The following is a 144179-nucleotide window of genomic DNA, read 5'->3' as shown; positions in this document are numbered from 1 at the left end:
ATCAGTCTCCTAGATCCTGCAAAAGACAAAACAGAAGATGGGGGAGATGGGGACGAATAGCACCTGCTCCTGAGGGGGATGAAATAATGGTGTATTTCAAAGTACATTTAGAACTATTTTGGGGGCACCTGGGTGGCTCAGTCAGTTGACCATCGACTCTTGGTTTCTGGTTCAGGTCATGACCCCAGGGTTGTGGGATCAAGCCCCACACCAGGCTCTGTGCTGAGCATGGAGATTAAAATTCTCCTGCTTAAGATTTTCTCTTTCCCTCTCTCTCTGTCCCTCCCCTGCTCACTCATACACAAGCTCTCTCTCTCTCTCTCTCAAAATAAATAAATAAAAATAAACCAAAAAATAAATAAACTGTTTTGAAATACAGCAACCAACGACTGTGTACAAAGTTATTTGTTAAAATGAAAAATAAGGAGAGATGGTCAAGTTTTCAGTCTCAGAAAGGGCATGAATGTAGAATTTCCTACTATATGTCAGTTCAGCTCTATACATGTTCATGTATTAATTTATTCTTTCCTTAAACAAATATTTATTGAGGATTGATCATACATTGGGCAGTATGCTAGCCACAGGAAATACAATGGTCAACAAAAGGAACACGGCCTCTGCCTTCACAGAACCTATAGATCAGTCAAAGAGAGTACAAATAATCAGGTTAACAAACTGGGACAAGAACCATGAAGAAAAGGAAAGAAACATACATGGTGCTAGTGACTAATGTATGACAGGATGACATGACCTACTGCAGGCAATCAGGGAAGGCCTTCTTGAGGAGGTGACATTTGGGTTGAGATCTAAAGGGTGAGCAAAAAGTTTCTCATTTAAACCCTGCAAGACAGGAGTTACAATACCACATATCAGGATAATTTTGGCTGTGAGTAGCAACAAAAGGAAATGGAAAGCAAAAGGAAATTTATCTTGAATAACATGTAGACTGAAGGAATTACAATTTCTGGGTTGCTCAGTGAAGTGGCTTATCAATGTCCTCTAGAACTAGGCTTTCCTATCTTTATGTCCTGCCATCCTCCTCAGGATGTGGATTTGTCCTTTTGGTCGACACTGTGCAGCCTCTTACAATGGCTGTCAACCATTGACAGCCTCAACTCATATGATATCTCATCTCATATGATGCCTCATCTCATATGATGCCTCAACTCCAGGCATCATATGAGAGACAACATGAGTGTTTCTTACCCTGGGGCTCCTTTTCCATTGAATAAATCCTTTCCCAAAGCCCCCAGCAGACATCCCCATCATGCCTCAATGGCCAGAATTTTATCCCATCCCCTTTCCTAAAACAACTGCTGGCAAGTGGAAAGGAATTACCCCAATCAGCTTCGACCAACATTAACCCACTGGAGGTTTTAACACCCTCCCTAGAAGTTTGTGATTGCTTAACATCTAAACAAAAACAGGATTCATTAGCAAATGAGAAGACAGGAATTTCTCCTACAACCAATTTTACAATTAGAAAATTGATATCAAAGAGTTAAATAACTTCTCTCAAAATATTTTATATTGGAGCACAGATAAATCTGATCCCAAATTCGTGTTTTATTTATTTTTTTTTTTTCTCCATCTTAAAGCATGCAGTGAGGACTAGACCAGACCCAGAGCAGGGAGGGTGGGAGGTTTGCTGCTGGGCTTAAGATATGGGGCTGGTCCTGGTATTGTGTCTGCAGGTCAAGGAGCCCCAATTATGGGAAGGGAAAAGAGGCTGGGAAAAGAAAGGTGCAACCCACTTTAATGGGAGAAACTTGGGGACAGGAAACATGAGAAGAAATTACTATAACTAGGGTCTCAGAAATGAGGTAAAGTCACAGTTATTAGAATTGAGGCACTGGCAGCCAAGTTAAGTACCTGAGTAGAACCCCATGTAATTTCCCATCTCAGTGCTAGACTGAACAGCTGCCTCAGCTGTGAGGGCAAGAGGGCTAGGGGAGGAGGTAGCAGGGGAGATCATGAGAACAGTTCAAAGGTGAATCATCCATACTTAATAGAAAAGAGAAAAAAAGAGAATCCATCACAACAAACAGAAGGGATGGCTAGAAAAGTAGGAAAAGAATAGGAATAGTGTAGAAGACCAAGCAAGACTTTCATAGGAAAGGGGTAGTCAAACCAAGGTCTGGCACAAAGTATGAGTAGAATACACTTAGATGTATCCATGCATGCATGAATGAATAAATGACTGGCTGACTGAATGATCAAATGTAGATAAAAAACAAGATATAAGATCTATCTATCTATCTATCTATATATCAGAGGATGAAGGAGGGCGGGGGACTCTGAGTCCCCAGGGGTTGGGATCCAAGAATAAAGAAGGAGATGGAAGGCCATTGAAGATGAATGGTAAATCTCAGGACTTGTCTCCTCTTGAAAATGAACATTAGTGGGAATCAGGTTACTCCCCCACCCCCATCCCCATTTTCCAGATACAGCTGCAGAGGCAGGCTCTGCTGCCTTCCAACCCTTTACAGGTATGTCATGTGAGCCCTGTGACAGACTGGCCAGGCTCCTTGGAACAAAGCCTACATTTTTTTTCAAGTGATAGAACATCAAGCAGATGGAACCCACTAGGATGAGTAAAATTTAGATAGAAGAGACCATCAAACTTCAGTTTTCTAAACTAAGAGGTTATCTTGAAGGAGTCCTTGTGTTCCATCCTAGGATTATTTTCAGTCACACCTGTCCTGAAATCCTAGAATACCAAGGTCAAAGACAAGAGACTCCACTTCTTCAAACATGCCACCTTCATCTCCCAACCTCATGCTTTAGTTCATGCTGTCCTTTCAAAGTGAAATATCTACAGACCTCACATTCATGTGTCTCCAAAAAAGACAACTTCCTAAAGCCAGGATTGCCTTCTTATAGATACCCTCACTTAAGGCAGTTGGTTATTTCCACAACACATCCCACTATACTTATATTTATTTGATAATCTGCTTTCTCTGTAGCCCAAGATTATTTTCAGACAGAAAGTATATCTTTTTCATATCTGTATCTGCAGTGACTTGCATAGCACTTGAGTAGGATAAGTGCCCAGGGGGGAGAAGCCAGGATGGTAGAACAGCATGGAAGTTTTTTTTGTATCTCATGTCCATGAAATACAACCAGATCAACACTAAACCATTCTGCACACCTAGAAAACTGATTTGAGGATTAACACAACAATCTGCACAACCTGAACCACAGAACTCAGCAGGTACACGGCACAGAGAGGTGAACTCAGGGAGAGAGAAACTGCGGAGGACAGGGAGCTGTTTTTGTGTGCAGAGAGAGGACAGAGATGGAGTGGGGTGGGGGAGGGGGGAGGACAGAATGGGGGTAGAATACGGGAAAAACACCTCCCAAAAGCAACTAGAGAGAAAGTGGAGAAGTGGAAACAGCCACAGGGACTGAACTAAAAAGGGAGAAAGGAGAAAGGAGAGGGTTTAAATTCCATTATGATCTATAAACAGGGGAAGCACAGAGTCTGAAACTCCGCAGCTAGATACCTGGCTCTGGTGGGTGGTGAATCCCCAGTGGTGGTGCTCTGGTGGGAAGGGTGAATCCCCAGGAGCAGAGTGAAGTCCTGAGGTCTTTGGGCCACCCAGGGAGAGGCGGTTCCCCTGCTGGGAGGACTCCCCCAGGCAAAGGCCCCAGTGGACTGGGGAGAACAACCACATTCGCTGGTGCTGGAACAAAGTCATTAAGGGTGAAGCCTAGTGCCAGATGTAAGTTGTGATTTTTCCATAATCCCTGAAATGCTTCTGCTACACAATCACGTGAACTTTTCCTGGGGCGGGCTGGCACCCAGCTGCAGTCTCTGGACGTCGGCAGCAGCACGGGCCCACGAACATTCCTGGGTGTGGCCAGTACCCAGTCATTGCTCAGTGAGACCCTCCACAGAGGGGCAGAATGGGTCAAAGCCAGAGTCCCTCAGAAGTAAGGGGTTGGGAAACACAGTCGCATCTGAGCTAAAACTCAGGAGGGAGGTGCCACCTGGGACTTGTTCACGGACAGCGTAAAAGCAGACAGTGGTTGGAAACCGGAGACAAAGGACAGGTGCGAGACTGCTGATGGGGAGAACAGAGTTCTGATATTAGAGACTGGGTAGCTGGGTGACGCCATTTCACCGCTCCGGCGCATGAACATACGCACCTACAAGCCTCACATTAATCCACTCGAGTAAGCTAAGCAGCGCCATCTAGTGGAGAACAGAGCCGTTGCATTAAGCCCCGCCTAACTGGGCCAACTTCACTCTTCAGGAACACAAGTCTCTCAACCTGCTTAGTTTACAAAGTATAAAGTGCTTCATAGTTTGACTTACAGGGGAAAACGAAGTAATTTCAATCGTATTTCAGTCTGTTCACTGGTCCACCTATTCAATTTTCTTTTCTTTCTCTCTTTTTGTCTGTTTTCTTTTTCTTGAATACAGAAAGGAAAAAAATCTATATTTTCAATTTTTATTAAAAATATTTTTAAAAATTTTAACTATATTTTTTACTTTTTTGTAAATTTTTCAAATTCTATTTTACTTCCATCATTTCATTTTATTGTATTTCAGTGTATTCATTTTTTCAAATTTTCAAGTGATTTCCTTCCCCCCCTTGTTTCTCTAATCTATCAAGATCTTTCAACACCCAGACCAAAACACACCTAGGATCTAGCATCATTTATTTGATTTTTGTGCATGTGTATGTGTTGTTTTTAATTTTTTATTATTCATTTTTAATTTTATTTTTTTTAATTTTAATTTTTTTACCTCATTAATTCCTTCTTTCAAAATGATGAAATGAAGGAATTCACCCCAAAAGGAGGGCAGGAAGAAACAACAGCCAGAGACTTAACCAACACAGATACAAGCAAGATGTCTGAACCAGAATTTAGAATCATGATAACAAGAATACTAGCTGGAGTTGAAAATAGATGAAATTCCTTTCTGGGGAGATAAAAGAAGTAAAAGCTAGTCAGGATGAAATAAAACAATGCTATAACAGAACTGCAACCTCAAATGGGTGCCATGGTGGCAAGCATGGATGAGGCAGAGTAACAAATCAGCGATATAGAGGACAAACTTATGGAGAATAATAAAGAAGAAAAAAGAAGGAGACTAAGGCAAAGGAGCACGATTTAAGAATTAGAGAAATCAGTGACTCATTAAAAAGGAACAACATCAGAATCATAGAGGTCCCAGAAGATGAAGAAAGAGAAAAAGGGGTAGAAGTGTTATGTGACCAAACCGTAGCAGAAAACTTTCTTAACCTGGGGAGAAACATATCAAAATCCAAGAAGCACAGGACTCCCATTAGATTCAACAGAAACCGACCATCAACAAGGCATATCATAGTCAAATTCATTGAGACAAGGAAAGAATCATGAAAGCAGCAAGGGAAAAAAAAGTCCTTAACCTACAAGGGAGGATAGATCAGGTTTGCAGCAGACCTATCCACAGAAACTTGGCAGGCCAGAAAGGAATGGCAGGATATGTTCAATGTGCTGAATTGGAAAAATAAGCAGCCAAGATTTCTTTATCCAGCAAGGCTGTCATTCAAAATAGAAGGAGAGATGAAAAGTTTCCCAGACAAACAAAAATTAAAGGAGTTCATGACCGCTAAACCAGCCCTGCAAGAAATTTTCAGGGGGACTCTCTGTGGGGAGAAAAGATGAAAAAGCAAATAAATAAATAAAGACCAAAAGCAACAAAGACTAGAAAGGACCAGAAAACACCACCAGAAACCCCAGTTCTACAAGCAACATAATGGCAATAAATTCATATCTTTCAGTACTTGCTCTAAACATCAAAGGATTAAATCTCCCATCAAAAAACATAGGATAAAAGAATGGATAAGAAAACAAGATCCATCTATATGCTGTTTACAAGAGACTCACTTTAGACCTAAAGACACCTTCAGATTGAAAGTTAGGGGATGGAGAACCATCTATCATGCTAATTGTTGACAAAAGAAAGCCAGAGTAGCCATACTTATATCAGACAGTCTGGACTTTAAAATAAAGACTGTAACAAGAGATGAAGAAAGGCATTATATCATAATTAAGAGGTCTATCCACCAAGAAGACCTAACAATTGTAAACATTTGTGCTCCAAATGTGAGAGCAGCCAAATATATAGATCAATCACAAGCATAAAGAAACTCATTGATACCATAACAGTAGGGGATTTCAAAACTGCACTTACAGCAAAGGGCAGATCATCTAATCAACAAATCAACAAGGAAACAATGGCTTTGAGTAACACACTGGACCAGATGGACTTAACAGATATATTCAGACACAAATACAACCCTCAACAAGTACAAAAGGATCAAGATCATACCATGCATATTTTCAGACCACAACACTATGAAACTCAAAATCAACCACAAGAAAATATTTGGAAAGGTAACAAATACTTGGAGTCTAAAGAACATCCTACTAAAAAGTGAATGGGCTAACCAAGAAGTTAAAAAGGAAATTAAAAAGTACATAGAAAAAAAAAGTACATGGAAGCCAATGAAAATGATAACACCACAGCCCAAAACCTCTGGGACCCAGCAAAGGCAGTAATAAGAGGGAAGGATATAGTAATCCAGGCCTTCCTAAAGAAGGAAGAAAGGTCTCAGATACACAATCTAACCTTACACCTTAAAGAGCTGGAAAAAGAACAGCAAATAAACCCAAAACCAGCAGAAGACAGGAAATAATAAAGATTAGAGCAGAAATTAATGCTATCGAAACCAAAAAACAGTAGAACAGATCAATGAAACCAGAAGCTGGTTCTTCGAAAGAATTAACAAAATTGATAAACCACTAGCCAGTTTGATCAAAAAGAAAAAGGAAAGGACCCAAAAAAATAAAATCAAGAAATGAAAGAGGAGAGATCACAACCAACACAGTAATGACAAATGTTGGCAAGGATGCAGAGAAAGAGGATCTCTTTTGCACTGCTGATGGGAATGCAAACTAGTGCAGCCACTCTGGAAAACAGTATGGAGGTTCCTCAAAAAGTTAAAAATAGAACTACCCTACAACCCAGCAATTGCACTACTAGATATTTATCCAAGGGATACAGGTATGCTGTTTCGAAGGGGCACATGCACCCCAATGTTTATAGCAGCACTATCGACTATAGCCAAAGTATGGAAAGAGCCCAAATGTCCATCGATGGATGAATGGATAAAGAAGATGTGGTACATATATACAATGGAGTATTACTCGGCAATCAAAAAGAATGAAATCTTGCCACTTGCAACTATGTGGATGGAAGTGGAGGGTATTATGCTAAGTGAAATTAGTCAGAGAAAGACGAAAATCATATGATTTCACTTGTATGAGGACTTTAAGAGACAAAAGAGATGAACATAAGGGAAGGAAGCAAAAATAATATAAAAACAGGGAGGGGGACAAAACAGAAGAGACTCATAAATATGCAGAACAAACTCAGGGTTACTGGAGGGGTTATGGGAGAGGGATGGGCTAAATGGGTAAGGGGCACTAAGGAATCTACTCCTGAAATCATTGTTGCACTATATGCTAACTAACTTGGATTTAGACTTAAAAAGTAAATAAATAAGTTCTCAAAGCAGGTGTATTGATTGAAATACATATTCCTTACAAGCAAAGAAGTAATAATGAATGAAAGAATTGACAAATGAGGGTAAGTGAATGGAGTGACTGAAGAAATCAGTGAATAAAAAATGAATGAGTGGTTTCTTGTTCTAGTCAAGATGGAGTGTGTGCCCTCACTCTGCCCCATCCCTATTGATAGCAACTAAAACACTAGAAAGAAAGCATGGGGTAGCTCTCTGAGGACTCTACAAAGTAAATGGTAGTAGGCAAATCTGCAAAGGAAATACACCTTCAAGTAACACAAACTAGTGCTGAATTTCTTGTTGATTTTTCCTCCAGTATTTCTCTGTCCAGACTAAAAGGCGGTCTAAAATCTAGAACTGTGTATTTGATGAACGTAGAAGAAGCTCCTTCTAAGTCTGGTTCAAAGAGTGGTTTCCCACTGCAGGAGGCAGAGCTTAATTCCTCTCCCTTCAAGGGTGGGCTGGATTTAGTACTCGTTTCTGGAGAACAGAGTATAGAAGGGGGGGGGGGGTGGAAAGTAACTGGACATTGGAGAAATTTGGCAGACAATACCATAACCAAGTGATCAAGTCTAACAAGGGCAATGGTAAGAGGTGGAAGTCCTGTACCCTTGATACAATACAATAAGAAGGACCTTCACCTGTTCAACCCTAGTCTATCATCAGAAAACATCAGGCAGCACCTGGGTGGCCCAGTCAGTTGAGCATCTGACTTCGGCTTTGGTCCTGATCTCGTGGCTCATGGGTTTGAGCTCTGCTTTGGGTTCTGTGCTAACAGCTGGAGCCTGGAGCTTGCCCTGGACTCTGTGCCTCCTGCTTTCTCTGCCCCTCCCCTGCTTGTGCTCTGTTTCTCTCTGTCTCTGTCTCTGTCTCTCTCTCAAAAATAAATAAATAAACATTAGAAATTAAAAAAAAATAAAAGGAAAACATTAGGCAAAGTCAAATTGAGAAACATTTTACAAAGGACCTGACCAGTACTTATTGAGGTCAGGAAAAACCAGGAAAGCCTGGGAAAACCGTACACATGAGAGAACAAAAAGACACAATGACTGAATGCATATAGGATCCTGAATTGGATATCACAGAAAAAAGACACTAGTGAAGGAACTGGTGGATCCAAATAAAGTCCGTAATTTGGTTAATAGTATTTACTAGTGTTAATTTCTTAGTTTTGACAAATGTACCATGGGATAGTGAGAAGTTAACACTAGGGGAAGCTAAGTGAAAGTTATATGAGAAATCTCTGAATATTTAAAATTATTCCAAGATAAAAAGTACTTTTTAATAAAAATATGAAAAAAGACACACCATACAAATACTAGTCATAAGAAAGCTAAAGGGGCTAGATTCCTATCAAAGTAGAAACATGGATGAGAAAATTTACCAGAAATATAATTATGATAAGAGAGACAATAAAAAACATAATCTCTCATATCCAAAAAGGACCTGTATTGAGAAGACTTCTTTATATATTCGGAATACAAGTCCTTTTGGGATATGTGAGTTGCAAATATTTTCTTCCAGATTTAATTTCTCTTTCATTTTTTTGTTTGTTTTAACTTTTTAATTTTTTTATTTTATTTTAAAGAGAGTGTGAGCAGGGGAGGGGTGGAGGGAGACAGAAAGAGAATCCCAAGCGAGCTCCACTCTCAGTGCAGACCTCAATGTGGGGCTCTGTCCCACGACCCTAGAATCATGACCTGAGCTGAAATCAAGAATCGGATGCTTCTGACTTCTGTTCAGGTCATGATCTCACGGATCCGTGAGTTCAAGCCCCATGTTGGGCACTGTGCTGACAGCTCAGAGCCTGGAGCCTTCTTAAGATTCTGTGTCTCCCTCTCTCTCTGCCCCTGCCCTGTTCGTGCTCTCTCTCTCAAAAATAAACATTAAAAGAAAAATTTTTTAAAGAATTGGATGCTCAACCAACTGGGCCACCTAGGCCCCACTATCTTTTGATTTTTATTTTTCTTACTGTTGACATAAACATACAGACCATAGCAAATGGCTAAATTTTTCTTAAAAATAAATGACAAAACCAAGTGCTGACAAGGATATGGAGCAAGTGGACTTTTCATTGATTGCTGGTCAAAATGCAGAAGGGTACAGCCACTCTGCAAGGCAGTCTGCAGTTTCTTATAAAGTTAAATTTACAATTACCACATAACCCAGGAGTTCCACTCCTAGGTATTTGCCACAAAAAACTAAAAACATTTTCATACAAAAACTTGCATGTAAATGTTATAGTAACTCTATTCATGATTACCCAAAACAGGAAACCACATGGAAAGGATAAACAAATTACAGTACATCCAAACATTGGGATACTATTCAACAATTAAAAACACACAACAGGGATGAATGTCAGAGGCGTAATGTAGCAGCCGGGCACACACAGAGAGTCCGGACGCCAAGGCTTTTCTTTCCAGGAAGCAGTTTTATTTGTGCCCACACATGCTCAGCGGGCTAAGACCCCAAAAGGCTGAGCGCTGAGTGCGGGGGGGGGGGGGTTGCCTTTTGTACAATTTTTGCTCCTTTGTCTCCCATATATGGTAACATACAGTCTGGTTGGGCGGTCTATGTTACAGAGTCGTGAGGAAGGTCATGCATGCACACACAGCCAGGTTGTCTTCTCTTGTGAGGTTTTCACCACATTCCTTGGAGGGGGGGTGCTCTATCACAATCATGCTGAGTGAAAGAGGACAGTCTCTAAAGGCTGAATGCTGTAAGACTCCATTTATACGACATTCAGAAAAAGGCAAAACTGCAGCGACAGAGAGCACTGGGGTTAGAAGTGGTAGGAAGGCCTGACCACCAGGGACATGAGGGAGTTTCTGGGGGCATGAGCTGCTCTGTGTTCTTCTTATGAGGATGGTTACATAAATCTACACATATATTAAAACTACCAGAACTGCAAACCCAGAAAAAGGAGGTTTGTTTGTAAATTTGTATAACAATAATAAATATATGCATATATTTGCTCCCACTGTACCCTCTCTGAAGGGACTTTTTCCCTCTTCTCGGTCTATCTAAATCTATAGGCCTTCTCACTAATTACCTGGAATCCCACCTCTCGAGGTTCCTGTCCTTTTGCATCCTGAAGCGTGCTGCAGAGACTTTAGGGAGACCTGGTGTAATAAGTCGCCTCGGAGCCAGCCTCTAATATGCTGGTGGGAATCTATGCTCAATTCCCCCAGCTGGCTCTCTAGGGGCTGCATGTCATTGTGGCAGCTGCCCTCATGCCCTGTTTCCATCAAGACTCGTGACTGGATGGAAGAGAAACCCACTGGAGCCAGCCAGGGTCAAAGGCGTTTAGCCTAGGGCTTCTCAGGGGTCTCACAGAACCGGAGAGGAAATTCAGCAGAGCCTAATTTGCGACCTCTAGCTCACCAGGCCTGCAGATCTCTGCTTTTCTCAGTGAGTCTGTCCCATTCTCTAGACCCTTCCTGCTTTCTTCAGCTTGCATATCAGCTCGTGTGTGTCCCCTCAATCCTCTAGCTGTGAGTCCACAAGACCTTCCCACTCCAGGGCCTACTATGTACTGGGAGCAGTCTCTTTACGTTTCCAATTCCATACTTTGGGGAAATAAATCAATTGGCTGGGCCCAACATTTTGAGTCTGCCACATAATTCTGGGCTGGGGTTACATGCCCACCTCTGTCTGGCTCAGTAAACAACCGGGTGAAGGATTAAGTGGGCTAGGAAGGGTTAAATGGGCTATGAGCTTCTCCTTCCAGGGGCTGTAGCAAGGGCAGGCACTTTGAAAAAAATGCCACTTGATTTCATTCACAGCAATGTGGAGCTATTGATATACAACACTCCCTCGGGGACAAAGTCAAAACCATGCATCCAGCTATAGGGACGAGTGCAGTTTAGAGCAAGCTCTGAGCCTCAGTACTAAGACACCTCATCCAGCTGCCTGACTGGTGACCAGAAATACCTTTAAGATTAGAGGAGGGTTCAGAGAGGGTGAGGCCAGGGGGCCTGCTGGTGCCAAAGGAGGCCCGGAGGAGTCGCTGACCCAGACTCAAAGTTCACCTTGAGCAAAGGCAACCAAAGCAACACAGAAGAGCTTTGCGACAGATGAAGGGCCAGGCCAGAGAAGGGCGTGGGAGGGCGGATCTGTGAAGGGCAAGCAGGCACCAGGGCAGGAAAAGGAGAGGGAATCAGAGTTTGAGGGGCACACTTCCCTGCCTTCAGAGGGTCAGCCTGCTCCTCCCCACTACCTCTAGGATCCTCCCTCCTCACCCAGGTGTTGACAGAGAGGCCACTGCCTTGTCATTGCTAGCACAGACCTTTCTGAGACTCCATTCTGCCTACTCCCTGACACAACAACCCTCTAGACACAATTTGTGACAATAAAGGACCATCCTCTTTTTGGGGGAAAGGTAATGTTTTGTCACACACTCTTCCTGCATTCAAATAGTCATCTATTCTGTAAAACTCAAATTCCTCACCTTTCCTACCACCTCACTATCACTACAAAGTAATATTCAAAAGTGATACGCAAAAGAAGGAATGAATGCTATTGTATTTAATTCTTCATGAGTTTGCTGGGAAATCTCAGGCTGGTTACTGAAGCAGTCTATTGCCTCCTAACTGTCCTTCCTCAAAAAAAAAAAAAAAGGCCACCGATATATCCCCTAATTTGATAACTGTCATCCAATAGAGAGTTGATTCAGAAACTGTGGTTAAACAAGCAGGTGAGGGTGAGGGTGTCCTTCCTCCCTGCTCCATGCCACAAGCAACCCTCCCAGAGTTGTGAGGTCAGTCAAAGCAGAGAAATGTCCCCAAAGGGATGGCCCTTCTTCTTACATCAGAAGCCCACAGCATGGATTCTGGAGTTAGACAGTCTTGGGCAGGACCCTGGCACTGCCTCTACTCACTACATGACTTTGGGCAGGTTCATTAACTTTTCTGTGCCTTGCATTTGTTGTCCGTGAAATGTGCATGTCTACCCATGGGCATCTGGGGCGATGAAATGATATAGGTGTGGAAAACATTCCACTATTGTTTAATATTTCTATTGCTCAGTTTCCTTTCCTTCTCCTAATGCAGGGTAACACTGTAAAAGGGTCACACAGAGGAGAAAAACTGATTTCAAACAAAGACTGGGATCTTTGGGTCCCCAGTAATCAGACAAGGGAACTGAGCCCAGAGAGGTTAAAAAAAAAAAAAATCATCCAAGGCCACACAGCTAGTAAATATCTCAGTTGGGATTAGCACCCAGGGTGGCTCCAGAGTCTATGCTCATAATCATAACATTTACCCGATGCCTCTGAGAATGAATGTTGGGAGTGGGAGATAATTTAACGGGCTAGTAAAGAATCCAGAGGTGCACTAATGATGGCCCAGAGCGGTGCAGGCAGTGCGAATGGAGGAGTCTGAGGACTAGGTAAGAGGGAGGGAGGATGGGAGAAGGAGGAATCAGTGGGGATTTGTATTTCACAAGCCTAGGGCTGGTTTTTGGCATGTGTAATTTAGGGTCAGGCATCCAGTTTTGGAGAAAGATGGTGACGCAAGTGATCTTAAAAATATCCACTGAATCACCAAATACGAAGTTCCTGCTATGTATGAAACCCCCCATTAGACTGTATGATTCAGAAGCACCTGAGAAGCTTATGTGTTAAATCCCAGCACTCCGACCTCACGACAATCAAGTCAGTATCTCGGGGGGGGGGGGGGGGGAGGCTGTAAGCACTGCTGTATTTTTTTTTTATTTTTTTTTTTAACGTTTACTTATTTTTGAGACAGAGAGAGACAGAGCATGAACGGGGGAGGGTCAGAGAGAGGGAGACACAGAATCTGAAACAGGCTCCAGGCTCTGAGCTGTCAGCACAGAGCCCGACGTGGGGCTCGAACTCACAGACCGCGAGATCATGACCTGAGCTGAAGTCGGCCGCTTAACCGACTGAGCCACCCAGGCGCCCCAGCACTGCTATATTTTTAAAGCACCCCAGGTGATTCTAATGTGCAGCCAGGGTTGAGACCCCTGTAATTCATTACCTCATGGAATCTTTACAGCATCCCTATGAGCCTCTATTATTATTGTCTCAGAGAGGCTAAGTAACAGCTAAGAAGGAGCAGAGCCCGGGCTCAAACTGTAGCTTATGTAACTTCAAAGTCCATACTTTTAGCCACTATGCAAGCTTGGTGCTGAAAGAGGTTTTCGGGATTGCCACATGCAATCCCCTCTCGTTTTGCAAAGTAGATGATTGAGGTTTGGAGGTGGAAAGTGAATTTCCAAAGGTCAGCCACACCAGTAGTGTTAGAGTCCAGACCACCTGTATCTCTGGACCCTCAGCCCAGAACTCACTGCTCCCAGCCATGCCTCATTCTGTTGTAGACTAGAATATTGATCTAGAGAAGAAGCAGCAAGGAAGAAAAAAAAAAACAACCAGTACTGGGTCAGAGTGTCAGACGGCGCTTTCTTGTTCCCAGGACTGGAAAGACAGATGCTGCATTACAGCGAGGTAACCAGGAAGGGAGCCCCAGCAGGCCACTCTCACCCCACCACCTTTTCATGTCTGCATAACAGCTCCTGCTCAGTGACAGCCAAACCCCTTATTAAGCGGCCTGTGCCATCTTGTCTCCTGCCCTTGCTGAACTTACACAGCTCATGTTGTAGGGATTAGGGGGAAAAAATCCCTCCACCCTGAGGCAGAACAGTAACAACATGGAAGCTGACTAGGAAGGCAGTTCATCGTGTTGGCTTGAAAAATAACGAAGGTGACATTTAGGGGGTTGCTCTGGCCTCCCTGTCACTGAGCCTCATCATTAATTTAACCATCTCTGTTACAGGCAAACTTTCTAGTCAGCCTTGGAGGGATGAGGAGAGGGCTTCCTGTCCTCTGTGGCCCATTAGAGATGTAGGGGGCTTCTCTCCCTCTGTCCCCCTGGTCACCTGAAATCTGGTCTCTGTCCAATTCCTGGCTCCAGTGACATTTCTGCAGGAGAGCATAATTGGCTGCTGTTGATGAGGGGAGAGAAGGCGAGAAGCACACGGGCAGGAGGGGTCTGCTAAACATCGATGTTCTGCCCAGCTGGTAGACACCATTTATTGAATGCCCACAGTGGACTAATCACTCATTTGTACATCATTCTTTAATTCACCAATTAACTACAGGTGCCTTTTTTGTGTCAGGCACCGTGATACGGGCTGAATATGCTACAGTGAGGCAAAGAGGCATGGTCCCTGCCTTCCTATAGCTTACATTTGGTCCTGTGCGGTCCAGTATGGTGGCCACTAGCCATAGGTGGCTACTTAAATTTAAACTGACTAAATTAACTACAATGAAAAATTTGTTTCCTCTTTTCTACTAGCCATATTTCAAGTGCTCAGTAGATACCTGTGGCTAGCAGCAAGCAAAACGGATAGACAAGAAACACTTCCATTATCACAGGAAGTTCTATTGGACGGCACTGGTTTAGCAGGACATGTGGACACTATGCCCATATTCTTGCATCTAATCCTCATAGAACTTTCTGAGGTGATGTTGTTTCCGTTTTTTTATAATTTTTTAAGTCTAAATATATTCCAAGCAATATATGGAATATACTTATACTGTAGTGTTTATCTTTATTTATTTTGAGAGAGAGAGTGTGTGTGTCAGAATAAGAGAGAAAGAGAAAGAATCCCAAGCAGGCTCCACACTGTCAATGCAGAGCCCAACATGGGGCTTGATCCCACAACCATGAGATCACGGCCCGAGCCTAAATCACATGTCAGACACTCAACTGACTGAGCCACTTAGGAGCCCCTTCCTTCATTTTAGAAAGGAGGAAACAGTGATCACCTGGTCAGTTGTGGAGCCAGGCACTGTCCTATTCTAAAACCTACAAGTAAGTGAAAGGAACCAGGATCAAAGTTCCAGGTAGAAAGGTAAAGTAATTAAAAAATTTTTTTTTTCATGTTTATTTATTTTTGATAAAAAGAGAGACAGAGCATGATCAGGGGAGGGGCAGAGAGAGAGGGAGACACAGAATCCAAAGCAGGCTCCAGGCTCTGAGCTGTCAGCACAGCTGAACTCACGAACCATGAGATCATGACCTGAGCTGAAGTCGGATGCTTAACTGAGCCACCCAGGTGCCCCAGAAAGGCAAAGTAATTTAAAGTATATGGCTTACAGTGTGACCTATTAATGTTTAAATACTAATGTGGGCCAGTTTTTTTAATCTCTCTGAGCCTTGGGTTTATTCATCACATGGGGATAATGATATAGCCACTTCATATTCTGGTAGATTGGTGGCAGGATAATGCAGGTGTGCACATCCTTAGAATGGGATGAATGCTCAATATTCAGTAGCCATTGTTGTCGTTTTGGATGGAGAAACTGAGCTCTAAATAAGAGAGCAAACAATAGTGGTTTAGGATGAAAAACACAAAATAAACTCAGAACTCACTTGTTTTCGAAAACTCAAGAAAGCAAACATTAAAATCAGTGAGGATAAGGGGCGCCTGGGTGGCTCAGTCAGTTAAGCATCCAACTTCGGCTCGGGTCATGATCTCACAGTTCATGGGTTCAAGCCCCACGTCGGGCTCTGTGCTGACAGCTCAGAGCCTGGAGCCTGCTTCGGATTCTGTGTCTCCCTCTCTCTCTGTCCCTCCCCTGCTCATGCCCTGTCTCTCTCTCTCAAAAAATAAATAAACATTAAAAAATAAATAAATAAATAAATAAATAAATAAAATCAGTGAGGAACAAGGAAAGTGGGCCCAGGATTTTGGACGTTTTATTATTAACTTTTTCTGCATAACAAATTACCCTAAAACTTAGTGCCTTAAAACAACAAATATTATTATCTCCTTGTTTCTGAGGGTCATGAATCTGGAAGCAGTTTAGCTGGGTGGCTCTGGCTCAGAATCTCTTACAAGGCTGCTGTAAGAGCCAATATCAGATGAAGATATTGGCAGGGCTGTGTTAGCTAAAGGTTTGACTGGGGCAGGAGGACTTAGTTACAAGACTGTTGGCAGGAGGCTTTGGTTTCTCTCTGGCTGTTGGTTGGTCATGTTGGGTATTCACCACTCGGTCCTGTACATAGGCTTTCTGAGGGTTCTTAAGGCATGGAAGCTAACTTTCCCCATGGAAATTACCCAAAGGGGAGAGATAGCAAATGAGAGAGGATCACAGTTTTTTTATAATCCAATCTTACAAATGACATACCATAACTCCTGCCATATTCTATCGTATTAAATCAAGTCACTAGATCCAGCCCACACTGGACCAAGAGATGAACTAAACTCCACATTTTAAAAAGAAGTATCAATGAATTTGTGGACATATATTAAAACTGCCACAAGTATGAACTGGACTGAGTGTCCTGAGCTCCCTTCAGGCAGAATGCATGGATGGATCAACCAGAGTTAAAGGCATAAAGTCTACACATATAAACACCATGTTACCATCCAGGAGCTTCAGTCACATCTAGGAGGGTACCAAAAGGCCTGACCTTATCAGATGAAGAAACTGGCACCAGTGAGAAATATCAACAGTATATATGTATATATGTGGGGCAGGATAGAAAGGGCACATCATCTGTGTTATCAAAGAGTATGAACTTATTGTGCATAAAGCCTTCCTCCTAAGGGGAGGGAAGCACCAGAAAGACCTACTCAGAAATACTTCCAAAGTTGCATTGTTTAATTTCTGGCTAGAATATCTTCCCTGAATACATCTTTTTCTTTTATTTAGCCTCAGGTTGAGTAACAGAGAAAGGGAAGGAAGGAATTAATATTCATTGAACGTTTACTATGCCATTTATTTATTTCTCACAATGATCCTATCAGCTGTCCATAGTCCTGAATCTGAATCTCATTGTTGTCTAGCCAAGTGATCTCCAAAATGAGGTTGACCTACCCAGACGGCATGCAGAATGATTCATGGAAGCTTTAGGGAAAAATATTTATATATTCAAATTTAAAGTAAGTAAATATTAAGGTTTACTAATGTGTAATATACAGATGGACACTGATGCTCTGATGTTCTCTTTGTTACCTACTCTTTGTGAGGGATCTTAAGGAAACTGTAAGTGTCTTAAAATGTAGAAGGGCTACCTCTGAAATCCTCATTCAATTTCTGGTTTTCAATATTTCATGATTTATTTTAGCTGGCATATGTACAGTTAAGTGGATTTACAGATTATATTATCTGAAATACTAGAGTTGGGTGAAGATAATGAAAATCTTCTATACCACATAGAAGTTCACTAGTTATCCCAGAGCTAAATACTTTAAAAAGTTGTATAAAATAAAGATGAGATATACAATTATTTTTCAAAAAGTCAAGAGTTTGCAATTTGCTGACATTTTCTGTGATGAAAGCAGTTGTCGGTAGTCTCTTACAGCTAAGACAATTATTAAATTCAATCTCCGGTATAAATTGAATGTCAGACTAGATCTTTGAATAACTAGCTCAGAAACCAAGATTTTCAAAAACATACTATTTTAGTGAGAGCAAGCATTTTTGTCTCATTAATAAATTATTTTTAAATTACTGTTTATTTTTATCTCACACTTTTTAAAAATCCCCATCTTAAAAATCGCTATTTGTGTATGTTTTATGCATAAAATACTAGTAGAGAAGAAACCATACAATTGTAAACAAAGAAATACGCATACATTGGTATTGGATGCTCAAAATTTCCAAGGTCAGTAGAGGCTCAGGATCCACAAGGATTTATCTGGAAACCAGCTGTTTTTCCTAATGTGGTTGAGACTTGCACTGATTCTCTTGAAACAATTCTAAGTAAGAAAATGCAAGATCGGTGAGAAAGGAGAGAGCAAGGATGGAGACACATCAGAGATGAAGGCTTTAGAAAGCCAGAGACACTCAGGGATTGGCAAGGAGAAAGGCAGATGTGTTCTAAAGTTGTTTTCACATAAGCACAATAACTAAGGACAAAACCACAACCAACTCTCATTAACTAAATAGCTAAAAGAGTCAGAAGGTGCACATCAAGGGACACAGAGGCAAGCAAGCATTGAGATGAACAATGGTGGTCCTGTGGATGTCCCAACAGAATGCCCATGATGAGAATAAAGTCTTTCTGCAGCTGAGTTATTCCAAAGAGCTCCTGTTTTTTCTCTGTTCTTATTTTCTATCTTGATGAGAAATGTGCTGATTTCCACCCTGTCTCAGGACAAATAGAACTTTGACATATAGTTCACAATTCACGTAACTGATTTCATACACTTCTGCTGGCTGTATCTTGTTTCTGACGATTACAAATATTTCTTTCCTCCCTCAGCGGTGCTGTGGGGCATCCATGATCACTCCACTGTGCCCTTGATGCTACAGTTATGGGTGCTATTGTTTCCATCTCTCACGGCAGGAAAGTGAACCAAGACTCAGACAGGTATGTTACTTGCCCAACGACACCTTTTAAAAAAGGGGTAAATGGGGGCGCCTGGGTGGCTCAGTCAGTTAAGCATCCGACTTCAGCTCAGGTCACGATCTCGTGGTCCGCGAATTCGAGCCCTGCGTTGGGCTCTGCGCTGATGGCTCGCAGCCTGGAGCCTGCTTCCGATTCTGTGTCTCCCTCTCTCTCTGCCCCTACCCCGTTCATGCTGTGTCTCTCTCTGTCTCAAAAATAAATAAACGTTAAAAAAAAAAAATTAAAAGGGGTAAATGACAGAGCCAGGATTTGAACCCAGGTCAGTCTTAGGAAGTACTTTAACTAAATTCTCTTCCATATCTCAAATGTCTCCAGCCTGGATCCCTTTGATCACCACGCATCTCAATCAGTAGCAATATTTTGGAGGTTCGGTGTTCCCCAAGCTATTTTCAAAACTTCAAAAGTCTCATAGTAATGGCTATAAGACAGGCTATTTCTTTAAGTTTATGTATTTGTTTTGAGAGACACAGAGACAGTGTAAGTGGGGAAGGGGCAGAGTGAGAGGATGAGAGGGAATCCCAAGCAGGCTCTGTGCAAGACAGGCTATTTCTTAATGAATACAGCGTTCGTAATAAGTAAAATCTTTTGAGGGTGGAGTCAGTGATATATGAAAATCATATATATGGTCATTGGTAGTCAGAGCATGGTAAGTCATTGCTTTAGATTTTTATGCAAAAGACAAATACCCTGTGCCAAGTCCCTTTAACTGCATATAGCATTCGATGAAGCCAGACTGCTTACCAAGTATGTGACCTCAGGCTGTTTATGTGACCTTATTGTATTTCAGTTTCCTCGTCTGTAAAATAGGGATGAACACAGACCTACCTCATAGTTGTAAAAATTTTTAAAAGTTAAAACATGCAAAGTACTTAGAACAGGGCCTGACAGATAGTAGGAAGCCAGTGACGGCTATTGTTGCTGTTTTAGCCTCACTGTCCTCATCTATAAAATGGACCGATTCCTATACTATCTTTCCCATACGCTTATTGTGAGATGCAAGTGAAATGGTACAAAAGTGCCTTACAAGCTACGGCAGGCTCCAAAGGTGAGAGTATGTGCTGTAATTTTTACTCTTATGACTCACACATGAAACAAGTCTAAGAACAGCATATTCCAGCTGGGAAATTAAAAGTTTTGTTTCTTTTGGAGTCAGAGTGCGTCCCTGTATAGATCAATGTTGCTGGAGCGCAGAGAGATTTAATTACCTCAAGCCTTAGCGCCTTCCCTGCTGAGAGCCGAGAGTGCCTGGTGAGAGGAGTGGCTGAATGCGGAGGTGACAGGCCAGTGTGTGGGCACCTGGGGACTCCCAGGCCAAAAGTTCCAGCTCTGTTCCTAGGGCCAGACAACCTGACAAAGGCAGAGCTGGCCCCAAGGAGAAGGTGTGAACCTGTGTCTTCCATGCTGTGATGGAATCTTCCTTGGGAAGGAGGAGGCTAAGTCTGCCTTCCTTGCCCTTCCGTGCATGTGTGTTCCACGTAAGTGCACATAGCACTGTGTATGCATACATCGGTAGCCACATTCTGAGAGGTTTGTGCACCACAGACTCAGTCTCAAATGCATACAGTCACGTGAGTCTGTGTGTACATGGACCTGTGCATCTGGGCATGCCTTGCTGTATACAAAACATGAGTGGGATTGCATGTGTGCCCTTTGCCCCGAAAGGCAAAAATGCATGTCTCTGTCTTTGCTCTTGGCCCAGTAGACATGGATCTGTGTGGCCAGGTGTATCCATCTGTGTAAGTCCCTGGCTTCACAGATACAGATGAGTCTGTACATGCACTTGCCATGTGTCTCCGTAGTCCCTAGGAATCTGAGACGGGGCAGACGGTGGGGCTGCCCATAAGACGTCTGTGGAGCTGGCTCTGAGAGACACTGGGTGAATGCCCCAAAGCTAGGAAGAGGCAATTTTAGAAGAGAGAAGCTGAGGTCACAGCTGGAGGGGTCAAGGAAGTGGGGATACTAAGTGGGAGGAGATGCAGAACCTGGACTGTGGGGAGGAGAGAACAGAGAAGAACACAGTGCAGAAATAGGGAAGCAGAGCATCTGGCGAAGAGATCCACAGCCGCCAGCAGGCACAGACAGGAGAGCTGGTTTTCGTTTTTTCAAACAGAGCTGTTTCCTTAAAGGTGTCACACCTGCTGTACCATGTGTATGCAGAGAAGGCATCAGTTTTGAGGGCTGTCTTACACACACGGAGTCTGTATTTGCACAGGGCTTTTCCAGAGTTTGACATATAGAATTGCATCTTAAGCACACTGGCTTTTACTCAGACTGCATTTAGAAAGCACCTAATGTGTACATGAGGTGTTTGGGAGGGACTACAATGAAGTGGGATCATGGACCCCTGTGCTTGAGGTTCTTATATTCTAAATGGAAGAATGAAACATGCAATGCAGAGGGAAATATAAGCAACAGAAAGAAAGCATAGGAATTCTACTTTCTAGATTTGTGTTCAAGTCTGAACTCTGCCTTTTACTAGCTGTGTGGTCTTGGGAAAGTTATTTAACCTCTCTTGAGTTTTAGTTCTCATCTATAAGATGAGCTAATAACACCACCATCACTAAATTGTTATGAGAATTACAGGAAGTAATGTATATAAAGTCACCCAATAAACTATAAAGTATGAAGCAAATGTGGTAGATGTGGGCTTGGTCAGGCAGGCTCCCCGGAAGAGGAAGGAGCTGAACAGTGGGATGAGCAAGGCTCACCGTTGTCCAGGAGAGGACACGTTACCTGGATACAGAGCCCCATGGTGGACAATTGAGACCACAAAGACTTCTGGGTAAGCCTGGCTCTGCTAGTTAGCAGTTGGATGGTTCTGGCAGTTCTTGACTTTGCTGAGCCTCAGTTTCTTTATCTGTAAAAAAGGGTGACAATGCCCAGCTCTCCAAGTGGGGTGATAAATGCCCAACTCTCCAAGTGGGGGAAGATTGGAAATGAAACACATGAAGCCCTTAATAAGTTGGCTGGAGTACAGTAGTAGGAACTCAAATACGTCAGACCCTCCAACCTGGCCCCTCGCATACCTCACTACAGACCTGACTCCCACATGCAGTGGTGCCCAAAGGCAGAAGCCTTCCTACCTATGTTGAAAAAATTAGTTATTTATGCTCTGCCTTCTGCTCTACCTGCCTTCTGTCTTCACAATCCCCAGTTTCTCATCTTCTGATTATTTTTTTTATTTTTTTAATGTTAATTAATTTTTGAGACAGAGACAGACAGACCATGAAGGGGGAGGGTCAGAGAGAGAGGGAGACACAGAATCCGAAGCAGGCTCCAGGCTCCGAGCTGTTGGCACAGAGCCCAACATGGGGCTCGAATTCACAGACCATGAGATCATGACCTGAGCCGAAGTCAGAGGCTCAACTGACTGAGCCACCGAGGCGCCCCAATCATCTTCTGGTTATTAAAGTCATAATATACACATATTGCTCTCCTGCTACTGTCATAGCCACTGGGGATTCAGAAACAAATTGTTGAGAGTTGTCTTTCTTGGAGCTCATGGTCCAGTAAGGGTCTGGGAGAGGGAGAGAGTAAAAACAAGGACCAAAGTAAGTAATTGCTACTCAGGGCAGGAATAGCCACAATAGACTAAGGCCCAGCTGCTGGCATGTGACAAAACAGATCCAAGATTTTCCACTGAACCCAATTCCAAATCAATTTAATATTTTTTTTTCAAAAGAGGCAATTTGTTGGGTATGGTTTAATATATATTTTTAATGGAATACTTCAGGCATATAAAAAGCATAAGTACAATGCACAACCATGTACCAACTATCCAGCTTAAAATAAAAACCTGACTGCATTCTCCTTCCTTTCTATCCCCAGTGGTAACCTCTCTTCTGAATTTGGTGCTTATCATTTCCTGGTATGTTTTTATACTTTTATTACATATGTATGCATGTACAAATGATGCATCCCCCCCCCCTTTTTTTGCCCTCCAGGTATTCATTTCCACACTTTTGCCTTTTTTCAAATGAGGTTGCCCTTAGGGGCCATTTATTTTATACATTTGAAAACTTTATATAAACAGTACATACTGTATGTATCACTCTGCACCTTTTTTGCTTTTGCTCAACATTATATTTTGAGATGTCTCCATGTTGATACCTGTATCTCTAATTCATCCATTTGTCACTGCTTTATCATATTCCATTCCATGACAATATCACCATATTGATCTGCTTTCTTGGCAGTAGACACTGGGTTTGGAAAATAGAATCACTAAGTCTGTCCCTCAGAGTTCTCCAAGAAGCAGACACCAAGATAGGATTAGATGTGCAAGAGAGTTATTGGAGAAACTCGTGAATGATAAGGGGTGTGGTGGGCAGGAATAGGCAGGGAGAGTCTGCAGACCATGATACAGGTCTCACACATGTGCAAGGGGAGTGGGGAGAAAGAGGATTGAATCAGAAGAATTTCTTTAATTTAAATTTTAGTTAACATACAGTGCAGTATTGGTTTCAGGAGAATTCAGGGGTTCATCACATACGTACAAAGTCCAGGGCTCATCACAAGTGCCCTCCTTAATAGCCATCACCCATCTAGCCCATCTCTCACCCTCCTCCCTCTGTCAACCCGTACTTTGTTCTCTATCATTAAGAGTCTTTTGTGGTTTATTTCTCTCTTCTCTTACTACCCTTTCCCATATGTTCATGTGTTTTGCTTCTTAAATTCCAGATATGAGCGAAATCATATGGTGTTTTTCTTTCTCTGATTGACTTGTTTTGCTTAGCATAATACATTCCAGCTCCATCCACATCATTGCAAATGGCAAGATTTCATTCTTTTTGATCACCGAGTAATATTCCATTGTGTGTGTGTTTGTGTGTGTGTGTGTGTGTGTGTGTGTGTGTGTACCACATGTTTTTTATCCATTCATCAGTCAGTGGACATTTGGGCTCCCTCCATAGTTTCACTATTGTTGATAATGCTGCTATAAACATTAGAGTGCATGTACCCCTTCAAATCTGTATTTTTGTATCCTTTGGGTAAATACCTAACACTGCAATTGCTGGATTGTAGGGTAGTTCTATTATTAGTTTCCTGAGGAACTTCCATACTGTTCTCCAGAGTGGCTGCACCAGTTTTCATTCCCACCACCAATGCAAGAGTGTTCCCCTTTCTCTGCATCCTTGCCAATAACTGTTGTTGCTTGTATTGTTAATTTTAGCCATTCTGACAGGTGTGAGGTGGTATCTCATTGTGGTTTTGATTTGTATTTCCCTGACGATGAGTCATGTTGAGCATCTTTTCATGTGCCTGTTAGCCATCTGGATGTCTTCTTTGGAAAAGTGTCTATTCATGTCTTTTGCCCATTTCTTGATTGGGTTATTTGTTTTTTGGGTGTTGAGTTTGATAAGTTATTTATAGATTTTGGATACAAACCCTTTATCAGATATGTTGTTTGAAATATATTTTCTCATTCTTTAGGCTACATTTTAGTTTTGTTGACTGTTTCCTTTGTTGTGCAGAAGATTTTTATCTTGATGAAGTATCAATAGTTCATGTTTGCTTTTGTTTCCCTTGCCTTCAGTGACATGTCTAGTAAGAAGTTGCTGTGGCCAAGGTCAAAGAAGTTGCTGCCTGTATTCTCCTCTAGGATTTTGATGTTTCCTGTCTTACATTTAGGTGTTTCATCCATTTTGAATTTATTTTTGTGTATGGTGTAAGAAAGTGGTCCAGTTTCATTCTTCTGCATGTCACTGTCTAGTTTTCCCAACACCATTAGTTTAAGAGACTGTCTTTTTTCCATTGGATATTCTTTTCTGTTTTGTCGAAGATTAGTTGACCATATAGTCGTGGGTCCATTTCTGGGTTTTCTATTCTGTTCCACTGATCTATGTGTCTGTCTTTGTGCCAGTATCACACTGTCGTGATGACTACAGCTTTGTAATATAGTTTGAAATCTGGAATCATGATGCCTCCAGTTTTTTTCTTCTTCAGGATTGCTTTGGCTATGGGGGATCCCTTCTGGTCCCATAAAATTTTTAGGATTATTTGCTCCAGCTCTGTGAAAAATGCTAGTGGTATTTTGATAGGGATTGCACTAAATATGTATATTGCTTTGAGTAGTAAAGACATTTCAACAATGTTTGTTCTTCCAATCCATGAGCATGGAATACTTTTCCATTTCTTTGTGTCATCTTCAATTTCTTTCATAAGTGTTCTATAGTTTTCAGCGTATCCATCTTTTACCTCTTTAGTTAGGCTTATTACTAGGTTTCTTACTGGTTTTGGTGCAATTGCAAATGGGATCAATTCCATGATTTCTTTTTCTGTTGCTTCATTATTGGTGTATAGAAATGCAATAGACTTCTGCAAGTTGATTTTGTATCCTGTGACTTTACTAAAATTCATGTATTAGTTTTAGCCATTATTTGGTGGGGTCTTTTGGGTTCTCTACTTAGAATATTATGTCGTCTGCAAATAGTGAAAGTAGAGTCAGAAGAGCTTCTGACTGTAGTACAGTTCTAAGAGTCTCAGTAAGGCCAACAGGAAGTCCCTAAGCAAAAAAGATCCATTATAAGACCCTCATGTGAGGCAGGAATGGCCCAACCCAATCCTGGTACTCCTGCTGTGCTCAGTCACAGGCTGAGGGCAGTCTGAGTTAAGCATCACAGTGGATCTGGAGATGTGGAGGATTGGTCACCCATGGTCCCCACAGTAGGTTCTCTTGAAGAAGGTGGTCTGAGTGGTGCCAAACCCTCCATGACCATCATACTGTGATCAGAGTATGTAGTCATGGGCAAAGAGGAGGTAGATTATTACCGTGCCTGGCAGACTTTCATTCACTCGTCCTCTACTTTTGAAAACAAAGTGAGATGGTTGAGAAGGCCATCATAGAAAGTGTCATTAAAGATGGGTCCTAAAGTACTCTTTCAAGCATTGCTATTGGAGCCAGCAGTCTTGGTACGCCACTTCCATTCATTTCTTGGTGACTCTATGGAGCTCAGCTGTGAGGGATCTACAGTCAACTCTCCAAGAGGCTCTGTGTTATGGTTCTAGAGTCAACCAGAACTGCATTTTCTTCTCCTCTCTACCACATGATCATTTATACAAGTCATTTCACAAGTGAAATGTTATGGTTCTAGAGTCAACCAGAACTGCATTTTCTTCTCCTCTCTACCACATGATCATTTATACAAGTCATTTATACAAGTGATAGGTCTCACTTTTCTCATCCTTAGAGTGAGGATAACCAGACCCATCTCACAGAATTGTTATGGAGACTAAAAGAGATGGTATAAGCACAATGTTTGATACACATAGTCGGTGTTTTGAAAACCATGAGTTTGTTCCTCTGTTCCACTAGGTTATTGTTAGGGATATAGACATCTATTTTTGGATGCAGGTATTTTTTCCCAAACTGAGAAACATTTAAAAACTTAGAGCCCTAGTTCTGCAAACTCCAGCTATCTATGGCAATCAAGGTGAATCAAAATGATGTCCACTGGACCTTCTTAGTCATACCCATCACTCTTTCTAAAGCAGCATTTGTGATTAATCTCACTCTAGGGCTAAATCGGTCCCAAGCGTTTCCCAGGCACTTGATAAAGAAGCTCTCTGATTTATAGCAAACACCATTATTGAGCGGTGGCAGAGAGAGGCCATTGGGGGATTTGTCTCTCTGGAAACTCTGTCTGTTGGAGCCATTTCTTCTATTTTCCTGGATGAGAGCTCAATTTATTTCAAAACAGATGAATGAGATCCTTTTTTGCTCCCTTGCTGGGGTAGGAAGGAGACAGAAGTTGTATAATTTTTAAAAATAAAGACTACTACTTAATATTTTAAATTTGGAAAGTTCTTCACAGCTTACACAGACATCAGGATTCAACAGAAGGCTAGGCACAAAGTAGGTCCTCAGAAAATGTTTGTGGAAGTGTACAATAATCTCCTTTAATCCTCACAGTGGCCCTGTGAGGTACACCAAGTCCATTTTTCCCATTGGACAAAGGAGGAAGATGAGGTTCACAGCTAAGAAATGTCAGAGTTAGGACTCTGATATAGACCCAGACCTGAGCTCTATCGGTCACCACACCGTGGGCCTCAGCAATCCAGGAGCCGAATCACCATGCTCATTCCTTGAGCATTCCTTGAAAAAATGCCTGAGACACTTTCCGAGATCGAAAAGCTGGTCAGCCAAGGCTGCAACTTCTTTTTCACCTGGTCTTTGGGTCCCTTTGGTTCTGTTCCAGAATACATTTATGGAGTACCTGCCTCTTACTTGGCGTTCATCTTCCTCACTTTGTCTGCTCAGATCCTTACCCTCTTCCCCAACAACCCTTAGTCATCTTCACTTGAACATTTCCAGTGACAGAGAGATACCTACCCAGTGGAGAGTTCTTATTTGACGGGGCCAACATATTGCCCTGGAATGTAATTACCTGGGCCTCGGACTTGGCTCCAGGCAGAATAGTAGCAGTGAAAAGCTTAGGCTCAGGCAGACCTGGCTTAAAGCACAGCTGTTTCACTTACTAGCTCTGTGACACTGTTATTTAACCTATAAAATGTATTCTTTACCTCATAAAATGGAAAATAGAATATTTTATCAGCAGGAATTCTTTTGGGTGCAAGGAAGACAATACTCAATTAATAGCAGCATAAACAATAAAGACATTTAATAATCTCACTTCACAAAAAAGTTTCAAGGGAAGCAATGCCAGTGTTGGCTCAATGACAGGGTGATATTAGAGTTCTTGGTTCGTATCTTCATGATTCTCAGGTTCATTAGAAGGCCACAGCAGCAGCAAGCATCATGTCTTAACACAGTACTTGCAAAGCAGAAATAGAAGACACCTAACACCTCCAGGTGGCACGAATCTGGGGCCCAAAAGCTTGGAAGGCCTACATAGTCCAAACTGTGATGTCTGCATCAGGTCACTGAGGCTCCCTGGGCTCTGATTTCTTCATTCATATGGACAGTGGGGCAGTTACATCCCCCTCAAAGAATAGTTGCAGGAATCAAATATGTCAAGGGCTTGTGGGTCCTGATTTGTCAGAGGTCTCAGTAGTGAATGGTACTCTTATTATTGCTGTAGCTACTGATCTTACTGTCAGAACCTTCATCTTGCTGAGCCCTGATGACCACGTCTCCTGAAGAGTCCGACCTGAATGTCCTCTGCAGATTAAGTTTGAGTGCTGGTGAGCAGGCCTCCCCAAGACGGGCTTGTCCTCCCAAGCTGTGTTTCCTTCCCATTTGGACTCCTGACAGATTTCCGTGTTCTGGACCAGGCCATTGAGCAGTAACTCTGCAATCTGTTCTGGCTGTTAAATAAACTTCTCCTGCTCCCAGACGAGCTGTCACTTGCGTGTAAATACCCCTTTATTCCTGGACTATGATTTCCACGTCAAAACTCCCATTGCATGGGTGGCTATTAGGGTCACTCCAGATTCGAAGCCCATGAATCACGGATAATAGGTTCAAACTGAGAGGTTGCTGTGGGAATTGACTGTGTGGCCTGAAGGAGGGATGATTAGCTATTGTAACTTGGGCATGTTTTATGGCTATTCTGGGCATCTGAGGATCACTCTCCATGTCACCATCATTAGAAGAGGTAGCACTCTGAAGGGACAATAAGCAACTCACACCCAGTGCAACCGTTTACGAGGCCCATTTATGTCTGAGAGTTGACCTACGACTTCCTCCAAACAATCCTCAGTTAAGGATTCTTAGAACTATTTGCGGTGTAATCCTGGGCCAGTTACTTCACCCCTCGGAATGTGAGTGTCTTCATCTGTTACGGGGGGTTGTTATGGAGATTCAATAATGACAAGTTTGACAGTGGACTTCACAGTTTGGTTTCCCCTCACAGCAGGCCCTGAGGCAGGTACTATGGTAGGGTAGGTGGGCACCGGGTCATTTATTTGGCAGTGATCTCAGGGAAGCACATGTGAAGAAGTGGATGAAGAGAGAGGGAAGGGAGGGAAGCTTATAGAGTACGCATTAATGAGGGGGTTAAAGCTCTGGGCAGTGGGGACCCAGTCCCACAGGGGACCTGCTGACAAACTGTGGAACAAGCCCTATGTTAATTTACTCATGGACATTGATCCCCTGGATATGGGACACCAGGGGTGCCCTTCTGAGGTGCCCCTGCTTGTGGATCAGTGAAATCATGTGGTTCATGTGGTGCCAGAAAAACCATTAGGCAGAAAAGGAGGCAGCAGGGTGAGAACAGGACTGGAAACTCTCCACCCTGGCTGCAGGTGAGTTCGGTGGGCCAAGGGGACCAAGGGACAGAGGGGTGGCCTCACAGGTGGTCCTGACATGCATTCTTTTTTGTTCGGTGTTGTTTTTTGTTTTTTTTTTTGGGGGGGTGTTGAGAGAAAGAGAGAGCAGGGAAGTAGAGAGGGGGGGGGGAGAGAGAGAATTGCAAGCAGGCTCCACACCGTCAGCACAGAGCCCAACGTGGGGCTTGAACCCACGAACTGCTGTCACACACTCTTGATGCACATACCTCCTCCATGCTGGCATCCTGAGCCCTGGGCATATATTTGGGCCTCATACCCATCACGAAGCCCTAACCATTCCTATGTCCATTTTCCAGGGGAAGAAAATCAAGCTTTTACAGAGGACACTCACCTATGCAGAATGAGCTGGCATCAAATCCAGCTTGGACTGCAGTGCGTGGGCTCTTAAGGGAAAGCCTAACTAGAACGTTAGCCTGCTGGACAGAACTGGGAGACTCACACTGTGAGGAACTTGCCCAGACAACGCTGAAAGGTGATGCTAGTCACTATTCTATTTTTTTTTTTCTACTATTCTATTCTCATACTGATTCAAAAGGCACCTCTCGGGGTGCCTGGGTGGCTCAGGTCATGATCTCACAGTTCGTGGGTTCGAGCCCCGCGTCGAGCTGTGTGCTGACAGCTCAGAGCCTGGAGCCTGCTTCGGATTCTGTGTCTCCCTCGCTCTCTGCCCCTCCCCTGCTTGTACTCTGTCTCTCTCTCTCTCAAAAATAAACATTAAAAAATTAAAAAAAAAAAAAAAGAATAGATCATCTTCAATTCTGTGTTGTACTCAATCAGGCAATGGCCATCCTTTTGGAAATGACCTCTCTTAACTAATAATCTTACAGCCCAGACTAAGACAATGCTAGAATATAAGAATCAGCAGGGGTATAGCTGTTTGGATGCTGTAAAAAGCATATACATGTTAACTATATTCAAAACCCATAATAATCCTGGGAAGTAATCAGGGCAGATGTTACAATCCCATGTTGCTCCCCCCAAAATAAGACTAGTCATGTTGTCCTCGATCTCTCAAGGCTACTATAACATCATAAGAACAGTTGTAGAAAAAAAATCAAATTCAACTTGTCTGTGTAGAAAAACAATAATTGCTTTTAAAAAATATCTTTAAATATAGAACAACAGAACACTTAAGTAGACCACCCATCATCCCTAACCTACAAAAATATACTGGTCAAAATTAATACATGTTAATTTTACTTTCTTTTATATTCTGAAGAGAAGAAGACGGCAATCCGACTTCAGACCCGTGTGGCCCAGGATGAGGTCCCAGGCCCCTTATGGTCCACAAAGATGGCACTGGGAATCTTTTAGCTATGCTTAATATTTCAGAGAGCCTAACTAAAAATTTTATATTTTCTCTCACATAATTCGGCCACCCAGACTAATTAAAATCACAAATTTTTCTCTTGGCTAGAATTTTGATAATAGCAGAAATCACATGATGATCAGAGGTCCTGATTGGTGTTTGATGATATCACAAAAATTCTGAGACATGCAAGCAGGATCACACTGTGACTTATGCCCCACACCCAACTAACTCAACTCCTAAACAGCCAGCATAGCAAGAAACCCTAGTCACGAGTCTATACCCTCCACTCCTTCAAGACAGAACTGTGTGCTGTAAAAGTCCATGCACACAGTCGGGTCATATAAAAGGGGTCCTTGACTAAAAGGCTGGGAGTCACTGGCCTACCTCTAAAGGCTATTGGTTCTCGGATAGAAGTGAGAGGTTGGTGTAAAGGGGTATATACTGACAGGGTTCCTTCCAGTAATGAAGTGAGAGATATTTCTCACCACAGATTAAGGAACTCTCTAGGTCCAAATAAAAACAATGTAAGGAACACCTGAGTGGCTCAGTCGGTCAAGCTTCTGACGCTTGATTTGGGCTCAGGTCATGATCTCATGGTTCATGAGTTCGAGCCCCGTGTCAGGCTCTGTGCTGGTGGTTCAGATCTTGCTTGGGTTCTCTCTCTCCCTTTCTGTCCCTTTCCCCTACCCTCTCTCTCGCTCTCTGAAAATAAACAACAAAAAAACCACATTATAAGATGATTAATAAGAATTTTAGCCCTCCCATATATGAATGTACTTAAATATTTTTACCACCTGTCATAGAGTATTAAAATGAATGCATTTAAGAGAAAGGGGGGTTCCCAAGGGAGGGGTGAAGGAAATGAACACTCTTCATCACCACTTCCTTTATGAGATTTGCCACCTGGAGTAGCAGTAACTAGCTGGAGAGCACAGACTTTGGAGTCAGCAGATGAGGGTTTGAATCTCAGTTCTGCCACTATGAGCGGAGTAGTGCTGGGCACACAGTTGCTTAGTATCTTTGAGCTTTGGTTTCCAGATAAAAAAATGTAGGTTCTTTACACGTGCAAAGTGTGTGGTATTGCTGAGAGAGCACCAGATTACAAATCAAGAACCCTTTCCTTCTGATCGCAGTTCAGACTTTCACTTGAAGTGCATCCTTGGGTAACTTGACTCATTCCTCCAAGCTTTAGTCTTCTTCCTTATGAGTAAATAACACCACTTGTCCTTCCAATCACATGGGCTGGTTTTGAGGATAGGAGCAACAGAAAAAAAATATCTTACGGATGATAAAGCAAATACACTAATGCAAATTTACTATCAACAGAAACAAAACTTAGGCAACATTGTTTTTGCTCAGATTATCATTTCTGAACCAAATCTACAAAGAATTATCTTGTTTCTTTGCCTGCTGAAAGAGGAGAAACGGAACAGGTTTTTATTCCAGTTACTGAACAGGCGCGGTGGTTGTATGTGAGCCACTCTGTTTGTAGGGTGCCGACTGTAACCATCCTCAGCTCCAGCCTGTCGGGATCACCCGTCCCCTGTGGTGGTTACTGTTTCTGGGTTGCTCTTTAGAGATTGCAGTTAGTATTGAAGGTTTTGTTTCAATAGTTGCAAGGTAACCTTGGCAGCTGCTCGCGGCCATCTTGACATCAGCAGGGAAGAGTGAAACCAGAGCTGAGAAGAATCACAGAGAAAAAGCCACTGCTCTGACGGTATCTCAATACTCTGGACTAAATCATGTCCAAAGCTAGTGCACTTCTGGGCTTTTTTGTTAGGTGAGGCAATAAATTTTGAGTTGTTTTTTTTTTTTTCCTGTTCTTGCAAGTAAAATAATCTTAAGAAATACACCATATAACATTGAGCAAGTTTCATTAACCCTCTCAACTTCACTATCCTGATCTACAATGGGGGGTAAAATAATACCTATCACACACAGGGCTGCAGTGAAGTTCATCAGTACTTGAAGAATGCTTAGCACGGTGTTTGGTACAAAGTAAGCCCTCAATAAATTGTGGCTATTTGTATTATGTTTGGCGCTCTACACATTATGCTAAATGCTTTCAGTACATCACCTTCCTTAAGCATCAAGTCAACCTCATGACAATCTTTTTTCTTATATAATTTTTTTTAAGTGTTCCTTTATTTCTGAGAGAGAGAGAGGCAGAGTGTGAGCAGGCAAGGGGCAGAGAGAGGGAGACACAAAATCCGAAGCAGGCTCCAGGCTCTGAGCTGTCAGCACAAAGCTTGACGAAGGGCTTGACCCCACGAACCGTGGGATCATGACCTGAGCCAAAGTCGGATGCTTAACTGACTGAGCCACCCAGGCACCCCTACAAGGTAGGATTTCTTATCCCCATTTTACAAATGAAAAGAAAAATGAGGGTTAGAGACTTGAAGTGACTTGTCCAGGGTCCTATGGCTACAAAGAGGCAGAGATTTCATAACATATAACTGTTTCTCCTTTTTTATTTTTTTCATCATCCTTTGCCCCGGTGATGTGAAGTGTACATCATGAGTAAAATACCAATTGGATACCTATGTCAAAAATCATTAGTTACCAGAGACATAGCAGTAAATACACATATTCTTTTTGAATTTAGTTTTAGAGGAAATGACCCGGATTACAGGGGAGTTTAGATTGAATTTGTGCCCTATATTTACTGGCATCATGCTCCTAACAACTGAGAAACTAACCAATGGCACCTAAATCCTATAGGCACATGAAAAGCCCTGTCAGTATGGTATACAACTAAATGCAGAGCTTAGAGGTCTTTTCCATATAGAACTTAGAGCATATGTATACATATTACATCCAACTATTTAATTTCTCCTAAAACCCTGAACCAAAATGTAACATTTCTTTTGTATTTTGATCCCATGGGTTAAAAAAATGTCTTTTTCACAGGCACTATAAAGGAATTCTCTTGATACTTTCTCTGTTCCTTCCGACATGTCAACTTATATATGTTTCCTAGGAAGTCCGAACAGTACAATTAGATGTGATAACAGGATGGAAGGAAAAATCGACTAGGGCCTCCACGACACTATTTTCTCAGGAAATATACAGGGAAATCTGATGGCGTGTCTTACTGTTTACCTCTAGGTGACATTCTCCAAACGTCTTTACACGTTATGGAATGCCTCAGACAGGACTGCAATGACTACAACAGTTAATCTGAACCTCCTCCTTACAAATGTTATCTTGTGTGCAGATCAAGAAAGTCCTTCCCACTCATCTGTAGTAAGCCTTGGAAAATATAAGCAGCAGCCCCTGAAATTCTCCTCATAACTAGGTACATATCTTGTCTAAGGAGAGGTGTCAGGACACATCCCCAAATGCGAAGTCACGGGCTTTCAGAGGCAGCGGGGAGAGGCTCCACTGTCCTAAATTGCTTCACCCCCTGCCTCTTCGTGTACATTTCTTGATGGAAAGGTGTGAGAGGAGTGCCTAGAAAGTCATCCTGCAGGTAGGTGATCCTGATTTTATAATTAGGAGATTTTTACCTATACTGAAGCCCTATATGAGGACGCTAAGACACAACCGAGGATGGCATTTGTTCCCTCTGATAGCATAGTTTTAGATATCTGAGAGCTGTGGAGACAGACTGATCTGCAGCCAGACAGATGTAGCTCTGTTCTTTCTAGGTGAGAGTCCCTGGGTGTACCACATAACCTCTCCAAGCCTGCTGCTCATTGTAAAATGAGGCCACTACAACCTACTTCATGGGGTTTTGGAATAAACGGGTCCAGCTCATAGCAGACAGTCAATAAAAGATCGTTTATTTCCCCTACAATTCTCTAAGAAACCATTTAATGTAATGTGTCTTTAGAAAAATGTCCCTACCAGGAAGAGAACCTCAACATCACTAGACTGCATCAGTTTGGGAGTACAAATAATTTTATACACATAATAATACACTTTAGAACCCTATTTCCAGATTTCCAGAATATACAGTAATTTCTGAGTACCGCTCGGGCTGTGCCTAGAGCTTCTTCTCCCACCTCCTTCCAACCTTTTACTGATGTCTGCTGCCCACGGAGGTCAATTTGTGGGTGGCACCTTCTCCCACACCTTTGGTGGTACCCTCGATGACAACAGGGTGGTTGCCTTCTCTGAGAACCCCCAAGACTCCCAAATTGTAATGTCGTGAAGGAGCCAAGATGACACAACTTTGTTAGGACTTCACAACATTAGCAGCACACTGTGTCTGCAAGGAAATGACCCTACCACCTTGTTGTGTTTCTCATTGTCACTTGGACCACAAAGAGCACTCCTTTTGCCTCCTATGAAAACAGCTTCTTCAGCTTCTGCTGCCTAGACAGTCCTTTTTCCCTTCGGAGTCCATAAGAGAAGACCAGTAAGTTCTCTATCCCAAGGTCCCCTGTTCCACATAATCCTATCCAAGTGCAAATCAACTTCTGTAAACAGTGCTTCAGACTGATGGTCAGTTTCCCAGTTCACCATAACCACCCAGACTTTGAGCTCCAGTTTAGGTTCAGGTGGAACTCTCTACAGCAAGAATTACTGCACATTCTGACTTCTCATCCACTAGAGGTCTGCCTCCAAATCAAAACCAAGTATGAGACAGAGTAAAACATAATACAAATTTATTCTGTGACATTTTCTTCATTGAAGATATTTTAAAATAGATTAAAATACATCAATATTTCATGAAAATACCTAGTAGAAGAAGTTAGGTAATACCTGTAATATACATGATTTGACCCTGAATATACAATTTTTGTATTTCAAACATCATTTTTTTAAAAGGAACATAAAAATGGTAAGAATTGCTGCATTCTTCATATATCCCATGTCTCATAAATTTTAATTCAACTGCCAGTTCTTTTCTCAACTATATATGTTAAGGGTATTTGCTTCTGATTTTGAATGGCAGAAGTATCCATTTTCTGTTTCTTAGCAGTGATATTTAGGTCTTCTTTTTCCGATTCTTCAAGAAAATGCTTCATGCTGAGTTTGAACAGTAATCGAGGGTCTGGTCCAGAAAGTGGTGGGCAATTACATATCTCTCTAATTTTAAGGGCCTACAAATGAAGAATACAATACTCTGTATATATATGTGTATACACACACACACACATATATATATATATATATATATATATATATATATATATATATACACACACACATATATATACACACACATATATAAATTTATATATACATATAAATATATATATAAATTATTCCAGTAATTCCTACTATGCTCTATGCAAAACAATGAAATATAAGAATACATTCTATATTTTTGGAATAAAAAGTATCTTAATTACAACATGTGAAAGAGGACCATAGAGACATTCCTGGTAAATAGTTACATTTTTATTATTTGTTTATACAATAATATATTTGAAAAAAATATCTGCAGTGACTGTCTGATGTCCTATTAGGGATAAATGAGAGGTATCTCTATGATTTCAGTCACACTAGAGCTGACTGTGAGAAAACCATTCAGATTTAAAAAGATCTGAAGACTCCAAGACTTTCTCAAAGAAAGGAAAACAAGAGGATATAGAAATATGAACATATTGAAGGAAGGTACATGTAACTAGAACAGTCTGAGGGAACATTGATGCTAATAACCTACAAGATTAAGCAGATCAAAATCATGACAATTTTTAATTCCCGGAAAAACAAAATGCTACAGGAAAAGTAATCACAGAATGATGACATGGTTCAGCTGTGACTGGTGTTTACAGTTTTAAAAACAATGAATCTTGATCTACCCCAAATCACAAACAAACAACTGGAAGAGGGAGAGCTGGATACATGTGGGTGCATGCACAGGTGTATCAGTGATAAGGGAGCCCTTCGTTCTCATCCTCTACGGGGAAAAGTAAATTGGAAATGCCTAAAACTGGGAAGTTAGGAAGTAGCAATATGACTATGTGATGGTAGACGTGGTGGGAAATACCAAAAGAATTATTTAAGAGCTGGAAATGGCTACCCTTAAAACTGAGGGCAGGTAGGGGGATTGGAGCTTTAAATAACTAGACTTAAAGATCTATGTGATTCTTTACAGTGGTTTCATAAAGGACTTTAAGACATAAAAACTAAAATAGTGAATTAAAAAAAATTTTTTTTTAATGTTTACTTTTTGAGAGAGAGAGAGAGAGAACACGAGCAGGGGAGGGGCAGAGAGAGAGGGAGACACAGAATCCGAAGCAGGCTCCAGGCTCTGAGCTGTCAGAACAGAGCCCGACACCAGGCTCAAACCCATGAACCGTGAGATAATGACCTGAACAGAAGTTGGACGCTTAACCGACTAAGCCATCCAGGTGCCCCTAAAATAGTGAATTTTTAAAGCAAAAACATTTTATATCTAATGGGGGTTAAAAGAAAGATATTGAGGGGAGGGAGCTAGTTTAGTTTCTTATTACTTACAACTTTAATTTTTTTTTCATGTTTATTTATTTTTGAGAGAAAGAGAGACACAGCATGAGCAGGGGCTGGAGGTGCAGAGAGAGAGACAGAGAGAGACACACACAGAATCCAAAGTAGGTTCCATGCTCTGAGCTGTCAGCACAGAGCCCGATGTGGGGCTCGAACCCAGGAACCAAGAGATCATGACCTAAGTTGAAGTCAGACACTTAACCAACTGAGCCACCCAGGCACCCCACTTTTAACTTTTTTATAGTGATGGATGTTAAGGGATGTAAGCTGGGAAGGAAACAATCAATGCTTGTGGGGGTAGTAAAATTTTAGAAAGATTAGCCTACCAAGGTCTCACTGTTAAATACTGATGGGGGCAGAGAGGAGGAGGGGTAGCTGGGGAGAAGACCTGAAGGCTGAAGGACAAGAGGGAAGAGGTATGTGGGTACCTGGAAAAAGAGCATTCCAAGTACCAGCAGCAGGGATGCAAGGACCAGAGATGGGAGTGTGCCTGGACTGTTCTAGAACAGTGAGGAAGCTAGCACAGCTGGAGCAGAGCAGGGCATGGGCAAGAGCAGATTATGTAGGCTCTCACAGGTCATAGGGTTTTAGGTTTTACTATGAGTGGGGCTGCCTCTGCTATTTGTGGGGTCCATGGCAAGAATAAAAACACTCAGATACCATATGTTTAAATATCTAAAAGCAGTAAGTCAAGCTAATAAACTACTGTAGAAAACATGTTCTATTCTCCCACTTTGAGAAATACACATTCAAAATGACCCTGAAGGCAGGTACAAAACTAGAATTCTTGAATTTTGGAATGTGTAAGGTTGCAGGGAACCTACCCACTTCCTGTCACTGGCCTGCTGTCCACTCCCTTCTCCTATGCCTGGCTTCCTGGGTACTATGAGGGGCTTTGTGTCCATGTGTCCAAGGGAAGAGATCCACACAGGCCCAGAAGCAGGCTCCAAAGTGTTTGGGCAAGGAATTCCATTATCCCAAATACCCACAGTGCCACATGGTAGGGGCATAGGTTCATAGATGGGAATATTCCTTTAAGTTCCAAAGGAGAGAAGGGCATGCAACCAGAGGAAAACCAGAAAAAGGTCTTCTAAATGGGTAATGCCAGGGCAGGAGCTTAGATCTAGGAACACTTCTGATTCTGAAGGAGGCTATAGTTTACCAAAATAAACTAAAGAGGAAAAAGCATTGAAGTGAAATTCTGTGGTGACAGGGGCCTCGTCTGAATTTTCTTTGTATCTCACAATCATCTACTGAGCATTAAAAAAATGTTCATTAAACTGAAAAATCAAGAAAACGTTTCACAACTATAGCACTGAAATAAACAGAAAGTCAGACCCTCAGCAAAATGGTGACCTACTCCCCAAAGCAGAACACCTTTGAGAGTGTAAGATGCTATTAAAACACTGAGACATCAGGCACAAACTGAGCCTGCCCTGGCAAAATGGGGACACACAGTCCACTCTTGCTTTAACTCCTTTACAGCCATGCTGATGTCCTTTTCCAAGTGAGAAGCCGCTATGTTATGGTTGCTACATCACATGCCTGAGACCTTCACTGGTGTCAGTAAAGGGGCAAGTATGGAGCCTAGCAAGTAACAGCTGGTAAAGCTGAGTTTAGCAATGAGAGATGCAAAGCAGCAAAGGGAAAAGCAGAATGCCATCTGATCTTTTATATTCGGTAAAAGCTTTTCTCTCTCCCCTAAGTTCTTTTATTCAGTATTTTTACATAGTTTTAAATGGCCAATATTTAGAACACCACACTGAATGATCTGCTAGGTACACATCAGTCAGGATACATAGTCATGATCCCTGGCCTCACACAATTTACTTTGCATTTCCCCATCACTGGGCATTTGGATTGTTTCCATAGTTTCATTTTGTTTTACTTGTTAATAAATGACCCTATGAAAATCTTTGCTTAAAAAAAATGTTATAACTTCCATTTGGGTTTACTTGAAGTATACCTGCCAAAAGAATGATGTGAACAGAGTATACTTTTAGTTTATACAGGACCAGACTGCTTTCTATCAGAAAGGCTTTACCAACTTATAATGTCTTCAGCATACAGGCCTATTAACTAAGTTATTCATAATCAGTATAACATAAGATTTTATGATTTTTAACTAGGTAATAACCATATAATTCCAAAATTAGAAACCTCAGAAATCATCAGCTGCAGTTTACAGATTGAGGAAATCTAAACCCCAAAGAGGTTAAGTGACTGGCAGGGAACAAAAAATTGCTAGGCAAATGTTTATAGCAGCTTTATTCATAATTGGCAAACCTTGGAGCAGCCAAATGCCCTTCAGTAGGTGAAAAGGATAGGTAATCTGTGTTACATCCAGACAGTGGAATATTATTAAGCACTAAGGAGAAATGATCTATCAAGCCATGAGAACACATGAAGGAACGTTAAATGCATATTAAGTGAAAAAAAATCTATCTAAAAAGGCTACATAGCATATGATTCTGACTATATACATAACATTTTGGAAAAGGCAAACAATGAAGACACTAAAAAGATCCACGGTTGTTAGGGCTGAGCAAGGAGAGAGGGACGAATTGGCAGAATATTTGTGGGGCAATGAAACTACTCTATGTCATACTGTACTGGTGAATACAAGTCACTATACATTTGTCAAAACCCACAGAATGTACACTAAGAGTGAACCCTAATATAAACTATGGACTCTGGGTCATAAAGATGGGTCAGTGTAGGTTCACCTTCTGTAATAAATGTACCACTCTGGCACAGGACTTTGATAGTGGGGGAGACTGAGCAAAGGCAAGGGGTATATGGGGAATCTCTCCTGGACCTTCCATGAAATTTTGCTGTGAACCTAAAACTGTTCTTAAAAATAGTCTAATTTAAAAAAAAATTTGGGAAGAGGCACAAAAGTAAGAAGACTTAGGGAAAAAAAAGGGATGAGAATCTACTTCTGTTGTTTTGTTTTTAATCCTCTTACACTACATGCTTTTGTACTAAATTTTTTGCACCACATTGTTTCTTGAGTAAATCTTTTACTGAATAAACGTACTTTTGAGATGTCCGACCTACGTTTAATTGCTAGAAAAACTATATATTCTTCATAAAGGTATTCTATGAATATTTCTACATGTGTGAATCCTCTCCTCCAACTATCGAGCAAGCAAAATCCTATTAGACCATAGACATTTCTATCAAATCTTCATCTATTTTGCACAGTAAGATTTTATCACATATGTTGGTAAAATTTTTATTTTCTACTGTCCTTTCCACGTTTATTTTATTACATTTCAGGGTGTCAACATCTTTTATTTTTATAAATTCAAATCTATCTTATTAAATATAGCTTCATCTCCTTAAAAGTCAGCAATATTTTCCCACAATACAACAAGAATATGCCTTTCTGTTGCCTTTACTTCGTTTTCTGCATTTAACTGTATGTACTCTACATAACACGTACTTAATAAATACATGGTGAATTTTAAACAAACACCTGTAAAACAGAAGCTATGAATAAATCATTATAATAAATGTCATAGGGAAAACACTCTTTAAGAATTGAGAGTCTAAGAGAAAGCAGGAATGTATTCTAATAACAAAAATACACACTTCTAAGAATCGCAAGGAAGATTTGGAGTTAAGTATGGAATTAGCCAACCTAAGGATTCCCACTAGACATGAAAGAAACGAACATATACTGTTCATTTTCTATGTGCCTTGTCCTGTACCAGGTATTTTACTTATCTAAATTGGCGTTATGATATGAACCACTTTTAATATTTATTTGAGAGAGAGAGAGAGAGAGAGAGAGAGAGAGAGAGACAGAGTGTGAGCAGGGGAGGAGCAGAGAGAGAGGGAGACACAGAATCTGAACCAGGCTTCAGGCCCCGAGCTGTCAGCACAGAGCCCGACACAGGGCTCGAACTCACACACCGTGAGATCATGACCTGAGCCGAAGTCGGACGCTCAATCGACTGTGCCACCCAGGCGCCCCTGATATGAACCACTTTTAAAATCTTGGGCCCGATGTAGAGTATTTGTCATTGAAATGTCTTAAAAGAGAGAGAGGCAAGGAAAGAGGGGAAAAGGCAGGACCTTACGACACAAATACTTAAGTATGTACATAAAACAGGAGATATTATTATCACAATTTTACAGATGAAGAACCTGAAGGTTAGATTAGGTAACTTCTGCAAAGTTAGGTGGGTGGTAGATCCGAATTAAAACCCAAAGCTCCCAAGACCACTGCTATTTTTATTGTACTTCCCTTAAGCATCCTTTTCCCATTATCAACTATTAGTTTGCTACATGCTAAATTTCCATGAGGGAATGTAACTACTACTCAACTGTACTGCCCAATTTTTCTATTTTTAACCTAGTATTATTTAACCTATCTTTCCTATTATGACCTAGCATGCAATCATTTAACAAATATTCATTAAGCATCTCAGGGACTGTCACAGGCTCTATGGATACAACAGCAAACAAGGGCCTTACGTTGTAGGGGAGGAGACAAGACAATAAACAAGTAAACAAGATCACTTTCGTTGTGTACATGAAGAAACAAAACCGTGAACTTTCTTAGAGACCAGCTGCATGGAAGAAGGGCTATTTGAGATGGGGGGAATCGAACAAAGCCTCCCAGGGGAGATGACGTTTGTGTAAAGAGCTGAGGGAAGAATATTTCAGGCAAGAAGATTGAGTAGAGAAGCTGTGAGGAGGAAACAAGCACAGTGTGTAATCACTGGAATCAAGGAAAACCTGGGGGAGAGGGACACATGAAAACACTGGAGAAGGAAGCAGTGGCCCAATCACCTGACTCAAAGACTGAGTAAGGAATTTGGATTTTCATTCTAAATTCAAGAGATGTCATTGAAAGGTTTTATGCAGGGAAATGACATTGAAAAGATCGTTCTGGCTGCTATACTGAAAACAGGCTGTCGGGGTTGAGGTGAAAATGGAGCAGGAGGATTAAACATGAGCTGGCTGCAGTGAATTGGGGGAGCGGGGGATGCTGGTGACTTTACTAGGGCGGTAGCAGCAGGGATGGAAAAGGCGAAGTCACAGAATCTTCTTGTGGGAGGACACAGAGAAAGAGGAAAGAGAGGGATCAAAAAGGATTCCTGAATTCTCTCCTGTGTTAACAGCATTGCTTTCATATGCTACCCACGTATCTGAGGATAATTTGCTTGCTCCGAGGAAATAATTATTGTTACTTGGCACTGTATTGTTTGTTGGTTCATGCCCAGTCCATAAATTCTTTTAAAGGTATTTTTTTTAACCAATTTGTGAAAACAAAATGTTCATAAAATGAATTAACAATGTCCCTTTTTTGAAGCTAGAGTTAATTATTCGTTGAATAACGGTTCTTCAAACTTTCAAAAAATTCTTCAAAGTAAATCCCCACCAGGCCTAGCTAGGTGCTCTTTTCTTTGCTAATTTGTTATGACTATGGATTTCTAATACAGTCGTTTTTATTTATTTGATTTAATTATACCTTACCTCTTTCCCCGAGAATTAATTTGAGGGGGTACATTCTTGTTACAATTTCTACTTCTAGATGTACCCACATAGGCAGTTCTCTCTCTTACACGTATACTTATGCATGCACACATTTTAATTATTTCTGATCTTGACCTGAGCCATTAATTAACACCTTCTACCTAAAAATAACATGCTCTCAAGTATTTTGGTTTTCCTGCATTTTAATTATTGTAGCTTTTCTACTGATCCTATTTATATTTTACTCTTTGTCTGTCTGATTCAATAATTCCCACTTTGACACAATTTCTAAAACAATTAACTATTAAAATTTTGTTTATTTCTACTTAATTTTATTTTCCCTGTCTGGGGCACACTGTATTTCTCAATTTCCTTTCTCTTTTTCTCTGTTACTAACACAGACATTTAAATTGATAATTTTTTTGACATATATGTTTGACACTCAATCCATGAAAATATAACTACAACCACTACAAAATTTTTTTAAGGCATGTTCTCACTGTTTATGTATTTCTTTATTGTCCTATATATACAACAATTTTAATTTTCATGTAGTTGCCCATATTTTAATTTTTGTTATATTAATTTTAATGTACTATGTTCTGATAATTTGAACCATAACATTTTTATATTAAGTATACACGTTTCTGCCCATTAACGACTAATATTTTTGTGAAAGTTTTATATTTTATGTATTTGTATTTTATGAAAAAATACATCTTTTTCCTAGCATTTCGTTTTTTATGTCAGTTGAATCTTATTTTTCATATTTTCAACTCAATTCTTTGCTAATTCCTTACTTGATCTGTAGTCTTCTAAGAATAGTAGGGTGGAAGCTATAATCACAGTCATAGATAAACAAACTAAACTACACACTCTATCTAATTCTTGATCGTCAGTAGATTCTGGAAAGAGAACTGCTGCTGAATACTTCGTGGCATATTGTTTTATGTGTTCCATGTATTAAAGTTTCTTCTATTTCAAAAGAAAGAAAAGCTGGTTTGGCTAGATAGCATACTCGAGTGTATTACCTCCATTGTTCGTTGTTTTATCTCTTTTCCCCTAAACTCTTATACTTCTCCAAAGTCTAAAAGGAAAAATTTAAAGTCATTCTTACTCATATGTGCCTTTAAATTTTCTCTTTATATATGGCAGCTTGTAAAATCCTGTCTTTGCAATGAAGATTAAACACTTGATAGATTTATATACCTAGGCAACATCATTTCAGGGTTTCTCAGCCATAATGCTTTGGGATTCTTCTAAAAACCCACTCTGAGAAGTGTTATCTAAATCAACCATGTGATACAGAAATCACAGTCAAAGAAACTAAGGCGTAAGTGAAGGTTCTGGACTTTACCACTGTTATATGCAGCCTGACTTGTGTCTTTTCAGTATTCTTCCATTTTTCAGATATTTTTTTTAGATGTGGGTGTTTTAGTTTGGTTGTGCTATGTTCCTTTATCTCCGGCATCAATAAGTCTTTGCTCTGGGGCATCAATTCTGCTCTTCCCAGCCTCCACTGAAACTTTTAGAGCTTGTCTGCTGTATTCACAAGTTTAGCAATTTTCTGGAACGGATGTATCTTACGTTTGTAAAATCATTCTTTCTTCTTCTGTCACTTTCAATGTAGTTAAATCAGCCTTCTCATGCCAGCTTCAGGGGGCACCTAGCCTGTCTTCTCCAATGCAGTAAAGCTTTTAAATTATACCTGAGACTTGGGGTTTTTGTTTTTTTCAGATTTTTCTACTCTTTGAAGTTTATCCTACTGGAAGAAAATGGGCATTTCATGGGCATTTCAGAGGCTTTTTGTGATTGTTATTTTAGATTTAGTTTAGATGAGGGTCCTTTTGGTGTTATTAGTTAAGGGCACTCAGACGCTAAATGTCTTTTAAATACAATTACCTATGATCATCTTTCTTTCCAACTATTATGTACTCATCATCATTGTGATGTTTTAAAAACCTCTCTTAACTACCTCTTAAATCTACTCTTCATGTGAGAAAAATGTGGCTGCAACATCTTTTATTCCATTAGATTTGATTTGGTTGGTCTGAGCTCCTTCTTCATTGTTCTATATAGATTCCTCCTGAAGACGCACATACAGGTAAGCCTTTTAAGACAGCGGACAATGATAGTCCCCTCAATCAAGAAACTTCTCAGGTTGATGAAAACCTGGCTACAGAGTCCTAAAAGCATTACCCCACAATCACGTACTGGCCTTACGAGAGAAAACCATGTTGACAAAGCAAGGGTCAGGCCACCACCATTCAAATCCCTGATCAAATGTGGCATCACTAATGTGGAGCAGCCAGATTAAGGGAATCCTAATATGAAAAGCATAGCTTCACTGCCTATAAAATATTCTTGTCAAAACTTAACTTCTGTCTATAGGTATATAGAGAAACAAGTGTTAAAAAAAAGAATGAATAGGCCCAAAATAGAGTCACCTCTGATAAGCCCCACATCATCAAACCAAGACTTTAACTACTAATCTAACTGCAGTTTCAAACTCTTCCAGAAACAGAATTTTAAACCAGTAAATCTGGATTTTCCTGGTCAGCACTTAGTGAGGTAATCTGCCAGACAGTCCCCTTCTGTCCCCCAAAGAAGGATGAGGTAACCCCTCTTTCCCTGTGCCCTTCTGCCTACAGAAGTCGCTATTTCATTCAGCTCTTTGGAGCTCCTTTCCATTGCTACATGGGATACTGCCCAATTCATTAATCACTGAAGAAAGCTAATTTAATCTTTAAATTTACTCAGCTGAATTTTGTTTTTTAACACAAGTTAGGTTAGACAATCTCACCAAAAAAAAACACAAAACAATAAATATAGACTGTGGGGCTAGATTTGTTGAGCAAGTCAATGGCATGTTTAAAAACAAACAAAAACGGGGTACCTGGGTGGCTCAGTCAGTTAAAGGTCTAAATTCAGCTTAGGTCATGATCTCACGGTCCATGAGTTCGAGCCCCATGTCAGGTTCTGTGCTGACAGCTCAGAGTCTGGAGCTTGCTTCAGATTCTGTGTCCCATCTCTCTCTGCCCCTCCCCACTCACACTCTGTCTCTCTCTCAAGAATAAATAAGCAGTAAAAAAAAAAAAAAAAAAAAAAAAGAGACAGAAAATAAATACAACAAAGATGATGGCTATGTGACTACTTAAAAATAACAAATCCTTCCATGTATATATAAGCCTGACAGGATGATTTGATTTATTATCTTTACTTGAAAGACAAACGGATGACAACAGAAAATAAAAACCGAAAAAAATGTGAAAGACTTGGAAATGAGCAAAAAAGATCATCGGGGTATCCTCTCAAGTGCATCCTTCAGCATCACCTCTGCCTTTCATGGCCCTAGAGTTGTTTTACAACTCTGTAAGTAGTAGAAAACTATTAACAATGCAAATACTTATCCACAGAAATGTAAGTGAACCATCTGGTGGAATGCAATTGATTATTGCCTCATAACAGATCAATTTTGCATTTATTTGTAAAGTCATTTCAGCATTCCTACTTGTCTATATTCTTATGGTTCTTAAATTCTCCTGTAAGCTCCCTGTAACCTATTACTGGCTCTTTCAGTAATAATAAGTTAAAGAAAATCTCAGATATTGTTCATCTTATATTTGCGTAAGTCATGATTTTACCTTAAAAAATTTTTTTTCCCTCTAATTCATTTTCTTTCATAAACTGCAATGAAAATTGGAGTCGGATTAGTTTTTTAAGGGGTCTAAAAATTAATTATAAACAACTAAAATTTTAATAAATACAAACAATTAAATTTAAGGCCAACTTGGCACAGGTCAATTTTCTTCTAGAAAGGTAAGAAAAAGTTTTCAAATAAATTTATAATCAAACACTCCTGACGTGAGAATGATATATTATGAAATGGCTGTATTTTATTCCCAGTAACAACTGAAGTATTTATGCAACTGCTAGTGCACATCAGGACTCTTCTGGGCTGTATATGTCAAGGAAAACAGTTATCAATTACTCATAAAAAATAAAACTATAATAATTAGATTTTAAAAAAAGAAAAAAAAAACAGGAGAAAAAAACTATTGGCCACAGAAGCTTTATAATTAGGTTAAAAGCTTCCTTTGAAAGTAGAAACCAAGTCATTTCAAAAGGAAAAAAAAACCACCTCCAATTTTTTAATGTTTTCTAAAGATATCATACTTTTCTTTCCTCTAAAAGCATTTTTTTTTCTAATAGCCCATTCACTTCAGCCTCAAGTAGATACACATCACATGCACCATAATATTTTTTTAAGGTTTTAGACAATGTTACTGTCAGGCTTCCTGGCTTTATATGATTCAGAGGCCAATTCAATTACAGCAGCTGCTATGATATTTGCCTTTTCCTCCACACTCTCCATGTCAGACAAAATGAAATTCTGTAAGGTGAACAGTGTATGCTTGTGTACACTGGCCAACAACGACATTTCACTTCAGTGTTAAACACTCATATTTCCTAACTCGTGAGATGTGTAATATTAACGATTTATGCATTTACTTTGTCCAATTATAAATGCATAAGAGAGATTTACAGGAGTTCAACTCCCAGCTTCCTGAAAGTTTAAAGAATTCAAGATAAAATGAGATTAAAATGAATGCATTTATAGCCTGCTAGTAGCTATAAAAACTGAATGTGGTAAATTTGAACATCAAGATTTAAAAAACAGTTTAAAAATAAGGCTGACATTGAAAGCTCTAAGAAACATTAAAAAATAAATCTTATTCAAAATTATTATAATAATATAACCCCAAACAACAATAAGGCCATTGAAATGTTTTTCCTTTATATTCTATCATTCTCCACCTCTTCCCCCTAACCAAGAAAAGGATGGCAGAGAGTAAGATGGTGAGAGAAACAGAAAATAAAAAATTCAGTCTAAATGCTTTTGGTTATAAAATAAATCTTTCAGGTAAATTTCTACCCTGGGTTATCTTACAATTTCCCTTATTCACATCTATTCATCCATATTTTATAACAGTCTTTATAGGAAGAAAGTTAAATAACGTTATCTCTTTCAGGGACAACTTATGTTATACATAAATTTAAAATCTGAACAGTGTAAGCAGAATTTTAAAACTGTCATACCACTAAACATCAACAGGTTGATGTAACATCTGTTCTTCAATTTTTCACCCAAGTTGTTATGGTAACCAAAATACGTGGAGTATTTGTTTCCTAAATTTAACTGATTATTTCAAGTAAATAAAATTATAGCATATCATCTTATTAACTACAAGTATTATTAATACTATAACCCTATACTTATCCTTTTTAAATGCTAGTGAATTATATTTAATAGGCATTTCTACATGCTTTATACACATTAAAAGAATAGCAAGGGTATATATTTTTTCTAACTTGGGGGCATTTTCTTGATTTAAAAGCAAAACAACAAAACAACTAGTCTATTTTCTAAACAATATACTAAAGTACTTCAAAATTATACGATTTTAGTGCTTTGTGGGAGCTATAGGTCACATTCTTTCCAAACATAAGTCAATCCTATTACTTTCCTAGTCCCCTGCTCAAAATTTTCCACTGGTGGCCCATCTGTGAGCAAAATCCAAAGTCCTTACGTTGACTACAAACCCCACGTTCTCCCTTGCTTCCCCATCCAGCCACACTGGTTTCCCTGTAGTCTCTCGTATACACCAGGCTCACTCCTGCCCTAGGGCCTTGTACTTACTATTTCTTCTGCCTGGAAAGCTGTTGTCCTAGGAAGCCACATGGCTCATTCTTTCATTTATTTCAATTCTTCATTCAAATACCATCTTCTCAGTGAAACCTTCTCGGACTGGCCCCATTTCAAAGAGCTATTCCAACACCTCTACCACCTGTGCTCACACATTATCTATCTGCTATGGACTGAATTGTTCCCCCTCTCCCATATTCTTACATTGAACCCCTAACCTCTAATGTTATGACAGTATTTAGAGATGGGGTTTTGGGAGGTAATTAAGTTTAGATGAGGTCATGAGGGGGGAGCCCTCATGAAGGGATTAACATGCCCTTACAAGAAAAGAAAGAGACATCAACACGCTATCTCCCCCCACATAAGGACACAATGTTCTAGAAGGCAGCCATCTGCAAACCAAAAAGACCTTACCAGAAACTGAATCTGCAAGAAAATTATTGGATTTCTGGCCTTCAGAATTACGAAAAAATTAATTGCTGTTGCTTAAGCCAGAACCTTGATCTTGGTCTTCTAGCCCTCGGAACTGTGAAGAAATTAATTTCTGTTGCTTAAGCCACCCAATCTCTGGTTGTGGCAGCCCAAGCTAATACATTGTTCTTCTTGTATTTTCCTCATCAACAGTCATTACTAATATGAAATGTATCAGTAATTTATTCTATACATTATTAATTAATGCTATTTATTGTCTGTCTCCCTTTACTGCATAATAAGCTTCATTAGGGCAAGGTTTTTTGTCTATTATGTTCATAACATCTATGGTCTGACATAACATGTAATCAATAAATATTTGTTGAATGCACAAAATACAGATTTTAAAATAAATGTTGATATGCTATGGTAGAAAATAATACATTTCTTTGATGATATTCAAGGAATCAAATAAGAAATATATAATCTTTAATAAGCTAAATTTTTTTAGAAAATAAAAATTATCAAGATTTGGGTTCTCATAGAACCAAATCATCTTACTTTCCTGATTTTCCTGATCTTTTCTCCTCTTATAAATCTGATTTACCAGAAGCTCAATCTTTATCCTACTAATTAAATAGGGAAACTACCTTATACAGTTAACTCTGTCCAGCATCTTTTTCTCTGCTTACTTCCTAAGTGAACTCATCCATTCTGCTTCAACTATAACATTTTCAAGTAGCTCTGAAATCCTCATCTCTTGCCTAGATTTCTCTGTCCTATGGCGCGGTATTCCCAACTATCTTTGAGATGTGTATCACTTCAGGGTTACTGTCAGCAATGTCAAAGACAGAAGCTTTAGATAGAATATAACACTGCACTCACTTAAGTAAAAAACAAAACAAAACAAAAAAACAACAAAAAACAAAAAACCAACGACAACAAAAAGTAGTCTTTATTAGTAGTAGTCTATAGATTCACATAATTCTATATACTGCCTGAGAAACTGCTTTCTTTCATTACAGAAATTAGACTTACAATGTTAGGGAATTCCAATCTCTGAATTATGACTAAGTATTCTAATTAACAATATACTCTTGTACTATCAGTTTCACTTCAACCACTGAATTATTCCCAATATTGTAGTAGAGTTTTATTACTTTCAAATTGAATTTAATCACTTGGGGGGAAAATATAAGAAATTATATGAGGTTTTCAAATTAAGTTTCTAAACTAGGATAGTTTATTTTTAGAAGAAAAAAATCTCCCAGTGTTTTTCATCATTGGTTGCCAAATAACATTTGCTTCTCCAATCACTTTTCCTCATACTTACTAATCAATTCATTATTATTTTTTTTTTTTAATTTTTTTTCAACGTTTTTTATTTATTTTTGGGACAGAGAGAGACAGAGCATGAACGGGGGAGGGGCAGAGAGAGAGGGAGACACAGAATCGGAAACAGGCTCCAGGCTCCGAGCCATCAGCCCAGAGCCTGACGCGGGGCTCGAACTCACGGACCGCGAGATCGTGACCTGGCTGAAGTCGGACGCTTAACCGACTGCGCCACCCAGGCGCCCCAATTCATTATTATTTTAAAGACTTCTCTAATGCATATTTCTTACAGACTTTAGGACAGGCTTCGGATGAAAGTTGGCTAGAAGTCATTATTCACTTTACGCAAACCATATACTTTTAGAATTTCACTGAGCAAATGTGCAAAGGAAAGAAATTCTGAAAGAAAACCATGTGGTTATTATGACTTTAGAGATAGGCTAAACCTCCCAAGGTGGTACAAGGTCCCAGGTCTCGGGGAGGACCAAGAAGATTCTCAGAGCCAGTGACCTTCAGCACTCATAAATTACTAATGAAACACATACGATCCCAGTTCTATGTTGCCCTATTTTAAGATGAAGGATTATTATACATTATATCAAGTAAATTTCACTTATGTTTCTTTCTCAAAATTTTTTTCTTCAAATTAGGAGTATAAACGAAGTATATTTAGAAAGGTCTGACTATCCCCCAGTACTCGTGAAAGGTACAAAGTATGCCCAAACTGTCAACAAATTCTCTCATTATTCCTTTCAAGATATATCCAAAATCTCACCACTTCTCTTTCTCTATTCCACCTCCATAACGTCTTACTAGGATTATTGCAAGAGCCTACTAGTCTCTCTGATTCTGCCCTTGCCCCACTACAGTCCACTCTCCACACAGGAGCCCCAGTGATCACTGTAAAACACAGGAGTCAGGTCAACTCTGCTGAAAACCCTCTACTAGCTTTCCCCCATCACTTGACATAAAAGTCAAGTCCTTACAGTGATTTAGATGACCTTCCATGGTCTGTTCCCTTTAAGTTTCAAGCATTCTCCCACCTTTCCTTACTCCATTCAGCCCCAATGTCTTCCCTGCTATTCCATGAACACACCCAACATGCTCTCACTTTAGGTCCTGTGTACTTGCTGCTTCCACAGCTTAAAAGACTCCCTCCAAATATACATAAGATTGGCTCCCTGGCTTCTTTCCAGGTTCTATTCAGTGAGGCCCTTCTTAACACATGAACAGAGACTAGCAGACTTTCTCCACTGCCCAGCCCTATTACCTTTGACATGCTTTATATTTCCCATCGTGCTTATCACCACTTGACATACCACATGTATGTTTGTTTATTATTTGCATTACCTAAGTAAAATGCTAGCTCCAAGAAAGCAAAGCCTGTTTTGTTTTGTCCTTGCTCATTCCCAGCAATAGAACACAGAATAGGAGATTAGTAATGAGTATCAACAAATACTGACCACATAAATTAATGAATGAATCTTGGGATTGTTTCTTATCTTAAACTAGATGCAGGCTACTATTCCTTCAAATTGCATACCACTACATTTCAACTTTTCTTATGAGAGGTCATATTCCCTGTTGTATTAAGAATCAATTTGTACTTAGCATGAAAGTATCAAGAACCATATCTTACTTCTATTGTATCCCCTGTACCTACTAGCATCATTTCTTTCTTATAATATGTACTCAATATTTCTTAAGTTGAATTTGAAGTTATACTGAAAGATACTTTTATAATACACCTGGATCTGTTGTTATCCTTTAGCAAACAGCCCAATACCAATTCTTAAATTCTAAAGAATATTCCGCTTTTACAACCAACCAGCAAATTTAATGCAAGTGAAACAGAAAAGAGATGTAGCCTGGCTTAGAGATGTCTGACATGCATTCTGCATTGATGTGATAACTAAAGAACACATTTTGAATGATGTTAAGTCAAAAGATTTTCAGAAGATAGTAAAAACTACTTGAGGGAAAGCTGCTTCAACTTGATCCATTCAGGAGTTCTACCCAAAAACAAACAAAAAAACCAAAACACTACACAGCACATACTTTACTCTACCTTTATAAACAAATAAATAACTAAAAAGAAACTAATACAAAGAGATTTTTTTTCTAAGAAAACAAATTCTAGCATCAATATCAAGATAACCAACTGACCTGAAAATTTTGTACAACTCATTAATGGGTATTTTTAACAAGCTTTTTAACAAAGGTTAAATCACCAAGAAGATACTAAATTAGGATCAATATGTTGAAAACAAAATATGCCTTGAGTTTTAGACTTTAGCCAAATCAGTTAAGTTTAAAAGGTATGATGGTTAAAAAGGTTAAACCATCCACCAACAAGAAAAGTCAACCCTACTCCAATTTATTCCCCAAGACTTGTGGACAAACAGGATTTTACTTTTCAGTCAAGTCTTTTGAAAACTGATAACCCATGATTACAGTAATCAAAATAATTGATAGGCTAGACTAGAATTCTCTTTTTCTAAACATAAGAAGTAACAACATTAAAAATAAGTGATATAGTAAAAATAAAGTCTTGCCTTATACAGTCTTAGCTCACCTGAGGTATGAGTCTATCCAAGTACTCAGCTCGATTTCCATGAGAAGGGTGTGTGGATAACCATTCTGGCAACTTGGGATGACCCTGGAGGCTATCTGCAAATTCCATCTGCTGCCAAAACACTGAACTGGCTCTGACGTCCACACAAGCCTAGAACAAGAATTAATGACAGAAAAAAATGAACTTAGTTATGAGAACATTTTTAAAAATTTATCTTTATGTCATTACATTTTAAAGACATTTTCTACCATTATTTGCAAATGATATATCTGATCAAGGACTGGTATCCAAAATATAAAAACTCAACATCCAAAAAAACAAATAAACCAATTAAAAAAATGGGCAGAAGACATGAAGAGAGATTTTTCCAAAGAAGACATCCAGATAGCCAACAGAACATGAAAAGATGCCTATCGTCACTTATCATCAGGGAAATACAAGTCAAAACAACAATCACTTCACACCTGTCAGAATGGCTAAAATCAAAAACATATGAAACAACAGGTGTTGGTGAAGATGTGGAGAACAAGGAACACTGGTGCACTGTTAGTGGGACTGCAAACTGGTGTCACAGTGAGAAACAGTATGGAGACTCCTCAGAAAGTTACAAATAGAACTACTTTATGATCCAGCAATGCACCATTGGGTATTTACCCAAAAGATACAAGAGCATGAATTCGAAAGGATATTTGCACCCCTGTGTTTACAGCAGCATTATTTACAATAGCCAAAATATGGAAGCAGCTCATGTGTCCATCAATTGATGAATGGATAAAGAAGATGTGGCATATATATACAAAGAAACATTATTCAGTCATGAAAAAGAATGAAATATTGCAATTTGCAATTACATGGATGGAACTTGAAGACATAATGCTAAGTGTAGTAAGTCAGTCAGAGGAAGATGAATACCATATGATTTCACTCATATGTGGAATTTAAGAAACAAAATAGGGGCGCCTGGGTGGCTCAGTCAGTTAACTGTCCAACTCTTGATTTCAACTCAGGTCATGACCTCACAGTTTGTGGGTTCAAGCCCCAGGTCAAGCTCTGTGCTGACAGCGTGGAGCCTGCTTGGGATTCTCTCTCTGCCCGTCTCTCACTTGTGATCCCTCAAAATAAATAAACAAACACTGAAAAACAAACAAACAAACAAACAAGCAAAGGAAAAAACTTGACACAAAACAAGAAACCGATTCTTAATTATATAAGACACACTCATATTAGAGGGGAGAAAGTGGAGGGATGGGTTAAACAGGTGATGGGGATGAAGGAATGCACTTGTGATGAGCACCAGGTGTTGTATCAAAGTGTTGAATCACTGTATTATACACTTCAAACCAATATAACACTGTATGTAAACTGGAATTAAAAACTTAAAAAAAGCAAAAAAAAAGTAGCAAGAAACAAAGAAAAAGGCATAGGAATGAAAAAAAATTTTCTATCAGTATTTTAATAAAAGAATAATATACTCATTACTTTTTAAAAAGCTCATAAAATATAGTATTAGAGAAGCCCAGAAGAGAATGCCCACCCTCTCTCTCCATGTATAACATTGACAGTACACTCACTCCCAAAGATAACCCATTATTGTCAGTATGACATATATTAAGAACACATATTGAGGGCAAAAATCTTCCACACAAATTAGTATTTTGTTTTCATAAAAGAAAGGTTTTAAAATCTAATCCATCATGCCAAGATGGCAGAACAACATGGAAGATTTTTTGCGTCTCTACTCCATGAAATGCAGCCAGATCAACACTAAACCATCTTGCACACCTAGAAAACTGACCTGAGGATTAACACAACAATTTGCACAACCTGAACCACAGAACTAGGCAGGTACACAGCACGGAGAGGTGAACCAGAGGAGAGAGAAGCCACAGAGGGCAGGGAGCTGTTTTTACTTGCAGAGAGAGGACAGAGACGGGGGGGTGGGGGGGGGGTGGGGGGGAGAGTATGGGAAAAGCACCCCCTAGCAAAAGGAGCTGGAGAGAAAGTGGAAAAGTGGAAACAGCCACAGGGACTGAACAAAAAAGGGAGAAAGGAGAAAGTAGAGGGTTTAAATTCCATTAAGACTCTATATAAAGAGGGGGAGCACAGTCTGAAACTCTGCAGCTCGATACCTGGCAGTGTTCTGGTGGGAAGGATGAATCCCCAAGAGCAGAGACCAAGGTCCAAGGGGTCCATGGGACACATGGGGAGTGGCAGTTCCCCTGCTGGGGACATTTGGTAGAGGCTGTGCAGCCACCCCACAGGCAAAGGTACCAGCAGACCCCGAAGAACAACCACATTCACTGGTGTTGGAACAAGGATGTTAAAAGCGAAGCCTGAAGCCAGATGAGTGTTGTGATTTTCTATAAACCCTGAAACACTGCTGCTAAAAGATCATGCAAACATTTTCTGAGGCAGGCTGGCACCCAGGGGCAGTCTCTGGGCATCAGCAGCAGCACAGTCTTGCAAACATTCCTGGGGGCGGTCCACACCCAGCCATTGCTCAGCGAGACCCTCTGCCAGAGGATCTGAGTGGGTCAAAGCCACAGTCCCTCAGAAGTGAGGTGTTGGGAAACACAGCCACATCTGAGATAAAACTCAGGATGGAGGTGCTACCTGGCAGCCTGACAGCTTAGTCACAGACAGTGTAGAAGTGGGGAGGGGACACAAGCCAGAGACTAAGGAGGGGTGCTTGACTGCCAGTTGTGGAGAGCACAGAGTTCTGATACTAGAGACTGGGTAGCAGGGTGACACCATTTTCACCCTTCCCATGCATGCACATACATGCCTAAACACACCACAGCAATCCACCCCAGTAAGCTAAGCAGCACCATCTAGTGGAGAACTGAGCCATTACACTAAACCCCGCCCAACTGGGTCAACAGTGCTCTTGACAAACACAAGACTCTCAACCTGCTTAGTTTACAGACTATAAACTGCTTTGTAGCTTGACTTCTACGGGAAACCAGTTGTATCATTCTTAATTCTCTTTGCTGGTCCTTTTATTCAATTTTTTTCTCTTTTCTCATTTTTGAATACAGAAAGAAAGACTTTATTTTTATTTTCCATTATTATTAAAAAGATTTTTCTTTCATTTTTTTCTACTATATTTTTTACTTTTTCATAAATTTTTAAAATTCTATTTTACTTTCATCATTTCACTTTATTTTATTGTATTCATTGTTCAAATTTTCAAACGTTTTCCTTTTTCCTTTCTTTTTCTTTTGTCTTTGTTATCTTTTCTTATCTTTCCCTTTTTTCTCTAATCTGTTCAGCTTCTTTCAACAACCAGACCAAAAGACACTGAGGATCTAGCATCCTTTATTTGATTCCTTTGAACGTTTTTAATTTTTTAATTTTAAGGGTTTTTTTTCTTTTTTACTTTATTAATTCCTTTTTTTCCTTCAAAATGACAAAACAAAGGAATTTACCACAAAACAAAGAAAAGGAAGAAATGACAGCCAGGGACGTAATGAATACAGATACAAACAAGATGTCTGAACCAGAATTTAGAGTCACAATAATAAGAATACTAGCTAGGGTTGAGATAAGATTAGAATCCCTTTCTGAAGAGATAAAGGAAGTAAAGCTACTGAGGATGAAATAAAAAAGGCTATAAATGAGCTTCAATCTCAAACGGATACCACAGGGGCAAGGATGGATCAGGCAGAGCAGCAAATCAGCAATACAGAGGAAACTTACGGAGAAAAATGAGGCAGAAAAAAAGAGGGAGACTAAGGCAAAAGAGCATGATATAGAAATTAGAGAACTCAGTGACTCATGAAAAAGGATATCAGAATCATAGAGGTCCCAGAAAATGAGAAGAGGGGAAAAGGGGTAGAAAACTTATGTCAGCAAATCAAAGTGGATAACTTATCTAACCAGGGGAAAGACACAGATATCAAAATCCAGGAAGAAAAGAGGACTCCCAATAGATTCAACAAAAACCGACCATCAACAAGGCATATCATAATCAAATTCACAAAATACTGAGGCAAGGAAAGAATCATGAAAGTAGCAAGGGGAAAAAAGTCCTTAACCTACAAGGGAAGACAGATCAGGTTTGCAGCAGACCTATCCACAGAAACTTGGCAGGCCAGAAAGGAGTGGCAGGATATATTCAATGTGCTGAATTGGAAAAATATTCAGCCAAGAATTCTTTATCCAGCAAGGCTGTCATTCAAAATAGAAGGAGAGATGAAAAGTTTCCTAGACAAACAAAAATTAAAGGAGTTTGTGACCACTAAACCAGCCCTGCAAGAAATTTTAAGGGGGGGGCTCTCTGAGGGGAGAAAAGATGGAAAAAACAAAAACAAAAACAACAAAACAAAACAAAAAAACCACAGTCCAAAAGCAAAACAGATTAGAAAAGACCAGAGAACACCACCAGAAACTCCAACTCTATAGGCAACATAATGGCAATAAATTCATACCTTTCAGTACTCACTCTAAACGTCAATGGACTAAATGCTCCAATCAAAAGACAAAGGGTAACAGAATGGATAAGAAAACAAGTTCCATCTATACGCTGTTTACAAGACACCCACTTTAGACTTAAAGGCAACTTCAGATTGAAAGTAAGGGGGTGGAGAACCATCTATCATGCTAATGGTCAACAAAAGAAAACCGTAGTACTCACACTTGTATCAGAAATCTAGATTTTAAAATAAAGACTGTAACAAGAAATGAAAAAGGGCATTATATCATAATTAAGGGGTCTATCCGCCAAGAAGACCCAACAATTGTAAACATTTATGCTCCAAATGTGGTGGCACCCAAATATATAAATCAATTAATCACAAACATAAATAAATCCGTTGATAATAATACCATAATAGTAGGGGACTTCAATACCCCACTTACAGAAATGGACAGATCATCTAAACAAAAAGTCAACAAGAAAACAATGGCTTTGAATGACACACAGGACCGGATGCACGTAACAGATATATTCAGAACATTTCATCCTAAAGCAGCAGAATACACATTCTTCTGCAGTGCACATGGAATATTCTCCAGAAGAGATCACATACTAGGACACAAATCAGCCCTCAACAAGTACAAAAAGATTGTGATCATACCGTGCATATTTTCAGACCACAATGCTATGAAACATGAAATCAACCAGAAGAAAAAATTTGGAAAGATAACAAATATTTGGAGACTAAAGACCATCCTACTAAAAAATGAATGGGCTAAACAAAAAGTTAAAGAGGAAATTAAAAAGTACACGGAAGCCAATGAAAATGATAACACCACAGCCAAAAAAAAAAAAAAAACCCACCACAAATCAAAACAACAACAACAACAACAAAAAACATAACAGATCAATGAAACCAAGAGCTGGTTCTTTGAAAGAATTAAAAACACTGATAAACCCCTAGCCAGTGTGATCAAAAAAGAAAAAAGGACACAAATAAATACAATCAAGAATGAAAGAGGAGAGATCACAACAAACACAGCAGAAATACAAACAATAAGAATATATTATGAACAATTAGACATCAATAAAATGGGCAATCTGGAAGAAATGGACAAATTCCTAGAAACATATTAACTACCAAAACTGAAACAGGAGGAAATAGATAATTTGGACAGACCCATAACCAGTAATGAAATCAAATTAGTAATCAAAAATCTCCCAAAAAACAAGAGTCCAGGGCCAGATGGCTTTCCAAGGGAATGCTACCAAACATTTAAAGAAGAGTTATCACCTATTCTCTTGAAGGTTTTCCAAAAAATAGAAATGGAAGGGAAACTTCCAAACTCTTTCTGTGAAGCCAGCATTACCTGGATTCCAAAAACAAAGACCCCACTAAAAAGGAGAACTACAAATGAATTTCTCTGATGAACATGGACGCAAAAATCCTCAACAAGACACTAGCCAACCATATCTAACAATACATTACAAGAATTATTCACCACAACTAAGTGGGATTTATACTTGGGATGCAGGACTGGTTCAATATCTGCAAAACAATCAATGTGATACATCACATCGATTAAAGAAAGGACAAGAACCACAGGATCCTCTCAATAGATGCAGAGAAAGCATGTGACAAAATACAGCCTCCTTTCTTGATAAAAACACTCAAGAAAGTAGGGATAGAAGGAGCATACCTCAAGATCATAAAAGCCATATATGTAAGACCCAATGCTAATACCATCCTCAATGGGGAAAAACTGAGAGCTTTCCCCCTAAGGTCAGGAACAAGATAGGGATGTCTACTCTTGATTGTTATCCAACACAGTATTGGAAGTCTTAGCCTCAGCAATCAGACAACACAAAGGAATAAAAGGCATCCAAATCAGCCAGGAGGAAGTCAAACTTTCACTCTTCACAGATGACATGATACTCTATATGGAAAACCCAAAAGATTCCACCAAAAAACTGTTAGAACTGATCCATGAATTCAGCAAATTCGCAGGATATAAAATCAATGCACAGAAGTCGGTTACATTCCTATGCACCAATAATAAAGTCATAGAAAGAGAAATCAAGGAGCCAATCCCATTTACAATTGCACCAAAAATCATAAAATACCTAGGAATAAACCTAACCAAAGAGGTGAGAAATCTATATACTGAAAACTATAGAAAGCTTATGAAAGAAATTGAAGACGCCAAAAAAAAAAATATTCCATGCTCCTAGATAGGAAGAACAAATACTGTTAAAATGTCAACATTACCCAAAGCAATCTACATATTCAATGCAATACCTATCAAAATAACACCAGCATTCTTCACAGAGCTAAAACAAAAGACCCTGAATAGCCAAAGCAATCTTGAATAAGAAAAACCAAGCTGGTGGCATCACAATCCCAGACGTCAAGATGTATTACAAAGCTGTAATCATCAAGAAAGTATGGTACTGGCACAAAAACAGACACTCAGATCAATGGAACAGAATAGAGAACCCAGAAGTGGACCCACAAACGTATGGCCAACTAATCTTTGACAAAGCAGGAAAGAATATCCAATGGAATAAAGACAGTCTCTTCAGCAAGTGGTGCTGGGAAAACTGGATAGCGACATGCAGAAAAATGAACCTGGACCACTTTCTTACACCATACACAAAAATAAACTCAAAATGGATGAAAGACCTAAACACAAGACAAGAAGCCATCAAAATCCTAGAGGGGAAAGCAGGAAAAACCTCTTTGACCTTGGCCACAGCAACTCTTTACTCAACGTGTCTCCAGAGGCAAGGGAAACCAAAGCAAAAATGAATTATTGGGACCTCATCAAAATTAAAAGCTTCTGCACAGTGAAGGAAACAATCAGCAAAATTAAAAGGCAACTGATGGAATGGGAGAAGATATCTGCAAATGACCTATCAGATAAAGGGTTAGTATCCAAAATCTATAAAGCACTTATCAACCTCAACACCCAAAAACTAACCCAGTGAAGAAATGGGCAAAAGACATGAATAGACACTTCTCCAAAGAAGACATCCAGATGGCCGACCGACACATGAAAAAATGCTCAACATCACTCATCATCAGGGAAATACAAATCAAAACCACATTGAGATACCACCCCACACCTGTAAGAATGGTAACATTAACAACTCAGGCAACGACAGATGTTGGTGAGGATGGGGAGAAAGAGGATCTCTTTTGCACTGCTGGTGGGAATGCAAACTGGTGCGGCTACTCTGGAAAAAAGTATGGAGGTTCCTCAAAAAACTAAAAATAGAACTACCTTACAACCCAGATATTGCACTCCTAGATATTTATCCAAGGGATACAGGTGTGTTGTTTCGAAGGGGGCACATGCACCCCAATGTTTATAGCAGCGCTATCGACAATAGCCAAAGTATGGAAAAAGTCCACATGTCCAACGACAGATGAATCAATAAAGATCTATGTATGTATGTATATGTACACATATGTATATGTATGTATATATATATGTATGTATGTATATGTATACATATGTATATGTATGTATATATGTACATACAATATAATATTACTCGGCAATCAAAAAGAATGAAATCTTGCCATTTGCAACTACGTGGATGTATCTCGAGTGTATTATGCTAAGCGAAATTAGAGAAAGACAAATATCATATGACTTCACTCCTATAGGACTTTAAAATACAAAACAGATAAACATAAGGGAAGGGAAGCAAAAATAATATAAAAACAGGGAGGGAGACAAAACATAAGGGACTCTTAAATATAGAGAACAAAGAGAATTGCTGGAGGAGTTGAGGGAGGGGCTATGGGCTAAGGCTTAAGGAATGTACTCTTGAAATCATTGTTGCACCATGGGCTAACTAACTTGGATGTAAATTATAAAAAATAATAAATTATTAGATAAAAAACAAAAGAAAATAACAAGAATATGTTAATGCATATACAATATACAAATATGTAAACTGCGAAATCAATAACATAAGGTGTGGTGGGGGGAGGAAAAGTAAAAGCATAGGGTTTTTGTATGTAACTCTTATCAGCTTAAACTAGACTATTTTAACTATAAAACATTTTATGTAAGTCCCACGTTAACCACAGAGTACCTATATAAGATACACAAAAGAAAAGGACAGGAATCAAAGAATATCAATACAAATATCAGCAAACCACAGTGACAAAAGGAGTAAAGAACTATTAAGACAAAGAGAAAACAATTAAAATAGCAATAGTAAGTTCTTTCCCTATCAGTAATAACTTTAAATGTAAATGCATGAAACTCCTCACTCAAAAAATAATGTCTGAGAGAATTAAAAAATAGATCTAACCAAATGCAGTCTACCAGAGACTCATTTAAGATATAAGGACACAATGGAGATTCCTCAAAAAACTAAAAATAGAACTACCTTACAACCCAGCAATTGCACTACTAGGCATTTATCCACGGGATACAGGTGTGCTGTTTCAAAGGGATACATGCTCCCCCGTGTTTATAGCAGCACTATCAACAATAGCCAAATATGGAAAGAGCCCAAATGTCCATCAATGGATGAATGGATAAAGAAGATGTGGAATATATATACAATGGAGTATTACTCGGCAATCAAAAAGAATGAAATCTTGCCATTTGCAATTGTGTGGATGGAAGTGGAGGGTATTATGCTAAGTAAAATTAGTCAGAGAAAGACAAAAATGATATGACTTCACTCATATGAGGACATTAAGAAACAAAACAGGTGGGAAGGGAAATGAAAATAATATAAAAACAGGGAAGAGGACAAAACAGAAGAGACTCATAAATATGGAGAACAAACTGAGGGTTACTAGAGGGGTTATGGGAGGGGGGATGGGCTAATGGGTAAGGAATCTACTCCTGAAATCATTGTTGCACTCTATGCTAACTAATTTGGATATAAATTTTAAAAAATAAAAAATAAAATAAAAAGATACAAGGACACATACAGGTTTAAAGTGAAGGACTAGGAAAAAAATATACTATGCAATTAGTAACCAAAAGACAGTGGAGGTGGCTATATTTAAATCAGACAAAATAGACTTAAAAACAAAAATTGTCACAAGAGAAAAGGGCCATTATATAATGACAAAAGGATCAATAAACATGGACACTATAATAATTATAAATATATATGCACCCAACATCAGAGCATCTAAATAGATAAACATTGATAGAACTGAAGGGAGAAACAGACAGCAATACGATAGCAGTGGGAGAATGCTAGAAACTACTTTAAGTAATGCACAGAACATTCAGATAGAAAAATCAAGATGGAAACAGTGGACTTTAACACTATCGACCAAATTGATCTAATACATATATACATTAACATAAGCAGATACTCATCTTCTCAAGCATACATGGAACATTCTTCAGGACAGATCACATGTTAGGTCACAAAGAGTATCTTTTCCAGCCACAATGAAATGAAAGTAGAATTCAACAGCTGAAGGAAAACTGAATATTCACAAATATGTGCAAATTAAATGACACACTCCTGAACAACCAATGGGTAAAATTAAAAATGAAAAGGTAAATTACAAAATATTTTTGCAACAAACAAAAACAAAAATACAGCATATTAAAACTTACACAATGCAGTAATAGGGGAGTTTATAGCAATAAACATCTACATTAAAAAAATCCCAAATAAACAACCCAACTTTATACCTCAAGGAACTGTAAAAAGAAGAAGAAAGTAAGTACAAAGTTAGCAGAAGGAAGTAAATAATAAAGATTATAGGAGAAATAAACAAAATAGAGAAAAGTAAAGCCAACAGAAAAAAAAAAAATCAATGAATAACAGCTAACCTTTTGAAAAGATAACTGAATTAACAAACTTTTAGCTAGAAAAAAAAAAGACTCAAATAAACAAAGTCAGAAATGAAAGAGGAGACATTACAACTAAAGTCACAGAAATAAACAAGATGCTAAGAGAAAACTACAGTTACATGCCCCCAAACTGCATAATCTAGAAGAAATGGATAAATCCTGGAAACATAAAACCTACTCAGACCAAATCATTAAGAAACAGAAAATCTAACCAAACCTAAAACAAGCAAGAAGATTCAATCATCTAACAGAAAAGAAACGTCCAGAACCAGGTGGGCTTCACAAATTAATTCTATCACACATCTAAAGAAGAACTGACACCAATCCTTGTCAAAATCATACATAAAAGTTGACAAGGAGGAAGCACTTCCAATCATTTTGCAAGGTCAGCAATATCTTGATACCAAAGCCAGACATTAAGAAATATTAAGAAAACTGCAGACCAAATGTCCTGATAAACACAGATGCAAAACCCCTCAATAAAATACTAGCAAACCGAACTCAAGAGCTTACTGAAAGAACTGTAGAACAGGGGGAGTGAGGAGAAATAGCAGAGTAGGAGGATCCTAAGATTATCTCCTCCCATGGATGTATCAAGGCAAGAACTACATGCTGGGCAACTCACAGTGTAAATGACCTGAAGACTGACAGAACAGATCTTCCACAACTGAAGACATAAAGGGAAGGTCACAACAAGAAGGGTAGGAGGGGCACAGACACAGTAGGGAACCAAACTTATGGCATAGCAATCAGTAAAGAGAAGAAATAGTAACAGGTGTGGAAGAGGTAGGGGATCAGGCCCAACATTTGGCACTTCCAACCCTGAGGACCTGAACCAAGAAGGCAAATCCCCATAACACGTGGCTTTGAAAATCAAAGGGGCGGGGCGCCTGGGTGGCGCAGTCGGTTAAGTGGCCGACTTCAGCCAGGTCACGATCTCGCGTCTGTGAGTTCGAGCCCCGCGTCGGGCTCTGTGCTGACAGCTCGGAGCCTGGAGCCTGTTTCCAATTCTGTGTCTCCCTCTCTCTCTGCCCCTCCCCCGTTCATGCTCTGTGTCTCTCTGTCCCAAAAATAAATAAAAAACATTGAAAAAAAAAAATTAAAAAAAAAAGAAAATCAAAGGGGCTAAATTCCAGGGGAGCCAGAAGGCAATAGGGAACCAAGTCTCTGTGCTTAAAAAGCCAGGGCCCTGTATTACTCAGTCAGAGACCCAGCACAGAAGCACCAATTTGAAAAGCATCTGTGTTATACATGAAGGTGATTTAGTGTCTAATTTTAGGATATATGCCAGAGCAGTAGGAATCTGCAGATTTCTCTGGGAACAGAAGTGATGACAGGCTCCATTCTTCTTGTCCTCCTTTAGCCTCATTGGTTGGATGCTGTGGGAGCCAGTTCTGACACTCTCCATCACTGTGCTGGCACCATCTGCCCCATTTCAGCATTCCTCTACAAACCTACCCCAGCAGGCACTCCAAAGCAGCAACCGCCCTGCCACACATGGCAAGCAGCCAGGCCAGGAGCAGTGCCCCTTTGAAGTGACTGCTGTCCAGGAGAGGGGAGCAATAAATCCCACCCCCTAGCATGGCTATAGTACCTACAGCCAGGTTTCTCAGCCAGGTGACAAGCCCTGCCCACCAGTGCACCTACAGCAGTCACAGGAGGTCATCACAGACAACGAGACTGAGGGCTGGCCCCATCTACCAACATACCCAAAGTGACTGCCACCAATCCTCAGCCAGCTGCACGAGGGGCAAGCCATGTCAACCAGCGTGCCCACAGTAGTTTCAGCCACTTGCCGTTGATGGGAAGGCTAAAGGCCAGCTCTGGCCACCAACACACCCTCAGTACTCACAACCAAGCCACAACAGGAAAATGCATTCAAGCCCATACAGGGAATACCCCTAGAGCACCTGGTTCTGGTGACCAGGAGGGACTGTGCTACTGGACACTACATGACACCTTTGACATAGGCCACTACTTTCAAGACCAAGAGACATATCTGACCTAATACACAGGAACAAACACAGAGAGTTAGACAAAACGAGAAGACAGAGGACTGTGTTCCAAACAAAAGAACAAGACAAACCCTAGGAAAAGAACTAAATGAAATGGAGGTAAGTAATCTATCTGATGAAGAGTTCAATGTAATGTTCATATTCACCAGACTTGAGAGAAAAGTGGATAAACTTCAGTGAGAGCTTCAATAAAGAAATAGAAAATATAAAAAAGAGCCAGTCAGTGCTGACCATACAATAACTGAAATGTAAAATACACTAGAGGGAATCAAAAGCAGATTAGAGAATTCAGAAGAACAGTCAGCAATCTAGAAGACTGGGTAATGAAGAGCAACGAAACTGAACAACAAAAACAAACAAAGAAATAAACAAAAAAAATAGAAAAAATAATTTAAAAATGAAATTATGACACAAAAATAGGCATACAGATCAATGGAACAGAAATAGGCATATAGATCAATGGTATAGAAAGCCCAGAAATAAACCCATACTTATATGGTAAATTAATCTATGACAAAGGAGGAGAAATTATATAATGGGGAAAAGGCAGTCTCTTCAATAAATGGTGCTGAGAAAACTGGACAGGTACATAGAAAAGAATGAAACTAGACCACTTTCTAAAACCATACACAAAAATAAAATGGATTAAAGACCTAAACGTGAGACCTGAAAACATAAAAATCCTAGAAGAGAACACAGGCAGTAATTTCTTTAACATTGGCCATAGAAATATTTTTCTAGATAGGTCTCCTAAACCAAGAGAAACAAAAGCGAAAATAAACTCTTAGGACTACAGTAAAATAGAGAGCTTTTGTACAGAGAAGAAAACCATCAACAAAACAAAAAGTCAACCTACTGAATGGGAAAAGATATTTGCAAATGATATATCTGATAAAGGGTTACTATCCAGAATACACAAAGAACTTCTTAAATACCTCCACACCAAAAAAAAAAAAACAAAACAAACAAACCCCTTAAATAACCCAATTAAAAAACAGGCAGAAGACCTGAATAGATCTTTGTCCAAAGGCATACAAATGGTCAAAAGACACATGAAAAAGTGCTAACATCACTAATTATCAGGAAAATGCAAATCAAAACCAAAATGAGATATCACCTTACACCTATAAGTAAAGCTAAAATCACAAATCAAGAAATAACAAGCGTTGGTGAGGACATGGAGTAAAAGCAACCCTCACACACTATTGGTGGGAATGCAAACTGTTGCAGTCACTGTGAAAAACAGTATAAAAGTTTCTCAAAAAATTAAAAACAGAAAAACCATATGATCTAATAATTCTATTACTGGCTATTTATGCAAAGAAAACACAATATTAATTTGAAAAGATACATGCACCCCAGTGTTTGCTGCAGCGTTATTTACAATGAACAAGATATAAAAGCAGCCCAAATGTTCATTGATAGATGAAATGGACAAAGAAGATGCGATATATATACACACATACATACAATGCAATTATTACACAGCCATAAGAAAGGATAAGATTTTGCTATTTGTGACAACATGTAGAGAACCAGAGTGAAAAAAATTGCTAAGTGAAAAAAGTCAGATTGAGAAAGAGAAAAAGCATATAATTTCATTTAATGTGGAATCTAAAAACAAATGAATAAAATAAACAAAAAGCAGAATCAGATCTATAACTACAGTGAACAAACTGATGGTTGATGGAGAAAAGAGGGTGGGGGAATGAACAAAATGGGTGAAGGAGAATGGGAGATATAAGCTTCCATTTATGCAATAAATAAGTCACAGGAATAAAAGCCACAGCACAGGAAATATAATCAATGCTACTGAAACGTATTGTATGACAGATGGTAGCTACACTTGTGGTGAGTATGGCATAACATATAGACATATCGAATTGCTATGTTGTACACCTAAAACTAATATAACATTATGCATCAACTGTACTCAACTTAAAATTTTTAAAAATAAAAAATAAACAGAAAATTTTATAACAAGGATATAGGTTAAGGGACCTCTGGGACAACATTAAGCACATTAACATTTGCATTATAGGCGTCCCAGAAGGAGGATAGAGAGAAAGAGGCAGAACATTTATTTGAAGAAATAATAGCTGAAAACATCTCTAAGCTAGAGAAGGAAACTGACATCCAGTTATAGGAAACTAAGAGAGCTCCAAACAAGATGAACACAAGGGGGTCCACACCAAGACAAATAATAATTAAAATGGCAAAAATTAAAGATAAAGAGAGAATCTTAAAAGCAGTAAGAGAAGAGCAAACAGTTATGTGCAAGGTAAACTCTGCAAGGCTATGAGCTGATTATTCAGGGGACATTAATACCCAACTTACATCAATGGATAGATCATCAGACAGAAAATCAATAAAGAAACAGTGACTCTAATGACACCTTAGACCAGATGGACCTAACAGATATGTACAGAACATTCCATCCCCAAACAGCTGAATACACATTCTTTTAGGAGCACATGGAACATTCTCCAACATAGATCACATGCTATATTACAATATACACCTCAATAAATTTAAGAAGATTGAAATTAAGCATCTTCCCAACCACAACAGTATGAAATTATAAATTACAAGAAAAATACTAAAAAAAAAAAAACAAAAAACGGAGGCTAAATAACATACTACAATACAACCAATGGGTCAGTGAGGAAACTAAAGAGAAAATTTAAAAATATCTGAAGACAAATGAAAATGAAAATAAAACAGTTCAATATCTTTGGGTGACAGCAAAATCAGTTCTAAGAAGTTTATAGCGATACGAGCCTACGTCAAGAAACGAGAAAAACAGCAAATAAATAATCCAAATTTACATCTAAAGAGACTACAAAAAGAACAAAGCAAGCCCAAAGTTAGTATAAGAAAGGAAATAATAAAGATCGCAGCAGATATAAATGGAATCTAGGAGCTGGTTCTTTGAAAAGATAAAATCGGAAATCCTTTAGCCAGAATAATAAAAAAAAAAAAAAAAAAAAAAAGGAAACAGCGTCAAATAAATGAAATCAAAATGAAAGAAGTTAAAACCAACACCACAGAAATACCAAGGATTATAAGAGACCACTATGGAAAATTACATGCCAACCAATTAAACAACATAGGAGATGACAAGAAACTATACACAGAAGACCCTAAAGATTCTACCAAAAAACTACTAGGACTAATAAACAAACTCATAGGGGCGCCTGGGTGGCTCAGTCGGTTGGGCGGCCGACTTCCGCTCAGGTCATGATCTCGCGGTCCGTGAGTTCGAGCCCCTGTGCTGACAGCTCAGAGCCTGGAGCCTGTTTCAGATTCTGTGTCTCCCTCTCTCTGACCCTCCCCCGTTCATCCTCTGTCTCTCTCTGTCTCAAAAATAAATAAACGTTAATAAAAAATTTAAAAAAATAAAATAAAATAAATTAAAAAAAAAACAAACTCATATAAAGTTGCAAGATACAAAATTAATATACAGAAATCTATTGCCTTCATATACACTACTAACGAAACAGCAGAAAGAAATTAAGAAGACAATCCCCTTCACAACTGCATTAAAAAGAATAAAATACCTAGCATTAAATTTAACCAAAGAGGAGAATGACCTGTACTCTGAAAATGGTAAGAAATTGATTAAAGGAAATAAAGACAACACAAATAAAAGGAAAGATAGTCCATGCTCATAGACTGGAGTAATTAGTATTGTTAAAATGCCCATAACTACCCAAAGCAATCTACAGATTCAATACAATCCCTGTCAAAATACCATTTCTCACAGAACTACAACAAATAATCCAAAAATTTGTATGGAACCACTTCAGACAAGAAAGTTAGCTGAAGCAATCTTGAGAAAGAACAAAGCTGGAAGTATTACAATCCCAGATTTCAAACTATAGTACAAAACTATAGTAATCAAACAGTATGGTAATGACACAAGAGTAGACACAGAAATCAATGACCCAGAACAGCGAGCCCAGAAATAAACCCATACTTACATGGTCAATTAATCTATAACAAAGGAGGCAAGAATACAGAGTGGGGAAAAGAGAGTCTCTTCAACGAATGATGCTGAGAAAACTGGACTGCTACTTGGGAAAGAATGAAACTGTACTACTATATTACTACATATCCAAAAAGGAACTCAAAATGGATTAAAACCTAAATATAAGACTTGAATTGATAAAACTCCTACAAGAAAACACAGACAGTAATCTCCTGAACATCAACCTTAGGAATACTTTTCTGGATATGTCTCCTTCAAGGAGAACAAAAGCAAAAAAAAACTGAGATGACCTCAAACTGTAAATGGTATAGGAAACCATCAACAAAATAAAAAGGTAACCTACTGAATGAAGAAGACATTTTCAAACGATACAACTGATAAGTGGATAATATCCAAAATAAAAAAACTCATACAATGCAATACGAAAAAAAATATCCAATCAAAAAATGAGCAGAGAACCTGAATAGGTATTTTTCCAAAGAAGGCATGCAAATGGTCAACAGACACATGAAAAGATGTTCAACATCACTAATCATCAGGGAAATGTAAATCAAAACCACTATGAGATATCACCTCACACCAGTCAGATGGGTAGTATCAAAAAGGTAAGAAATAACAGGTGTTGGGAAAGATGTGAGGAAAAGGAAACCCTTCTGCATTGTTGGTGGGAATGCAAACTGGTGCAGCCACTGTGGAAAACAGTATGGAGTTTCCTCAAAAAATTAAAAACAGAAATACCATATGACACAGAAATTTCACTTCTGGAGATTTACTCAGAAAAGAAAAAATGAAAACACTAATTCACAACAGACAAGATATGGAAACAACCTAAATGTCCATTAATAGATGAATAAAGAAGATGTGGTATATATATATACAGTGGAGTATTACTCAACAATTAAAAAAAATGAAATCTTGCCACTCATGGCAACATGGATGGACTCAGAGGTTATTATGCTAAGTGAAATAAGTCAGAGAGAGAATCACAAATACCATGATTTTACTTAATATGGAATCTACAAAACAAAACAGATGAACAAGCAACAACAAAAAACCAGAAACGGACTTACAGAACTCATTGCCAGTGGGGGGGTGGGGGGGGGTGGTGGTAAAGGAATAGGAGAAATAGGTAAATAGGTATAAAATTCCAGTTATAAAATAAATAAGTCAAAAGGATGAAAAGTACAGCATAGGGAATATAGTTAATAAGATTGTAATAACTTTGTATGGTGACAGACTGTAATTACACATATCATGGTGAGCACTGTGTAATGTATATAATTGTTGAATCACTATGATGTATCCTTGAAATTAACATGTCAAGTATACTTTAATTTTTTTTAATTTTAAAAATAAATTGTACTAGCCTGAAAAAAAAATCATACACTATTACCAAGTAAGATTTATTTTTGGGATACATAGATGATTCAACATACAAAAATCAATTAATGTAATATACTACATTAACAAAATGAAGGATAAAAATTACATGATAATGTCAACAGATGCACAAAAAGTATCTGACAAACTTCAACACCCTTGCATTAAAAAAAAAAAAAGTCAACAAACTAGGAATAGAAGGCAATTACTTTAACATAATAAAAGTCATATATGAAGAAACCCCAGCAACCATCATATTCAATGGTGAAAAATTGAAAGCTTTTCCTCCAAGATCAAGAACACTCTTGGGGCACCTGAGTGGCTTAGTCAGTTGGGTGTCCAACCCTTGATTTCAGCTTAGGTCATGATCTCACAGTTTGTGGGTTTGAAACCCACATCGGGCTCTCCACTGACAGTGTGGAACCTGCTTGGGTTCTCTCTCTCTCCCCCTCTCTCTTTGCCCCTTCCCCACTCAAGCTCTCTCTCAAAATAAATAAATAAACATTTAAAATTTTTTTAAAAATTCTTGTTACTTATATTCAACATAGTACCAGAATTCCTGGCAAGAGCAATTATGCAGAAAGAAAAATAAAAAAAGGTATACAAATCAGAAAAAAAGAAGTTACCTGTTTGCAGATGGCATGATCTTCTATGTCAAAAACACTAAAGATGCCACAAAAGAAAACTGCTAGAATAAGTGAATTCACCAAATTACAAAAATCAACATATAAAATTCAGTTGTGTTTCTATATACTAACAACAAACTGTCTGAAAAGAAAATTAAGAAATAATCCTGTGGCACCTGTGTGGCTCAGTCAGTTAAGCATCCAACTCTTGATTTCAGCTCAGGTTATGATCTCATGGTTTGTGAGATCGAGTCCCATGTCAGGCTCTACGCTGACAACACGGAACCTGCTTGGGATTCTCTCTCTCTCTGCCCTGCCCTGCTTGCTCTCTCTCAAAATAAATAAATTAATTAAAAAAAAAAAAAAAGAATCCCACTTAGCATCAAAAACAATAAAATACTTAAGAATAAATTTAACTAAGAAGGTCCAAGACTTGTATACTAAAAACCACAAAACATTAATCAAAGTAATAAAGAAGATACAAATAAATAGAAAGATACCTGTGTTCATGGATTGGAAGACAATGTTAAAATGCCCATGATATCCAAAGCCATCTACAGATTCAATATGATGTCTATCAAAATATCGATGGCTTTTTTTATAGGAATAGAAAAAACAATCCTAGGGGTGCCTGGGTGGCTCAGTCAGTTGAATGTCTGACTCTTGATTTTGGCTGAGGTTATGATCCCACAGTCATGGGACAGAATTCCAAGCCCTGTGTTGGGCTCTGCTTAAATATTCTCTCTCTCTCCCTCCCTCCCTCTACCCTGCTTGTGCTCCCTCTCTCTAAAACAGAATAGAATACGGCAATCCCAAAATTCACACAAAACCACAAAAGACCCCAAAAAGGCAAAAAAATCTTAAGAAGAAAGGCGGAGGCATCATACTTCCTAATTTCAAGATGTACTACAAAGCTACAATAATTAAAACAATACTGTCATAAAGACAGACATACACACCAAATGAACAGAAAGAAAGTTCAGAAATAAACTCATGTAGTCAAGTGATCTTTGACAAAAGTGCCAAAAATATACAATGGGAAAAGTATAGTATCTTTATCAGATGGCATTGGGAAAACTGGATATCCACATGTAAAACAATTAAATTGGACCCTCACTTTACACCACAAAAATAAAATCAAAATTAATTAAAACCTTAAACACAAAATTTGAAACTTGTGAAACTCCTCAAAGAAAACATAGGAGGAAAAGCTTCATGATATTGATCTTGGCAATGATTTATTGGATAAGACACCCAAAGCACAAGCAACAAAAGCAAAAACTGACACATGGGACCACATAAAACTAAAAAGCTTCCACACAGTAGAAGAAATAATTAACAGAATGAAAAGACAACCTACAGAATGAGAAAAAATATTTGCAGACCATACAGTTGATAAGGGGTTAATATTTAAATACAAGGAACTCCTACAACTCAATAGTAAAAAAACAAATAACAGTATTAAAATTGGGCCAAACACCAGAATGGACATTTCTTCAAAAACAACATACAAATGGCCAATAGGTATACTTAAAAATGCTTAATATCACTAGCCATCAGGGTAATGCAAATCAAAACCATAATGAGAGATCACCACATCTGTCAGGATGATTATGATTAAAAACATAAAAAGCGTAAGTGTTGGTGAGAACACAGAGAAAGTAGAACCCTAGTACACTGTCAGTGAGAATGTAAAATAGTGCAGCCACTACAGAAAACAGTATTTAGGTTCCTAAAAACAAAAATTAAAAGAACTATTATATGATCTAGCAATCCCACTTATGGGTATTTATACGAAAGAAATGAGTGTGGAAGGTGGAGCCTGCTTGGGATTCTCTCTCTCTCTCTCTCTCTCTCTCTCTCTCTCTCTCCCGCCCCCCTCCACTCCTCCCCCACTCGTGTGCTCTCTCTCTCCCAAAAAAAAAAGTTGTTTTTTTTTTTTAATTTAAAAAGAAGGAAATCCTACCATATGCAACAACATGGATGAACCTTAAGTACATTACACTAAGTGAAATACACCTACTCACAAAAGGACAAATACTGCATGATTCCACTTAGGTGAGGTATTTAAATAGTCAACCTCACAGAAGCAGAGGGTAGATTGTAGTCACCACGGGCAAGAGACAGGAAGAAATGGGATGTTGCTATTCAAAAGGTAGAAAGTTTCAGTTATGCAAGATGAATAAATTCTAGAGATATGCTGTACAACATTGAGTCTATAGTTACCAGTACTATGCTATACACTTAAAAATCTGTTAAGAGGCTGCACTGTTGGTGGGAATGCAAATTGGTGCAGCCGCTCTGGAAAGCAGTGTGGAGGTTCCTCAGAAAATTAAAAATAGACCTACCCTATGACCCAGCAATAGCACTGCTAGGAATTTACCCAAGGGATACAGGAGCACTGATGCACAGGGGCACTTGTACCCCAATGTTTATAGCACTCTCAACAATAGCCAAATTATGGAAAGAGCCTAAATGTCCAGCAACTGATGAATGGATAAAGAAACTGTGGTTTATATACACAATGGAGTACTACGTGGCAATGAGAAAGAATGAAATATGGCCTTTTGTAGCAACGTGGATGGAACTGCAGAGTGTGATGCTAAGTGAAATAAGCCATACAGAGAAAGACAGATACCATATGGTTTCACTCTTATGTGGATCCTGAGAAACTTAACAGAAACCCATGGGGGGGGGGGGAAGGAAAAAAAAAAAAAGTGGTTGGAGTGGGAGGGAGCCAAAGCATAAGAGACTGTTAAAAACTGAAAACAAACTGAGGGTTGATGGGGGGTGGGAGGGAGGGGAGGGTGGGTGATGGGTATGGAGGAGGGCACCTTTTGGGATGAGCACTGGGTGTTGTATGGAAACCAATTTGACAATAAATTTCATATATTAAAAAAAAAATCTGTTAAGAGGGTAGATCTGAGGTTAAATGTTCTCGCCACAAGAAAAAAAGAGAAAAAGTGACAATCATAGATCGAAACAAATATTTTAAAAATATTCAGCCCATCACAAATCTAATTCACTTGCCTCAATAAAAACTATGACAAAGTAAGGAACCTGTGTTTACCAAGTGTCTGGAAGTATATTAAGAAAGATGGGATAATTTCTAGACAAGTAAAACTCTTAAAACCAGTAATGGTCACAGTTGACCAGGGAAATAAGAAAATACTTCAGTGAAATATATAAAATATTTCAGTGAAATATATTAGTCCTGGAATAATTTTTGAGGCATTATACTGGCATAATGAGAAGAGTACAGGTTTTAGAAACAGAAAGACCGGGTTCAAAATATCACTTATTTATGGGGCACCTGGGTGGCTCAGTCGGTTGAACATCCAACTTTGGCTCAGGTCATGATTTCACGGTCTGTGAGTTCTAGCCTTGCATCAGGCTCTCTGCTGTCAGCGCAGAGCCCACTTCAGATCCTCTGACTCCCTCTCTCTTCCCCTCCCCTGGCTGCACATGCACATGTGCTCTCTCTCGCTCTCTCTCTCTCTCTCTCTCTCTCTCAAAAATAAACACTTTTAAAACAAGCACTTATTTATTTTGACTAATAATAACTTACATGGCACTATATGCCAAGTACTGTTCTAAGCATATAACAAATATTAACTCACTGAATCATCATAACAAATTTATGAGGTAAGTACTATTACACTCATTTTACAGATCAGATGAAGAAACCAAGGCCCACAGAGGTCAAACAATTTGCTGAAAGTAACATAACACAAGTAGACTGGTTAAAAAGTTTGTGACCTTGGACCAATAACGTAGTCTCCAGGTGTCTCAGATACATCTGTAAAAATGAAATTAAGGCAGTGGATCATTAGGATTAAATGTGATAACTTTTGTAAAATATTTAGCCCAGAGCCCAGAACCCAGAACACAGTGGGTACTATTTCTACTCTTACTTTCCCCTGGTGAGCAACTAATATTGCAGGATGTTAGGTTTGGTCATAAGTGATGGTATTACAAATTTATAACTAAACAAGGATTTAGTTTAATTCAGCCTATAATACCAATATGCACGAATATGCATTAAGGGACATATTAATTGACAACAAATTTGTTACTATTCAATTAGAAACTCAGTGGGATATGATATTCATAAGAGTACAATAGTACTCTATTCTTACATTTGAACATTTCCCAATGTTCAATGCCAGAAAAAATGTATAAATAAACCTAGACCTAGTATATCCTACCTGTAGCCAAAGCTTTCATTAGAAATGTGATGATGAAAGTGTCTCTAAAATTTGCTCTCTATTCACCTAGACTCTGCAATAAAACTCTTGCCAGCCATAATCCTAAGAAGTGAAGTCTGACATTAGCAGTTCTGAGTCATTTTTCAGAATGCCATTAACACCATACACTTGTCCCAGTCCCTCTGGCATCCTCATCCGTATTTCACACAGACACGTGGTAGGTAAAACAGTCATGTGAGATAATATTACAAAGGACTGTGACAAAAGGGTGGGTGGACTCCTCAGAGGCAGAAGAATACACTGAGGCTATTTTAAAGTAAGACTTAGAGGCACCAAAACAAATATCGAAATGGTCATCTTAGGAGCAATGCTACAGAAAGCCAAAATTGTTCCTAGTGCATTAAAATATTATAAAAAGTTCCATTTCAGAAACAAACGTACCTTCGTCCTCGAAGAGAAAAATCTCACTATCTGTGAGACCTTTGGCAAGTTACTTAATTTCTCTATCCCTTGGTTCCATCTGTAAGATCAGGACGATAATAGCACCTATACCTCATGTGTTAAAGAGTTATTAACACATGCAAACACTCAGAACAGTGCCCAGCACAGAGACGTTAATTAACATTACCGCCATTGTTGTCAATATCATCAGCGTTCTCAGTACAACTGTCATCAATGTCAGCATCAACTACCAGGAAACTGGTTCATTTCGGTCTCTTTCATACATTCATTTTCCCATTACTTCTGATGACATCACTCTCTAAAGCTCACTTTAATCTGGAACCCAGTTCTTGTCTCAACATTTTCTAGTCAATAATTAAAAAGTGCTCTTTTCCAATGGTTTCAGCTAAACCATTCTCAATATCTGCCAATTCCTCTCATTAAAAACAAAAACAAACAACAATAAGAAAAAAACATTGACTTATTAAAACTATGTTATATTGCCCTAAGAGAAACAGAAAGATTTCCAACATTTTGTAATTCAGTTCATTTTAAAGTTTTTTGCACCTTTTGACTGCTGACATGTCAGTTCCTCAATCAATACAATAAGGTTTTAATAAACTTTCATGTACATATTTTCCCTATCCTAGATAAAGTTTTATCATAAGACTCAACATTGAAAGCTAAAATCACTGCAAGTAAAAAATTAAATGAATACACAAAAGCCTGTCTTGTTTCTTCAGGTAACACAATGAGGCTCAAAATAAGATGTAAAGCATGATGTATGTATACTTTATGAAAATTGACATTTATAACACACTAGTCAATGAGATGTTCTCATTTACTGGTTTTTACTCTCACACAAATCACTAAGCAAATCATCTTAAAATCTTTGTGTGATTTCTCACACAAATCATCTAAGGTATCAACCCAAATAGAACAAAAATAGTCAGTTTGCTATGACAAAGACTCAGATTACTAACCTGGAAAATTCTGAGACCTGGATTCTAGCATGGGCTCTTCCTAACTAGGTGTATGTTACAGGACAAACCGCTTTACCTCTTTGGACCTAATTTTCCTATCTGTAACAGGCTAAGGTTAGATAATCTCCAACTCTCCTTCCGGCTACAAAAGTCTATGATTTTAACCTATTATTTTACAGAAAGTTTAGAATTTAAAGTAGATTTTATTTATTACTTATTTCTGTCACTAGATGGTGCTATGTGCATAGTTATCCATATTACTTGAAGAACTCATCTGGCAACATCTCTCAACAGGAGCAGTTAGAAACTTTGGGGGCTAGACAATTCTTCCCTATGGAGGGCTCTCCAGGCCATTATAGGGTATTTAAGATACCTCCCTGCCATCTCTCACTCCTGCATGCCCATTAAACACCAGTAATCTTTACTATTCTAATCACTGTGACCATCAAAACAACCCTATACAGTGGTCTACTAAAAGGCTGCTCGCTCCTGCATTACAACCACTAAAAGAAAATGTTTCCTTTTTCATATTTAAGAAACAGATACTAAAAATAAAAATGATTTAGCTGTTAGTGAAATCAGTCATTTCTGTAAATGAGTGTCAAGTGTCAAATTACCTCTACAGTGACAAATAAATCTACACACACAAAATCAAAGACTTAATTTGACTGTCAGCTAGTAAACAACATCTTGTTATTATTCTGTGATTAAGTCACACCTTAGTTCAACCAATTTTTACCAACCCTGTATTAGCCTTTTTGATAATTTATATAATGATAAATTTAATGTCTTATAAATGAAAAATTAAATCCATAGAAATGTAAATATACAAAATAAGCTCACACCCAATAACAAAGCAATAAAAAAGGGGAGACAAGCGGCCTATTTTCAAAGAGGCCTCCTGAGTAACTTGATTTTAATGAATTTTCCATAGTCTGTTTAGCCCTTGGCCTTGAAATCACATAAATCTAATGGGACAGCACATGACCAATAGATCCATCTCACAGGAACAGTTCCCATTAACCAAGTTCACAAGATTGATAGAAAAGCAGAATATCACCTTATTAATTTGCTGCAATAACTCTAACTGCCAAAACTACCAAGGGCACAGAGCATTTGTGTCCTCAAGCCATCATGTTCTCTCTCTTTTAGGCATGGTACGAAGGAAGCCACGTTATAATCAGAAGGTTACCTAATAAGGACAGAATTAGGAATAAGATAATTATGTTCTGTGATTTGAATATTAAGTGGCAAGAAGTCAAGAAAGTCTGATTCATCAATGTTCAAAGAAAGGCTATAAGCCACAAATAAGAATCAAGAATAGGACATGCAAAATAACCCTTTTTGGTAGATACTGCCGTGATTCCCATTTTTCAGACTAAAAACGGGTCTCGAAAAGGTTAAGTGATTTGTCTACAATTATGCAAAGAAAGTAAGAGTTCAAATACATGTCGGTCTGACTCTAGAGTCCAAGATCCCAACCACTATGCTGGATAAGATATAAAATCCTGAAAATTGCTAACAAAGAAGGCTCTACCTTTCAGTTTTATCTATTGACATTGGTGCTCTTGAACTCTATCTACATTTTAGCCATACTGAATTTTTAACTCCTGGACTAAGCAATCCTTTCTTTTGCCTTTGAACATGCTGTCCACCAGGCCAAAAGCACCCCCATTAGCATCTTCATCAGGATAATTACTACTTAGCTTTCAGATGTCTGCTGTAAATATCTCCTCAGTCTAATCTCTAGGCCAAGTTCTCATCCCTCACTAATGTGACATCTCTACTCTACTCTTTCAGGGGATCCTGTGTTATCTCTATCATTATACTTTAAGGCATAAAAATCATTTATTGAATGTCTTTTTTTTAATTCAAATTCTGACCTTCATCAAGGTATTATGTAACCCTACATCCTAGAAGATGATTAGCATGTATTAACAAATATGAAAAAGAATGTGCCAATCAATAGTAGGGGGTTGGTCAACCCAGAATCTGAAAAATCTGGTGGCAAATGCTGGCCAGTGTCCACTTAAGTCTCACCTTGAGAAAGTGAATATCCTAGCTAACTAGACCTAATTCTTATTTATGGCAAAGTGGAAGGGAATACGATTTGGAGTCAGTGAAAGCTGTCATGAGACTGGGACAGTTGTTTGGGTAAAATGCTAATGATGGAGACAGAAACATACTGAGATATATTTTATAGGCATAACTACTGACACGTGATGAAAGATTCCATGTGAATGATAAAGAAGAAGGAAGTACTAAGGAGGACTTGAAATTTTTTCCAAAAGCAACTGAATAGAAGGTGGTATAGAAGGAAGACTAGAAGTAGATGTGAGGGAAAATTAGGGATACAATGACTATATTAGGTTTGAGATACTTGTGTAATAGAGTAAATAACAGGTAGATTTCTTTTTAATTTTTTTTTTTACTTTTAACATATATTTATTTTTGAGAGAGAGAGAAAGACAGAACATGAGTGGGGGAGGGGCAGAGAGAGAGGGAGACACAGAATTGGAAGCAGGCTCCAAGCTCTGAGCTGTCTGCACAGAATCCTACATGGGACTCGAATCCACGAACCATGTATCATGACCTGAGCTGAAGTCAGATGTTTAACCAACTGAGCCACCCAGGCCCCCCGTATTTTGGTTTTAATTTTTCTGAGTATAGTCGAAACATAGGCATATATTTAAATATAAATGATTAGAAGACTAGTGCTCTTAGGACTTTAATTGTATTACTTCTATAATGTAGGTCCTATTACCGTTCCTATCCTATAGATGAGTAAAAACTGAGGTTTAGAAAGGATAAAAAACTCACCCAAGATCACACAGCTAGTACTCTACAGCTAGCAAAGCAGATCTCAAACTTGGGCAGTCAAGTTCCTGAGCTCACTAATTATCACTATATTACATTGCTTCTTTGGCAGATGACTGATACCTTCACATCATGGGGATCCCAGAAAGGTTCAGTATTTGGTACTCAAGAAAAAAAGGTAGAAGTATAAGGTTCAAACAGAGAATTGAACAAGAGACTCCACAAAGAATGGAATAACCCCACCACCCTCTCCCTTTCTAACCCTTAAACAATGACAGCCAGCTTTACAAGATTCTTCTGCAAAGACACTTGAAAAGCCAAGAAAAAGAGCCTATATATATTCCAGGTGAAAGTTCCCAAAGAAAGAGCTAGCTCACTGCCCTATCATCTTATAGTGAAGTCCACTATCCCAAACTATGTACACAGAGCTTCTGAAAAGTTTCTTAGTGCCTTCTTATAAAATATGGATGGACAATCATGAATTACAAATTTGGGGATATACACTTCCATCCATGAGAGTAACTGGTACTGGATTCGTCCTCCCACTATAAATAACCATAAAGCTGGACATTTGCCTTACAGATTACATAAGGCAAACATTTTCAGGTACTGGACAAGAGGCAAGACAGGACTGTGATTCTTTTATTTATTTTTTATTTTTTAATGTTTATTTATTTTTGAGAGAGAGAGTGCGAGTGGGGGAGACATGGAATATGAAGCAGGCTCCAGGCGCTGAGCTGTCAGCACAGAGCCTGACACAGGGCTCAAACTCACAAACCACGAAATCATGACCTGAGCTGAAGTCGGACGCTTAACCGACTGAGCCACCCAAGCGCCGCAAGACTGATTCCTGACATAAAGAGAAATACTATGTACTGTGATCCCCAGACTTGCTCCTGCTCTCTTGGCCTGGGGGCAGTTTCCTGACCACAACGTAAGGGGGTAGAACCCAAGCAGAGAACATGGTAAGTTTGGCTCAGCTATGGAGTTAAAGACAAGAGTTTAGGGCTGCAAGAGTAGTTGGAATTTATGGGTTAAAGCATCAGAAGGAAGGTCATCCCAGAAATTGGCAGAGTTTCCTTGGGTTCCTTAAACTAGTTTTCATCACAATTAAAAATGTTTGCTCTGCAAAAAACAAACAATAACAACAACAAAAAAACAAAAACAAAGTTTGTTAAGAAAAGATGAGCCACGGGGTGCCTGGGTGGCTCAATCGGTTGAGCATCTGACTTCAGCTCAGGTCATGATCTCGCAGTCTGTAAGTTCAAGCCCCACATCGGGCTCTGTGCTGACAGCTCAGAGCCTAGAGCCTGCTTCGGATTCTGTGTCTTCCTGTCTCTCTGCCCCTCCCTCACTCATGCTCTGTATCTCTCTCTCTCTCTCTCTCTCTCTCTCTGTCAAAAATGAATAAACATTAAAAAAAAATTTAGAAAATATGAGCCACAAATGAGGAAGAACTATTTTCAAATCACATATCAACAAGTGACTGTATCCAAAATGTGTAAAGAATACTCCAAAGTCCACCATAAGAAAAGAGAAAATCCTATTAGAATATGGAGAAAAAAAATTGAATGATACTTAACCAAGGAGGAACAGAGATAACACATAAACACATAAAAACATTAGTTAGGTTATGAAAGATTAAATCTTCCATAACAAGAAATCTTATGTCTAAACCTAATGAGTCATGAAGTTACAAAATAAACATATTATATGGAAATATAGAGGTAAATAACTAAAGAAGTTAAGGTGACTTTATTTCTGGGGTATAAGGCAGATGGGCAGTAAGGGTTGTTATTTCCCATTATGAGTTTACAATACTAAATGACCTTCTATACTATAACGAAATGTGTGGCTACACACGCAAATATACACATATTTTCAAAGGGAAGGATGATTCATAGTGTCAAATGCTACTAAGAGAAAGAACAAGATAAAGGTAGAAAAGTAAGCATGGTATATGACAACAGGAGATAGACAAGTTTATACTGTGAAATATAATTGTGGTAAAGGGGTAAGATCAGAAACAAAACTGGAGCATGGGCTTTGAAAACATACACACTTGGGTTTGAATCATGATTTTACCATTTTGCACCTATAAGAAAGTAACTTAACCTGTCTGAGTTTCAGTTCATTTATCAATAAAACGGAGATAATGATAATAATAACTACTTCATGGAGCTACTATGGGATTAGGTTAGACAACACATAAAATTTAAGCTCAGTTATTAGAATATGTTAAGTATTGGGGCTCCTGGGTGGCTCAATCGGTTAAATGTCCAACTTCGGCTCAGGTCATGATCTCACGGTTCCTGTGTTCAAGCTCCACGTTGGGCTCTGTGCTGACAGCTCAGAGCCTGAGGCTGCTTCAGATTCTGTGTCTCCCTCTCTCTCTGACCCTCCCCCAGTCATGCTCTCTCCCTCTCTCAAAAATAAACATTGGAAAAAAAAAAAGAGTATTATGAAATGGCAGATAATGGTGTTATTATCTAAACAGGTGATGTCACAGAATAAATGTGACATATAAATGTAGTATATATTTATATTTAAATATATTTAATATATTAAATAGTATATATTATATTTAATATATAAAAATATATTTAAATATATACATTTAAAATGTAGTATAAATATAATATTTGAGGTTCTTAAACTATTTAATTTTGAGGTTTCTCCCTTTTGATAGGAAAAAAATACTTATACTCAGAGATGGTGTTTTTATATCCTAAGTGCTCCATAACAAAGATATTACCTGTATCACTATGTATTCATGACTTAACATCTGTAGCAATATCGTTTTCTCCTTTGAACTAAATATAATATCACAACTGGCAAAAGGTCATCTACTCCACAACACAATATTTAGATGTGCTTTAGAAAATGAAATGATAGTTTTCTCTATCCAGATGCACTGGATAAAAAATGTATGGCTTCCATATTATAAATAATCAAAAGAATATCAATATTTACTAACCTAATTCCATTCTTCTTTCTTAAATAAAACAGAAAATTTAACTTACCAAGTCACCCAAAAACACAAAACTGGCATTTGATCAAAGTAGTAATTCCCATACCTGCCTAGACAGCAGAATCACTTGGCAGTTTCTAAACACATTTAGATTCAGGGTCTCATCATCTAGCTACTGACTGAGAATTTCCAAGTGTGGGGCCTAGAATATGTATTCTTAAAATCTACTGAGAAAAACATTTTAAAAAAAGCAATCTTCAAAACAAGAAATAAAATAGCCAATAAAAAGGAAACATCCTCAACTTTACTACTAGGCAAGAAAATGCAAATTTTTAATTAAAAGCTATGAGATTCCATTTTTTGTCCAAATTAACAAAAATTAAAGATACTAGAAACAGTGCTGATATGCACGTAAAAAAAAAAGCCATTCTCGGGGCGCCTGGGTGGCGCAGTCGGTTAAGCGTCCGACTTCAGCCGGGTCACGATCTCGCGGTCCGTGAGTTCGAGCCCCGCGTCAGGCTCTGGGCTGATGGCTCGGAGCCTGGAGCCTGTTTCCGATTCTGTGTCTCCCTCTCTCTCTGCCCCTCCCCCGTTCATGCTCTGTCTCTCTCTGTCCCAAAAATAAATAAAAAACATTAAAAAAAAATTAAAAAAAAAAAAAAAGCCATTCTGATATGTCACTGGTTAAGATTTGCTACAACATTCTGTAATAACTGGGAGTATCTTTTTTTTTTTTTTCAAGAGAAAGGGAGAGTGTTGGGGATGGGCAGAGGAAGAGGGAGAGAGAAAATTAAGCAGCCTCCATGCCCCATACAGACAGAGGCCTATCGGCCTGAATCTCACAACTGTGAGATCATGACCTCAGTCAAAATCAGGAGTCAGACACTTAACCAACTGAGCCATCCAGGCACCCCTGGGAGTATCTTTTAAAAATAAAAAGGCAATACCGGAAAAGCACAAGGAACATAAGGATATGTATATAAGGATGCCAAATGCAGTATTATTTGCAATTTAAACAATAATGAAAAACTCTGGAAATAACCCCAAAACTCATTAATAGACACATGATTAAATGAATTAGTGACATTATAGAATATTGAATCGCTATTAAAAAGACTAAGAGACTTCCTCTTCTAGCAGTGATGGAGTAAATAAATTATAGCAGACCAATGTTCCTATCAAACACAATTAGAAAATCTATCAGGTGAAAGGGACTAAGAGGTAAAAACTTTCAGTTATACAATAAATAAATCATGGGGATATCATGCTTAGCATAGGAAATATAGTAATACTGTAATAACTGGCAACAGATGGTAACTATACTTACCATGGGGATTATTTTGTAATGTATAAAAATATTGAATCAATATTATATACACCTGAAACTAATAGGATACTGCATGCCAATTTTACTTCAACAACAAAAAAAAGAAAATCTGGATAAAATATAAATAATATTTGTTCCAAGGTATTGGAGAGTTGCCGAGTTAGCCAATACTAGAAAAGCCAAAATCCTAGGAAGAAGGAAAGCTCAGGGAGAGGAGTCTTATCCGTGTGTTGCTCTTGTTTTCAGCAAAATCTGTTAAATTCTAAGGAGTGAAGGGCCAGAGGCTAAGAAAACTAGCAGAACTCAAAAGAAATCCAAGCAGAAAGAGGTGACTAAGGAGTGCTTATGGTTATCCAGCAGGACTAAAGGTCAAAACTTACAAGTCAGGCTTGATGAGGCAGCCAAATTTGAGAAGTCAAGATCTGAAAGACAGGAAGGCAAAGACAACACCAGATGCCAGTTCACCAAGGCGCCTACCAATTCTAAAGCTGCATAGGGCACTTTTTTAAAACAAAAACTGGATGAAAACTGAGATTTCAACATCCTCATGGTGCTGGCAGAACAAAAAATTGAAGTTCAAAAACCACTACAGAGAAGGAACTTAGTCAATCCTCCATTCCTTCAGTAGACTTCCCAACAGCAATATCCTTATGATTGAAGGTGAAGTAGAAGCAAATTGAAATTTAAGAAGACTCAGCTCAGGCTGTGACTGACTGAAGGAATCCACTTTATTCTAGTTGTTCTCCAGACTAAAGGCAGAATCCTCAATGATGGAATAAATTATCATTCAGAGCCAAAAGTACTGTTTATATGAAATGTTCAGAATTTGATAAAAAATGGGCAAGCATACCAAGAAACAAGAGCAAAGGCAAAAAACAGACAAAAGAAACAGACCGAAAGTTAATAAAAATAATAGTTAACAAACACGAAGGTTTAAAAAAATTATGATAAACATATTCAAGAAAATATGAAGAAAATTATGACAAAACAGAATTTCACCCGCGAACTGAAATTTATGAAAGAGAATCAAATGGAAATTCTAGAATGGAAAAATACAGTAACTAAACTGTAAAAGTCAAAGATGAGTTTATGGCACAATGGACACAGCTGAAAGTAAGATTAATGAACTACAAGGCAATGATAGAAAATATACATCCTGAAACGTGTGTTATCTGTGGAAACTATGAAACAGATCTGTTAACAGTCAAATTATTTTAATCTTAGGTATTGGCACATTCCAACAATCTGTACTATTCTAGGGTGTGACAGTTTAACAGTAAATATGGTTTGAACTTATTCATGTTTAGAGGGTGTCTGAAATTGAGAACTAGGCAGATCTATTTACTCAGATCCTAAGCATGGCCCTAAGGAAAACTGCTTGAAGAAACTGGATCCCAAATATTACAGCTGGAGAATTTTTACAACATGTCCATATTCAAGTGGAGATCAAAGAAACTCAACTAAAAGAACTATGGACTGAGCAAAACTTCTTTTTAAAAAAAGGGCTGACTTAAAAATTACGACTTAAACTTTGGAAGAACCAAGGTGGTTGGCAGTGGGAGGAATCACAACATGTGAAACTCCTGAAATAAAAATATATTAACTTTTGGGGCGCCTGGGTGGCTCAGGCAGTTAAGTGTCTGATTTCCACTCAGGTCATGACCTCATGGTTTGTGAGTTCCAGCCTCATGAGTTTGAGCTCCTCGTCGGGCTCTGTGCTGTCAGGTCTCTCTCTCAAAAACAAACATTTTAAAAATATATTTAAAAACTGTATTAACTTAAAAACATTTTTTAATGTTTATTTATTTTTGAGAGAGAGACAGAGTGTGAGAGGGGGAGGGGCAGAGAGGGAGACAAAGAATCTAAAGCAGGATTCAGGCTCTGAGCTGTCAGCACAGAGTCCAATGTGGGCTCTGAGCAGGAGGCTGGAACTCACAAACTGTGAGGTCATGACCTGAGCTAAAGTTGGAAGCTTAACCAACTGAGCCACCCAGATGCCCCTGTATTAACTTTTAAAAAAATAAATAAAATATATCTGTGGAATGCAGTATCCTTGAGACATTAAAAATATAGTAAGGGACTATTTTTAATTTTCTGAGGAACCTCCACACTGCTTTCCAGAGCGGCTGCACCAATTTGCATTCCCACCAACAGTGCAAGAGGGTTCCCGTCTCTCCACATCCTCTCCAGCATCTATAGTCTCCTGATTTCTTCATTTTGGCCACTCTGACTGGCGTGAGGTGGTATCTGAGTGTGGTTTTGATTTGTATTTCCCTGATGAGGAGCGACGTTGAACATCTTTTCATGTGCCTGTTGGCCATCCGGATGTCTTCTTTAGAGAAGTGTCTATTCATGTTTTCTGCCCATTTCTTCACTGGGTTATTTGTTTTTCGGGTGTGGAGTTTGATGAGCTCTTTACAGATTTTGGATACTAGCCCTTTGTCCGATGTGACATTTGCAAATATCTTTTCCCATTCCGTTGGTTGCCTTTTAGTTTTGTTGGTTGTTTCCTTTGCTGTGCAGAAGCTTTTTATCTTCATAAGGTCCCAGTAATTCACTTTTGCTTTTAATTCCCTTGCCTTTGGGGATGTGCCGAGTAAGAGATTGCTACGGCTGAGGTCAGAGAGGTCTTTTCCTGCTTTCTCCTCTAAGGTTTTGATGGTTTCCTGTCTCACATTCAGGTCCTTTATCCATTTTGAGTTTATTTTTGTGAATGGTGTGAGAAAGTGGTCTAGTTTCAACCTTCTGCATGTTGCTGTCCAGTTCTCCCAGCACCATTTGTTAAAGAGACTGTCTTTTTTCCATTGGATGTTCTTTCCTGCTTTGTCAAAAATGAGTTGGCCATACGTTTGTGGGTCTAGTTCTGGGGTTTCTATTCGATTCCATTGGTCTATGTGTCTGTTTTTATGCCAATACCATGCTGTCTTGATGATGACAGCTTTGTAGTAGAGGCTAAAGTCTGGGATTGTGATGCCTCCTGCTTTGGTCTTCTTCTTCAAAATTACTTTGGCTATTCGGGGCCTTTTGTGGTTCCATATGAATTTTAGGATTGCTTGTTCTAGTTTCAAGAAGAATGCTGGTGCAATTTTGATTGGGATTGCATTGAATGTGTAGATAGCTTTGGGTAGTATTGACATTTTGACAATATTTATTCTTCCAATCCATGAGCAGGGAATGTCTTTCCATTTCTTTATATCTTCTTCAATTACCTGCATAAGCTTTCTATAGTTTTCAGCATACAGATCTTTTACATCTTTGGTTAGATTTATTCCTAGGTATTTTATGCTTCTTGGTGCAATTGTGAATGGGATCAGTTTCTTTATTTGTCTTTCTGTTGCTTCATTGTTAGTGTATAAGAATGCAACTGATTTCTGTACATTGATTTTGTATCCTGCAACTTTGCTGAATTCATGTATCAGTTCTAGCAGACTTTTGGTGGAGTCTATCGGATTTTCCATAAATAGACCTACCCTATGACCCAGCAATAGCACTGCTAGGAATTTATCCAAGGGATACAGGAGTACTGATGCATAGGGGCACTTGTACCCCAATGTTTATAGCAGCACTCTCAACAATAGCCAAATTATGGAAAGAGCCTAAATGTCCATCAACTGATGAATGGATAAAGAAATTGTGGTTTATATACACAATGGAATACTACATGGCAATGAGAAAAAATGAAATATGGCCTTTTGTAGCAACGTGGATGGAACTGGAGAGTGTGATGCTAAGTGAAATAAGCCATACAGAGAAAGACAGATACCATATGGTTTCACTCTTATGTGGATCCTGAGAAACGTAACAGAAACCCATGGGGGAGGGGAAGGGAAAAAAAAAAAAAAAAAAAAGAGGTTAGAGTGGGAGAGAGCCAAAGCATAAGAGACTGTTAAAAACTGAGAACAAACTGAGGGTTGATGGGGGGTGGGAGGGAGGGCAGGGTGGGTGATGGGTATTGAGGAGGGCACCTTTTGGGATGAGCACTGGGTGTTGTATGGAAACCAATTTGACAGTAAATTTCATATATTAAAAAATAAATAAATTAATTAATTAAAAAAATATATATATAGTAAGGGAGGGGGGCACCTGGGTGGCTCAGTCGGTTAAGTGTCCGACTCTTGGTTTCGGCTCAGGTCAAAATGTTACAGTTCAGTGAGTTCAAGCCCCACGTTGGGTTCTATGCTGGCAGCATGGAGCCTGTTTGGGATTCTCTCTCTCAACCTCCCTCTCTGCCCCTCCCTGACTCATGCTGTCTCTCTCTCTCTCAAAATAAATAAACTTCTAAAAAATACATATATGGTAAAGGTAACAAACTGATGGCTGGCAGCAGAGAGGGGTGAGGGGACAGGAAAAATAGATGAAGGAGCAGGAGAAACAGGCTTCCAGTTATGGAATGAATAAGTCACAGAATGAAAGGTATACCACAGAGAATATAGTCAATGGTACTGTGACAGCATCGCATGGCGACAGATGGAGCTACACGTACAGTGAGCATAACATACAGAGTTGTACAACTTCTGTCTTGTATACATTAAACTAATGTAATATTGTGTTAACTACACTTCAATAAAAAATACAAAACACAAATATATATGTATATTAGAAAACTTCATAATGTTGAAAATTTAAACAAAACAGAAGTTCCTAGAAAAACAAAACTTATAAAAACTGACACAGAACAGAAAAATGTGAATAGCTCTATATCTATTAAAGAGACTGAATCTACAACTAAAGACCATCCCACAAAGAAACCTGTAGGCCCAGGGCACCTAGGTGGCTCAGTTGGTTAAGCGTCTGACTCTTGATCTTGGCTCAGGTCATGATCTCGCAGTTGTGAGTTCAAGCCCTGTGTCAGGCTACACATAGTCAGTGCAGAGCCTGCTTGGGATTCTCTCTCCCTCTTTCTCTCTTCCCTTCCCCACTCACTTGCTCTCTTTCTCTCTCTCTCAAAATAAATAAACTTAAAAAAAAATAAATCTGTATGGTTTCTACCCACAAAATCTCCAAACATTTAAAAAATAAATATCACTAACGTTACACAAACTCTTCCAGAGAAAAGAAAAAACCACTTCCCAACTCATTATATGAGGCCAACATAATCTTGATACTAAAACCTGACAGGACATTACAAGAAAAGAAAAGGCCAAGCCATTATCTTTTATGAATACAGATGCAAACATTCTAAATTCTAAGCTAAACATTAGCAAGCCAACTTCAGTAATATATTGGAAGAACAATATTATTGATAAAATTGGGTTTACTTCAAAAATAAAAGTTGTCCTAATGCATAAAAAAATCAATATAGTTTGCCACATTAAGAGATTAAAGGAGAAAAATGATATAATCATCAATATAAAAAATGTATTTGATAAAATTTGTTATTCATAACTTTAAAAAATCTCTTAGCATATTAGAAATAGCAGGGAAACTCTTCTAAAAAGTCAGATTAAAAGAAAAACAACTTAGACAATGGTGATGAAGAAACAAAGGTGCTCACCGTCAACATTGTACTAAAGTTCCCGGCCATTGCGATAAGGTAAAAAAACCAAAAAAAAACAAAAACAGAAAGTACACCGACCGGAAAGGAAGAACTAAATCTGTCATTATTCACAGGCAGCATAAACGTGTATATATAAAATCTAAAAGAATCTACACACTATCAGAATTAAGTGGATTTAGCAAGGTTTTTAGATACAAGGTCATTTATAAAAATAAAGTGCATTTCTATATATGAAGAAGTTTATTTTTTAAATAACACTTTACAATTAAAATGTCAAACATTTAGCAATAAATCTAACAAAAGATGTATAATTCCTATACACATACACACACAAACATTTAAAAACATCACTAAAATTATAAGAATATCCATATAAATGGACAAATATATCATTCATGGATTGGAAGATTTAATATTATTTTTTCAGTGTTTATTTATTTTGAGAGAGAGAGCACAGGGAAGGAGCAGAGAGAGAATCCCACGTAAGCTCCATTCTGTCAGTGTAGAGCCTGATGTGGGACTCAATCGCATGCCCCTGAGATCATGACCTGAGATGAAATCCAGAGTGGGATGCTCAACCAACTGAGCCACCCACGCTTCCCAGGAAGACTCAATATTTTTGACAGTGGTCAACGATATCCAAATTCACCCAATTGCCATCAAAATTCCAAACGTATTTTTATACAGGCATGTAATTTGATAAAGTGATTCTGAAATGTATATGGAAAGGAAAAGGACTAAGAATAGCCAAATCAATCTTGCAGAACCACGCTGGAAGACAGAAGTTACCAGGTATCATGTCTTACTACAAAGCTACATGACAATGCGGTATTGGCTAAGAGACAGATTAAGAGGCCAAGAGAATACAATAAGGAGTCCAGAAATAGACTCCTATATAGCCTCCCACATTACGACAAAGAGACACTCAAGAATAGTGGAAAAAGATAACTCTTCAATAAACAGTCCTGAGGCTATTAGATATCCACATTGGAAAAAAATTATCTTGACTTCTTCCTCATTTTATATTTTAAAAAGCTAATAAAACAATAAGCTTCCTGGAAATAAAACAGGAACAATTTATTGAAATAGGCCAAGATTTCTTAACCAGAACACAAAACACTCTTACCTTTATAGCCAATCTGTGGTCCACTATTTGGGAACCTCTTAATCTATGTAGTCAGAGAATTCACTTAAGTCTTATTACGTAACATTCAAATAACTACTTTTCTTTTGTGAATAGTAATATCTTCATTTATGAAATTAAATCCATAAAACTAACTAGAAGTTCATATAATAGTTTATTTTTATACCTAGGACTTTTTAATAACTACTGGAAACTCAACAAAGATCAAATACAATTTGAATTTAATGTACAAAGTGGCATTGTTTTTACTCCACTTTAAAAATGCAGTTTTACTTCTAATATTAAATTCTACTACGAATAATATCAGTTATCACAGATGATAAAAATAGGAGCCAGACATGAAATGTCCTGTAAAGGAGACATGAACAAAGCCAACCTAAATCATAGTAAAGGCCCAGGGCTGCTCTCTGTGCCTAGCAAATGTAAGTCATTGGCTGCAACAAAAATAATCTCTCAAAGACACAGAGTAATAAGTCTGCTCCTCTACCATTTATTTAAAAGGTAAAAATTCAATCTGCTCATCTGGGATCATAGCTACAATAGCATAAACCTTTCTCTGAGGGGAGGAAAAATAGTCTTACGTTATTTTACTCAAGCCTTCTTAGATCAGTGAAACAAGGGAGAATAGTGAAATAAAGATAGTGTATCAGTTTACAGAGGGCACAAATTTAAAAGGTATTAATGAAAAATTTCATACAGCTCTCATTCTCTCTTCATACCACAGCTCATTAAGACCATGTGTATTTATCTTTTACTGTGTGAAGGACACTGTGTAGTCTCAACTCCTAAACATTTTACCTTTGCAGCAAGCTGTAGTCCAATTTTGTCAGCTTCAGCCTCCAAAGTTCTACTGTATGGTCTATCAAACATATACTAAGAAGAAGTAAGAAAGAGAAGTTTCATTAAGGATATTTATCATTTCACAACAAAATAAGTAACAAAGTGAGATTTTTAAAATTAATTTCATGGAGTATCTAGGGTAAAGGTTTTATGCTCGCGATGACTGACACTTAAAGAACACCATGGTAGGGGCGCCTAGGTGGCTCAGCTGGTAAGCATCCGACTCTTGATTTCGGCTCAGGTCATGATCTCACAGTTTGTGAGTTTAAGCCCTGCCTCAGGCTTTGTACTGACAGTGCTGGGCCTGCTTGAGATTCTTGCTCTGCCCTTTCCTTGTGCTCGCTTGCCTCTCTCTCTCTCTTAAATAAATAAACAAACATTTAAAAAAAAAAAAAAAAAAGAAGAAAGAAAGAAAGAACACCATGGTATAAAACATAAAGTACAGTCTTTATTTCCTCCTTCAGATATTAATATTTTAAAAACATAAAAAATTAGGTCTACAGACTTCTAGAGAGTCTATAGTATCTTATAGAGTACAGTAGTCTCCCTTACCCACAGTTTCAATTTCCACGGTTGGAGATACCCACTCAACTGTGATCTGGAAGCAGATGGTTCTCCAGACATACTGTCAGAGGTCTATAGCAGCCTAACACTACGTCACAGTGCCTACATTGTTCACATCACTTTATCTCACCACATAGGCATTTTATCATCTCACATTATCACAAGATGGTGAATACAGTACAGTAAGATACTCTGAGAAGGCCACACTCATGTAACTTTTTTTTACAGTATATTATAATTGTTCTATTTATAGAACAATTCATCTCTTACTGTGCTTAACTTACAAACTTTTATCATAGGTATGTATGTATAGAAAAAAATATATACTGTAAATAGGATATGGTACTATCTGAGGCTTTAGGAAACCACTGGTGGGAATATATCCCACCCTCCCTCAGCCCTATGGATAATATTGGGGGAGGAGTTACTACTATACAGGTATACCCCTCTTTCAAAAGTTTGCCTTATGCTACTTTGCTTTTGCAAAAGAAGTACATTAGAACGTGTTCTCACTAACCAAAAGAAATCCAAAGAGTAGGTTTGCTTTTATGAAAAAGCCTAAAAGTGAAGTGACATAACATGAATTTTAAGGAAGGAGAGGATTTCCTAAGAAAGCTTCTTAACGCAAGCTTTTATTATGGCCAAGGAACATTCTGACCTTGCAGTTTTAAAAGAAAATTGAAAAAATATGGCTATATAATAACCACTGACACTACTAGAGAATTTATTTCAGTTAGAAAATTAACCAGAGAGCAGAATTTTCCTTCTTTGATAAATTATCTTAACTCCGTCTTTCTTTTTTAAGTATTGATTAGTTAGGAAAATGAAATTTTCTTCCAACTTCAATAAAAAAATACAAATAGATATCATAACTTTAACTTCCCTAATTACTTGTATTTATGTGGATGCTTTCCAGTTAAATTCTAATTTTCAGTAAGTACTAAAATTTGTAGGAGATGGATCAATAAGCAGGACTTTTGAGAACAGAGTTATTAATAGGGGAAACAATTTCACAGAGGTAGCTACATGTCAGTGATGTCTAGAAATAATATAATCAATCTAGTATATAACCATGAGATAGGACTTTCTTCCTTCTTGATCATGACTTTTTAGGTTGTTGAACTATGTTATATAGTGTCTTCACTCTCAATGAGCAGTCTGCAGGGGTCCATCAAGTCTACTGATAGTATAACTGGTTTAAAACATTGGCTTTTTTTTTTTTTAAAGGATGGAAACTTACATTAAGTCCAAATGCTGATACTTATTAACTGTTAACCCTCAGCTAATTGTTTAACCCATCTAAGCCCAGTAGCATCATATGTAAAATGGAGTAGCACAGGACCAACCTCCTAGAGTTGCAGACAGGATAAAATGAGCAAATGATAATAACTCCTATTTATTGAGTCCTCATTTTGTACTAGGTACCGTGCTAAGTGCTTTAAATCACTGGTTCTCAACTGGATGCGATTTTGTCCCCCAGGGACATATAAAAATGTTTGGAGACATTTATGATCATCACAACTGCTGGGCAGGGGGAGTGCTACTGGCATCTAGTGGGTAGAGGTCAGATATCTACAGTAGATGTTTAGAGGCTACTGAACATCCTGCAATGCACAGGACAATTCCTCACAACAAAGAATTATCCAGTCCAAAATATCACAGTGTTTAGATTAAGAGATCCTACTTTAGGGATGCCTGGATGGCTCAGTCAGTTAAGCATAAATCCGACTCTCGATTCTGGCTCAGGTCATGATCTCAAGGTTCGTGGGTTCTAGCCCTGCATTGGGATTCTCACTGACCCTGTGGAATCTGCTTGGGATTCTCTCTTGCGCTCTGCACCTCCCCTGTCCTCTCAAAATGAATAAAAACTTAAAAAAGAAATAGGTCCTATTTTAAATGTACCATTAAACCAACAACAGTGCTTTGAGTAGCCAGTATTATGCCCATTTGTAGATGAAGAAACTGAGACCTATAATTAGTGAAGTAATCTGCCCAGTATAGAACTTAGGTCTAACAGCCTAAATTCAAACACAAGTCCATCTGTTCACAGCCTGTATTCTTAACCTCTGTACATAATTATAGTGTTTATCCTAATGCCTAACATATAGTAAGTACTCAATAAATATTAGCTATTGTAATTATTACTAATTAATACCTGGTAGCATGCTATGACGGCTGCTACATTATACCTAAATCTTTTAAAATTACAAAAATAGAGGACTCCCCAATGGTTGGTTATGTAAAGGCCCCTCCTTCTTCCTTCATCTCTTCCTTTCTCTGGCAAATAAATGTCAGCAATTCCCCCTCTTTAATGATTCAGTATCAGCATCCCCTCCTGCTCTTCAATCACAACGAACAAGGCTTTCTAGAGAAAGAAACATTTCCCCATCACCAAAATCATGGGGTGGGGGTGGGGCTTGATTTAAGGAAGAAAAGTTCAAAGAGAAGTAATCACTTTATTTTTAGTTTAATTATTAATTAGTATATGAAGTAGCAGGATTCATCAAGTTTTTGTGTTTTTTTTTTAATTTTTTTCAGAGAGAGCACAAGTGGGGTGGAGCAGACAGAAGGAAAGACAGAATCCAAGGCAGGCTCCAAGCCATCAGCACAAAACCTGACCTGAAGCTTGAACTTTGAACTGTGAGATCATGACCTGAGCTGAGACCAGGAGTCGATGCTCAACCCACTGAGGCACACAGGCACCCCTTCATCAACTATTTTAAAGAAAAAACAGCCACAGGTTACATTTCCTATAACAAAATCTTCAGATTCCAATACAGAAAAAAGTGATGTATTGATAAATGGGGTAAACACTACATTAACTCCTTTGACTTCCCGACACATACTGGAAATAAAATACAAAATATGAAATCCTATAACCTAAGCAATAACCATTCTTTTTTTCCCCTTTAAGAGCCTTTATTTCAATATAAATGCAGCCAAATGATATGGTAACACTGAATAAAAGACTTAGTTATCCGATTTCAAAAGCAATTTGTCTCAAAGAATTTTACACATTAGATTTAAACAGTACCCAGATGGCACAATGACGGTGCTCCAGAAATCATTAAATAAACAAATAACAGATTGTTCCTGAATAACCAAACCTCCCAGGACAAGAGGAAACATGTGAAGAAAGATGTAAAATGAAATAATTAATCATAGTTAACAAAGCAATTATCAAAACTGCAAGACCTACTTTCAGTAGTGAAGTGTTTTGAACAAAATGCGGGCCTCAGTAAATTTTATGACATGAACACCATTATACATAAGTACTAGAAATGAAAGGGAACAAACACCTAGTAAGATTATCTGGGAGTGAGAGGACGAGGATGGTAAAGCAGCTTTAGCTAATCCTGTGCCCATAAAAACGTACAGGTTTTAAGAGTTCTACATCAAAATGCAAACGTTTGGGAGAAGGGAGAGTCATCCAGAAAGTATACCACAGTCACTATGAGAGACAAAAGTGAAAAGTTTGAAGGTAACGTGACAAAAGGAAAGAAAGGATCTGTGACCGGGTTTTCTCTAAGACCAATAACTATAGAACACTCTGCCCCTAAATATTATGTTAGCCAAAAATTGCTATGCCTTTGAAACCCATCTATCTCCATCATTTAAAAGATGTAGTATTTTCTAATTTGAATGCTCATTTTTAAGAATGTCCCCTAAAAATGAGAAAACATATGACTAAAAATTAGTAGCTATATTTCATGATACGTGAAAACATCTCTTGTATCTGTTACTTTATAGTAACCTTTAAAACATCCTCACCACATACCTTTAAAAGCCAACTTATTGTCTCACACTTACCTCCTGCAGTTTAGACTGTATCCACTGGCCCAAGAGTGCAAAACTATCTCGAGGACAAACAGCCCAAATCATTGTGAGCAAAATCATACCTAGGAAATCCAGTAAGTGAACCAAGCTAGCCTTTTCTGCCTGAGAATAATCAAAATAATGAAAATTACATTTAATAAATTAAGACAGTGTAACCTTAGATTTTCTAGCTCATGATGTGTAATCACATTAAATAATTACATGTTTAAACTTACCTTCACCAACTAAGATCACATGTTCTTTTTCTTCTGTGTGTTTTTCTTTCCATCCCTTGCTTACAGGTATAAACATTCATTCAACTAACATGTACTGAACCACTTACTATCACTCAGATACAATGACAGGTTCACAGATATGAATAGAAGTTCACTAACCTATAGTTCTTATATTAACAAGCATAATAATCTTGTGAAATAGGTACAATTATCCCTCTTTTATAAAGAAACTAAGATGGGAGGAACTAAAAGAGTTGCCAAAATTCACACAGCTATTAGTAAAAGGACAAGGAATCAAACCCAGAAGTTTTAGTTTCTAATGTTATTGTTAAATTTTTTTTAAAGGAAATAAATGTGCTCATTATGCTTATACCTTATACCTTCGGATAGACTAAACACTGCTTAACATATGAAATAGTTAAGAAAAATTCAGAAAAAGACTGGAAATTTATTTTTAGTAAAAAACTTCTGGACTTCATGACCTAATATATGCAGTATGATTCATTTATGCAAGTTTGCAATTTTATCACTCTGGTATTTCTCACTAGGAAATTGAGTTCTATAAAGTTTTATATTTATAGAACTAACCAATTTTACTTAAAATAGTTGTTTTAAGTAATAATTTCTAAATACAAGTTTAACGCACTGGATTGTTCACATTCCCCATTAAAGATGATTAATAAATGCTGATAATACAGGAATCATTACTTGATATATGAAACATGGCTGACAACTAAAAACAACCACACGGAACACTTCTTGTAACAATATAATCTGTCCTCACAAAGCATTCTTTGCTTCATTATACAAACTGTGTGTCATGAAAAACAATTATGGAATTATTTTAGCACAGAAGAATAACACTACAAATGATGAAGTCATTATAAAAGAGAAAATCCTTATTATTATTAAAGAATATAATTACCCATTACATAGTCTTAGAAAACTAAAAAAAATTTTTAAATATGTATTTGTGGAAGGAAGAAAACATGGAGACTGCTAAAAGAGAAAATATAGTGCTGATGATGTCTAAGGCCTCTACAAAGAAATATTAATAACTACTTTCAATTTTTAAGACTGTTATTGTCTTTTTATGTCTTATCTAATTAGTGTTCTGCTCTGACAGAGATGACAACAATATGCTGAATGAGACAGTGAACTAGAGGCCAGAAAAATAAAGGTGTATGTAATATGAGTATCTTTTAAATGCTAAAATTGGCCAAAACTGATTTTGCAGTTATGAAGTCTTTTCTTGAAAGACAATCTTTTTCGATTGCTTAGATTTATTCTTATATAGATCTATTTAAGGAAAATTTTTTTTATGTTTTTCTATAATTCAGAAGAAATAAATGAGATAATTACTGTTTGTGCTTCAGAAAAGCACAACTGTGACCCACCTCAACTTATTAGTACTTTAAGGAATAGACAGAATTTGAAATGACTTTTAAGGAGATTAATAACACTAGCATTTCCATTTAAAGTTAATATTACTTACATTTCTGACATAACATTTCACAATCCTTTCACTATTTACCTTCATGTTTTCAACAGAAAATACACCTCTCTCTAGTTAATGTGGACAAAATGTACTTATTTTTAATATTATTTTTAATAAAAATAAATATATGAATAAACAAATACATTAGCTTTTTGTACTCATACCAAGTCAAACAGATGTGTATTTACAGAACCGTAAATCAACCTGAATTCTATGATCCATTAAAAAAAAAGGCTGCCAATACCCAGGTAACTGTGGTAAAAGAAAGCAGGGCTGGATTTGCAAACAGAAGACCTGGGTTAAAGTCCCAGTTGGCCAGTTGACCACATTACTCATGTTACTCCAAGTCTTTTTAAACATTAGTTTCCTCATACATAATGTAGGGATATTAAATACATACTTAATGAGGATGGTATTAAAATTATAATTGAGAAGGTAAGTATTTAAAAGCTCAGCAAACTGTAAAATGGCAAGGTATCATTATTATTACTCTGCATTAATTATATATGGCATATCATTCTAGAGATTTTCAGAGATGCTCCAAGCCATCTTCTGAGACTGAATAAAAAAGCAAGAAAACTGATTTACCCACTTAAATAGTAATATCACTTTCATATAGTTAACTTTCAGACTAGATTACAAGTATGTTAATAATTATGGAGAGTTTAAAATCTAATTTGAAATAATTAGAGGTTGAGAATAATTACTTTTTAGCAAAAGAGACAGCTGATAAAAATAGTACTTAACAGAAACACTAATTATTCAGATATCAAATACTAAAGACCATAAAAATTCTCAAAATTAGCCAGTCATATTTTTTCAGGTAACAGAGTAAGTCAACTGCTAAAAACTAAAATACCATCTTTTAAAGAAAAAGAAAACTGAAAAGATTCAGTTTTACAAGATTTAACTTGCACACTTCAAAGCAGTATTTCAACAACTGAACATTCATCCTAGGTACTTACAGCATGCCCAAGTACTGCATGTGCTATTTCATGGCCCAGAAGAAAGGAAAGTTGATGAATATCAGTTACACTATTTAAAAGCCCAGTGAAGATAAACACTTGTCCATTCTGCACCATAAAGAAAATAATGTAAGTAATTGGAACACCTTAAAAAAAAAACAAGGATATTAAATTTACGATTTAAAGTTAGATGGGAGAACATTTACTTACTGGAAGCACAAAGGCATTTATATCTGGGGAATCAACCACATGAATAGTCCAATTGATCTCAGAGATCCCTGGAATATCTTTATTGCACTCAATCAAATGATAAACCACTTCTTTGACCATTAGGTATCGGGCATCCTTCTCAGTTAGCATATCATTTTTAAACTCTTCCATCCACTGAAAGATTAAAAAGTCATCTTTATTTTAAGAGAGTTTTAGCTCAGCAAAATGTTTATATTGCTTCATGAAGAGTTAAATGGCTACTTATTGTTGAACATTTTAATTTTTAATTATGTAAAAATCTACATATACAAAACACTTCAATTCTTAAGTTTGAATTATTCATGCAAAGGCAATGTGCTTTCTCACAAATGGAATAAATTCTAATAACTAAGATTTTTCATATAAATTGGTTGAAATAAAACTTTCATCTTTTCTATTAGCCTATAAACAAATAAAATGTTTAAATATTATTTCTACTTTCCTAAATATTTCAGAAAACAAAATACTGCCTAGGAAACAAAGATTTCATATAAGGAAGAACAATATAAAAGAAAATTACTTTCATAACCCACTGACTAGAAAAACACCCTATACTTAATTTAAAAAGTTAAACTTCTAAAAAGAAAAGGACATTTTGGGGACACCTGGGTGGCTCAGTTGGTTAGAAATCCAGCTTCGGTTCAGGTCATGATCTTGAGGTCAGTGAGTTTGAGCCCCACGTCGGGCTCTATGCTGACAGTTTGGAGCCTAGAGCCTGCTTTGGATTCTGTCTCCCTCTCTCTCTGCCCCTCCCCAGCTCAAATTCTGTTCTGTCTCTCAAAAATGAATAAACATTAAAAAAAAATTTTTTTAAAAAAGGACATTTCATTAATTTTAAGTGTTTTATTCACACAGAATGATAGGAAATTACTGAAATTTTAGAACTAACATGCATGTCATTTTCTCTACACCATGTAGAGTAGGACTAGCCACTGTACGAACACACTTTCTGAAGCTATATTCATGAGAAACCCTTTCAAGTATAGGAAAATTAAGGGTGTTCTGAAAATATCACATTAATTTCCATAAAATGTGTAGCTTCGTTCACATATAGATCAAGAAGTTTAGAATCTTCTTCCCTTAGATGTATTAAAAACAGATGATTTTGTAGAATTGAATCTGCAATAGTCTTTATATCAATACCATTTTTTAAAAGCACAAGTCACCAATGTAAATAAACTGAAACAACTATTAACCCATATGAAGGAAATAAAACAAGCAAAATTATATATAATTATAGTACTTTACCATATCCCTATAGGAACATGTGCTTGAATTTTAGTATCAAGCAGGTTATTTTATTTGTAGGCTAAAAAAAAAGAGTATTATGTACATATATATTATTTTTTAAAGCTTCTGAGTGAGACAAATGGTGGAAGATACACAAATTTAACACTAGGCCTATCTCAATCTTTCCAGAACACTCTCCTCAAACCTGCTTCAGACAAGACTACCCTAGAAACATCTCCAGTCTCTGTAAAAGCTCTACTAGAAAAGATGCATCTTTTTTGTGAAAAAACATTGTTATTTCTTTTTTAAGGTAACTTTCCACTGACAAACTCAGAAGCTTAACTGAAATAAAAAGACAAAGACTTCACCAAAGTGGTCAAGTGAGACCATGAGACATCAATTCAATAAATACTGATCGAGTATATACTAGGTGTGTGCTCACAACTGGAGAAAGGGTCTGTCCTCAAGAAACTCACAGTGGTATAAAATGCTTAACTATCTGAGTTACTGTACTTTCTAAAGAAGTAAGGCTTCTTGGGGCTCCTGGGTGGCTCAGTCAGTTAAGCATCCAACTTTTGATTTCAGCTCAGGTCATAATCTCATGTTTCCTGAGTTTGAGCCCCACCACAGGCTCTGTGCTAGCAGCACGGAGCCTGCTTGGGATTCTCTTTCTCCCTCTCTCTCTGCCCCTCCCCTGCTTGTAATCTCTTGATAAAAATAAAAAACATTAAAAAAAAAAAAAAAGACTTAAGGCTTCTGAATTCCAACTTGATTTTGCATTCAAAAAATATAATTGCCAAAAATGAGGTTTTGGAAAAAATTACCATATTCTACATTACTTTCAAGGTACAAAAATTCATATTACATATCTACTTATCCAAAAAATATGTACTAAACACTACCTTCTACATTGTGCTAGTACTTAATATAAAATGATAAAAACAGACAGGGTCTTGGTTCCCAAAGAGCTTAGTCTAACAAAGGAGACAGATCAGTAAAGAAATAATTATGCAAATAACAATTATGTTACCTCCATGATAAGTGATTCAAAGGAAAAGTACAGTATGCAAAAAGAAAATAAAAGCAGGAGACCTGACCCCAATATAGCCAAGCACTGGACACAATTATAAATGAGCTGATTCATAATTCAGTCTGTATGAAGGATTCCCACTAGAGCATAATGTAGCCAACCTGCCTAACCCAGTCTGGATAATCAAGGAAGACTTTCCTGAGAAAGTGACATTTAAGGTGGCATGTGATGAGCAGGAATTAGCTGGATGAATGAAAGGAAATGCAATGTAGGTAGCAGGAATACTAAGTATGAAACTTTGGAGGCCTTTTGGGAAAATGTGAATTTTCTATCAAAGACTAACATAAAAAAGTAGTGCATCTTTCATACTTAAGAAACTTTGCCGCTTTGAGTATTATATTAAGCAATCTAATTATAAACAATTCTCACTACTTACTGCTTCATATTCCAGTTCGGATAAAAGTTTGAAATGTTCTTTCCCCAATAATAGTAGCTTATTCCTTCCTGTGATAGGACTCACTTCCAGGTGAGTAAAATAAAACACTACAAAGAGCAATCCAAAACTACTGAAACAAAGGAATAACTTCCATTTATTCTTCCTTAAACTTTCTTTAAATAGTTCCTTCTTGTTAGGAGGAAGTGCCTGCCACCATTTCCTTATGCCCCTAGAGCAGAAAGAAAAATTCAAAGTTCTGACAATAGTATCAGCACATATCAACAAAACTTAATCTTATACTAGAATTCTATGTCATCAAATAGTTGAATTTTTGTGAAATATTTCTCTGTATAGATGGGTTTTCTCCATTTATAAAATTCTTAGCTAAATGATGAAAAAGTAGCCAGTTATAAAAATTCTAAAGCTCATTTAAAGTTTCTTCTCATTTTAAAGGTGAACACTAAATGAGTAGCTATTTTACAACTACCACTAGTTAACATTTATTGACTGTTTACCACATGCAAGCTACTGTTCTAATTGTTATACATGTGTCATCTCACTTCATCTTCACAAAAACCCTGTTACCAAAGATAAAACTTAGACAGAGAGAACTGTCCGAGGACTTGTCCAAGGTTGCAGAGGTGATAAGGGAAAACCAGGCAAGGAAGACCATGTGATCCTAGAGTATGGGTACTTAACCACTACAGCACAATCATCTATACCTGTAACCACAATTCACTCCCCCTGCTCATCAGACTTCCAGCACAATCTGCCAGTACTTCAGCAAGGTACAAGGGAAACTACCTCAGCATTGATTTTAGAAATAAACACTGCTCACCAGCAGAAACTTCACTATCCCCTCAAGAACATAATAAAGGAAAGGTAATAAGGGCATAAACATCGTAAACGAGAAAATGAGAGACTGTGTAGTTAACACATGGAGGTCTAATTTCTACCAGGCAACAATACTCCCTGCTGGTTATCAGAGATCACAGACATTTTGACAAGCAATGTTTTCAACAACAAGACAAAATTTTTCCTAGTGAGTTCATCTGTGAAATCACAACAAAAGTTTAAGATATATACATCATTCTCTTGACAAAATCCATCTTACAAAATAACTTCAAGTTATTTTAATTTTATTAAGTGACACTCCTAAGATGCCTCAAAGTGTCCCAACCTGAAAAGACTTAGGCCAGACCATGAAGTATATTTATTTCCCATTTAAAACTTCATATGACTTATCATCTGCCTTCAATGTATGATGAAAACACAGCTTAAAAGAAAATGTTAAGTGATTACAATGGAAACAACAACAAAAAGTTAAAAATAATATTAAAAAGGATGAGAAAGAGCCATTGGCCTAAGACCCTGGGCTGAGTTATGACAAAGATCCTTTCTTGCACCAGACTCTACTTAGGCTCCCCTGAACTTTTTTCAACTAGGCCTCACTTCTGGACTTCCATATTCATCTCTGCATTGTCCAGGTTTAGCAAGAATCCTGCTAAGTCAGGTTAAACAGAATTTCCCCATCCTCCATATCTTATCACCCTCGATACCTGATCGAGTTCCTCATCAGTCTCCAGCCTCCAGATGATGTCTGATCACACTCACCTGCCTTTAGCAAGAAGCCTAGTGGGGTCAGGTTAGGGAGAATCCCCACTTATTCCTGATGCTTCGTCTGAGTAATTTTCTATCCACCAAACCCCACCCTGCTTCTCAGCTATAAATTCCCAATTGCCCATGGTATATTCAGATTAACTCTGGTTCTATACTTAGGTCTCTCTTCCCCTACTGCAAAAGTTCTGCATAAATCTGTGTTTACTGCTTTAACTGTTTTCTAGCTCTGGTCTTCTCTGACAGTCGTTACCTACAACTAGAGCTAACACAACTGTATATTTTCTGGGTGCCGGTGTCAAATCACAGAAAACTGGGTTGGTTTGTATGGGAGTAAGAGAGCTAGAAAGGCCTTCACAGTCATCAAATGTAAGAATGACGAGACAATGCTTAACTTTACCTTTCTTTGTTCTTCATGGAGCAAATAAGAGAAAACAAGATTAATTACGGGGGGAGGTTTAAATTAAATAAAAGGTACTATTTAGCTGTGAAAACATAATTATTATGAAGGACTACCCAAAAGAAAATAACAAAGATGTGATGGAAATAGAACTGAAAAATAGATGCTGATTAAGCATTAACTTGGCTAGGAATGAGCCTATTCTTAAATAAGTGAACTCCCAGTTTCATGACCCGTTGCCTCAGATTTCGTAAAATAAAAAGTTATGTTTTTAAGTATTGTTCTTACAAACTATACCCAACATTTCTCATTCTTGTAATCAAAATAGAAGATCGTTTAAAAAGTGTCCTATATAATTTTTTAAAGATCTCATTTTTATACTATAATATGTAGTAAATTATTTCAAGATTAAATCATTTCTAACAAAACTGGGTAGAACCAACCGTTTGGAAACTTAATTTTGAGCTAAATATGGGAGGGAAATCTAACAAGTTTTCTTTAAAAGTACAGTTTTACAAATACCTTTTAAGTTTTTTTTGTTTGTTTTTTGTTTTTTTTTTTAAAGCTTTTTACCTGCCTACAATGATTGCAAATAGTTTCTGCACTGGTTTAAGAATAATCAACAAGAGAGGAACCGGAGCAGCTTGAAACCGAGGAGAAGTGTGGAAACTCCTGATGTCTCTCTCTCTCATGCGAAGACACTTTAGGGGACACAATACTGAGAGAAAAGGAGCTCCTGCAACTTCTTCTATCAGGAGTTGTCTTGAAAAAGAGTCATTCCGTGCACCACATGTTGGGGTAACCTTCCAAATTTCTTTATGGCTCACGCTCAAGAGGCATCCTGGTCTTTTGGTATTAAGAGTCCTATAAGAATAAAAATTTTTAGGCAGAAAAGTCAACGTATCACACTGCTGTACTCCCAGACCCTGATACTTATTAACTGTATGAGTAATTTGTACTTGATGGGAGTCTGGTGAGGTGACAGCTAGTGTGTTACACAGTCTCCAGTTGGTCAGCAAATGAAATCGGAAGAAAACACAGTTTCTACTAGCAGATTGCAGTCCATAGATGAAGCTCATCTTTCTTCTCCTGGATTATCTGGAACACAAAAAATAAGTTATAAATACCTCTGGAAATACTTATTTATAAAACTGTTGCTGTTCAGTTGTTCTTCCCTTGACACATCTCAGACTGAATTATCTTAGGTTTCTACTCACCAGCCCTATAGCAATGCCTCTCAGCAATACAAACCAAAGAGGTTAAAAAAAAAAAAAAAAAAAAAAAAAGGTTTTGCTCACTTCTTTTTACTCTACAACATATACTTTAGAAACTTGGTTGTTGTTGTTTTTTTTCTTCTTTCATTTTTTAGTTTTGCTTGGGGGAAGTCTGTTTTTATTTTAACAGTTAAATTACTGGGGATTAAGAAATGGATTAAACAAACAAACAAAAACAGTCAACTTTAGTAATTGGCAGTAACTAGGAGGCATTACAGAAAAGCATGTAATGGAATAGTAAGATCTAAGTTTTAAAATGTATTTTTTAAAATACAAATTTGATGCAGAAAAGCATTTGACAAAATACAGCATCCCTTCTTAAAAACCCTTAAGAAAGTAGGAATAGAAGGATCATACCTCAAGATCATAAGGGCCAACACAAAAAAACCCCACCACTAATATCTCCCTCAGTGGGGAAAAACTGAGAGCTTACGCCCTAAGGTCAGGAACATGATAAGGATGTCCACTCTCATCACTGTTATTCATCATAGTGTTGAAAGTCCTACCTCAGCAATCAGACAACACAAAGAAATAAAAGGCATCAAAATTGGCAAGAAGAAGTCAAACTTTCACTCTTCACAGATGACACGATACTCGATGTGGAAAACCTAAAGACTCCACCAAAAAACTGCTAAAACTGATACATGAATTCAGCAAAGTTGCAGGATATAAAATCAATGCACGGAAATTGGTTGCATTTCTATACACCAATAATGAAGCGAGAAATCAAGGAAACGATCCCATTTACAACTGCACCAAAAGTCATAAAATATCTAGGAATAAACCTAACCAAAGAGATAAAAGATCTATACAATGAAAACTATACAAAGCTCATGAAAGAAACTGAAGAAGTCACACAAAAGAATGGAAAAACATTCCATGCTCATGGTTTGGAAGAACAAATATTGTTAAAATGTCAATAGTACACAAAGCAATCTACACATTCAAAACAATCCCTATCAAAATAACACCAGCATTCTTCACAGAGCTAGTAAAAACAATTCTAAATGTGTATGCAACCAAAAAAGCCCCCGAATAGCCAAAGCAATCTTGAAAAAGAAAACCAAAGAAGGAGGCATCACCATCCCGAACTTCAAGCTGTATTACAACACTGTAATCATCAAGACAGTATGGTAATGGCACAAAAACAGACACTCAGATCAGTGGAACAGAATAGAGATCTCAGAAATGGACCCACAAACGTACAGTCAACTTATCTTTAACAAAGCAGGAAAGAATATCCTATGAAAAAAAGTCTCTTTAGCTAATGGTGCTGGGAGAACTGGACAGCAACATGCAGAAAAATGAACCTGGACCACTTTCTTACACCATACACAAAAATAAACTCAAAATGGAAGAAAGACCTAAACATAAGACAAGAGGCCATCAAAATCCTAGAGGAGACTACAGGCAGCAATCTCTTTGACTTCGGCTGCAACAACTTCTACCTTAACGGGTCTCTGAAGGCAAAGGAAACAAAAACAAAAATGAACTACTGGTAACACATCAAGATAAAAATCTTCTCCACAGCATAGGAAACAGAAATAATCAGCAAAACTAAAACGCAACTGATGGAATGGGAAAAGATATTTGCAAATGACATACCAGATAAAGGGTTACTATACAAAATCTATAAATCGCTTGTCAAACTCAACACCCAAAAACCAAATAATCCAGTGAAGAAATGGGCAAAAGACCTGAATAGACACTTCTCCAAAGAAACATCCAGATGGCCAACCAACCCATGAAAAAATGCTCAACATCACTCATCATCAGGGAAATACAAATCAAAACCACAAAGAGATACCACCTCACACCTGTAAGAATGGTTAAAATCAACAAGTCAGGCAACAACAGATATTGGCGAGTATGTGGAGAAAGAGGAACCGTTTTGCACTGCTGGGGGGAATGCAAACTGGTGCGGCCACTCTGGAAAACAGTATGGAGGTTCCTCAAAAAATTAAAAATAGAACTACCCTACGAGCCAGCAATTGCACTACTAGGTATTTAACCAAAGGATACAGGAGTGGTGATTTGAAGGGGCACATGCACCCCAATGTTTATAGCAGTGCTATTGACGATGGCCAAAGTATGGAAAGAGCCCAAATGTCCATCGACAGATGAATGGATAAAGAAGAGGGGTGACTGGGCGGCTCAGTCAGTTAAGCAATGGACTCCAGCTCAGGTCATGATCTTGCAGTTCACGAGTTCAAGCCCCACATCAGGCCATTTGGCTCTGTGCTGACAGCTCAGAGCCTGGAGCCTGCTTCAGATTCTGTGTCCCTCTCTCTGCCCCTCCCCCGGTCACACTCTGTTTCTCTCTCTCTCTCAAAAATAAACATTTAAAAACAAATATGTTGTATATAGATACAATGAAGTATTACTCATCAATCAAAAAGAATGAAATCTTGCCATTTGCAACAAATTGGATGGAACTAGAGTGTATTATAAGTGAAATCATTAAAAAATAATAATAATAAAAAAAATAAGTGAAATCAGTCAGTTAGAGAAAGACAAATATCATATGACTTCACTCGTGTGTAATTTAAGATACAAAACAGATGAACATAAGGGAAGGGAAGCAAAAATAATATAAAAACAGGGAGGGGGGACAAAATACAAAAGACTCTTAAATATAGAGAACTGAGGGTTGCTGCAGGGGTTTTGGGTGGGGGGATGGGCTAAATGGACAAGGGGCATTAGGGAGGACACTTGCTGGGATGAGCACTGGGTGTTACACACAGAGGATGAATCACTGGATTCTCCTCCTGAAATCATTATTGCACTATATGTTAACTAATTTGGATGTAAATTTAAAATACATATTTAAAAAATAAATATAAAATAAAATACAAACTTGATCCTTTCACATATAATCCTGGCACTTTTAATTGGGGTCAAGATGGAATAAGAGGAACTGAAAACAAGTGAAAAAACAGAATAAATACAACAATGGTTTCAAAACACTGGACATTAGGCAATGAAGAATAAGTGACGCCTGAGAGATGGGAAATAAATTAACTGAGTCCTACAATTGCCCCAAGTTCCTGCCTGGAGAGTTTCCCGGCCACTATGCAGACAGGGCAAACCTAGCACAGCCCACAAGTGGCCCTAAATTGGAGAGATGAAGCTGGGAGTTCAAGTAGGCCATAGTAGCTAGACCTCGCAGAGCACAGTATGAGAGAAGACACAACTGTGCAGAAAAAGAACTCCAGAGTGTGTCCTGCAGAAAAATCTGCCTCCTATATTCAGCTGAGTTCTGATCAGGGCACTCATGTGAGGAAAGTCCTTGGAGGTGGGAAAGAATCACCTGACAGGATTAGAGGAGCAACATGCAGGACTCATGGAGCATCTGGCCTATTTACACTCTTCAAAGCAGAAAACCTTTTAACTCATGGGGCACTGGGTAGAGTACTCAGAGGGTTTTGCCTCATTAGAGAAAAAGTAGTCCTAGAATAAAAGTTACTCTAGCCCTAACAAAGATTAAAGGCAATACTCAACAAGATCAAACTGTTTCTAAGTAGCTAAACCACATCCTAGAAAAAAGCTCAAAAACAGTTGTTAAGATTACAAAAATATCCACCACTTAACAAGGTACAATTTATAATTAAAAATTGCCAGGCAGCAAAGATGCAGGATATGTAAACCTTAATTAAGAAAAACACTAATAAAAACTAACTCTTAAGTAGCATGAATGACAGCATTGACAAAGATATTGAAGTGCTTATTATAACTATATTCCATGTGTTTAAGAAGCTAAAGGTAATTTGAGAGTGTTAGACATGGAATATGTTTTTTTAGAAGACTTACATTGAACTTCTAGACAAGAAAACTAGTGTCTTCTATGAAAAATACACTAGATGAGACTAACAGCAGATTAGATATTATAACAATGAAATAAAGACTTGTGAATTTGACGGATCAATAGAAACCAAGAAAGCCAAAATAGAAAACCAAGAGAAAAAATGCACAGAGCATCAACAAGGTATAGGATAACTCAAGCGGCCTAACATATGTATAACTGGAGTCCCTGAAAAGTGGGAAGGCATGGTAGGTAGACAATAAAAAGAAACAAGAATGGCCAACATTTTCCAAATTTGATGAAAACTGTAAACCAACAAATCCAACAAGTTTAAAACACACACACACACACACATAAACACAAAGGAAACTTACTCCAAGGTATATCCTAGTTAAATTTCTTAAAACCAATGGAAGAGAAAATCTTAAATTTCACATTTTAGATGAAATGGATCAACTTCCTGAAAAACACAAACTACCAAAGCTAACTCAGAAAGAAATTGATCTGAACAGCCCTATATCTATTATTTTAATTTAACTTACAGTTAAAAACCTTCCCACAAAGAAAGCTCCAGGCCCAAATAGCTTCACTGGGGAATTCTGTCAAACAGTTAAGGAATAATTAAAAATAATTCTATTCAAACTCTTCCAGGAAATTGAAAAGAAATGAATAATTTGCATTTCATTCCATAAGACCAGCATTACCATGCATGATACTAAAGCCAGAAAAAAACTTACAAGACTATAAAGTACTATCTCTCATCAACACAGACAGAAAAAATTCTTAATATTTTAGAAAATCTAATTCAACAATATATATAAAGACAGTACATCATGACCAGTTGAGGTGTGTCCCAGGAATGCAAGGTTGAAAGAAAAATTCAGCAATCAATGTAATCCACCCTATGCACTGAAAAAGAAACACCATATGATCATCTCAATAGATACAGAAAAAGCATTTGATAAAATCCAACACCCAACCCTGACAAAAAACTCTCATAAACTAGGACATCTACAGAAAACTATAACAGCATATTTATTGGTGAAAGACTATACTTTCCTCCTAAGATCAGGAGAAAAGCACAGATGTTCACTCTCACCACTTAAATTCAATATTATACTAGAGTTCCTAATCAATACAACAGAATTAATACATACATAACTAAATAAATGGCATCCAGACAAGAAATATAGAAGTGGTCTTTATGCCTATGCAATAGGATCATCTCTATAAAAAATCCAAAGGAATCTACAAAAAAAGCTCCTACAATGACTTTAGTTAGGTGTCAGGATACAAAAGCAACATACAAAACAAATTTTATCTCTATATACCAACAAGTGATAGAAGCCAGACCTTACTACCGCCAAAAAAGTGCATACTCTATGATTCCAGCTCTATAATATAAACTGTAGAAAATGCAAAGTAATTATACTTACTTACAGAGAGATCACTGATTGCCTGAGGATGGGAAAGTAAAGAGGATCAGGAGAGGGATTATAAAGTTTTGGAGGCAATGAATATGTTCACTATTTTGCTTGTGATGTAGGTTTCACAGGTGTACACAGAGGTCAAAACTTATACTATATAGCTTACATCTGCATAATTTATTTTATGTCAATTATAAATCAATTAAGCTGTTTTTCAAAAGATACTAAAAACAGGTAACAATCAAATGCAATGTGTGAACTCTGATTAGATCTTAGTTTGAAAGAAAAAAATCAGCTTTGGAAGACAACTGGGATTAATGGGGGAATTCACATATAGATTTGCTTTTAGGTTATTTTAGGTAAGTATTGCTTATTAGGTTATAATGATGTGGTTATGCAGGTGAATAATTTATACCTGAGACACTTGCGGAGGTATCTCTTTATGATGAATAAAACTTACTTTCAACTTGTATCACACACACACACACACACACACACACACACACACTTACATAGGACATAAAGCCAATGCAGTAAAATATTAACAATGGTATCTAAGTCCTGGTTATATATGTGTTCATTAATTTTTTTTCAATTCTTCTGTTTCAAAATCTTCATAATTAAAGTTGGAAGAAAATATGTAAATCTAACTCAACCTAGACTAATACAATATTATCTAGAAAAATAACTTCAGAAAATCTGTTTTAATAAACAGTATTACCTACATGTTAGACTATTTAAAAGTTACTAACATTTTTTATATAACATTCCACCCTTGCATATAACATAAAATGTGAATAAAGGGCGTGATAAGTAAACATTAACTCCAAGTTAACCCTTTTGGAATTACTACCAATTTTAAATCAGAGTCCACACTTAATACATAATAATCTGATGTTATTAACAAGATACTTTCTAGTTTTTTTCTCCTTTTTTAAACCAAGCTGAAAGTAGTAAAATAACTGAAGTCTAGAAATCATTTCAAAATTAGTATTTGAGTAACCAGTAAGTTTCTTCATTGGCTAGCTGGCTTGTGAGTTACAGATGCAGCATGAAATTCAGTCCCTGCCCTCATGGATGTCATAATCTAGTTGGGGGGGGGGGGGGAATGTATCTAAGTAAGACTATTATGGAATAATAATAAAATACAGTTCCTTATTAAGTGTTATGCACTGTTATGAATTTTTAAAAAAGAAAGGACTACCATGAGTAGCACAATAGTTCAAAGCAACTATTGTTTTTTATGCTGTTTGGGTAGATGCAGAAAAAAAAAGTTTTTAAAGGATTGTTTCAAATGGGGAAGTGTACTTAAGGTTTAACAAAAGAAAGTCTTTTGCTAGAAGTCATACTACAAAAACAACACAAACCCACATTCTTTACTATAGGAGATAAGCTTCAAACACTTGTCCAATCACATGCCCACTTTCTAAGGGCATCCTATAGCCTCAATTTAAGGGATAGGCCCAGACTGTCAATCTTCCCCAGAGACCCCTTCCACTGGCCACAGAGCCAGGCGTGGACATCTGACACTGACAAGACTTTTGGTGAGGTAGTATCAGGCAAAGAAGTACAAGGGTATGTATAATTTGGGGCTGTAATTGGTGCTACACAAAGTAGCACGCAAACAAGAACTGGGAACCAAAACCCTTGCAAAAGAAGTGGATCAAGAGAAATGACGATGGAATCGATCAATGTGCAGAAAGTAAAAGATCATGAAGCCTCAGGGAGAGAAGGAGAGAAAGAGAGAAAGAGAGGGGGCAAGATTCATACCCTCCCAGTTCCCAAGAGTCCACTGTACTTCCTAAATTTAACTGAGCTACATGAGCTTTTACTTTACCCCTAAAACAATTCCCTCTCTTTAAAGGGAAGAGTATCTCATAAATAAATGACCTCTGACTTAATAGGTTACGAGGTACAAAAGTTACACACTTCGTACATAAGCTAATAACATTTTAATATACATGCTGTTTATTACAACTGAGGGTTCCTTCTATACTTTGCAAAGCCAAATTCCCGATTTTCAACACTGAATCAATTCCAGATTAGTAGTGGATTATCTCTGCAGTGACTTTATCATACAACAGATCTCAATCCACATTAAATCAGTCGTGTCAATTCTGCCTCCTTAATGTCTCAATCTAGCCCTTCCTGGGCTCTGTGGCCTTAGGCTGTGGATGACTATATAACCTCCAATCTCTCTGCCCATTTTACCACCAACTCCTACCCCTCCAGTTCGTCCCCCCCAAACAAGAAGTAAAGCTATCTAAACTACAAATCAGACAACAGAATCCTACTCCCACAACTCACTTAAGCCTTACATTGCTAAATATAAGGCAACCATTTTTTTTTAAAAATGGAGATTTGTATAATGACAAAGATATACAAATCTTAAAAATAATACTACTACTTGCCAAAATTCTGTATATCAGGAATGGCAAACTCAGATGTGTAAACCAGCATTGCACAACAGAAACTTCTGCAGTCATAGAAATGTGTCTTCATTGTCCAATGTGCTAACTTCTACCTATGGCTACTGAGCACTTGAAATGTGGCTGGTGTGACTGAGCAAAAGAATTTTTTAGTGTTCGTTTATTTATTGTAAGAGAGAGAGCGCGCACTCATGCCTGAGCAGGGACGGGGCAGAGGGAGTGAGAGAGAGAGAATCCCAAGTAGGCTCTGCGTTGACAACAAGGAACCCAACGCAGGGCTCAAACCTATGAACCATGAGATCATGACCTAAGCCAAAACCAGATGCTCGACCGAACTGAGGCACCCAGACACCCCTTTAGTTCATTTTAGTTCATCTAAAACAAAATGGCCATAGGTGACTAGTGGCTATTGTATTAGCCACAGTGCTAGTCTGTAGAGTCCAGGCAAAGCCATCCTGACACAAATGCAGATTCATGCCTATCTAAAGAAGATGCAACAAGTGTAATGGAATTTGAACTTAGTGTTACCAAACAGTTCAATGTTTTCAAGAAAAGCAAGCAATTCAAACTTTATGTGGAAGTTAGCAGTTTTAAAATGCTGGCAACCAACTTAAAAAAAAAAACAAAAAACAAAGCTTATTAACCACCTTGACCAAACCAACATACACAAGACCCCATTCAGTTTTCCATCTAAATGATGTCATTCATTCATTAAATATTTAATGAGCGCGTCCTACATACCGTATCATACCATTCTGGATGCTGGAGACAACCACAAAAAAAGAGACAAAAATCTCTGCCCAATTTGCAGCAACAGTAATGCTGCAATATGCTAACATACACAAATACAAATACATCTAAAGCAATACATAACAAACTATTCATAGTGGTTATTTTGAGTCACTGTAAAGGATTTTCATCTCATGTATTTCTGTGCTGTTCAAATTTTTACAAGGTGTATTATTTTGTAAGCCCCAAAACTAACAACTATTTTTGTAATTCCCAACGGTTTCCGTGGGCTTCAATAAACTCCTGCATATGAAAGACCAGGCCTCTCATAATGCCACCTCCTACCATTTCTCCAGCCACCTTCCCCGGCTGTCCTTCACCCATTCCTAAGCTCCAGACCCACTGATTTACTTACACCCCTCAGAAAACCTCTCATCTCTAATATCTATGCGCATCAATTGCACAGCTTAGCTCTGCGATTATAGCAAGCAAAGTCTTGCTCATCTCTCATGACTTATGTGAAATTACAAAAAAAAAAAAAAAAAATTCTGACACAGGAGGTACAAGCAAAAGCCCCAAACATTACATGAACATAAAAACATTATCATTGACATCACTGACAATAAACTGTCATTTAGAACAGAAATGGAGCCTGATATTTTGCAATCCCTGGCTTATCCTTGAGAAATGGTAAAAAAAAAAAAAAAAAAATTGGGGGAAGAAACCTATTTATATATTTCACAGAGCCAATGCTAGACTACACAGAGCCTAAGAAAGATTCAGGGCTGGCCTATCCTCTTCAAAGAACGGGAGCAGGTCAACAAACATGGCTGGCAAACTTCAAGGATTACTAAAGTAATGATGTGAGAAAATTAAGCAATTTGGATGGTTAGCCTCTAAGACCATTTCAGATCCTTAATTCTTTAAGTACCATCTCAGAATGAGCAAGTACAGCACTCACTGGCACTCACAGCTGAAGCCTGGAAGACAGTTTCAACAACTCTGCTGAAAATGACTATTTCTTCTCTAGTTTCTATGGAAACAGCCGTCAGGTTGGCAAAAATAGGACATGTACTTTAAAATAATCATTCAAGCAAAGTACACACATGATGGAAGACTTAAAAAAAAATAAATTGGAAGGCAACAGCCTTGGTTCTTAAGCTTCCAAATGGCAGACTGCATGCACCCCGTCACCACGGCTGAGATGATGGATATAAACCCACTGCATTTCAGCGAGGGATACACGGTACTGGTTGGGGTCCCTACGGTGGATCAATCCCTGAATTCCAAATGAGGTCTTTTCGTCGCCCCGGACTAAAATTGCTCATTGAGGACTGCATGGCACAATAAAACTGTTGCTCAGCTTTACACAGGCAAGTGACATTATTTAAAGAGTATAAAAAGCTCTTTTTGTAAACAAGTTTATGAAAAAAGTATCAAAACGCCTTTGCACTGGTTACACGGGAAATGTTGGGTTCTTCATTGCAGGGTTTAGGTAGGAAAACTTATGTTGTCTACTTTAAGAGTGAGGAGGAAAGAGAGGGACTGCCTCTCAAGTTGCTGTAGGCGGTTGGAAGCGGTTTTGCACGGGTGAAGGTGTCGAAGTGAGGCACACCGTGCCGTCCGTGTTAATAAGAAATACTACTTTAAAAAAGGAGCTGCTAAAGAGAAAAGATGAGGGGAGAGGGAAGTATCTTCTCGGAAACCACATCCACCTGCTAACTAGCAACTTCCCGGCCGGCAGAGTAGCACCCTGGGGCCCCTGCACTTCACGCCGGGAGCGGGGGGAGGGGGGGGAGGGGAGGGATGAGACACAACTCTCCCGTACCCCTTTTCCACTCACCCCTCTCCCCCGGCTCTCCCCAACCCTCCCCCACACACACCGGGCGCCCCTCCGTCCCTTCCCCCCAGGCCTCGCCACCCCACTCCCCTCCCCGTGCTCACAGGGCTCCGCCCCTCACCCCGGCGCCCCTCCAAGTTCTCGCACTCTGCCCCCACCCCTGGGCCCGACCCAACTCGTAAAAGGGGGACAAATACGTCCCCACAGGACAGACCCTAGGAGTGGCGAAAGCGAAGACGACTCTTCAGACCGGCCCCTTGCGCAAGCGCGTACCCCATCCAGAAGCCCCGCCTCCTTACTTCCTGCCCTCTGCCCGGTCCTTGGCGCCTTTTGCTCCGCCCACAGCGGGCGGTCGACACACCCGCCCATAATCTTCCTTCCCGAGGGCCGCCGACCGGGAGCGGACCGTGACGCTCTCACGCCCCCGTGTGGCTAGAGGAGGGACGTGCCTGCGGGCTGTGCTGTTTGCCTGGTACTCTTCTTCACTCACGTCCTTGGAACCTGATTCGGCTCCTCTAAAGAATGATCCAGGCAAGGCTGTGACCGCTGAAGATTCTAAGGCAGTGCTGGCCAAAAGAAAAGAGATTCTAGAGGGTTTCTGGAGCCCAGAGACTAAGGTTTCGTGGTTTTAAAGTTGCAGTGCTAGAAGCAGTCTTTGGAGTGTGAGAATTTTGCTTTCACCTGACTTTCTGGAATGGCACAGTTTAAGAAAAATGAAGTATAACCTGAAGCATCCAGAAGTTAACTGAAAAGAGCTGGCTACAAAACAATGGGTGTGGTATGTCTCATTTATGCCACCAAAAAGTATTTATCCAGCACCAAGTGCATCTTTCATGGAGCTTGTATCACAGTGAGGAGATCTAGGCAATAAGCAAGCAAACAAGCAAATAAACATGGTATCAGATAGTGATATGATTCTGTATTAGTTTGTTATATTTATATTCTCTGCACAATGAAAAAATATCTTAAAAGATATAAACACTATGAACAATTTTACGTGTCGCTTTTACAGGATTATAAGCAATGTTTTCTTTCACCTTGCTTATTTGTGTTTTATAATTTGCCTTTTACTTTGAAGGAACTATCCTGGCAGATCCCCGACCACTGGTTCCCTAACAACTCAAGTGACAGGTTCTCTGAATCTTCATGGGTTTATGTGAAGTGCGTGTATCTTTCCAAGGTCTCCAATGTACTAGCTATCTCTTGCTCAGCATGCCTGATTAACATGCTGTTATCAATAGAACAGATAGGTTCTCTGGGATGTCCAGGTGGTCCCGATCCTTTTGGACTGTGTTATGACAGATCGCAGAGATGGCACAATGACTATAATCAAGTCTACTACATGATTACATCTTCAGTTGTCTATAAACCATTCTCCTGGTTTCTGAAGTGGCCAGACTGGCAAATTAAATGGAGACATGACAGGGACAACTACTCTGTATCTATTAGGTCTTTAATGGTGGCATTAATCTCTACCATCATCATCCTAGCCCCTTGGATGAAATATTGGTTCTTATTTATTATCTCAACTCGATAAGGAAGGGACACTTTTAGTGGCTTTCACCTGGTTTTCCTCACCATGAGAACTCAAGGCCAAAGGCCTAATGTGGAGCTTGCTCTCAATATATACTCCCAATTATGCACTCAGGGACTGAGGAAAGACTACTGGATAGGTCCATGCTCCCATGGACTCACTGTAAACTGGATATTATACATACCTGTGCTCATTACCTGACCCCCATAAGTCCCCACTCTTAAAAAGAGGCCATGATAACACTTTGAGTTTCTAGGCAACAAGATCCTCTGGACTCTGCAAAATCTCTGGGTACTTCTCTTTCCCTAACATATAGTTGGCTGTGAAAATGGCCATAGGCCACAGAGTAATCATTGCAGTAATATCTGTTTCTGTGTTGCAGGGTTCTTCTTCTTAGGGAATGGGTTCTTCTCAGTCAATGGATTCTGTGGTCCAGGTCTGAAGATTGACTCAGATGTGAGAACTGTACAGGAAGTATGACTTTTTTATTAAGGCAACCACTCTCAGACCCCTCTTCTGCCATTCTTGCCTTCTTCTGGTTATAGATATCAAGCAGCACCCTATTGGCTGCCCATCTATTTTTCCCCTATGGACGCCTTGTACTATTAAATACCTTCACAGCACCTGAGGGCCAAGTACCCATGCAGCCCCTCTTAACTTGCCGGCTATTATAGTAATTACAGCCTCCAGGCTTCTGGTGGTTAAAGTCACCACCTAGCTTCTATCGCTTCAGGATGCTATCATTACCCTAGAGATTACCCTAGCCCCCTCTGAACTTCTTAGTGATGCTGGTATTTCTCTCACTAGTGCATTTCCCATTGCCATTGAGTATGGCCTGTCCTTTGGACCTCCTGTGGAGCATAACCCTCTGTCTGACCTTTTGATTCCACACAATAAATCCTTCGAGCAAGCTCACTTCCCTCAGGACCTCTTTTCTTCCCCTACAGTCTGCTAGGGCAATTCAGCTGCCTTCCTCCCTGGAGACTTCCCTTGACTGAGGTTGATATAACCGGCCTCATCAAAGAATATGCCTTCTCCCCAGGAAACAGCATGCATTCAGTGGCTGATGTTTTTTATTTTTATTTTTTTAATTTTTCCTTTCCTATTTGAGTGTGTGTGTGTGTGTGTGTGTGTGTGTGTGTGTGTGTGAGAGAGAGAGAGAGAGAGAGAGAGAGAGAGAGAGAGAGAGAGAGGAGAATCTCAAGCAGGCTCCACACTCAGTGTGGAGCCCAGTGTGATCCCACCCTGGATGGGATCATGACCTGAGCCGAAATCACGAGTTGGATGTTAACCGACTGAGACACCCAAGCGGCCGCAGTGACTGATTAATTTAGGAGATATAAAGGCCTGGCCCCTGTGCCTCAATTGAGACAACCCCATAAGGCCACCCCAGCTCCAGAGCTCTCCCTAGGATTGGTAAGAAGAACCACTTCTCCCTCTGCCCAGGCCTCTGTCCCTTATTCACTTATAGGTGTTGTCCCTGAGGATCCCTCCACTGCACCCCAAAAACCCTGAACACAGAGACTCAGAGTCTGTTTCCAGGGAACCCAACCCAAGGTAACTCGGGTTTTCTCCAGAAGTGGAAGCTGCTTGGATACAGAAAGACTTTCATTTATACCTCCCAGAGGAAGTACCAGAAGCTGAATACTGAGTAATTCTGAAGAATTGTGAGGCTTGGCTTGTGTTAGAACCGGGTGTAGACAGAAAGAAGCTCAACAAATAGCACAACTCTACTGATCTCAGTTCATGTTGAGAGCCACACAAGATGGCCACAGGACTTGAGAAGGGTCACAAGTTTGGTAGGCTGTAATGGACAGGTGGTTCCTTGACTGAAGTGGCCTTTCATTTTTCTTGAACATGTGCCAGGCATGACTGTTCCAGATGTTGGAAATGACTGGTTCTGGGTCTGAAGTCACCCAACATAGACAACTGCAGCAATATAGACAACTGCCTGTTCTACTCCAACAAAAAGTAGCTCAGCATTTTCTTCATCCATGGGCTTGACTGACTTTACTTTCTTCTTCTCTCAGCCCAGCCTTTCTTCCCACAGAACATGAACAGACATGTCTTTAATTTCTTTTCCTTTTTTTTTTGGCTTGAAAACAGTGGTCACACCAAGTTCTAGTATGTTATTGCCACCTGAATTGTTATGCTCTAGCTCATTGAGTGGTCTCCCTGCCTTCACCTCATTCCTCTTGTCTAACCAGCAGCCACCTGGACCCAGGTCCTGAAGCTGAAGCCTAGATGATACAATGTGGGTCAACAACTCCAAGGCCACAGCTTGGACACAACCTTGCTCGCTACCCTGGGATGAGTTTTCCAGAGATTCCAGTTGAGCACTTTTCTAAGAGTCAGCACAAACTATTACTCCTTTATTGCAAAAGTAAACCATTTTTTAAATATTTTTGAGAGACAGCCAGAGCACAAGTGGGGTAGGGGCAGAGAGAGGGAGACACAGATTCCGAAGCAGGCTCCAGGCTCTGAGCTGTCAGCACAGAGCCTGACATGGGGCTTGAACCCACAAACCAGGAGATCATGACCTGAGCCGAAGTCGGACACTTCAGCAACTGAACCAACCAGGCGCCCCAAAAGAAAACTATTAATACCAAGAAAAATGAAACAAAAAAGAGAAAAGTACCCTTAACCCACTACCCAAAGATAATTAATCACTGTTAACATTCGGATATGCCACTCTCTTGGAAGTCAAGATTAAAATTACTTTAAGTATTTAAAACTTGGATAGAATGACAGGTTTCTCACTGTACTTTTAATGTGCAGTCCTTTGATTCTTAACCACGTAAACATTTTTCCATGCTTATATGCTTTTTGGATTTCTTCTTTGGCAAATCTCCTGTCCATGCCCTCAACCCATTTGTCTATAAAATATTCCTTATTATCTTATGGTCTTACAAAAGTGCTTTACATAGTTAAGAATTGTCTGCCGTTTGCGTAATAAACATTTCCCCTGCTTGGCATCTGTCTTTCAACTTTGTTAATTCGTGTATGCGGATATACGTACTTAAAAAAATTTTTGGTATAAACAAATCTCTCTGTCTTCTCATGGTGGTTTCTGCCTTTGAGATTTATTTACCGTCTGTCTCAAACCCAAGATTATATGTTTACCAATATTTTCTTCTGGTATTTGAGTTTGTTCTCTCTTAAATCTTCATCAGGAATTCATTTCAGTACAAGATCAGACAGAAGAATATAACCTACAATATTTTCTGAATTATCAGGCCAGTGGAGCTTTTACAAAAGACACATGCAGGTGCTGTGCCCATGGGAGGATCACCAAGGTAACTGCTGTCCCAACAGTTTACTGAATAACCCATCTTGTCCTGACTGACTTGAAGCATCACTTTTGGTATATACTAAATCCTCTGCTTCTGGGCTTTTCTCTTTTGTTCCTTTGTCTGTTCTGGCAGTAGTGCGTGGTTCTAATTTTACAACACAGATTTTATTTTCAAATATTTTCTGGCTCTTCCTAATACACTCGACCTTCAGGATGGACTTTTGGAATAACTTTTCAAGTCCTCCCTACCAAAAAAAATGCACTGGGACTTTAATTCTGTTATTGCTGTTTTTAAACTTAGATTAATTAAGGGGCACCTGGGTGGCTCAGTGGGTTGAGCATCTGACTTCACTCAGGTCATGATCTCAAGGTTCGTGAGTTCAAGCCCTGCGTCGGGCTCTGCTGACAGCTCAAAGCCTGGAGCCTGCTTCAGATTCTGTGTCTCCCTCTCTCTCTCCCCCTCCCCCACTTACGCTCTGTCTCTCAAAATATGAATAAACGTTAAAATTTTTTCTAATAAATAAATAAACTTAGATTAATTTTGAGGAATTTTATTCTTTTGCAAGGTTGACTCTATCAATCCAGGAAACTTGACATGTGTCTCCATTTACCCAGGTCTTCTTTTATGTCCCTCCATAAAGTTTTATAGTCTTCTTATATGGGTCAAAGCAGTATATTTTTTAAAGGAACTGTAAACTTTGACTCCTTAGGATTATAAAATCTCCGAACTGGAAGGGACTTAAAAACCATCTTGTCACCCCACCCAATCTGTTTCTGAGCCCACCTCTTGAACAACCAAAGATACAGAATGAATTTTCATGTTGTTGGGTTTTTTTTAACATGATGACATCATATTATATGTATTCTCTGTGCCTTCCAGTTTATCACTTGAACAACAGGTCTTGGAAAAAGTTCTGACCAACATATATAGATCACCTTAATCCATTTTAATCACTGCATGGTGTTCTATGGAAATGATATTGCATCATTTAATTTATCACCCCGCTGTCCCTCGACATTTAAGCTATCCCTGTCATTTTGCTGTTACAAATATCTCAGCTTACAACCTTGAACCCTTACTAAAATCAAAGTCCCCGAAATTCTAGAGCACAAGACCAGTGCCTGCAAAGTCGCCCCCTCCTCCTCAAACTCACCACTGGGTGGCACAACGCCTGTTCAAAGAAAGTCTGACTTCCCGATGTCCTTAGATTCTGTTCAACAAACGTTTATTGAACATGCATTATACAGTAGGCACTGGAATTTTTTAATACACTAATTTCAATAAAATAAACAAGTTCACTAATTCAAAATCACTTTCGGAATGCACACTGCGTGCCCGGCACTGTGTTTGTCTGGAGAGTCCAGGGAAAACTAACAATCCCCTGCTATTCTAAACTCCAACAACTCTCAAAATAAAACAGGAGTCATTGCAACATGGTACCCACTTACTTCTAAGCCCCAGGTGAGTCCACACAGTAGGCCAAAAGACCAGGACAGCAGATTCTCAAATAATTTGGACAATCACTTAAATGTGTCATGAGATTTCCACACTTACATTCCCAGGCTCTTGCACAGGCCATGTTTTCTGTGTGGAAGACTAATTTGGTGTTCCTTCAGAAGGACACCCTGAGACAAGGAATCAGATGCAATCATTCATTTGGGAAGTGATCCCAGGCAGCACCAGTTGGGGAGCAGAGAAGTGAGACACGGAAGGAAAGGAAGCCAATAAATGATGCATTAACAAACGAGTTACAACTGGGGGCAGATGGAGAGAGTCCCTCTGATGAATATGGGAAGACTGTGTAACACACACCTCAGAGTTTCCAAACAGAGGGATGAAGTTGCTGGTCTATTTATCCACTAACTCCAGCTACTCATTGGTTGAGGGCTGTCCTGGGGATGATTAATTCTCTAGCACTTCCAGCCTCCTTCATGTGCTCCTGGAAGCTCAGAAAAAGCCTCCAGCAAAGGGATTCAGACACTGACGGCTGCAAGCTGAACCAGCATGTGCAGAAATATGGGCCAGGCACCAACATGCCAGTAGGTATGAGTGGGCACCAGTAGCATCTGCTACAAATGCCTTTTCTACTGTCACCTGGCTAATTTATTCTTCAAAACACAGGGCAGTAGTCGCCCACTCTGGCAAGTCTTGTATGCATCTGCACCAGGCCTGGTGACTTGTCCCACTTTTCTGTGCACCAGGAGCATTTTGTGTTCATGTCATTCCTACTAAGACTCTAAGTGGTGGCTCTGAGACCCAGGTTGGCCCACTCTAAATCCCAGAACAAAATCACTAACATGCTTCCATACAAGTGAGCTCCTTGACTTGTAGATCCATGACTCCAATCTCTGCCCCTGTCTCCATGTCATGATCTGCTCTGTGTTTCTGTGCATCCTCTCTTTTTATAAGGACACCCACCGGTCATTAAATTGGGGGCCCACCCTAAGTCCAGAAGATCTTCAGCTTAGGGGCGCCTGGGTAGCTCAGTTGGTTAAGCATCCAACTCTTGATTTTAGCTCAGGTCATGATCTCAGGGGCGTGAGATCTCTTCCGGGGTGCCTGGGTGGCTCAGTTGGTTAAGCGACCGACTTCGGCTCAGGTCATGATCTCACAGTTTGTGAGTTCGAGCCCCGCGTCGGGCTCTGTGCTGACAGCTTAGAGCCTGGAGCCTGCTTCGGATTCTGTGTCTCCCTCTCTCTCTGCCCCTCCCCTGCTCATGCTCTGTGTCTCTCTGTCTCTCAATAAAAAACATTAAAAAAAAAAAAAGATTCTCTCTCTTCCTCTGCCCCGCTTCCCCACTCACACGCTCTCTTTATTTATAAATAAATATCCTTAATTAACAACTACAACAATTCTATTTCCAAAGGAAAGTTAAAGGAGATAACTTTCCTTTGAGGCCCTTAAATTAGAATATAGGACTGGAACGATTGGTGGCCATCTTGCCCATGATGTGGACAAAGCTGGCCTAAAAAACAAAGCCAACCCAGAAGCAGAATAAAGATATGAAGAGAGAAATAGAAACCTGACATTAGTTGAGCCCTTGGATCCAGCCATACCTGAAGCTAACATCTCCCCTTCTCACTTTCCAGTTATGAGTCAACAAATTTCTTTTGCTTACACTAGTTTGAGTTGTTAACACTTGGAACTGGAACAGTCCTTGCTGATACACTCCAGTGTTGCACATCTGCTGGTCTCCCTCGATCCATTTTCCCTCCCTCTTGTTCTCATACCTGACAAATCCCTATTTATCCCCAGGTCTCAGTTCAAGTAGAACTTCCTCAAGCAGATCTTCCCTAAACTGATACCCACCTCCACCCCAGATTCCATCAGTTTTCCCTAATGGATGTTGTCATAGCCCCGTCCTCCTTTCTCATAATAATCATCCCACATTATTGCAATTGCCTTTGTATTGATCCTCCTGTCCCCAAATCACTAATGCAACACAGTCATGAAATATAGTCAGTGGCTAATGTCTAGTCACTCACAACTTAGAATATTCATTTTTTTTCTGAAAAGTATAGTAAAATAAACAATGACCAAGCCTAACTATTTCTGTGTGGCTACTAAACAGTTGTTTAATATGTCCTGATTAATTTTTAGTATATAAGCTAGTAATTGCTTTTACTTAGGATTTCTTAATGAAATAATAATAATACATTTTTAAACTCCCCAGGCTGATCAAAGAGAGTAATTAGAAGAGGATAATTATACTCATGAAGGATAAAAATTATTGCTTTAATAGTATTTAGTGGTCTGATTAGACGAAATAAAGGAAGAACCCAGTTTGCCAATTCTTTAAGCATTTTCTGAAGATCTGAATTAAGTCTAAATAATACAGCACCACAAACTGCCCTTCATTTAAATAATTTCTGCATTTTTTCCTTGATTATTAAAACCAGTTATAATCATTGTGGAAAAGTTAGGAAGTACATAAAAGCATAGCTGGAGACAACAGAAAGCTCTATTATCCCCATCAATGAATATTTGCATTTTATTTCTGTGTGCATCCATAACCAGACACCAGCTCAGATCCTGGCTCTTACCCCCAAGGAAACTCCTGCTCTTACCTTACGATCCTCTGGGGTTCCTGATTTCACTTCTCATGGTCCTTTATCCCACAGAAACAAAGAAATGCCTTTTCCTTCTTGATTTCCACACAAATGACACTGCCCATACAGCACACTTTCACGGCCAATTCGTACTGAAAATTTGGCAGTAAAGGCAAGGAGGAAATTCACGTCACAGGTCCATATGCATCATTCATGCATTCAGCAGAAATAGCCTTTTAAAAAAATGGAATATTAGAATTCTGTTTTCTCAGTCAAGTCACACACTAGGGGTTCTGTGCTGGGTTAAATAGTATCCCCCCCCCCACCCCTCAAAATCACGTCCACCTAGAACCTGTGAATGTGACCTTATTAGGAAAAAGGGTCTTTGCAGATGTAATCAAGTCAAGATGAAGTTTCACTAGATTAGCGTGGGTCCTAATCCAATGACTGGTGTTTTACAAGAAGAGGGAAATTGGGGAAGGACCCCCTCGGGAAGGAGGCCGAGGTTGCAATTTTGGTGCCACAGGCCAGGGAATACCAAGGACTGCTGGCAACCACAGCAAGCTAGAGAATGCTTTCCTAGAGCCTTCAGAGAGAACACCACCCTGCTGACACCTTGACTCTGAACTTCAAGCCTCCAAAGCTATAAGAAATAATTGTTTTCTGTTATTTGAAGCCACCAAATTTGTTGTGCTTAATCCTGGCAGCTCCAGGAAACTAATAGAGGCCCAAGGGATCCTTTCTCTGCCCCCACCCCCATCCCCTCCTCCCCTCCCTCCCCTCCCCCCCCCCCCCCCCCCCCCCCAGCGTCCACCCAATGCCAAAAAATTCCTTCTTGCTTCTGGAATCAAAGCAATTTAGGTTATTTTGCTCCTCCCCCAAGCAAGAGCCCTTCCTTTGCATATCCAAAGGCCCATTCTTGGCTTCCACTAAAGGCCTGGGGCCAGGGAGGACTTCCCTTTCTTCTGCCTCAGCGGCTGTTCAAAGAAAACTGAGTGAGCAAAGATTGATCCCGACCCTGATAAAAATTATACCATTCTGAAGATTAAAAAAAAAAAAAGAAGGAAAAAAGGAAAAGGAAAGCAGTTATGGCCAGCTTTGATGTGAATAAAACAGCAAATTGTGCATATAAAGTAACAAATCCCATTTTTGTTTTTTAAAATGGAGTGGGGGGCACCTGGGTGGTTCAGTGACTTGAGTGTCTGACTTTGGATCAGGTCATGAACCCATGGTTTGTGGGTTCCAGCCCCGCGCTGGGCTCTGTGCTGTCAGAGCCTGGAGCCTGCTTCGGATTCTGTGTTTCCCTCTCTTTCTCTCAAAAATAAATACACATTAAAAAAAAATTTTTTTAATTAAATAAAACAGAGTGGGATCATTATATAATTTTGTTATTCTTCCCCGGCCCCATATTAGAAAGTCCTCAAGGGTTATACTATAATTTGTACAGATCCACAATTCCTTATCTTCAAATCCAAATTGCTCTGAAAACCAAATGCTGTTTTGAACGTTTGGTGCCAGCTCATGTGGCAGTAAAGCTGACCTGAAGTGGCCTACGGCTATTTACGGTCTATTTATACCAATTAGTGTGACTATAAATAAGTTTCATGGCAGAAACCTGTCTCTGTTGAGGATGCTGCCGCAAACCCTACTGAGGGGGCTAGATAACGGGTACCAAGTTCTCCTAAAAACCCAAGATTCTGAATTGGGCAACATTCTCTCAAGGAGTTGTGGACCTGTATGACCATCCCCCTGCTGTTGGATATTTGGGCTCCTTTCAGCGTTTTGTTATTATAAGTTTTCTGCTGCAGGAGACAGATCTTATCTGTGAACCTTTGTGTGCATCACTATTTATCTCCCCAACATAAATTCCTTGACATGGAATTAGGAAATCAAAGAAAATAAACACTTTTAAGGTCCTTGGTGGATATTACCAGCTTGTTTTCCAGAAAGGTTATACAATGAACACGTCCCTCACCAGCACTGAATAAGACCCGTTGTATCAATTTCACAGAGAAGAATTTTTATCCCACTTTGCTTTGAAGTGCGGTAATTACTGGTGATGTTAGATATATTTTTAAAAGATGTTTATTATCGGGGCACCTGGCTGGCTTAGTCGGAGGAGCATGTGACTCTTGATCTCAGGGTCTTGGGTTCAAATCCCCACGTTGGGTGTAGAGATTACTTAAATATATAAAACTCAAGAAACAAACAAACAAAAAAAGATGGTTATTATCATTTCTAGTTCTTCTTCCGGAATTGTCTATTCGGGACCGTTGCCCATTTCCTACTGAAGTCAGGACCATCTCATAAGGTTGTTCTGTGAATGAACTGCACCAAGACAAACAGGGTGCAGTGGCTAAAATCAAGTCTGACTCCAATCATCTACCTATCTGTGCACCCTCAACTGAGGGACACTTTTTCCTTCTTACAAAGGCTCCTGCCTACTTGTGTACTTGGCAAGCCTGCACTACAAGACTGGGTCCAACTACATGGAGTGTCTTTTTCTAATTTATCTGCCCAGAGAGGGGAGCCCTTTTTAATTTGCACAAAGGTACCTAGCTAAGGTCTTGATTAGATCATTGTTTTTCTAATCAATTTGTCTCAGTTCTTTATATAGTAAAGCTATTAACTTTTTGCATATTATTTTGTGCTGTATTTTCCTTGCTTATTATTTTGTATTCTTTCCACTCATCAATTATTCAAATGCATTCCATATTGCTTTTCACTAACAAAACCTTCATGGAGTTCTAAGTGGCTTTCTTTCTCTTCCTTTTGCGACTATTATTTTGAGTGGTGACATATGGGAAGAAGCATATGAAATTTACCTCCTTGAATGGTTAATCCCTGATGTCGAAGGCCAGAACTAGCCATTTGGGGGAACATCTATACCTACCTCATCTATCCAGCCATTTAATCAATATTAATTATTGAGCATTAAGTACTGAGCACCTGCTATGTTCCAGGAACTGTGCTAGAATTTGAAAATGCAGAGGTGAATAAATAAAAAGAAACAGCTCTTTCTTTCATGAACTTGCATTGGACACTGTGTATTCAAGTTTAAAGTTAACTATTAACATTAGCTAACATTTATGAGAGCTCACAGTGTGGCAGGCACTAGCTTAAGTACTCACATGCACTAGCGTATTTACTTATCTCACCAACCCTTTGAGGAGGTAGGTATACTAGTGTCCCCATTTTACAAGTGAGGAAACTGAGGCATGAGGAGTGTAAGTACCCAGATCCAAGCTCACACACTGACAAGTAGCTTTGCCAGAAGTTGCACCCAGACGTCTCAGCCACCTGCCTTCCTACAGGACTCTCACAGATTGGTCACTTGAACTGCCTATTCCAACCCTCCCACCCTGTTCTCAGATGGTTACCCCTAAATAGCAGGCAGTGGATGGACGATAATCACAAATGGCAGACACTCAAGTCTCTCGGTCTGAGGCTCTGCTCCTACCAACACCCTCCTCCTCCACAGGTCAGTGGCCCCCAACCTCTGACATGGCCTTGTCTCCTGGTGCCAATCTGGGCTTGTCCTTCTGTCTCCATTTCTAGTTTTGACCCTTCCTCGTTTCCTTCTACAACTCATTCTCCTCTTTCTGCCCCTGAAGAGCTGGGGTCTTTGGAGGCACAGTGCTAGTTCTTTTCCCTTTTCAGTCTTTTACCTTTCCCTAGGCAACGGCATCCGTGTTTGTGGTTTTAAGTACCTTTCAAAAGTACCTTTCAAAACCTAAATGCCGGTGCTTCCAGAATTCCCAGCTCCAGGCCATAAAACACCAGACATCTATATCCAACTCCTGGCTGAACCCAATATGTCTGAAAACGATACTCACCAATTCACTCCCACCAAAGATGTTCTCACTGTGTCCTCTGCCACAGGGAACAAATGGTACCACCAACCAGTCACAAAGGACAGAAACCTGGGAACCATTCTTGACACCTCTCTCCTCCTTACCACCCCTATATTTGAATCCATTCCCAAGTCCTACTGATTCTGTATCCTAAGCATCCCTCCAAAACACCCACTTCTCTCCATCACCCCCACCATCCTATACACCTGCTCTCAGGCCAAACTATCTTTATCTCTCTGAGATTCTTTTTTTCTCGTCTTCTGTTGTTTCCTTTCCTCTACTCTCTCCTTTTGTCTGTTCTCCGTACTCCAGCCAGTGATCTTTTTAGAACACAATATGATTATGTCATCCCCTGAAAAATATTTTTTTCAACAATTTCCCTATGCTCTTGTCTGGTGCATATTTCCCTATGCTCTTGTCTGGGGTGAAGTTGTGTCATTAGGGAGGAGGGGACCCCTTTTTCTCCATGCAAACGTTCTCACCAGCCCATATGCCAGTCCTTGCATGGCAGGGTTTAGTTCAACTAGAAAGGATGCCATTTTATGTCTGCACAGAGGGCATGTCCTTTGCTAATTTGCACAAAGGTGAAAATATTTAATAAGCTTGAAAGGCCTTCCATAGTCTGTCCTCAGCCTACATCTCTGGCCTCATGTAGTACCACCTTCCCCTTGTTATTTATATTCTAACCATGCTGTACTACTCTTAGGTACTCCCTGTGCTAAACCACACTCCCTGTGCCCCAGGACCCTTGCACATGCTGTTCTTTCCTACCAAAATGCTTCTCCTCACTCACAAATAGCATCTACTGTACCTTACATCTCAGATTAAATGTCAATTCCTTAAGAATGTGACTCTTGCTAAGACTAGGTCAGAATTCTACACATGCTCATTTTCTTTACAACACTTACCTCATTTTTAAGTTGTGCCCTTACTTATGTGATTGTAGAGTTAATATCTTTGCCTCTTGCCTTTAAGTTCCACAAGGGCAAGAACTCTACCAGTCAGATTGTTGGTTGTAAGCAACAGAGACATTCTAATAGCAACATGCTCTACCCAACTGAGCTGACCGGCCAGGTGCTAAGAAACTGATTCTAGCTAAATTTAATGAAAAAAAAAATTATTGGGAGGATATGAGTAAGTTCACAGAGTCCATGGGAAGACTGGAGAACCAGATTCAGAAAATGGTAAGCAACTAAGGTTCGCTGGACAACAGGAACATGGCCAAGGTCAAGCAATGAGACAGTCTGATGGAAACGCCTCACTGATGCTGCTACCAGTGGGTACATGGCAGCCATGGAACAGCTGTACACCTTGCTGGGAGTAATTGAGCAGGTGGCCTGATGTACCTTCATGTCCTTTAGATCAGTGTCCAAGGCAGGAAGGTTCGATGGCTGTGCCTGGTCACATGCCGTATCCCACCAGCCAGGGAACAGGGTCACCAGGCCTCCCACTAAGATTCACAAAATGAGGTGCTTCCCCCATTTGAGAAGGTTGTGGGGATGCCAGGTAAGTTGGATTAAAAAAAAAAAACAACTGACAAATGAACACCAGAGAAACCAAATCTTTCAATTCATGATATATTCCCCCTATTAGCACAATATCTGACTTAAAATAAGACAAAAAATACTTGAAGGAATGAACGAGTGATCTACCCTCAGCATCCTTAAAGACACAGGTTGTCCAACTTGGGACTGCTTCAGGATAACCACCTACAGTCACTCAGGGTGTCTACACTGCAGGTATACCCAGAACCAGACAAACTGGCCATTCCATCAAGCTTATTTAGGCAAGATCAGAAGACAAGAGCTCTGTGAGGTAGAATCAGTAGGTATTATCAGACCCATTTGATGATGCCAGTGTGAGGTTCAGGGAGGTGAACTACCACATTTAAGATCACCTAGCTGAAAAGAGAAAACCAAGACATAAAGTATAAACCTGCTGACCTAGTTAATACCTCCTATATCACATTGTGGTTCGATGGCATATAATAATGTGCTTCCCATCAAAATAGTCGGGTGGACAGAACATTCCCTCAAAGAGCATCAGCTAACAAGGGATTTGAGAGTAGTGGGTAGTACTAAGGAGACTGAGTCACATGCAGTGTGGGAGCCCTGAGTGCACAAGCCTTCTGAGGGTTAGCATGAATCAGCCAAGGGATTGGTGTCTCTGTCTTTTCCAAGGAGACATGATGCCATGCATTGGTAAGCTGCCTGCTGTTAATGTGTTCAAACCATCACTGCGTATCTTTTCTCTTTCCCTTCTCACCCACCTCAGTTTGGCCTCCTTGCACAGGGTGGATGTGAATTTCCCCCTAAATCGAGGACATATGGCTGTGTGGTACCTGGGGAGGCAGCTCTCCTGCCTTCAGTGTACCCTAGAAGTGAATGGGCCCAGCCCCCTCCCCCTCCCACCCTCCCGACAATTCCTTCCTGAAGACTGTCATAAAAAAAAGCAATCAAGAAACGTCTAGTGGTATTTAGCAAAGACAGAATGGTTTCAGGAGGGAAATTACAGCTGGAAGATGTCCACCAGGGTTCTCTATTGGTTGTAAAAGAAATCAATTATGTTCCCAAACGTCCTTGGAGGGATTCTATCTAAGTCCCTGGGACTAAGCGTCTTCACTACTTGGCATGGAGTGTGGGTCTCTACCCTGCAGTGTCATAGCGTAGGGTGTAGTGGTAAAACACAGACTCTAAGGAGGGGAGCCCTGGATTTGAACTCTAGCTGTACTCCTTACCAGCGATGTCATTGGTGGAAAGTCTTTTTTTTTTTTTCTTTTTTTTTTTTTTTGCTTTAGTTTCCTCATCAGTAAAACAGGAACAGCAAAACATACTTCATGTTCACGGGGTTATTGAGAAATAAATGAGAGCATCAGGATGAAAACACCGTAGGGCAGTGTTTGCCATGTCCTATGTGCTTAATAAATGGCAGCCATAGGTATCAGTTCAATTTGACACACTTTCCCGAGAGCTTATTAGTTGCCAGGCACCCTGGACAACCCAGTGTGGGTTATAGAAATAACTCCCCCAGAATCCCTTTTTCCCCTTGGAAAGGATTTGTTCAAAAAAGGATGGAGGAGAGGGCCATGGGAGAAACAGCTCTTCCGTAACTAAACACAAAAATGCACCCTGCCTTACAATTCCACAGAGGCAAGATAGTATATTGGTTACACACATGGATTTGGGGGCCATCTTCTATGTGGTAGACAGAATAATGCCCCCCATCACCAAAGATGCCCACTCCTAATCCCCCAAACTTGTGAATATGTTACATTACATGGCAAAAAGGACTTTGCAGATGTGATTAAGGTTAGAGACCTAGAGAATGGGATAATCTAATCTGGCATTATGTGGGTAGACCCAGTCTAATCACAAGTCCTCGTGAATGGGGAACCTTGCCCAGAAGCGGCCAGAAAGAGATGAGACATGGTGGAAGAATGGTCAGAGGGATGTAGTGTGAGAATTCAGCTTGCCATTGCTTGCTGCAAAGAGGAAGGATGGGACTATGAGCCAGGGAAAGTGGATTGCCACTACAGACTGGGGAAAGCCCTTACTTTACACTGCCAGTAAGAAAGCAGAGATCTGGGATCTACAACAGAAAAGGAAATGAATTCTGCCAACAACCTGAATAAACAGAAGATAAAATTTCCCCTGGCATCCCCAGAAAGGACCACAGCCCTGCAGGCAGCTTAATTTTTAGCCTACTGAGATTTATATAGGACTTCTGACCTGGAGAATTACCAGATAATGAATGTGTGTCAACACAGGAAATTAGCAAAAACTAATAGGCTCTGGCTTGCAAATTTACAAATTGGGAGGCAGTACAGCACACTGGATTTGAGGGCCAATCTGCCCGGTTCTAATTCCAGATGTGCCACTTACTAGATCTGTGACCACAGGCAAGTAATTTCACCTTCAGTGTCTTAATTTTTTCATCAGTTACACGAATAATAATACAGCCACTCAAACTAGCGAAAGAGTATGTTAAAGTAAAATAAAAGACTATTATAGAGACCTATAATATAATTTCAAAAGCAAGACATTTATTTCCTTCTCATATCATAATAAAGGTGGGCCACTTGGCACGGGCAGCTTTTTTTTTTTTTTGTATATAATTTATTGTCAAATTGGCACCCAACAGGTGTCCTCCTCAATGCCCATCACCCACTTTCCCCTCCCTCCCACCCCCCATCAACCCTCAGTTTGTTCTCAGTTTTTAAGAGTCTCTTATGGTTTGCCTCCTTCCCTCTCTGTAACTTTTTTTCCCCCTTTCCCCTCCCCCCCTGGTCTTCTGTTAAGTTTCTCACGATCCACATATGAGTGAAAACAAATGGTATCTGTCTTTCTCTGCCTGACTTATTTCAGTTAGCATAACACTCTCCAGTTCCATCCACGTTGCTACAAAAGGCCAGATTTCATTCTTTCTCATTGCCAAGTAGTATTCCATTGTATGTATAAACCACATCTTCTTTATCCATTCGTCAGTTGATGGACATGTAGGCCCTTTCCATAATTTGGCTAATGTTAAACATCGGGGTACAAGTGCCCCTATGCCTCAGCACTCCTTTATCCCTTGGGTAAATTCCTAGCAGTGCTATTGCTGGGTCATAGGGTAGATCTATTTTTAATTTTTTGAGGAACTTCTACATCTTTCCAGAGCAGCTGCACCAGTCTGCATTCCCACCAGCAGTGCAAGAGGGTTCCCGTTTCTCCACATCTTCTCCAGCATCTATAGTCTCCTGATTTGTTCATTTTAGCCACTCTGACCAGCGTGAGGTGGTATCTCAGTGTGGTTTTGATCTGTATTTCCCTGGTGAGGAGTGACATTGAGCATCTTTTCATGTGCCTTTTGGCCATCTGGATATCTTCTTTTTTTTTTTTTTTAATTTTTCTTTTAACGTTTATTTATTTTTGAGACACAGAGAGACACAGCATGAATGGGGGAGGGTCAGAGAGAGAGGGAGACACAGAATCTGAAACAGGCTCCAGGCTCTGAGCAGTCAGCACAGAGCCCGACGCGGGGCTCGAACTCACATACCGCAAGATCGTGACCTGAGCCAAAGTCGGACGCTTAACCCAGGCGCCCCGGATATCTTCTTTATAAAAGTGTCTATTCATGTCTTCTGCCCATTTCTTCACTGGATTGTTTTTCGGGTGTGGAGTTTGGTGACTATAGATTTTGGATACTAGCCCTTTTATCCGATATACCAACCAGGTGGCCATGGCTCTGCCTTTGTAAATAGGTGACTTCCAAGGTTGCTCTAGCTCCCTAATAGTGGAAGTCCAGGGACAGAGACATCCCCTTAAGAAAGTACAATGGAAGTGCTATTCACATTGTTGGAGAGAGCTTAACTATTTCTAGTTATTTTTTCCCCAGGTTCTTGGGGGCCTTGCTGTCATTCTAACAAGAGTGATCATTTACAAATACATACTCAATTTTTCATGTCTTCTATCTAATCTTTAAATTTTTTTAATGTTTATTTATTTTTGAGAGAGAGACAAGAGACAGAGTGCAAGCGGGGGAGGGGCAGAGAGAGAGAGAGAGAGAGAGACATAGAATCCAAAGCAGGCTCCAGGCTCTGAGCTGTCAGCACAGAGCCTGATGCGGGGCTTGAACTCACAGACCGCAAGATCATGATCTGAGCCGAAGTCAGTGCTCAACCGAGTTACCCAGGCGTCCTCTAATCTTTTTTTTTTTTTTTTTTTAAGTAAACCTATCCCCAACGTGGAGCTTCAACTCATGACCCTGAGGTCAAGAGTCGAATGCTCCACCAACTGAGCCAGCCAGGCGCCCCTCTTCTATCTAATCTATAAAATCAAGCATATTAGATAAGACTCTACCTATTTCACAAAGGCGCCTGGCTGGCTCAGTCAGTTAAGCATCCAACTTCGGCTCAGATCAGGATTTCACGATTTGTGGGTTCAAGAGCAGAGCCTGCTTGGGATTCCCTCTCTCTCTCCCCCTCTCTCTGCTCCTTTCATGTGTTCTCTCTCTGTCTAAAATAAATAAATAACTTAAAAAAATACACAAGAAAAAATGGGAGTCTAAAAGACCACGTAACTTCAAATCCCATACATTTTACACCTAACCAAAGTATCTCTGCCATTTAAGTGATACCAAAAAGCTAAAGAACAAAACGACAATTTAAGAACAGAAATGATCCAGAAAACAATAAACAGGAGACTAACTAGGGAGACAAGCGGAGCAAACACTAGACAAGATAGAAATCCGAGTATTGGCGCTCTAGGGTAATGCTGCGACTATGTGCCTGACTTGGGAAAATCCATTCTCCTCTCTGGGCCTCTATGTCTCCATCAGCAAAATGGAGTCGCGGATTCAATGATCCTTCTTCCAGCTCTGACGTGTGGTGATTCTATTTGGAAAACAGTGAAGCCAAAAATATGTGAGCAGGGGAAAAGGCTATGATTTTTCAAATCGCTCCAATTAAGGAAATAGCAAGAGTGGAGAAAGTCCCGGGACCGAAACAAGGAAGCCAGATGAGCCTCCCACGGGGCTCACAAGACAAGCCGTGACCTGTTTGGTGAGCCACACCTGCTCCTCACATTCCTTCCAAGGGCAGTCCCAGGCCTGTGCACACAGCAGTGAAGAGGAATTCTGAGGGGAACTCCTGGAGGTAGAGACTAAACCCCGGAATATAGCTAGTTCTAGATACTCCTGCCCTCAGCAGATGCAAGCTGAGTTTCAAAACATACGTGTGAGGGGTTCTTCCTTAACACAAGTGAAGAAGAAAGGTGTCTCAACCCACTTGGTGCCTAGGAGAACAGCCTGGGCTAGGAGGCCAAAGACAAAAGTTCTCAACCCTGGCTTTAGCACACCGAGGATGTGTGATTCAGAGCTACCCAAGCTCTTTGGACCTCGGTTTTCTGTCATGTGAAATGGATAAGGTCTATAGGAGAGGAGCAAATTTAAGATACCCTGAACTCTAAGTGCTCATATTGTTCCAGGCACTTTATCAATTACTTCCTTTAATCTTTGCATTGATGAAAGAGATCTGTAGTTTCATGCAACGCAAAGGGAAACTGCAGAGAGGTAAGGGACTTACCTACTTACCTGCCTAGTGGTGAAGGATTCGAACTCAGGTTTGTCATCACTTGGGTTATTTCCAGGAAGCCCATGGCTCAAAGACGATTCATGTACAAAGTGCTTTTGTGAAGTATTAAGTGCAATAAAGTGCAAAGACTCTTAGTCCTGAATTAATGCAGAAATTTAGAAATTATCCAGAAGGGACAGTCTATGAAGAAATTGGCATTTTCAGGGCTTTTTCCTTTGTTCAGCCGTCCACTCAACCCTCAATCTGTTTATTTTGTAGGCAGTCAGGTGAGTTTTTTGAAGTGACTCTTGAAACAACGGCAGTCTGCTGCAGTAAAAAGAATGCCAGCCTGTCTAGTTTCCAGCTGTGCCACGGGAACATTCATCTCCAGAAGTCACTAGCCTGTTCCCTCTGTAAAATGAGGGGCTAGGTTTGAGGGGCCATGGTCTCTTGAGCTAAGCTGGCTATTCAGTGACTCAGGGAAGCTGCAGGAGTGGAGTCTCACACTATTACAGTTCCCATTCTGGCCTCGGCCCCTTCCACTTTGAGGAAGCCAGCCTACATGCATCTTCTCCCCCTCCCCCACCCCCCCCAAGCCCCATCTGAACCAGAGAGGACTTTGCGGGGGGGGGGGGGGGGGGGGGGGCGACGCCCTAGCAGGTGTGCTTACAGATTTAGGGATCCGCCAGCCACAGCCCCAAGCCGGAAAGGCCGCAGCTGAAAGATACCTCCCCCATTTCTTACCTGTGTTTCAACCTTTGTGGGGCAGGCAGAAACCACAGGGTAGGAGTGGGAGGAGGCAAGATGGATTCCAGGGGAAGAAACTGAAATCCTGATTTAGCTATTTGCTGTCAGGGGTAGCAACCACTCCCTCCTTTGTGCACACCCATGGTTGCCCCAGTTTCCCAGTAATTACCCTAACTTGTTTACCTGCAGGCTCCCCAACAGTGACCTTCTAACACACTCCACATAAATGAATGCGAAGGGGTGAAAATGAGGAAGTAAGCATGAAGGAGCCAGGTTGCCAGTTTTTACAGCTAATAGGAAGCAGAAGTTTTTAAAGTGTATTATTGGTGAAATTTTAGGAAAACAACCTGGGTGCGTGCCACCCCCGCACTTCCACAGCCAGAGAGTGAGGCCCACTACAGACTGGCTGTAACTACTTGGAAGCTTCCTTTAACCTGTCTGGGAGCCACAATACTTGGCAATCAAGTAAACTGCCAGGGGCTAAATGGACATAATACCACTACTTCAGGCAGGGCAGGCATTCAAAGAACTAGCGCATTTCTTTCTCCACTGGAGATTCTTGAGCGAACCTAAAACTGGTCGGTCCCCTTTCCCTACAACAGCAGCTAATTCTAGCTGCCTCCTTCAGACCCACCCTTATGAAGTCTGAGGGAGGCTTCCAATCTTATTTAGAAAAGCCAGTATTTTGGGGCGCCTGGGTGGCGCAGTCGGTTAAGCGTCCGACTTCAGCCAGGTCACGATCTCGCGGTCCGTGAGTTCGAGCCCCGCGTCAGGCTCTGGGCTGATGGCTCGGAGCCTGGAACCTGTTTCCGATTCTGTGTCTCCCTCTCTCTCTGCCCCTCCCCCGTTCATGCTCTGTCTCTCTCTGTCCCAAAAATAAATAAAAAACATTAAAAAAAATTAAAAAAAAAAAAAAAAAGAAAAGCCAGTATTTAAACCAGCCTGTTAATGCATCTCAGGAAAACAGGAGAGGCAAAATGAAATGCCTGCTCCTGCAAAAAATAAAATAAAAAAGGTGTTAGGATTTGAAATGAGAAATCTGAGCCCAGGGAAATGAGAGGACCTGAAAGTGATATAAATCTGGAGCGAGTTTTCACAAACTCCCATCTTTTGGTCTGCGCCTTTTCCATATTTTATTACATTTGTGTTTTAAAAAAATCACATTAGCATTATCAACGACAAAATATGTACAAACATTTTACAAAAGAACCATTACTAATATCAGCTAAAATAAGGGCGGGCTGAAGCACAGACGCGGAGTTTCCGGGGCAGAGTCTGCCCTCAAAAGACATCTCAAATGTGTTCAGGCAGTTGAGACAGGCTTCTTTCCCGGTGACAAGCACATGTGATCGGTAATACAAACGACAGCAAATGAGGACACTACACGGGCTCAGTTGGCGAAATCCTCTTCTCACCAGGAAGGCCACGACACAGGTGGAACTAATCAAATAACTTAACCCAGGACCGTAAAAGCGCCGTTCCCCCCACCTAAGCGCATTTAAGCCTTCAACATCGATTGCAAACGACGCTGGACTGTAATACAGACACGTGGTTCTTAGAACCCTGCGCCACACTTTCTTTAACTCTTCGAGCCAGGTTTCTTGTTGGACCCAAAGGGGAGGAATTTTAGAAATGCTTTCTCTGAAGGCAGAAGTCAGAAAGAGGTGACCCTGAGCCCAGAATCTATTAGACTTGATGGGGTGGGGAGAGGCAGGAATTGGAAAAGAGAAATGTCTCCTTTGGGCCACGAGTCAAGAAGCATGGCTCACTTTGGTCTGGGTATCCCGCCCTACACGCCCCCCTGCCCCGCCGGTACCTACAAGCTCGGTTCCTTTCTCAACTCCCCCAGTTCTTTGACCTCCACCTTCTTGTACTTCCCCGACTTCCTCCGGTTGGTGATCACCAGGACGGCCACGCCGGCGACGAGGGCCACCACGACCACCACGATGACGGCGATGAGGCCGGCCGTGAGACGCTTCATGGAGAACTCTGGGGGTTTCTCGTCCAGGTAGTAGATGAGCGTCCGCTCCACTAGGAGGGGCTCGCCGCGCACGCGCACGTCGAGGCCGCCGCGACCCGGGAACAGCGATTCGCCCTTGACGTCCCTCTCGAAGTAGTAGGCGGCGTCGGCGATGTCCACGTCGCCGGGGGCCTTCTCGGACGCGTTCTGCCGGAGCTCGATCTGGATGGTGGGCCGCTCGTAGTGCACGGCCGCCACGAACCTGGGGTGCAGCCGGTAGCGCTCACGGAAGAGCCGCCGCAGCTCGGCGTCCAGGTCCGAATGGTTGAAGGCGCGGGCGGCCGGGCGGTGGCGCAAGTCGATGAGGATGTGGTGGGTGCGCACCAGCTCGTCGCAGCGCAGACTCAGGTCGCCCTTGTCCGTGCGGCGCACGCCCACCGAGTTCACGCACCAGCACACCGACGTCTGGTTGCACTGGCGGGCCTTGAAGCGGCCCTCGTGGTCGCAGTCGGGGTCATACAGGCCGTCGTTGTCCACGAGCGCGTGCTCGCTGGGCCGCACGAGCGCGCGGCCGCTCTTGGGGGTGCTCATGCGCGCCTTGAGCAGCAGGCACTTGGAGGTCAGCGTGGAGCAGTCCACCGGGAAGCCCGAGCCCAGCGCGTGGCACTGGCAGCGGCCGCCGGGGCCGTCCGCGCGGCACAGGGTCATCTTATTGGTGGCGCACGTGCAGTTGTCCTGCGCGGCCGCAGGGCCGGTCGCCGCCGCCAGGAGCAGCAACAGCAGCAGCGGCAGCGGGAGCGACGGCAGCGCGAGGCCCGGCTCCCGGGCCATGGTGGGGACGCGGAGCGCAGACGGGACGAGGGCGGATCAGGCGCTGGGGACTCCGCGGGGCTCCGGCTCCGAGCTGGGACAGTCTCCGGGCATCTGCCGCTGGCCGCTCCCTCCCGCTCTTATACTCCGCCCGACCTGCCCGGCTGGTTCGGCCGACTCACCCTCTGGTATTTGGGTGACACATCCCGCCCCCCGTCACCGTCCCACGGAAGGCACAGCCCGCCCTGCGCCGCCCGCGATAGGATCAGGGGAGCGGTGGCTGCTCCCGCCTCCTCCGGACCGAAAGCCCGGGAGAAGAAAACCGATACTCACCTGCGGGCTGCGAGGGCCCCGCCCCCGGCCCGCCCGACCCCACCTGGGGAGGGGCCGCGGTCTGTGCGGCCTCCAGCCAGACCTCCGTGGGCGTCCTGGCTGCCCTCCTGGACGGGAATTCTTAGGGATTTCATTGAAAAGTAGGGTCGTCTCGCGCGAGGTCGTCTCGCTTTTGTCCCCTATCCGCTTGCCTTTCTCGCTCTGTTTCCTACCCTCTATCGCTACCCTACCTCCAGGTCTTATAGTAGCAGTCAGTTGCATAGTTTACAGCTCACAAGCATTATCTCATCCTCTCCTAGGTCCTGACAGGTATTATGGACAATGTTTCAGACCCATTTTATAAGCGATGCAGTCGAGGCCGAGGTGTAAAGTCACTCAGCCGTCAATATCCTCAGATCCTTCGGAGGGGTCTTTGGTATTCTGACTGGCAGTTATGAAAACTTACATCAATGTGTATGGAAACTGAAAGTTAGGGAGTTTTTGTTACTCACCGTATCATGAGTAAAACCCAGGTGCCCTGGTGTCCAATGCTTCAGAAGTTCTGTTAAACACCATTTTCCTTTACACACACACACACACACACACACACACACACACACACAAACACAAACAAATAATGTTTATACGTGAACTGAGTATCGGGAGACAAAAAGGAACTAGTTCTTACAAAGAACAAGCAAGAATATAAGGGGTTCTTTGTGCAACTTGATTCTAAAAGAGTAAATCGTTGCTTTTCTTTCTCTGTGTCCCATATAAGTTGCTGCACCACTGCAAATGAGGAAAGAATACAGACTGTGGGAAATTGGCTGGGTCTGCCTCTGTGTGGCTACTTTAATGGGATGGAGGGGTTGCAATCTCTTTTTTGAATCATTGAGAAAGTCCAGGGTTTCAAAGCTGTGGTAAAATTAACAATAATTAGCAAGCTGTAATTATTCCCAGCTCGTCCGTTCAAAGCACATTTTATGTGTTCAGCATTTAATGAACACCAGGAGCAGTACAAGGGTGTTGTTTAACACATGAAAGCCAGCGAGGCCTCTACCCCATTAATTTTCAAGCAATTCCTGAGGCGGGCAGGTGGAAATACACCATTCTGCATTTATAGGTAGAGAAAGAGTCACTTGAGGGGCAATTTTCTTACCCATAAGCCCCGGGCATTGTGGGAATGCTCCCTGGCTCTCTACCACCACTGTCCCTGTATGTTCAGGTTCTTTTTTTTTTTTTTTTAAGTTTATTTTGAGAGAGAGAGAGCATGTGCATACGAGCAGGGGAGGGGCAGACAGAGACAGAGACAGAGGATCCCAAGCAGGCTGTGCACTGTCAGCACAGAGCCCCATGCAGAGTTCCATCTGACCAACCTTGAGATCACGACCTGAACCGAAATCAAGAGTCAGCCAGTCAAGTGACTGAGCCACTCAGGCACCCCCCCTCTGTTTAGGTTCTTGAACCAAAAGCCTAGTCAGGTTCCAGTGTCTTTTCCCTTCTCCAACACCCAGTCCTCCTTGTGGTCAGAGAAGGCTTTCTAAATCACAAATTTGTGTCTATCTCTGCGGAAAACAGAGTGGGAGGTGCTCTTGGCTCTTGGTATAGAATTCACACTTTTTTTTTTAAAAGAAAGCTATCCATCACACAATTTAAGTTTATTTATTTATTTTTGAGAGAGAGAGAGAGAGAACAAGCAGGGAAGAGGCAGAAAGGGAGAGAGAGCATCTCAATCAGGCTCCACACTGTCCACGCAAAGCCCAATGTGGAGCTCGAACCCATGAACCGCGAGATCATGGCTGAGCTGAAATCAAAAGTTGAATGCTTAACCGACTGAGCCACCCAGGCGCCCGTAGAAGTCACACTTTTTAAGTGGCAAACAAGATCATATATGACCTTGGGCAAGCTACTTCTCTATGCCTCCGTTTCCTCATCTGTAAAATGGGGATAATAAAAGTACCTACCTAACAAGGTAGGTATGAGAATTAACGTAGATAAACTGCCTAGAACAGTATCTGTTCTAACAGTGTCTGCACTTAGTCAGCATGGATAGGGGTCAGCTGCTGTCGTGGTCACCACCACCATCAGCACCCTTATCTTGATTCTGCTAGTGTCTCCAGTCTTCTTCACATTTTCAAGCCTTTGTCAAGTCATGTACTCTCCCCTCGTCTATTTAGTGCATAATTGTGCGTTTTTACTGAGCCCTTGGATCGCTTCCAGGAAGCCTCCCCTGAGAGGCCCTGTCTATCGCACTCAGGGGAGTGCTCCCTCTCTGTGCTTTCCTAAATCCTGTAACGCACCAGAGCAGCAACACTAACGTTTCTGGGCTTCTGTCTGCCCACGTGTAAAATGGAGATAGTAGCATCTGTCTATTTCATGAGACATTCCGACAACCAAATCTAAAATAGATGAGACGGTAAATACCAAAGTTTTGTAAAATGTAAGACACGGTCAACATGTCAGGTTGCATTTTTATTTTTTAAATATCCTTTTTGTTCTACCAGCTCCTGACTACGTAGCCACAATCCTCTATACGGGGCAGAGCTACCTGCTGGTTAGTCCAGTGCTTCCCAGGCTGGCAGGAGGAAAGCTAATGGGGAAGGGTTCTCAGGGCTGAGCAATGTCCACAATGGTGCTTTTGGCTGCTTAGCTAGGTCAGCCCCAAATGGCTGGACCTTTCTCAGGCTAGAGCTCTGAGGTCTCCAAACCTTGGCCTTTTTCATCCATGGTAAGTGTTTGGAGGATGCGGATAAAAGGAGCCCATTCTCAGTATCCTCTGTGGAACATGGAGGGCCACCCCACCCTCTTTCCTTTCTTAAATTCTATGATCTGCCAGGCTTTCCCCCAACAGGCACACAAACACTATGATAAGTAATGTTTTTGTCTTGTTTTTACTTTTTAAATTTATTTTGATTTTTACTTTATTTTAGAGAGAGAGCACAAGCGGGGGAGAGGGGGAGAGGGGCCGAGGGAGAGGGGGAGAATCTTAAGCAGGCTTCATGCTCAGCTTGACATGGGGCTCGATCCCATGACCCTGGGATCATGACCTGAACCAAAATCAAGAATTGGTTGATTGTTTTGGTGCTGCTTGTTTTTGATTGTTTTTGTATAGATTCTTTGGGGAGTTAGTTGGGAAATATTTTATTAGTTTTTTAAGTAAGCTCTATGCCCAACATAAGGCTTGAACTCACAACCCCAAGACCAAAAGTCACATGCTTTGCTGACTGAGCCAGCCAGGCGCCCCTAAGATGAGTTTATTAAGTAAGCACAGCCTCAGCTCTGATTCTCCTTTCTCGTTTCATCCCTTTCCTGACTAGGTCTGTAAAATTTCACGTGTTAGCTTTAGCTCTTTGGTTTTTTTGTTTTTTTTTTTTTCATTTTAATTTTCAAGTATTTAACAAAAGCATTCCATGAACTCAGCCTTGTCAAATGTATACCAGGGACAAGAACCATATCTGAGCACTATAACCCCAGCGCCAGCATATATTAGGGGCTCGGTAATGTTTATTGGGTTAATTAACATTGAGTTGTTCCCAGAATGTTACAGTATCAATATACATTCCTGGGAGTGTTCATTGTGACCATTTCAATTCTCTGCTGTCCATTTCTCATCGCCTACTCCAGCCATGAATCTCTATCCTCACCCTAACGCAACCTTCAAACACCCAGTTTCAAGGAAGACTGAGTAATGATGAACTGTTACTTTTGCTTTTATGCATGATCCCAAACTTTCATCAGACTGTGCTATAGGGAATAGAGATAGAGTCTGACAGTCTATGAGCAGATGGGGATTCTGGAGGCAAGCAGTCCAGTGAGGTTGAAGGAAAATGGACTTTGGATCTAGTGAGACTCAGGCTCAAATCCTAGTTTCACATAACTTACTGGCTGTGTGACTTTGTACAAGTTACTTCACCCCTGGGAGCCTCAGTTTCCTTAATTATAAAATTTCATGTCTATCTCTTAAAACTTAATGTCTCCATCTCCCTAACATCTGTGAAAAGGATAATTTCCCACCTTGTGATTATGAACATGCTTTTCTTCAGTTGAAGTTCCTACTTCTCATATGTTCTTATACTCTGTTTTCTAAACTGGTGTTGATTATCTGACTTTGCTTGGTATGAGACCAATAAGGGTGTGATTTATTAAAAACAAAACACAAGAACAAAACTCTAGCTGATTAGTAAAAAAAAAAAATACTTACCATCTATAATTATTTTAATGACTCAAGATAAAGAATATAAAATACCCAACACAGTGTTTGGCATGTACTAAGTAGAATTAACCTTAGCTGTTATTATCAGCCATCTCAGGAGTGTGAGGATGCTTTGAGATCATTAAAGGTTTCTGCACAAAGCTGGTGACTGTGGAGATTGCCAAAGATCAGGCCCAAGGAGCTGTTTGTTAGGGAGGGGAGCTGCCCCAGGGCCCTTGTCATCCTGGCCCCCTATTTTACAGAATGTGGAAACAGAGACCTTGGGAGGAGAAGAGAAGGACTTGATCATGGTCACATGCTTGTGCGTGGTAAGGCCAGGCCTAGAATCTGGGTCTCCTGACAGCACATGTACATACAAATTAACAAAAATGGAAGAGGACTGAAGGAGTCAAGAGGATAGAGTCTCATCTCATGTTCCTCGGATTTTCTTTTCTTTTTCTTTCTTACCCTTAGAAAGTTCTGGTTTTGCAAAAAGCAAAAAAGAGCTACTTGTGTAGGGCATAGCAGAGAGCCCACACCTGAAACCCTAGGACTTAGGCCATTAACCACGACTTCCTCCCACACTAGAGTGGACGTGTTCCTTGCTGTCTGCGTTGCTGTGATGAAACAGCTTGTGCTTGAATTCTGCACTGCCAGGCTAAGGGCAGGTCTTTCTGCTTGGTTTCCTTTTTTTTGTAGAACAGCGATGATGTTGCCTCTTAGTGACGTGGTGGGGATTCTATGGTGTGACATTTGTGAAGCTGCCTGGGCCAGGTTGGAAGACGCCTCACTCTTCTTGGCCTGTGACCACAGTCAGCTCTGGCCTCTATCAGGAGCAGTCACTGAGACAATGGGCAATGCAAGAAGGCTGGTCAGGGTTTCCCTTCCTTCTCAGAGACAGCTTGGAGCCCCAGGGGAAGCGGGTGATCCTTCAGCCAGAATGCAGAAAACACAGACAGAGAAGTAAGCTGTGGTGATTGTTAGCTCAGGATGGAGGAAGGAGGCCCCAAGAAACCATAGAAAGAATGGGAAGTCAGCCCAGGGGCTGGGGAGTGGGGGTGCAGACAACAAAAAAGATAAGGGGTACATGATTGTAGCTTTAATGTTTCATTTCTTTAAAAATATGTTTAAAACAGTATTACAAAGCATTAGAATTCAAAAGAGCTAGGGTAGGGTACAGATAAACTCACTATATTTTCTTGTTTATTATTATTAAAATGTTTATAATGAAAACATTTTTAAAACAAGTCAATCCCTCAAGTTAAGTTTTAGAAGTATTTGGGGTAAAATTTCTGTTTTTGCTTCTAATTGTCTTTTTTTTCCCATTTCCATAGTTTCTGTTATTAATATGAACTGCCATGTATTGATCACCAACATTGTACCAGGCACTTTATAAATAGATCCCCTATTGTCCTTCCAGCAACTCTATAAAATAATTACTCTTGTTCCCATTTGCCTGATGAGGAAGCTGAGGCTTACAATCACCCTGCTAGGACTCAGCAGAGGAAGGACTTGAACCCAAGTCTGGTGACAGGGACATCTGCACTTTTCTATGACAAAGTTTGGGGTCTTGCTGAAGAGTCTTCAATGAACAGGAGTAGATGGAAGAGGAAAGATTGGCAAAGTGGGTGTGGTCTGTAAAGTGGGTGTGGTTTGGGTCTGGGCTGCCTAGCCACTGGAATGTCTGATCTTTTCACTTTTCTGGAAAAGACAATAGTTTCTCTGTTTGCTTGTTTGGGTGAGGCCTCACTCAGTTTATTAGGAGAGGCTGGCTGTGCCATCCGTGGCTCTGCTTGGCTTTTGTTGTCCATCAGGATTTGAAAAGGGACTGCAGTTTCACCTGAAAAGTGTGTGTCAC

The 144179-nt window shown here is 39.6% G+C and overlaps 2 protein-coding genes across 5 annotated transcripts; both read right to left on the bottom strand.

Annotated features, from left to right (window-relative positions):
* Positions 1-31828: 31828 nt before the first annotated feature.
* Positions 31829-114833, bottom strand: OMA1 (OMA1 zinc metallopeptidase). Of its 4 annotated transcripts, none has more exons than XM_058717242.1 (9): positions 114734-114833; positions 103592-104116; positions 101002-101230; positions 98267-98440; positions 98057-98164; positions 95352-95480; positions 90936-91010; positions 52472-52621; positions 31829-32212 (listed from the first exon to the last, which is right to left on the bottom strand). In XM_058717242.1, the coding sequence occupies exons 2-9, from the start codon at positions 104095-104097 to the stop codon at positions 32120-32122; spliced, it is 1464 nt and encodes a 487-aa protein (XP_058573225.1). In that variant the 5' UTR covers positions 104098-104116; positions 114734-114833; the 3' UTR covers positions 31829-32119. The 4 variants fall into 4 exon arrangements, with proteins under 4 accessions (XP_058573225.1, XP_058573222.1, XP_058573224.1 ...); XM_058717239.1 differs by lacking the exon at positions 31829-32212 and adding an exon at positions 35130-35584; XM_058717241.1 differs by lacking the exons at positions 31829-32212; positions 114734-114833 and adding exons at positions 35130-35584; positions 114641-114660.
* A 21333-nt stretch (positions 114834-136166) lies between these two features.
* Positions 136167-138078, bottom strand: TACSTD2 (tumor associated calcium signal transducer 2). Its single transcript, XM_058717238.1, has one exon. It carries the CDS (start codon positions 137836-137838, stop codon positions 136864-136866), a length of 975 nt encoding a protein of 324 aa, XP_058573221.1. The 5' UTR covers positions 137839-138078; the 3' UTR covers positions 136167-136863.
* Between the last annotated feature and the right edge of the window lie 6101 nt (positions 138079-144179).

The sequence above is a fragment of the Neofelis nebulosa genome, chromosome 2 (assembly GCF_028018385.1).
Source record: "Neofelis nebulosa isolate mNeoNeb1 chromosome 2, mNeoNeb1.pri, whole genome shotgun sequence".
NCBI lineage: Eukaryota > Metazoa > Chordata > Mammalia > Carnivora > Felidae > Neofelis > Neofelis nebulosa.
The sequence above is the reverse complement of the archived record's forward strand: the minus strand, read 5'-3'. Positions and strand labels throughout refer to the sequence as shown.

Coding starts and splice junctions, on each gene's coding strand:
- OMA1 (XM_058717239.1), bottom strand. CDS start 104,097: ATGAGCTTCATCTATGGACTGCAATCTGCTAGTAGAAACTGTGTTTTC. Junction 101,231..103,591: donor TTTGCAATCATTGTAGGCAG/GTAAAAAGCTTT, acceptor TTTCTGCTCTAG/GGGCATAAGGAAATGGTGGC. Junction 91,011..95,351: donor TACAGTCTAAACTGCAGGAG/GTAAGTGTGAGA, acceptor ACTTCTTCTTAG/TATATGTTTGATAGACCATA.
- TACSTD2 (XM_058717238.1), bottom strand. CDS start 137,838: ATGGCCCGGGAGCCGGGCCTCGCGCTGCCGTCGCTCCCGCTGCCGCTG.